Raw genomic sequence first — 144,179 nt, forward strand, 5'->3', positions numbered from 1 at the left:
TCGTATAAATAAATGTCAACTCTATATTTTCTAAGTTCTGCAAAACCTGTTTATAATGACCGGTCAACTTCTAGGATCGTCATCTCCACACATACATATTTGAATAAATATTTAATATGCAAAATGTCCAGTATTATTTGTGGATGTTAAACAATTCGTAAATACATAGGCATGAGTGTGTACATTTATGTAAGTAAATAATTACTCCAAAAACATACCCTCCTTCTGGCATAGTCGGGTTAAGAATGATTTACTCTTATGTAATCTGTGATAAACTTGTAACAATAATGTAACATCTTACAAAAGAGACACCTGTCTTGGGTTTTTTTACGTCTAAAAATCAAGTACAAAATTATTTAAATATGAATAGGTACATTATTTTAAAAAGTTCAAAAAGTCGATTTGCTAATTGTGCACACTAGAATAAAATTTTAATCAAAAATATCTTTGTTTATAAACTAATTTAATGTTTGATTAAGTATGTAACATTTTCGTACCTACCTATTGGATACATTAAAAAGATCAGAATCTTAATGTTTAATAAAAAGAATTAATGAATCAAATAAATTTGAAAAATATATTTTATATCCTTGTAACTGTTTATTTACTTAAGTGCACCATCAACATTACAAACTCAAATATTGAGTGTAGTACGAGAAATAACTGTTAATTAATTTTTGCCTTTATCACATCTATTATACGACTTATATTTACTAGTCACAGAATTTACTACCGCGTTGTAGAAAAGGTAAAAGGTACGGCAAAGCTAAGGTCCCAGTGCCGGAAATATGACCCTAAACTTGACCAAGCTTAAATTTTGATTAAATTTTAATAATGCTAATTCATTATAATGCTGTTGAATTAACACATATTAGTATGCTCTTTGCTTAAAAGCTTTTGCTTATACTAAACTTATTCAAAAACCAACTAAAGGAATAACCTACTTAAAAACTTGTATTTACAATGGCGAGTAGATAACCACCAGTAGAGTATTACCAAGCTAAAATTGATTAAATATTTATATACTCAGGTGTTACACTAAATAAATAAGGAACTACTTATTTAAAAACTTTCCATAATTCTCTAAGGCTCTACTCTCTAGGCAGGTATTGGGTATGATACCTGTGTTCGTTCATTACACTAACATTTAGTTCTACTTCTGTCTTAAAGGATTCGAATGCACAATGCCGTTGTACTAATACTTAATAATCAAAGTGTAACATGCACTACGAACAATGTTTTGTTATAGTAATCGATATTTGTACTAACGCTTACATTATACCGAAGTATTATTCTTTGATAATACAATGAAGAGTGATTTAAGTAGGTATTACGAGTATGTAACCTACTTATAAAATAATTTGTCATACCATGGTATAGGTATGACAAATTATTTTAATCAATATATTTATGTTCATTCATGCCCGAAGAGGCGAATCATGACTGTACCTAAGAATATTTTGTATGACTGTGACATCCTGTAGTAACCCATGTTTTATGAATGAATAAATAATTAAGTCAATTAATAGACCTAAACGTTAATCAAAAACACAATTTTCAATGTACCTACCTATTTAACAATGTTACGTCACAGATAATATAATACTAGGTTACGTTATACGTAAATGTAATATAGCAATATTTATTTCACTTGCCCATTAATTAAATGTTGATTCCTAGTTTGATAGCTGGATCCCACCCAATTAATCATTTCCATTTTTAAATTACTGACCGTAAGTAAAGTATTTTTTACTTTAGTAAAGTAAACTCAGAGTAAACAAACTTTAACCAAGGTGTGAATATTTTTTGTCAAAACACGATTTATCCTTAACTTATTTAAGTTAAAGGAATAAGTAATTGAATAAAGTACCTACCTAATTCTAAGTGGAAACGTGAAAATAAACTTGATTGTCAAGGTCTTACTCAGAAGTAAGTACCTAACGCTCGTATTCACTATGCTTGCTTAAGTGAAGCAGCAAATCGAACTCACGGCGTTGAATAAAGCTCTGTGATTGGTTCGTGTGTCACTCTGTGCGTCCACGCGCACTGTGAGACCTCATAATAATGTTTGTGAATACGGGCGTAAATGACTTCATGTGATGTTAGTAGTCACCTACCTAAACCTGGCGACAAAAACAGAATTTATTTATTTATTTAATGGAAAAGGACCATCGTTCAAAACATCAAACCGCAACATGGCTTAGATTAACCAAATAAATAAGTAGTTACTTAAGTATTATTCATATTGATACTATAAACACATGCATCATCAAAACTACCTATGTAAAATAGACAGGAATCTGTCTTTCAAATTGTAACTTTAGGAGAAAATATGAAAATGTTTTACTTTTGGTTTTGAATTACATAACGATGCATTGCCCGCATTAAAAAAAATAGATGTCTATAAAAATTTCTGCCATCTTCCTTTTACTGAAGGTTCATGAGATTCAGCCGCTGCCAGCAGGCGACATTCGGAGAAAAGTGGCAGACTAGTATTATATTATCTGTGGTGGCAGCTTAATAAAGTTGACACCTAAGGCAACCGTCCGCGTCGTGGCGATAACTGCAAACCAGTTTTGCAAGTTCTGCAAAACTTTCTGTAGATTTGTATTTTATTTAAAAAAAAATTAAAATAAAATAAAAATCTACAGAAAGTTTTTCGTTAATGAAGAAAAACTATCCAGTAGGTCCAATATGTAGCCTACATGAATTAAAGCCAAAATAACTGAACAACAATATTATGCCTATGATTAATTCTTGCCTCCTACAAACAACCTACGCTCTATTGCCCTCTGGCCGGCTACATAAATATCTAGTTTACTTATTTACTAGCAACATAATTATTATTATAACCACAGAATACATAATAGTAGCAACAGAAATTGCACTCCTTTGTGTAGGATCAGATGCCGACATTTTAACGGTAATAATAATAATGCAAAATTTCCAACGAACCTGGTGCATTCGAAATCGCACCCTACTACTACGCTCACAAGAGCGCAATTTTTTTTGTGATCAGAATTGATCTACGTCACAGCTCAAGCGTCAGGGTTGTTTAAACAAAGTAAAATAAATAAAATAAATAAAATTAAAAACTTAATTTTAAGAAGCATTTATTGTTTTTACGATTGGTAAACGTTAATCTAGTGGTGTTTGTATTTCGTACCATCTCCAAAGTACCTATTAATAAACTTGAGTGTTGCGATTATTCGAAATTGGACAAACAGTTTTAAAAGGTGTAGTGTCGGAAAATAGACACGGTGAAGTAAAGTTAATGTTTTATTAGCTTAAATAATGTTTTTGCTACAGCTTTTTGTCTTAAGTATTTGAAATTGCAGTTATTTTTCATTATTTGAATTACTATTTTTAAATTACAGTTAATTATTATTTGTAAATATTACGATTTTCCATCATAAAGACAAATTAAAGTGCTGTTGGAACAATATACCTTGATTGCGACGATGATCAACCGAGCGCGAGAGTGTATAGGTACGCATGTGTACACAGGCGCGTGGCGGCCCTGACTGATTTGCAACTTGGAGTTGTCGCGCGCTGTAGGTAATTATCTCGGCCGGCATAGGCGAGTGACGGAGGCCTGTTATAACCAGGCAGCAACTAAGTAGGTAATAGGTTACCCAAGTCCTTTAACCATTGCCATATTTTAGTTCTATCCTTTAGTTTAGATAATTTCGTTTTTAAAAGTTTTAGTTAAGTATACAGTGGTTTTACGAGGATACCGATGAAACGAAGTCGGGATTTTGCGAAATGCCATTTACTTGGTATCTTTTGCAGGTTTGAAAATAGACTACTTATTATTTAAATCGAATTATTAAAACAAAACTTAGATGAAAGTTAAAATTAAATTATGTATTTTCCAACTATGGAAAACCTAACTCTGCGAGAAACTAACTTTCGGTAATCTATCAGAATCCTGTTCAGAATCGAACAGTCAAAAACTTAATCATCAAAAAAACATAACTTTAAAAAACTGATTTAGCGAAAACCTACATAGCGATTTTTTTTTTTCAATATATTTCGGCGCCATGTTGCAAAAATCGTCACTCGTCGATATTCACAACGATGACCACGACCACTTTTGCATGAGTGTACCAAGTAGGAAGAAGCCCTATCGAAACCCTAACTTTCGAAAACGTAACTTTTCGTGAACTTTCGAAAACATACTAACAAAAACTTACTCTCAAAAACCAAACTTCGACAACCCATCTAAAACCTAACATTCAAAATCTACCTGAAACCTCACTTTTGAAAACTTTACTATCGACACCTATCTTTCAAAAACCTACTTAATTCTCTTACACCTAATTTTATTAACGAAAACCTAACCTAATCTAACCTAACTTTGGAAAACCTATCTAAAACCTAACGTTTGAAAAACTAACCTTTACGTTAACCCAACTTTCGAAAACCTATTTAAAATCAACCTATTCTAAAACCTATCTGAAACCTAACTATTAAAAACCTAACTTTTGGTAACCAATGAAAATCTATTTAGCGAAAACCTAACTTTTTGTAAACTTTCGAAACCTACTTACTTAAGTATTTTACGTGTTCAGTACCTCTAGTACGAAAAACTTTCGAGTTCGTTTCGTTTGCGTATTCAAAGTGTCATCGAAAAATTTTGTATGAAAAATTAAACAGCGCCCCCTATATTATAGCCGCCCTAGGGGGCGCTGTTTAATTTTTCATACAAAATTTTTCGATGACACTTTGAATACGCAAACGAAACGAACTCGAAAGTTTTTCGTACTAGAGGTACTGAAAGAAAAGTGATGGAAAAACGTCGCTTTGAAAAGAATTTGTAGAACAGGAAAAACTTATATTTTTCTGGTTGTATTTAAGAAATAATATAAGGCAGCCTAATTACTGTGAATCTATTTAAATTTTATTAAACCCAAATACGTTCATAAGCTTGTATTCATTAGGTTCAAGTTACTGATCAAGCAGTAAGAATATAAAATATGCATAAGCACACTCTGACATAAAACATGTTGATGTGGGTGTAAGTACTTAAATAAATTGCATTACTTAACTACAAATGATTCCGGTTTTCTGTAGGAAGGAAGTTTTTAATTAAAGTAAACAGGAATAGATAACAATAATAAAACAAAACAAAGTTACACGTCACAGTAGGATGTAAATACTACATACTACTGGTACCCAAGTAGAAAAGTAAGCAGGTACAATACTTATGGGTTGTTCTAAGCTTAAGGAAGAATCTAAAGATATTACTTGACAAGTAACTACCTACCTGATCCTTATTCACGGCTAGATTACGTCTAGACAAGCTTTGCTACGGTTTTGGAAAAGTACCTACCTAGGTTTAACAGCATTTTTATGTAGGTACCTACTTACTTACTTAAGTTTTTTCTGAGTGTATTTAATTACTTATGCACCTTATATAATGTTTACAGTAATGATGCGGCCTAAACGATTACGAAGTTGCCTGAACCCCGGTGACCTTATAAATGGAAAATCGGCTTAATATGAATAACCTGTGCTGAAATGCGGTTAATTCAATAAAAAAAAATTCAGCACAGAATGCCAAGTTTAGCCGGTTATTAGGTAAGTAATGTATTAATTATGCAACTCGCAGATCTTCACACCTTATCTCTTGATTCTTAAACTTGTAATGCATGAAACTTCACCTAGTTTCACTTCACAGTGAATTGTCGGCCGTTTGGTTTAGTGGTTCAGAACGGATTACTAAGCCGAGAGGTCCTGGGTTCAATTCCCGGCCGGGCAGCAATTATTGAAATGATGAATTTTAATTTCTGTGACGGGTCTGGGTGTTACTATGTCCTAATATGTATTTAAGTAGGTTGTATTACAAAAAAAATGGATTTAAGTATGTTTATATCCGTTGTCTAGTGCCCATAGTAGGTACAAGCTTTGCTTAGTTTGTGACTAGAGACGCAGTGTGTGTTGATAGGCCCCCTTAATTTAATTTATTGTCCGTGGTGCATAATCTTTTTCTTAAAGGTTTTAAACCTTTGTTTGTCACCTGTCATCCGCTTTGCAATGGAGGGAAGTCGAACCTTAATTTCGAACTCCTCCTATGTTCTTCTGATTAATTTCGTTGCGGGTCCAATGACAGTTTAACTTTCCCCCGGGACAAACTTGACCTTCATTGGTTGGGTTTTTTTGGCGGTCAAGCTGTAGATCCTGGCTACACAGGAGTTGCAGTGGTGGGAACGAGAGGTGGGAATAGTCCCGTTTTAGAGGCGCAGTGTAAAATGTCCAAGGATTTATTTATTTTTCAGCATACGTGAACTGACGATCAAATGTTAGGAAGAAACAGTACTTCTATGGAAATGGATATGACACTAGAGATATCAACAGGTGAATGACACCAAACGAGTTGCCCATATAGCGCGTAGGAGGTAAGGTGAATACCTGCATTCATCTGATAACCATCTAGTTTTCCTTGTCCAGCAGAGTGCGGGGAAAGCCCTTACCTGCGTAGATGCTAATTTCAAAATTTTTCACTTTATAGTTTTACTAGCTTTTGCACACGGTTTCACAGTTTATCTTATATGTTATTCTCGGTTATAAACAATAATACTGTAAAGTTTCATCAAAATCCGTTCAGTAGTTTTTGCGTGAAAGAGTAACAAACATCCAGACAGAAGGTTGAGGATTCCGGGTGAAGCTCGCTTCCACCTTCGGCCTGATCATCACTTACCATCAGGTGAGATACAGGCCAAGAGCTAGGCTTCCTCGTTGTGAATAAAAAAAAAGAAAGACATCCAAACTTTTGCATTTATAATATTAGTAGGACTAGCGGCCGCCCGCGACTTCGTACCCGTGGTACTTGCCCGTTTTACCCCTTTAGGGGTGGAGTTTCCTAAAATTCGTTCTTAGTAAGCACCTACGTTCTAAAAGGAAACCCCATGCAAAATTTGAGACTCCTAGCACTAGTAGTTTCTGAGATTTCGTGATGAGTGAGTCAGTCAATCAGTGACCTTTGCTTTTATAGATATAGATACCTACAGATATTAAAGTGAGTTTACCACATAATTTGTGTGGCCAACCGGGGAATCGAACAACAACTCACGACTCTCAGATTTATCTTTTCGCACAAAACGCGTTATATTAAAGATAGGCCAGATCTTAAACGACCTAAATAAAAAGATCCTGAGTAGCTAAATTGATAAGCTGTTTCTTACAAATGAAACATAAAAGAGATACCCTGCTATCTGTCAGAGATTTCAACGATTTCGGTTAGGCTTTATCTGAAAGGAAACTAGAACTATTTTTAATAGTAGGTAATATAATACATTTTGTATACATATGCAGTGCTTGCTAGCATGATGAAGTATTAGGAGTACCTGCTTACTAAATATCTATTTTATAGTCAAGGAAAACGCAGCTACCCACTGGAACCCCCGGACAAAGAATGTAACAGTTATCTTTTTCCGGCTGGTAGGTGGACGATAACATTTTTGCCTTAAACTTACTCCCAGGCGCATGGACTCACTCAGTGACAACAACAGATAACAACTAGTGTTCTTTAATTAATGAATTTAAATTAAAAAAAGTATTCGATAAGATATTTTCATCTATATTAGCGGATTGATCGCAATCTCAACGTTTACCAAGCGCCCGGCCCCAAATAACCCTGCATTGACTATGAGTCTACGAAAACGGTACTTAGGTATATTTCTAAAGCGCATCTACTTATTTCGATTATTCATCTTCAATTAAGTAATGGAGAATTGTTCGTAGCCGGATCTGTTATACAGGGTGTTTGGCGGAAGGTTAGACAAACTTCGTGGGTGTATAGGTAAGGTCATTTTAACCCTTCATTCGACGGATTTTTTTTTAGTTAAATTTATAAAACAGTTACTGATTTCGTTTCTTAGCTTGTCTAGGACCCCAGAAAAAATACCCAAAAAAATCGAACTATTTCAGTTTCCTGAAAAACCTATGTCCAGTATACTGGACGTTGCCAAGTTCATAAGAAAGTGACGCTCTCCAACCATGTCCAGTATACTTCCCGTTGTCGAAGAGACAGAAAAAAGAAACAAGTGGTTCCGTAATAAAATATTAATTATCATCATCATAATTTTAGCTTTATGACGTCCGCTAATGAACATTGTCCTCCCCCAATGATTATCAGGTTGGCAAGTGGGCTAACAATCGGCCAATCTGATAGTCACTCTGTATCCTGCGCCTTCCTGCTACCTTTATGGGTTCATCTGTCCACCTTGTGAGTGGACCTCCCACGCAGCGGTTGTCGGCACGTTGCCTCCATACTAGGACCTTGCTGTAGCCATCAGCCATCAGTTCTGCGTGATGTGCGCCCTGCCCATTGCCACTTCAGCATGCTAATCCATAAGGCTATATCAGTGATTTTAGTTCTTTTACGGATCTTCTCATTAGATGTCGCACAGAAACACCAAGCACAGCCCTCTCCATGTCATGCTGTGATATTCTTCTTCTCAGTCGGTACACTCTTGTCAGAGTGGTCGTGGTCATCATTTTGAATCACTATTCAGAGTAGGGCTTCCAATCCCGCAATACCGAGATCTCGGTATTCCGGGATCCCGCATCATTTTTTAGTCCCGCGTGCTGCGGGATTACGGGTGCGGGATCCCGCGGGATTTGCGGGACTGTAAAGATACATGCGCACGACCATTCGCTACCGCGATGTATGTATGTATGTATGTATGCACTTTTGATGTACCTTCAAAATCCGTGTAATTACTGTGCGTCAAATGACGATGAAACATTCTGTCTTCAACCGAAAAATTTACTTCGAAAACAAATTAAAGAATTCGTCATGAGAATGAAGTTCGGCATTTTAAATTCAAGGGTCTTATTCAAGGGACAAACAACTGTGAAGTTTCGCCATCTGATCCTGATCTTACTTTACAAGAGGAGTTGGAGTTAACTATATCATCAGCATGTAACGTAATTTGCCCGTCACCATCTCGAGCTAACAGTCTCGAATCGATCATAAAAAAAGAAATTACTCTTTATGAGTCCGGAGGGTCAATGAGGAAATATCTCACATTTACAATTATAATTCTTTAAAAGGAATACCACCGACTAGTGTGGAAGCCGAAAGAGCCTTCTCTGCTGCTGGCTATAATATTGCCTCTAAAATACGCTGCAGTTTGGCAGACAACACTTTAGACATGCTATGTTTTCTTCGCAAACATTTCCAATTGAATGATAAAAAAAATATGAAAGAAACTAAATAATTCTTTATCATTCAGCTGAAACAGTTTTTTTTCTGTTGTACTTGATTGTATTTTTATATTTGATCTCAGTAATTGAAGTGTAATTTGATTAATCTCATTTAACGTTAATTAAAGTGAAATTACGTTGATTTAATTTGATTAATGTATTGTTTTATTTGCCTCACATAATATTTTTCATAATTATATGCGGGATCCCGCCAATACCGGGATCCCGCGGGATTTGAATTCCAACTCCCGCCAATACCGGGATCGAGCATGGGGTGCGGGATTGGAAGCCCTAATTCAGAGTGATGTTCCTCGTAATACGGCGCCATTCCTCGCGGACTGCAGCTTTCCGGGTACTTTCGCTAACCGAGCACTTAGTTGCGGCCTTGATATAGTGATATAGAGAGGGCTTATTGTGAGAAGTAACCTTTCAGTAGGTACCATTATGTGATTACTGGGAAGACACTTGGACCTGTTGCTGATTTCTTCTCCTGCACTTGGACCGCCATCAAGGTGGCGTTTTGTGCAAGCATTTCAGCACCAAGGGTCAATACGGAAGCTCTCTGGAAAGACTACAGCACTGCTCAAGCTTCAATCAAATCGAAAGCCTCCTCATAGTCCACGTACGCCAAGCGTTATAGCAGGTAATACTCNATGCTGTGATATTCTTCTTCTCAGTCGGTACACTCTTGTCAGAGTGGTCGTGGTCATCATTTTGAATCACTATTCAGAGTAGGGCTTCCAATCCCGCAATACCGAGATCTCGGTATTCCGGGATCCCGCATCATTTTTTAGTCCCGCGTGCTGCGGGATTACGGGTGCGGGATCCCGCGGGATTTGCGGGACTGTAAAGATACATGCGCACGACCATTCGCTACCGCGATGTATGTATGTATGTATGTATGCACTTTTGATGTACCTTCAAAATCCGTGTAATTACTGTGCGTCAAATGACGATGAAACATTCTGTCTTCAACCGAAAAATTTACTTCGAAAACAAATTAAAGAATTCGTCATGAGAATGAAGTTCGGCATTTTAAATTCAAGGGTCTTATTCAAGGGACAAACAACTGTGAAGTTTCGCCATCTGATCCTGATCTTACTTTACAAGAGGAGTTGGAGTTAACTATATCATCAGCATGTAACGTAATTTGCCCGTCACCATCTCGAGCTAACANGTTGGAGATTGCTCGCGTCTCATCGATATTGGTGCCTTGCTGATTTTTGACAGCATAGTTAGATAGTTCACGGAGCAAATAAACACCTTGAGTTCAAGATATACGGTCAATTTTTTTACGGAGATTTATTTTCGTTCAATGGGAAGTATATCGCACGTCGTCGAATTAAGGGTTAAGAATACAAGTTCACCCATTTGACCCTAAGTGAGCTACTTTTTTTTAATCGATATTGTTGTTTTTTTTACATGTTACAGAATAAACTGGAACTGTCTCAAAATTCAATGTTTCCAGTTTCCATACTAAATGTATGCCGACGGACGACACATTATTAGAAGTGTAATTTATTTTTTGTTAATTAATAAACTTAAAAAGTCGGTTAAATAAACTCCTAATTTGCATCTTTTTTTAAATTATTTGTGAAAAACATTAGTTTTAGGCTTTACTTGCTATAAAATTATCAAGAGATGAGTGCCATGACTGTGATAGTACTACTTAAATGTATGGAAGACGGAAACATTGAATTTTAGGATAGACCCAGTTTTCTGTAACTTGATGTTGATACCGTTGGATAGAGCTCGTGTAGCACTTTTAGGATCAGTAACCAGTTTTACGATATCTTGTGTAGTTTTTAAAATTATGTAACTTTACCAAATGTATGGAAGCTGGAAATATTGAATTTTCGGATAGTTCCAGTTTATTCTGAAACCTATTATTAGCACCGTTTGAAATAGCTCGTGAAGCACTTTCAGGATCAGTAACCAGTTTTTCGTTATCTTGTAATAGTAGGTATAGTTTAGAAATAATCGGGTGAGATGACTTATCGTATCCACCCTGTATATATGTCGCAGTCGGATTGTATAATCCGCCGTTTTACATTACCACTAGGCATTTTACATTACAGCTCTGTTTTGTAATACGGCGGTTCAACGTTTAGGCGGATTGTCATTGCGATACGTTCTTCAATACGGCGGCCCACGTTTAGCCGCATCGTACTACTACAGATTGTAGGGTGACCATACTTACAAAATAAAACAATGTTTAATGAAAATAAATTGTAATAAGACAGATTTTAAGAATTATTACCTTCGTTACTGTATACTAAATAATATATTTGGCTTCAGTATTTTTTTTTACTTATTTATAAATCACAAGGGATAGCCATCTAAAAAAAAGTAACTCAAAACAATTAGACTTTTCTAAACATTTTAAGAATTAATTAGATATTTGGCTTTAGTCTTTTTTAGACATTAAAAATGATCAAAGGGAACAGGTAACTCAAAACTATAAAGTTTTAGTCATTTTTTCTGGGTTATTTTTCTTTAAGATAAAATTATCTTCACCGGCCACAGCCATGATTTCATATTTTTACACTAATAATATTGTGTAGGATTCCGCCGAACACCAGAATCCATAGCCACTTTGTCCGGCAGCGCCACGGTATTGAAAATAGGAACTAAAAACTGTCAAAGCGGCGGGTAACACGCTGTTTTACATTACGGCTAGCCGTATTGAAGAACGTTTGGCGCCGAATACATTCCGGCGGATTTTCATTCAGCAGTATTCAATCCGGCTAGACGTTAATCCGCCGTATTACAAAACAGAGCTGTAATGCAAAATACCTATAGTCCGATTTTTAATTCGACGGAATTCTGACAGCTGTCATTTTTTGACAATTCAGATGTAATAAGCCTTTTTTGCTTAGAATTAATAATAAATAATATTTAATTAAATTTCATCAAGTACAACTTACAAGAATGAACTATTGTTTGTATTGTGAATTCAATGTACACTAATTATTATGTACATTTTAGAGATTAAATAGAAAAAAACGTGTTTTTAACACAGTAAAACAACATATTAACATAAACGAAAATATGTATTGATCATCAATCATCATTGTCGTCATCATAATCAACTTGGATTATAAAATTGGCATCTTGTTAAATTGAGTATTTTATGAAGCTAAGATTTTATTAACAAAAGGATTTTCATAAAAAGGTTTGTAACCCATGGATTATTGGGCAGGGATTCCAGTAATAGAAAAATAATTTCCCAATTTTTTTTGTAACTTCCATAATATGATAATAAAAATTCAAATAATCATTTTGAAATGATCAGTACATTTTTAAGCCTTAGTTTTTCAAGTGAAACCTTAAATTCAAGAAAGGATTATTTTTTAATTTGTGAAAATGCTCTCCATTCATAATGGGAATGTTTCAATGTTGACAACACTTGTGAAATGTCAAAATTCCGTCGAATTAAAAATCAGAGTTTAGCTGTAATGTAAAACGGCGGATTATACAATCTGACTGCGACATATACATGATTTCTATGTAACTCTAACCATTAAGGCTGCACACGCGACGGAAGCTTAAAAAATGGAGTAACTTCTCCCGTTTTCCCAAAATTTCCCTTCACTACTCTGCTCCTAAGTATACTAAGTATAACCTGTCCAGGAGTATGAAGAATAATTGTACCAAGTTTCGTTAAAATCCGTCGAGTAGTTTTTGTTTCTATAAGGAACATACAGACAGACAGACAAAAATTTTACTGATTGCATTTTGGCATCAGTATCGATCACTAATAACCCCCTGATAGTTATTTTGAAAATATATTTCATGTACAGAATTGACCTCTCTACAGATTTATTATAAGTATAGATATTTTAAAACTACTTAGAAAATGCTTTTTTAATGCCGTAGAACTCGTAGACCCGTTGGGAAAACACCTAGAGCTGTGGACCTTTGGGGAATAAACCATCATGTTTTAGGTATGTACGTACAATGAACATCACATCAAGACTATACATTATTATTGTTGCAAAATCATTTATTACAAAGACAAAATACCACAATGTTTAGCTTAATATAATTCATGCTGTCGTAGTGTCGTCTGTCAGTACATCTACCTATTACATAAATTACATTATACCTTTCCAAAACTAGCCTTTATTGTAGATTTTTTTCCATGATTTAGGTATGAAGAAAGTATGTAATTTAAAATAAATAAAACTAGGTGATTAATAAATAAAAATAAGTGATTTTTGTAACAAATCCATTTATTTATGCTGTTGTTTCGGCTTGGCTGGCAGCTTTCTTTGCCTTTTTCTTTTTCAGGAGCATTTGTTTCTTCTCTTCCGTTGTTTTCTTGAGACCCTTCATCTTTCGAGTCTGTAGTTTGCCGATATCTTGTTTGCCCATGTGAATGCGACCCAACTTTGAACCAAATGCATCTCTGGAGATATTCTTTTTAACACCTGTCTTGGCTTCTCTTGGAATCCTGCAAGCTTCTTTGAAGAGATCATTTGCTGCTAATTTCGTTCTTCTCAGTTTGAAATCTATTGATGGGCCTGAAATAAAATTAATATTGTACCTATATGTTAAAATTTTGATGTGTGATGTATTTTAGAAGGCTTTGTTTTGATAGTGATTTTATATAAAAGTTTCATCAATGATTTATGAGTTATAATTACTTAAAAACACAAGTATTTATTTTTTTATTCCATATAAAGATTACAAGTGGAGGTGAATAGTGACATCTATATTCATCTAGAATCTAGATTCAAGATTATACCTCTTTCTAAGTCTATTGTGAAATAAAAACAAAAAATTACCAATTTCCTCCAATTCCACTCGAGGTGTCCTCTGACCACTTTTCTTTAGCAGTATCCTGTATGACCTCAGGTAAATCATACCGTCATCTGTGGCTGTGAAACTGAGTACATGCTCCAAACCCTGCAGCCTGATTGTCTCGACCTAAAACGTAACCCAAAATTAACTATTTAAACAACAAGAAGGTACAGAGTTTTGTTTTGATCGATATAATAGAGAAGGATATGGATTATCAAACCCCAAGCTTTAAAATATTATTTACATTATTTTTTCAAGAGCAAGTTCTAGTGTTTTACCTTTTCTCTGTAGAAGAAATCTGTGAACAATGACTTTAATCTTTTTAGGTCTTCGTTCAAGTCCCAGGCTGGCCCGTTGAATAACAGGCAAGGTTTGAGCCCCGCAAGGACTTTCATGTTCTGGAAATCTGACATTGCTTTAAAGTTCTCAGCTCCGAGCTCTATCATATCCAATATTGAGTAATTGAAGGTCCTTCCCAATATTATGTTGTGTGGCCTCTTTTTGGAATGTGAACCCACTCCAAACAATGCAGCATCTTTTTTGTCACACAACCTGAAAATAAAAAAAACATTATTAATAATCAATAACCATTCACTGTGAGTCTGTGAACAAATAAGTCCTGCTTTACTGATATCTTAGCTACATAATATTGCTGGATTATTACTAAAAAGGTTTCTTTCATTGATTCTAAAGAATTAGCTTAACAAATCAATTTATAAGCAAACCAAGATGCAGTACAAGGCTAGTAAATAAACATGAACACAAACTCAAGGTTTTGAACTGGATAATTTCTGATGAAGGTTACATTTAAAATTACTTATAATGATGATTTACTTGTATTTCTATTCATTAATATACTTTTAGTACAGGTATTTCTATAAAGAAGAAGTTTACCAAATTGATAACAGTAACTAATTAAAGTTAATGGTAGTTTAAGATTGTAAGTTGTAAAAGAAATTAAGGATAAAAAATAACTTACTTTTCAATAAGTGATGCATCTTCAAATGGTACAAAGTCATTTTTACGGGTAAAATATGCAGCATCTGGCTTTTTCAAGTCATAAATGTCCTTCAATAGTTTTCTGGTGCGCTCTGACGGATTGCGTCCTTGCATGAAGAGGCATTGCTTTGGCCCTTCGACGGGCTTAGGCTCTTTAGCAAGCAATACTTTTTTACCCCTACGTGTGGTAGGTTTCCTATAGAAGAAAAAGAGTGTTAGGTTATGAAAATACTAATAATGATTATACAAGTATCATGCTACATAAATACTTAATACATGTGCCTTTAAGAAATGTATATTTAAATTCACATGAAATATTTAAATGCGTACAATAACAAGATTAACAAACAATCATTCACAAATAATTTAAAGCTGTGAAGTTTTATGTAGTGATGATTCCTTACTTATAACTTTTACCAATTTATTAATGTTAATAATATTGTCAAACTTACTTTATTCTCTGCATTACTGGCATTATAATTATTTAATTGTTTTCAATTAATTGAAATTAACTATTAAAAACACACGTGGAAAAATATTCACGATGTTTCGTTATTTGACAGAATGAATTTTGTCAATTTGACATTGACATATTTGACACTTGACAAGTTTTTAGGCAAATGCATTAAGTGAAACAGCCAAGTCTTCAGTTTTTATTTTTCTTACATAAAAATGTAATTTAATAACGACTTTTTATTTATTTTTCTTCTCTTATAAGTATTCAATGTGTTCTATTTAAATTATTGTGTGTACCTACAATGTTTCACAAACGAGGAGCTGAGTGCGCTAGTAGCGCCATCTGTGATTGAGTGTTACCCTGCCTACACTACGTCACTTCTTCGCCCGTGGTCGTCACTCGAAAACTTTTCCGCCCCAGTGGCCATCAACTGTGTGAGCTATTCCCGCCCACTGCCGCGGGAGCCCGAGAGGTGCCTGGATGCGGGCGGCGCAGGACCGGTCGCTGTGGAAATCCATGGGGGAAGCCTTTGTCCAGCAGTGCGCACTGCGCAGTGGCCGACGTCATTTAGCTGAAACGAACGAGGATTATTGTGACTTTTTCAGGGGTCGATACTTAGCTCTTTTTTACATTTAAAAGCTTGTGTATACTCGTGAATGTTCATTATTACTAAGTTAGTTAAGTTCAGCTCATCCGTTACCTTCTATGATCTGAGCGTTTTACCCATTTACTTAGGGGTGTTGGAATTTTGCAAAATCCTGTCTTAGTGAGCACCAAGTTCTAAAAGGAACCCCCATGCAAAATTTGAGACGCCTAGCATTTGTAATTACTGAGATTTCGTGATGAGTGAGTCAGTCAGTGACCCTTCGCTTTTATACTTAAAAATATACCTACATAATTATATCTACATTCTGGGTGAATAAGTACCTATGCAGAAATGCTTTATTTGTACCTTTTTGTTCAATGGGTAAATAGGAAAATCATAATTTCTTTACTCATTATCATGTGCCTAACTATTACTAGTAGACTCGAGTACTTATTAGTTAAGTAACTATTTATTAGATAATAGTCGCGAATTCACAAGTGGAAAATATCGACGCATAACAAACACGGAAAATCTTCGTGAGAAATATTTAGTCAACGTCACGTAACGTATGTTATGGTAGAGAAGCACATACTTAAAAACTGTACGATAAAGGCAATCATTTACCATCAAATGAGGAAAATATCAACCATTACTGATTTTATTACCTACATAACTTAAGCAAGTTCTTAAGCTAGAAGTGAAGTAAATATACCTGCTTACGTACTAACTTCGGTATTTACGGTATAACCCCGTTGATCTTCTTTTCGGAAGGAAATAGTCGCTTTTCCGGCTTAAGAACATAACCAGGGAATACAATCGAAGTAGTTGTGTAAGAAGCCACGATAGCCGAACGGTGAAGGGGTCGCACTGGCCGACTCGTGATCCGCGGGTTCGAATACCGCCGCCGCGCCGCGCGCTCCACTATTGTAATATATAATATATAATATATAATAATATATATAATATATAATAATATCCACTATATAATCTTTTTACAAAAAAATGTCTAGACTTCAAAAACACATTCTTCACTTCCTTCACCTCACAAGTCGTAGAAATAACACGGATAACAATTTTAAGCTTCAGTCAATATAACAAAGTCTATTTTCCTATCTATTTACTAATTCTATTTTATTTACCCAATCAATTTACTCGTGGGGTTATTGACGCGGCTTATAATTATTGTAATAATTAATGTCTAATTAAATTATCATGCTACATATTACAGCTTTCAACGAGCTACTACAACTAGTTTTTTTTTGTTTAGGTTTACAGTTAAGGTAAACGGCTACTAGTTCGTGATAGTACGTAAGTTCGTAAGTTTTTTTTCTAGCTCAAATAATAAGCAAATGGAATATTATTTATAAAAATTCTTTATTACTACAAAAACTCTATTATTTAAGCTATCTAAAAAACAAGTACTAACATTGTGCCGCCAAAAATGAGAGCAATACGAAGCTTCAAACTCTCAGAGAGCCAAAAACAGCCGTGCGGCGTGAAAATGTTGCTCTCACCGTTAGGTTAGCGCTCAAACTTCTTAAGCTTATAAAAAGGCGAAGAGACGTCCATTTGCATAAAACTTGTAATAGTGGTTTCATGTGTTCCTTGACAATTGATTTGGCTTAGAAAAAAGTAATATGAAAACGTAGAATTCCTTTAAAATTGCGATTAATTGACTCACGAAATAGCGTACATATAATTTTTCGGGTGTCCCCTGTTTCGTGATACTACCGAATCAAGGATATTATAGATAATATTTTGATGCTTGGTTTTTAAATAATTATTTATGATAATTGAAATGTAAGTTATGAAACAAATAATACATTTATTTAAGTTTCTCATGATCTAAATTCGGTATATGTTTCGTTCACTAGAATTTATATGACACGAGTTTGAAGTTCACATAAATGACCAATTATAAGATAAATTAGCATAAGTGCTACCAGCGTAATTTTGGTTTTAATTCGATTCGTTTTATTTATCTTGGTTTATTTGTATTTTATATGGGATAGATAATAGTTAATTGACACAATTTGACAATAATCCATGAATTTTACTTGGGGAATTTGGAATAATTAGTATCACGAAACAAGGAACCGTAATTATTGTTACTTTTTCCCAAGTTCGTGATAAAGCTCTTCTGGAAGGACTGGTCTTTTGTTCTAAACGTCCTGCCAGAAGATTATCGCAAGTCCTGCCCGCAGTACGCAATTTGTACGTGTTTGCTTGCTGGTCCTTCCAGCAGTACGGTGACCTTCAAATTTGAACTCATCCTCACCAGAAGTAGTAAACACTTGGTTAGTGTTTATTAAATAAAAAGTCATGTCGTAGAATCATTTTGTTTAACCAGTATTTTACTTTTCTTAATATATTATAAACTTGTTTATCTTCTTTCAACTTAACTAATAGGAACTATAATAAGGAACTTTAAATTAATTACTTTGGTACGTCACTTTGTATTAGAAATTACACCTATCACTTACAAATACACTACAAATTAAAAACAAAAACAAGAAATAAATTATAAATGTTTGATTAGGCTTGAATACTTCACATTCATTATAATATTATCGCCAAAATGTTGCCGACTCCACGCCCGGCGCGTCAAAATGTGTCGCGCGAGCGCGAAGGCGCTGCCCCCGTGTATACTCGTGCGCCATCGGGCTCCGACTAACGGTTAGTCGCGTTTTTCGATCTTGGGCACTATTGGGTGAAAGAGAGAGAAACACTCTATTTTTTCGTGTAAATTTGAAATTTGTACAATGTATACTTACGAAACTGTGATCTTTTAATTTTGCGTCCTACCGGAAGTACTTTAAGTCCTGCTGGCAGGACTCCGGGCGATCTATCATTAAAATATCCTAACTCGATGCGTAAAACTATATCCCGAAATAGGGGACATGAGTTCACGAACTTAGAAACAGAGCAAAATTTTATCACGAAACAGGATCCAAACAAGAGGTCCGCAGAACAATTAATATTAAAAAAAGTTTAAACAATATAACTATAATTTATGTATTAAGTTACTGTCAAAAGACCAAACTTTAGCATACAAAAGCTTTCATACTGATATCATCCTTGGTTATTTTTAAATAAATTGTTAAAGTCGTAAGAGCCTTAATATACCGAAGTAGGGGGCACTTACCTTAGCTTATTGCAAAACAATTTGAGTAACTACTTAATCCAATTAGTTAAGTAGCGATACTTCTTTGTTACTATACCTATTCTCGTGTCTTAAAAGTTTTAATACTAATCGCGAATCGTTTACAGAGGTGCACATACCTACTTTTCATTATGTAATTTTCATTAACGTTTCAAGAACTCGTGAATTTTTGCCTGCATTACAGGACGAAGTGAAAAGTGTAAAATCATTAAACTCATTTTTAATATATTAATTAGGTATATTATAACGCAATTACAAACAGAATTAACACTAACTACTAAAATACACCCTACATTATTGATTAAAGTATTTATTTATTTTATTTGGTGTACAAAACAGAGATACAACCATAACATAACATAGAACCACAGGCTATACAATATAACTTACAATACAACAATATTCTATTCTATTCTAAAAAAATGCATAATTCATGTTATCAAACAAACGAGTTTTTATCGCATCGGAATTCAGACGTGCGTCTGAGCTTTTGCGGGGCTTTCCTCGTCATGGCACCGGAGACGTGTCGTCATCGCAGTCAAGATGTGATACGATAATACCTACCGCGCAGCGAGCCGGCAATCAATGCGTGTTGGACCGCAGTCCGAGACGCTGCGACTACGTTTCAATCTCGCTGCTTTGTGTGATCTTCTAAAAAAGACAGTGCATCAATAAGGATCACTCAAAAGTAAGTCATTTTTTTTTTATTTATTTAACAATTTTTATCAGTTTGCGTTTTAAGTTCAATTTAATTTAAAAAAAATTTAATTTGGAACGTTGTATTCTTGAATTCTTCGTAGTAAGTAAGTTTAACAACACAAGATTACTTTCATTAATATTTTTTACATTTTAACAACAGTTTGGTACTTCAAAGTATTTTCAGGCTAAGTTTGGATTAATCACTCGAGTATAATACACGCCTAATATAAACATACTTAATATGTACTTATGCTCTAGTTAAAACTTAAATATACAGAAAAAGCCCTAGTAGATAGGTAGAATAGATGTTTTACATTCAAACACTCGCTCTTTCTTTTACATTTTTTTTTTTTGCTTAACTACTTAAAAAAAAACAAAGTTGAACAATTAATGGGCAAGCTTTATGTATCGAAAATTAATATTCTATTTTGTATAGTTTAGGTCACAATCACGTTAAATTAGTCATGATTTTAAATTAAGTAGTTATAGTTAACATAGTTATCTTAAAACGGTCTCACTCTAATAAGATCAAAGTTCTTAACACAATGTCATTTGCTTGCTTCGTTCCTGTTTATCAACATCCGAGTAACATTGATCCGATTGCATTCAAGTTCAATATTGACGATAAGAGTCCCATTTATCTTAATTTCGAGGATGGTAGAGGGTGTAGTTTGAGAATCTGTTAATTTAAATTGGACTAAGTACACCAAGTTTTGAATTTAAGAAAATTCTTATGTCACAAACTTGTTTTTACCGCTTTGTGAATATTTTTTATTACGGATAAACTTTTTATGTAGGTATTGACGCAAAATCTCTTACCCATTTACAATTAAGAGATGAGACACCTTTTTCTAAAGCTTCGCTTTAGCTTTTTAAGTCATGTAAGTACCCAATAGGTAGATGTAGGTACGTACTTCCTACCTACGTATCTCCTCGTCACTCGGAAATCATTATAAGTTACTTAAAGTTAAACTACCTACTTTACGAGGAGATTTCAAAGACCTTTACCTTTAAACTCTAACTACCCTGATCAAAACTTATACATAATAAACCTAATTATTTTTCGCGTTATCTATCAGTGCAGATTTTTAATATTTTAATAAAGTTTACTTCTACTTTTTACCCCTATGAGATAAGAATGTACTCATAAGTACCTATTTAGTTATTAATTCAATACATTACAAAAGTAGGTGACACTTGATAACAGGAGTCAAGGTTCTGACTCTACCATCTGCCCAAGAAACGTTCCATTTACCGAACTTACTTACTCGTACATCCGCATTCACGAGCAAAACCGATCTTTCCTGCTACCTTTACCTACACCATTCAACCATTTTTATAGTTATTGAAAACATTATTTTCTGTTGTAAGAAACGTTCGCTATCGTTAAATTTAACGAGGGTGATCAAGTTTCGCTTCCATTGTGCCTTCACACTACTCGACCTCTCATGACATCTTGATGTAAAGTAACATCGTAGTCACTTACGTCAGAAAGTTCAACGATGATACGTACTATCCCGGAATCAAGAAAGTTACAGTTCAATCGTTATTGTACCATTACAATACATACTGTCCCAATGGACATGACTAATCGTAATCAATCAAGGTTCATAGGGCGTAATGATTGTAAATTATATAAGCATTATGTACATAACTTACTATTTCAAATTAACAAACTAGATGATTTTACGCATTTAACGCAATCATAATTATACTAATTTAGCAAGTGACATTTACTTTCGCTTTACATATGGATTCTATGAACTTCTATTATTATGAATGAATAACAATGAAACTAGTTTTGGTAACTACTCGTACTACAACCGCTATTAATCTAATTATTAATGGAAATCACCCATATTAGGGTTCTTACACAATTTATTAACAAAAGTAACTTTAAGGTAGTTCCGTAGTTTTCGTGTGAATAATTTTAGCTTCAAAATCGTTGTCTCGTAAATTATTATTCCGGGAACCATTTCGAGACGTGCAATTTATGGAAAAAAGCTTAAGGTTGGTAGGTAATTTCTTTTTGGAGTAGCGGTTATTATGGGCCGACGTACTTCATGCAAGGGTGAACGCTCTCCCGACCCGGTCCAGTGTAGTTTTCCATCATTTCTTCGAGTAGTGTCTGCGTAAAGTGGTGTTGCTACCTTCTCGTACCTACAAAAATAAGTCCCTTTAAATACGTACTAAACTATACAGATTCCTACTTAACTTATACGTCCATCAGACTAAAAAAATGCGTGTTTAAATCCAAATCATCATCAGACTAAGGAGTATAATTTTCGTTCTTCCTGTCAACATTAATAACTAGTTTAATATCAATTATACAAAATACATATTATTATAGTTAACTCACTGCTCATACTTACTTATTGTTAACTTTTAACATTTTATTATTGTCTACTTATTTAAGAAATTAAGAGTAAATACCAAAACATAAATCTCTATCCCAGTCTTTAGTCGACTCTATCTATAGTAAAAGTAAAAGTTTTAAGTAATCTTTCTCGGTCAAATTAGATAGATAGGTAATTACGCTATAACCAATTTCATTTTAAAGAATATTTTTTGAATAGCCTGCAACATCTATAATCTATAATATAATAAGCAAGCTTACCTAACATTCAAATAAAACGAGTTTTAAGTTTACGTACCTACCTAGCTACCTCCTACACAGAACGGTCAGGACAACTATATGACATTTTTATTGTCGTTTAAAATACAATTCGGATGATCACAGGAAGCAGGCAATTGAAACTTTAGAGGATAATAGCTAATACAAAAACGGAGGTAGGTCTAGGTAGTTACTTTGCGTTTGTAGACACACGCTCTAGGTTTGTTTTTACTCTACAAAACATTTATTTTATTTATTTATTGACTTCAACCTTAATTGGTATTAGAAATATGAGACTTTATGCAGTTAGATTTTATTTTGTATTTTATTTATTTATTTTATTTATTTATTTATTATTCATTATTGAGCAATTACATATTTGATCCAAATAGCGTCCTAAATCCTCTTTAGGTTTGTCTAGACAATTTAATCGGATACTTAGACATGACGTTTCGATAATGTGAATTTTTAAGCTAAATTACACCAGTAGATAGTACCTACCTACTAGGTACGTAAACGTAGGGTCGTTAGTCAGAAGGAGGCTCGGCCAGTAAGTACCTACATTGCATCGGTATCGCTGATAAAACACATAATTACCACAAGAGCTATTTATGATCAGTAGGACCAATGTACACGATTAGCCTATCACATAACGCAATAGTACAAGTACGCGTTAAATCTTTATAATATCCTGAACTACAAAATAATTTACGTAATGTAGGTAGGTACTTAAACATTCATTCAACATTGTATTCAATTCAAAGTTAATAAGTGTCTTTTCAAAAAAGTCACGGTTTATTATTGGTACCTAGTCACCCTTGTCAGGGCCTTGTTTTTCACATATAAAAGCGGGTCTCTTTAGTCACCGGGAAGACAGACGACAGAGAGTCCACGAGGAACGTAAAATCGATAAAATGGTTTCGTTTATCGTGTTCGTATTAAAGTGTCGACGAATGTATGTCAACAATTTACCTTATCGCGTCTAGTACGCAGTTGTCTGATGAATAACTTGTTTCCTCGCGGACACACTGTCTGTGTTTGTGTTGCATCATGATTACTTACTGCGCCGGCAGACTGCGCCCCGCTCATCATATCACATCAACCCATATCTCTGGGTCGGGGGTGAGCTGACGAGTCGCCACGAGGCGTCAAGTAAATATTTTATTTCGTGGAATTATACCAATTGGTGTAAATAAATAAACCGATTAATCACTCATGTAAGTTAGGTACCTTGTTCTTAATTACTACAAATAAATTAATTTAACGCAAGTAATAATTAGGTTTACATACTTCTATTATAATAACTTCACTCACTTCACTGTTTTTCGCCTTAAAATAATGTTTTTTTTTTTAATTTCTACCTATTTTAAATCATGGTACGTGCATGTGCCGCGAATATGTTTCTAATGCAAGGAATAAAACATCCATGAGTGTTATCCAATCTTGTAGAATATTTATTATTACCTACCAACCTGCGGATTTAATCTACTCTGCGTATCGAATCACACTGCATTTGAGACCTCATTTTATTAAAACTCACATTTTAAAAACACGTGAAACTCAAGGTGAATGAGGTAAAATATATCGTAAACACAAAAAAAAAAACAAGAACATTAGTGGATACCTATATTTTTACCTCAATATTATGTTACACAAAAAGTGTGCATCACTTATTGGGCTTGTGCTTTTTTGCAAAAAAAAATTAACAGTCAAGTGGACTATGTATTATTGTAACGTAAAGCTGCGCTAACGCCTCGGGAAAATATACATAGAGACTCTCTGTATGAAATATTTTTTTAATTATGACAAAACGTGCATAGTCTTGGGTGTAACTGGACACGTTGTTAGATGTATAAAGGACTCCTTGACGTTTGACACGTGAGGAACATTGAACGCAAGTGGTAACAAGATATTATCTCATTGAGAGTGCAATCGTTACACTCTAGATATAAAGTGGTTACACTTTGCGAATAGGTATGAAATTGAACAGGGAAAAAGGTGTCAAATATCTTGTAAACCTGTTTCACTTATACATAAAACCTAAGCATAAAACATAAATAGCGATGCAAGATCATTAACTTTGAAAGATTTAAGTGATGAACCATAAATTACCTTTGGTATTTTCGCCAAAAATAAGTATTTTATCTCGACCATAACTGAATGCGAATATTTCCGTAGTTTTGTTTTCATAGTAAGGTCATAGAACTATGAGTATATCCTCTTATCAAAGTTACAAACAACACTTTAATTAGGTACCAGTCCTGAGTCAGAGACAACACCTTTTTTTGTTAATTTACCTACAAAAACAATAACTTTTTATAAACATGACGTACGTGAGACTTACAAAACGGTAAAAAATTAATCTGCCATAATTTATTACAGTGTTGGAGAACGAAACAAAAGACGTCGCGTCTCAGAATGCCTCCGAAGACCCCATCACGAAGGCAATCGGGGCCATTGGGAAGTGGCAAATATGGATTTGCTTCATCGTTTTCCTAGTCAAGTTCCCGGTGGCCTGGCACCAGATGAGCATCATCTTCCTCGCTCCTCCCACGAACTTCACGTGCGCTGAAAACCCCTCGACCGATCACTTCGACAATATTTGTCACGCCAACTGTACTGACTATGATTATGATCACAGCATATTCAAGGAAACAATCATATCTCAGTGGAACCTCGTGTGTAATAGAGAATGGCTGAAGAATCTCACTCAAACTATCTTCATGCTGGGAATCCTCGTCGGGAACATGCTCTTTGGACATCTCTCTGACAGGTCAGTTGTGAGAATCACTGTGCAAATCGTATTAAAGCATTACAACCATCTCGAATAAATTGGCACATCCTGTTCGCTATTGTAAGATTAAGATATATCGGGGTGCCGGATGAGATTAGTTTAGCAAATGACGCCTGAAAGGGGAGCGTTCTATTTTCGTCGGTCCCACAATTGCCGAATTGTAGCTACCGCAAGTAGGCTACAGTATGTACCTTGCTCTGGGAACCAAAATATGATCTTAATTTACGGATATCAGAAAGATAACCTTAGGCATTGATCTGTTTGCGATAAAACTTCCTCTGAGATCACGTTTTGTTGCGTGCTCTCTCACGCGATTATTATAATGCAATATCTAAACATAAACGTTTATTGATAGCTTTTTTATGTTTACTTACAGGTTCGGGCGTCGGATGCCTTTCCTTGCCGCAGTTTTTCTCCAGCTGATAGCTGGTGTAACTACAGCATATTCCGTGAACTGGTACATGTTTACGACTCTACGGTTCTTCCTCGCCGTTGCTACTGGAGGAACTATGGTCACCAGCTTCGTCCTCACCATGGAACTGATTGGGGCCAAGTACAGAGAAAGCGTTGGCATTATCTACCAGATTCCCTTCAACATTGGGCACTTGTCCTTGCCGTTATTTGGCTACTACCTACGGGATTGGAGCACTTTCCAGCTAGCTATATCTCTTCCATCAGTGCTGTTCCTCAGCTACTATTTCTTCCTACCAGAATCGCCAAGATGGCTATTGACCGCTGGAAAAGCCGATGAAGCATCTAAAATCATGGAAGTTGCAGCTAAAAGGTAAAATATTCACGAATTTTTCCATTCTATAGATTCATTAAAAACAAGTCTAACATAAATAGACACTATAATATCTGCGTTAATATAAGTGTAATGGAAACAAGTACTATAAGCCCGTTGACACCAAATTGCCTAACCCGAGAGATTGTGCGAAACTGCGAACCAGTTTTTGATTGCAGAGTAAATTATTTATGTTGGAAGTCGAAAACTTGCAGTCATTAAGACATTCAGTTCAATTCCTGATTTATTTAATAAAAAGAAACCAACAGCGATACATTGAAAATATTAGTTATACGATTTAGACTGGTATAGCCAATGACAGGATTCCCTCTTTAAATAAGTACCCGTAGTATTATAATTTTTTAAAATAAGGTATTTGTATATCCTAAGTGGGTACTTCTCATTTACACTCAAATTTGATGGTCACACAATAATAGTTCATAAACGATATAAGTTAGAACAATACCTTTGAAATCAGATGATAAAATATCTATTTAGCTACATACAAAATAAATTTTATCGTAATAGAAGCAAAATTAATACGAAAAAATCACATGAAACGATAAAAAACGGGGTCATTTTCGCGTTCTCATCGTGTTACACCTTCGGTTGCAATGAAACATTTGGTTACTGCATTCACAATTTTCATTCAATTTGTGTGTAGCATGTACTAAAATCGTTCGTTCGTTCGTTCGTTTCAGCCAAATGACGTCCACTGCTGGACAAAGGCCTCCCCCAAGGTTTTCCACAATGAACGGTCCTGCGCTGCCCGCATCCAGGCTCTTCCCGCGACCTTTACCAGATCGTCGGTCCACCTAGTAGGAGGCCTGCCCACGCTACGTTTTCCAGTCCGTGGTCGCCACTCGAGAACTTGAAATGAGGAGATCCGTAGGAGAACCAAAGTAACCGACATAGCTCGCAGAATTGCTAAAATCATACTAAAATCATTGTAATTAAATATACTTTCCACACAATAGTCAAAAAAATATCTTCTTATAATTATTTTGAATTGAGAAAGCGAAATACGTTGGTCACAGGATTTTAGGTACCTAAAATTTTGAGTTATAATATAAGATTGCCGTTAAACCGAATACCAGCAACCAATCACAGCGTTCTATTCGGTTAACGTCAGTCACGCTTCGACCATTGGGGAGGTGAGATAGGTCGATCGTCGCTCCGCGAAAAAAATACGTAGCTTTTTGTGATTGTCCATAGACATACCGTCGCTTGCTTGAACAATATTTTCTACCTCTAAAATTTAAACAATTTAATTGAAACTTTGCCATTGAAAACTTAACATGTTAGACTTTCATAGCAAATGTTGTGATAGGGATAGAGACATGCGATTTTTGGTTTTACAAAGATAATACGATAGAGAATAATAAAAAGTAATAAAAACTACCAGTTATAGGGGCATTTTTTGGAGAAATTTATCAAATAACCAAAAAAACACGAATTTTTAAGCAGATTTTTTTCAAAAAGTATCATTTTTTATTATTTGTTGGCATTTTTTGTGTATTTTATGTATTATTTTAGTATCGCCTGTTATTTTGCATTATTACTATTTTTATTTTATCAGGATATACCGCTTAGTTTAAAAGTTATTACGTTTTCTTTACAACAAGTAATTGGAAGAAAAAAAAATCTATAAAAAATTTAAAAAAAATCTCAAAAAATTTTTGTCCTCTTTTTTGTCGATAAAAATAGGTCTAGTTTCATCTATTTTCATATGTACACTTTAACGTGACTCACACTGTATAAAGCTTTTCATCCTCAAATCTTAAATACAAATAAAACATACTAGGACATTTTACACCGTCCATCTTGTGTTCAACTAAGCAAAAGTTTTAATACACACTGAATAAATTCTTTTTTCTTATAAATAAACTCATAAACACTGAAAAATAACATCTATCCTCGTTTACAGGAACGGCCTCCCAACAGAAGGCATTGCGTCGTCCACGCAGAAGATGGTTGTGGAAATGAGCAATAAAGTGGAGGAGCACGCCTCGTTCTTGGCGCTGTTCCGAACGCCACGCCTGCGCGCGCGCACCGCTGCCATCTGCTTCAACTGGTTCGTGTGCGGGCTGTGCTTCTTCGGCGTGTCGCAGTACATCGGCCACGTCTCCGGAAACATATTCACTAACGTCGCTATCTCTGCTGCTATCCAGGTAATAAAATCATCATCATCATCATCATTTCAGCCATAGGACGTCCACTGCTGAACATAGGCCTCCTCCAATGCTTTCCATGTTGATCGATTGGTAGCGGCCTGCGTCCAGCGCTTCCCTGCTACCTTTATGATGTCGTCGGTTCACCTTGTAGGCGAACGTCCCACACAGCGTTTTCCGGTACGCGGCCTCCATTCCAGAACCTTGCTGCCCCATCGGCCGTCAGTTCAACGTACTATGTGCCCTGCCGATTGCCACTTCAGCTTGCTAATCCGTCGGGCTATGTCGGTAATAGAATACATAAACTAAAAACTGTGGTCATCAAAGACACTTTTTACGATTCCAATTTTCTTACTTACCAGTCTTATAATCAAAGTTACTAGACCACGAAGGTCATCGTGCAAATATTCATCTTGCTGATGAACAAAAGGACATTTTATGAATTAATAGACAGGTTGTAAGATATTACAGTTTATATTACTTAGAAATTCCATAGTTGTATTGTTAATAGAGATTGTTAATAGACACAAAGGACATTAACTGAATCAAGAGATCTGCTGTTTGTATAATTGACAATATTAGTCATCAATAACAAAACAAATCGCCTAAAGTCATAACATGATTTATCTACGCATATTATGTTTAACTACAATTCATGTAATTTTATTAATTAGTCTTATCTCCTTGTTTATAAAAATGTAGAAAAACACTGTAATTTTTGCATAATGTCTTAACCTATAAAGTATTTTCAACATAAAACTTGTTTTCATCTTTCAGATTCCAGGCACCTTGGTCTCAATATACGCCAACAGATTATTGGGCAGAAAGAAGACATTGATCACCTCCAACTGCATAGCTGGCTTGAGCTGCTTACTGATTATGATCGTGCCGCATTCCGGGGCCAGCCACCTGAGTCTCGGCTGCATCGGCCTGTGGGGCACCAGCATATCTTTCGCCACAGTGTATCTATACGCTGGAGAGCTGTTCCCAACAGTCGTCAGGAACTCAGGAGTGGGCCTGTCGTCTACAGTCGCGAGAATAGGGTCCATGATCGCCCCGTTCGTGGCGACTCTATCTAAAACTAGCCCATGGCTGCCACCACTGGTCTTTGGCCTCATTCCGCTTGCCGGGGCTGGCCTCTGTGTCATCTTACCTGATACCCGCGGCAAGAAACTCCCAGATACACTAGAAGAGGGCGAAGCGTAATCTCATCTAGCGCTAAACGTATTTAAGGCTTTTATAATGCAAATAATTTTATTAATCTTCTCAAAGTATTCCTTAATGTGCCTTGTGTAAGAATTAATCGACGTATTTTTAAATGTTACTCAATGTAATGATGAGTGTTATGACAAAATAGTATTCGTTGGAATTTATTTTTAACTTTGGAAAGTTAGTGAAGTCCTTTGTTGTGTTGACTATTACGAGATCTTTTTACATAATTTTAAGAATTAGCTACGCTCCATAATATTGTTCCCTATAGGCAATAGGCTAGAACTAAGTTCAACCATGCAATTGATTGTCTATGTAAAGGTACATAAAGGCTGTGATAATTAAGTAAATAAAGTGTAGCACAATATTATATGTTATTTTATTTTCACTACACACAAATCAGACACAAATGCAAAAAAGAATCTTAAGTTTTAAAAATATTGTACATCCAGCAAAGGCAGCAATGAAACTGCTTTCACTATTTTATATTATGTTAGTGTTTTATTTTATATTACTAAGGGCTGATTTTTTAATCGTCAGATATCTTTTAAGTGAAGAATAACTTTGTCATTTTGACATATTTCCCATACTAAAACTGTCAATATGCCAAACTTATTCTTCAGTTAAAAGTTATCCGACCATTGAAAAATCAGCCCTTAATATTGTTTTATCTAGTAGGTATGTGGTGTAATCTTTTTGGTAATATTTTTAAATAAAATAAATAAAAGTATTAAGTTTAAGTAAACAACACGCATATGAATAAATTTCGCTATCCGGTTCTGCGTCGACAGCAAAATGCTGTTCGTGTGTGAACGCCGACACGACGACAGGAAAACAAATGAACAATAACAAACAAAAAGTACGACCGATGGCATCATTAAGTAGTACCTATCAATAATTTTAAATCAAGATTTTAATATATGTTGTTCTTTGTTTAGTTAAACCATCTCATAAGATAAAGACGCTCATCTCCGTCTGTTGCTGGCATACATTTTATCGCAATTTTGTGTAAAGTACGTATCAAGTGAACCGTAATACCGGTTTTATCTTTACCACGCGTTACTATTTGTACTCATGTAGTACTACTGTAGTTTATTCTTGATTGTCATAGTGTGTGCATTACTCTAACGTGTGATACTGTGTGTAAAAATTCTTAAAAATGGAATTACACGGTGAAGATGGGATAGAGAAAGCAATCGGCCGCTTTGGAAGATACCAGGCTTGGATACTTTTCCTTATAACATTGGCTCGTCTGCCTGGGGAGTTCCAATTGAGCAATGTAGTGTTCTTGCTACCTAAGGCAGATTACACGTGCTTGGATGACGGCGTAAACAATGCAACCAACTACTGTCCATGCCAAAACCCGGAATTTGATACCAGCACTATTGTCACCTCGATCACAAGTGATTTTCAGTTGATATGTAACAAAAAATCATGGGCAAGTCTCTCACAGTCAATGCTGCAAGTTGGAGTCGGAGCAGGGAGCTTGATTTACGGATTCATCTCTGACAGGTAAATTATCAAAGATTTAAGTATAATACTACAAACGAAAGCACATCAAGAAAAGCTAAACACTGTGACATCTTATGCCGTTGTGTAATACGAATAACGCTTCTGCTACAAAAAAAAAATAGTCTGTTGTGCTGGCCTATGTTCCAGGCTTTTCGAGTGTTACCAAATTCTCATTCATTTTATTCCTCCGTTTTACTTTAAAGTAAATCTAAAATAGGATATCTATAGGACCGTATAGCTATTGCCCACTTAAGCATTTCAAACACATTGAGATGAAAAATTAAAGAAAGTATTTTAGTTATCGACCTTTTATGACTATTTTCTTATAACTCAATAAACTGTTAAACAGAATATTAACAGTTTTTAGTTAAAACTTACGTAACTTAGAAAATATTGAAATAAATTTAAAATCCTTCAAAAAGTACAGTCATTGCCCATTACTTACACTAATTGCCCACATCAAAGCACAGTAATTGCCCAGTATCTTAAAACAAAATAATCAATTTTAAAATGACAAAATAGGCTTTAAATAAACAAAACAAAACATTAAACTTAAATTCTAGTAGTACAGTCTTCAAAATTTCAAAATAAATTGCGTTTGGCCTTATTAACTATATTATCAAATTCTTGAGCTGATGTTGATGAGTCAGAATCGGTAGAGACAGAATCATCTACTTCAAAACAAAGATGACGCAAAAATTTGAATTTTATATGTATTTTTTTTTATCTTCTTTGATATCAGTTCAAGTGGTTGCTCAAAATGTTCAATTCGCTGTTGGTTATTCTTCCCTAAAGTTGTATCTATTTCCTTACAATTAACATTTTCACTAGTAGATTTAACGTAGGATTTTCATTTTTTGTATTTGCGTTTGAATTTTTTTAAGCCAAACCATATTTTTCAGCAATTTATCTTGTAGATAAATTGTTGGATACATCTTGTACAGCCTTTTATTTTTTGGCCGGCACTTTTGATTTTGGACCAAAATGGATGATGTCCTTTAACCTCTAAGCTAGTAATTCCTTAGTAAAATTGTTAAAGTCTTTACCTGTTTGAGTAACATTTTCACCCGTCTTGACAAAATCCGCCATGACTGTTTTTTTAAGTGTTTCCTATTGTTAATTTTAAATCTACAAGTACATTGATCTCGGTGCCATCTACTTAGTAAATTCAAATCTAACTAGAGTGATTCAAAGTCAGCACCTGACAATATTATTCTTAAAGCGGGCAATCACTACCAGTGGGCAATCACTCTCTGGTTTACCTACAGATTTTACATAATTTAACTATGTGCTAGTTTTATTACTATCGATAGTAGGTACCCACTCCTATAATATAACATGTTTAATTTTCTCTGATTATTGTTTGTAGATATGGCCGAAGAGTAGCAGTTCTTCTAGCACTATTCTGCAATGCTTTATTCGGAGCGCTGTCGTCCCTCTCCACCCAATTATGGATGTTTATGATGTGCCGTTTTTTGTCTGGATTCGCCCTGGGAGGAACAATGCTATGCTGCTTCGTCATGATGATAGAATTAAGCGGAAAGTCGTTTCGGCCTTACATGATGGGACTGGCCGAAATAGCGTATGTTTGTGGATACATTATATTACCCATAATAGCATACTTTGTAAGGGAATGGAAACAGCTACAACTAGTCACATGTGCACCTTGGTTTATAGTCGTCTTATACTACTGGCTTATACCCGAATCACCGAGATGGCTAATTACTGTTGGTAAGAAAAAAGAAGCTGTTGTTGTCCTAACAAACATAGCAAAGAGGTACGTTTCTTAATTAATATTTTGAATAATTTCGGTTGGTATGTGCTATATGTAACATAAATACACTCATTCCGTGTATTTTTCTGTTTATTTGCAGAAACAACCGGCCGGTGGAAAATATCGAAGCCATTGTTGATCAAATAGAAGCCGAGTCAATACCGAAGGATCCACAACAACGAACGGGTTCCTATGCTGATTTATTCAAAACTTCTAAGATAAGAATGTACTCAATATTGACTCCTTTAGTGTGGACTAGTTGTACCTTAATATACACTGGCATTAACCAATACATCGGGCGCTTGCAAGGTAATATCTACCTCAATGTTCTTCTGTCGGCAGCTGCCTTAACTCCTGCACCAGTATTAATAGTGATAGCATCTTTATATCTAAAAAGAAAAATAAGCGTTATAACTTGCTTTGCCATTACGGGTTCAGCATTACTCGTTTTTTTAATTATACCTAAAAATATGGAGTCGACTATTCTAGCCTTTGCAATAATAGGTCAGATAGGCGGCTTTGGTGCCTTTGTGTTAACGTATTTGTTCACTTCGGAAATATTTCCTACTATTATAAGGAACTCTGCGATGGGAATGTGTTCAACGTTTGGCAGAATAGGTGGCTTTATAGCCCCATTCGTGGTGAACATTGGAATAGAATGGGTTTCCATATTAATATTCAGTTCTGTAGCTATATGTGCTGCGGCCCTATGTTGGATGCTTCCTGAGACAAATGATATTATATTGTTGAATTCTATTGAACAAACCGAAATTGCACACAGCACAAAAGGAAAAAAAACAAATAAAAAAACAATTTCGAACGAACTTCCTCTAGACTGTAAACTTCCTACTTCATTAAATTAATATATTTTACACTACTTTTTTATTTGTTTTCAACTAAAAAACACATAATATACATAAATACTGCTCATAATTAATATTCTTATTAATATGACCTTAACAATAAACATCGAGATTTTCTCATCGTACTCAATTACAGACTAATAGTAATAAAAAAACTATTTTTTATGATCTATTATTATTATTAAGAACAACAATATTAACGACTTAATTACTCCACGCAATTTTAACAAGAATCCAGTTAAAAGACCGACAAACGTATTTTATTTACAATCGTAGTTATGTATTTTGGCAATAATGAGAATTCACAGTGGCTTAATAAAATTTACTAAAATTGGATTTATTGAAACTTAAGCCTATTTAATAACAATTGATATTGAATATTCTGAAACCCTCCAAAATAACGAGTAACGAAAACAAATAACAGACTATGATATAATACCCAAAACTGGAACAAAACGCTGTTAAACATAGCGTACAAAAATATGACATCAACTATGGTCCAGAATGTAAACGCCATCAGGGCTGCATTCATGGACCTTGGTAATCTCTCTATGGGAAATTTTCTAGTAGTTGGATCCACGAACACTCCTGAAAGACAGAAAAATGTGTTTATTTAAATAGGACGGGACCAGGGTTGCCAGGTCCAAAATCACAAAAGCCGGACTTTGTGTTTCATTTGGCCGGACATTTTACCCTAAAAGCCGGACATGTGACGGGGGGGGGAAATTAGTGTCAGCTCATAAGTGAGTACAATCATCATCGGTTGCTAAATAAAGCCTAACAAAAGCCGGACAGGCCGGACAAGGTAATATTTGGCCGGACAAGACCCTAAAAAGCCAAACATGTCCGGCTAAAGCCGGACGCCTGGCAACCCTAGACGGGACATCACCTAGCTCTTAAAATACTACTATACTAAATAGGTAATCCTATCTTTAAAGAATAAGAATGAGAATGTCTTTATTCAGCACAATTTAAGGTATACAGAGCAAGAGTAAGTACCTAAACATAAAAAATAAATAAAAACATATGCTGAATAGGCGCCCACTCAGCAAAAGTCGCGACATGACACAAACGTCATGCCGAGAAGCTGGTTTTCAGCGGGAACCAATGCGTGATGAGGATTACGCGCCCTTCTGGTCGAGACGGTTTGATCAGACAGGTATAACCTGTTAACGAGTTACAGACTGATGTCACAGTGAGCCAGGTCAGTCTACTACTGGCCATAAGCCGCGCAATAGGGGGAAAGAAACTTGTCAGCCTATTGGTAAGTATCTATGTAAAAGTGAGTAGGTATAGTGTGGGCACGAACTACGCGTTACGCGAGTGATTTGAATTAAAAAACCCATGTACGATTATTTTTTCAGAGATAAAATATATGACATATTATTTGGATTCGCTAACTGTATAGGTAGGTATACAGATAATATTATCAAACACTTGGGAGGCAACAGACTAAACTATATTTATTCCGTCGAATTGAAAAAGTTTACAATCAGACATGATTCTTCTGAATTTGTCATACTGAGTGTGTAGTATTCTTCATTGATACTAAGATTCAAAATTAGTCTGTTACCACGTGCTCCACAAATGTCGTTTGCAACATTTAGGCTAAGAACTCACGGCGCGATTTTCACGCGCGCCCGCGGTGGTTGTGGAATTGCAGTTTTATTTCAAAACTCACGGGAGCGGTTATTTGCGCGGTTATTCTAAGAACTCACGGCGCGATTTTCACCCGCGCCCGCCACAGCTGCGGGTGAAAATCGCGCCGCGCGCTAATTCACTGGTACAAAATGGTCGCCCGCCGATCGGACGGTTTTCGCGCGGTTTCTGCGCGCGAAAACCGCGTCGTGAGTTGTGCATTAGTTTTTACAGTTTTTACAGAAGCTGCGGGTGAAAATCGCGCCATGAGTTCTTAGCCTTAGGCTGAGCTGTACTGCACCTTACTTTATTAATTCCATAGAGTTTGACAAACGTTTGATGTTTGTTATAGCTAAAGTAAGATGGTGCAACCCAGCCTTAATGTAATCTGTGAACTGATGTATCGTTACGGAAAACAAATACCTATAGGTGTACCAGAATCTCATGGCAAACAAAAATATTGGAAAAGTGTGTTTTTCATATGGCAATTGTCTATGGTTTAATTGTCACCTGTCAAAGAAAATTATGAAATCTGTCAGCCGCTGCAATTTTTTTGTAATCTCTTCTTGACTATTTGTTATTTTTGGGAAAAAGTCGAAAAAGTTCAAGCAAGGCATATTGTTTTCAATGTGAATTGTAAAATAAGGCATAATTCAAAGTCGATCTTTGATTCTAAAGCTCGTCGTCGAGTTGACAGTAAGTTGGACTGAAATGTTTTGATACATTTAGTTTATTACCCAACTGTGTGAGAAGGAGGGTTGTGTTTTTTTATATTATTCTTAGTTAATAGCTGCTTTATCGGGGTTTTCAGGTATATCTCACAAATTGGTGCAGATGTTATGACCATGTAAAGAAAATTGCAAAAGATTTCATAAAGCAAGATTGAATAATGAAGAAGTTTCCAATTTTTAAACTTGAAATAAATATAAGTAGAACTAATAATAATTGTGAAATAATCATGAAAATATCTCTACAAATAAATACGTTACAGGACCCTAAAGTTGCGCATAACTATTCACGCCATTTTGATCGGTGTATTCACACAGTCATTCGGAGTACAAACAGTAAATCACCATGATCCAGCCAGTTCATTTTTTTTAAATCTAGCAGTTTTTAATTTTTCAGCTAGGGTCACTCAAGATTCTTTCTTATAGATGATCCACGCTGAACTGTCCCACCACCAAACTCAATGACAGGGGGGCGCTACCATCGTTCAATTATATGGTTTCCAACATGGCAAAAATCGGAACCAGCGATCCGGCATTGACGGTGGCGCCCCACTGTCAATGTCATGCATAGGACAGTTCAGTATTTTGGAACTATAGTAAAATTTTGTAACCTTTTTTTTAAATAACCGAGACCTGGCCATATACAAAAAGAACGACACCGCCTATGTTTCAGTTCCACGCGAAAATATGTAGGTAATTAAAATAATTAATTTCTCAGACATTTCTTTTCTCACAGACGATTTGTTTAATTTTCAAGACATTTTCCTATGTATAACAACATTCTTCATACACATACCTACCTAAAATGTATATTCGTACTTCATGTTCATTAATATTAGTCATAAAAGTAAAAAATTAAACAGTATCAAGATCGTTTATTCCAATTTCCCCAGTATTGCTCTCAACAAAGTTTATTTTCCCTATTTGCCATGAGATTCTGGTACACCTATACGTACACCTGTGATGGGACTAGACAAAGTGCACTTTTTGATCGAATCGAAAATCGAATCCGTCAAAACTCCATACAAAAAAAAAAGGATTTTCGACCACTTTTCGACTGGTTTGCGATTATAATGTGCACTTTGTCTAGACCCACTGTACTAAATAAAGTTATGTCAGTTAACAACTATTTATACGTGATAATTTCTCACCTTCTTCGTGGAATTTTCGTAAACTAATTTCTTTGTCACTCCACCTTTGGTTGAGCCATTTTCGGAGATCATCTTCTTCCAGCGGGAGTTGCTCTATTGGGTACCTAAAATAGCAGATACATGTTAGAAAAAGTACCTTTTGTTTTACATTGCAATCAAAACTGTTTTGCTCAAGGTCAGCTGGTAGAGAATGACGTATGGCATTAAGCTCGCCTTTTTGTACAGAACATTGTTGTGTGTGCAATAAAGTCTTTAAATAAATAAATAAAACTCCAATCAATAATATCAAGCAAGTAGTCATTTAGCTTTATTAGGTTTTATTTTATAGATTCAAGTACTATCGACAAGTGTTAACTGCCCATTGCCAGTCATGTCAGCTCGTTCTATCGCAAAGAATCACCATTTGATTAAAGCGAGAGCAAAAACGGAAATGGATTATTAACAGTGTGGCCGTGTGTACAGTAGGCCTACCTAAACGTAAAATTGAAGGTCGTGACGTCATAATTTTGCCACACTTATACAATTGCATTCATAAGTGAAAATATCCAACACTTATCATTACAAGTGGTAGTCTTAAGAAAAAAACATACACTCGAATCGAGAACCTCCTCCTTTTTTTGAAGTCGGTTAATAAATGAAATTACCGTTTGAAATAAAAATGCACATGTTTCGGTATCCGCCCTCGTAGCAAGTCGCCTTCGGTCTGGGCGGGCGCGTCGTAGGCTACGGCTGCGTCGTAGACGGACGCCAAGCCCGTAGCTCGTAGCTGGGAGCACAGCGCCGCCCAACCCGTAGTTCGCGGGTGCAAAACGTATGTGTAACGCTATAATTAGAAACAAATATTGAATGATTTTTTAATTTTTCTATCAATGTTTTGCAAAGTATTTTTTGCCCTAACTACCTACTTTTTACGGCAACTTTTTTTTTACCTACCTTATATTTTAGAGTAAGATTATTTTGTGATTATTTTCATTACATCATAAATCATCATATGAATTTTTTTAGCTATGATTTCATTGGTTAATTAATTAAGGTTTAGTTACCGGCAAATTATTAAGNTTATTAAGAGTCGCATACTTTTCACTTCGCCGTTTGTTCTCATCACTCAAATCCGTTCCTTCGGGAAACAAAATGATTCTATAATCATATTTGAGCCGCTTGTAGTAGTCTACAAATTGCGTTAAATTCAGCTGGTCCTCTTGCCAGTTTCTTTTGACGTATAAAAAAAAGTTCAGCTGCATTATCCAACCTACAAAATAGAACACAAGTAAATTAAAATTGTATTAGTTTGCTCAACGAGATTTGAGGCCATCAACACAAAATAAGATTTGTATCTGTATTGGGAACGTGCACGACACTAGCGCCATCTGCCAACGAAACTTTAAGGGGCATATGTCAAAAAATAAATAACAACAGCTTTCTTATTTTTATTGATTAGAGTAAATAAAATATACTTTAAAAGACAATAAATGGTACGTTGAATGGAATTTGATAAAAACTGTTTACGGAGAAATGGACGTCATTATAAAAACAGGTTTTGAGTGTGTAAAACACACATTATGTTTCCAACCCCAAACTCAGCTAAAAGGAAAAAAATTGGTGCTAGCAGAGCATGTGAGGAATGTAGAAGAGCTGAGAACTAATGGCAATAGTTATTTATTGAGCCACCATCATTCGTCAAACATCGGTGACCTCGACACCCTATAAAACAAGTTTAAACGTAAGTACTCACCTAACCTAAAAATATGACTAAAGATTTAGAGAAAGTAATAAAATTAATATTCATTGCATTTATTACAGATCGATCATGCTAGGGTTGTCACAGGAGTAAAATGCAGCTGCGTTTATAACCAGAGCAGCAAGTGCAAACATGTTGCTGCTTTAATATGTTGCATTCACAACAAAGTTAGTAATTTAAAAACGAGCATCGAACATCAATGGGGAGAACCCATTATTCGTCAATTTGGAGCTTGTAAATATTCCAAAGGGAGCTATTTTCAAGAAATGTTTGGATCAGTATCTAAGACTGACTATTGTGAACCACAATCTATATTACGTCAAATATCTCCAATTTATGCTAACTTCTTATGTTTGGATGTGTTGCAGACTGCAGTAATGATACTGATAAGAAAGTGTTAATTTAATATTATAATGATAAAAATATAAGTGCAGAACTTTATAAAATAAAAAACAGTTATGTTTTTCGACAGTTGAATTTTATTTACCTTTTACAACAGTATTACTCTTGGAAAAGATTGGAGGCTGTAAATTAACTAAAACACAACATACATGTACAATATCATCAATAAAATTGAATAAATTAACACAATCACATTAAAATCAAAACAACATTGACAATGACAAGACAAGTTTGTTTGCTTCTCTTGCCCATAATGTTACACATTTGTGCCGCGACGAGCGCAGCGATCGTTTTCTTTACCCCTTCCACCCACTTCGCACGTTCCCAATACGCTGTCTGCAATGGGCATCTTGAGTAGTCGGACTGACAAGTGCTTTATTACTGTCTCACTTACAGACATTTAACAAGAGCGAGGCAGCTAGTGTATTCGATATTTGAACTTGAATGTGTAATGTGCTGTTTGTGTTCTATGTTCAAATATTACATCAGTGTGAGTACGTGTTCGCCTCATGCTTCAACTTTCGTTGCATGACCTATACCAAATAGAGCGAACAGGAAGTTTTTTGCTTATCTTTAGTATCACTCGACATTGACAATTTCAAGTAGTTAAATAAAAAAGTATTACATAATGATAAGAATTATCTGGAAAGATCTTACAGATAATACGAATGGGCTGCCTAGTGGAGCTCAACAGTTGCGAGTTCGATTCCCTCTTAAAAAAAATATAATGCTGATCTATTTATTGCTCAAAATACAAAGTTTGATAAAGACTACATAATTTGACATTACTGAAGAACTTATCACTTTCAACAAGGTTAACACTTACCCATTCCGGGCACAACTTTTAGCTCGTCTTTCAACACAAACTTTATTTTGGATCTTCCTCCTGCTACGACATCCAGAATGTCGTTCTTTTCCCTATTCGATGTGGTTTCCTTACAAATACACGTCTCAACTCGCGCCGGGTCGTGGGAGGCATGGTATAGGGCTATCCAGACGTAGTTCCAATCAACCCTTGTGCGATGGTTCATAATAATAATGGTCTTCTCATCCGGGTTCACGTAATCTCCATAGTGGTGCAATTGAGTATTATAGCAACACTGGAATAATGCCTGAAAACATCGCATGAAAAATGAAGACAGCACATCAAGCGTAACACTGTGGCATCTTATGTAGTTGTGATAGAGTATATTTTGCAACAAGAATTTATAAAGGTAGCTTGATATGCTGTTAGGTAAGGTAGCTTGATAATAATATGCTGTTATCCGTACTAGCGGTGACTTACATACCTGATAAAATATTGAAGGCAAAATTTTACCACAGAGATACAATGAAAAGAATTCCTTCCTTCATTGTTATAAGATACAAAATTACAATATTTGTTTAATCTAATTTAACCCTACAATAGTAGGGTAAGTATATCCTATCCCTAGCTAGTTTTACTTACATCATGTCAAGAAGAGGACTTGAAAACTATTAAGTGTGGATTCGACAAAACAAGAGTACCTACTAAATATTAATCTCAGAATAAATTGTCAGTTATTCGACATTTTGACATAATTCCCATACTGAAACTGTCAATGTGCCAGATATACCAGGAGTTATTCTCGGATAAAAGTTTGGTCGAATCGGGCCTAAGTTAGCATAAGTTTTCACTTACCACAGGATAAAGTTCCCAAAGCGCAAACAGAACATCTGCCAACTTTCTGTACCAGTTATGATTCAAAAATATTATGTACAATAGAGGGCAATACAGCACGTAAAAACCTGTTAAAACAAACTTATTTTATTCTTGCAATACCAAAAAGGTCGTCATTAATAGCGTTTATTCAAAATGGTATTAAAATTGTAACAAAAATACACCTCACTGATTTCAAACTAAAACGGTGATAAAAACTAAAACACAATACATCAGCGTCCAGGGATATGTTATGATGCTAGATTTTCAAGTTTCAGTTCTCTTCGCAAAGGGTTCGAACGGAATGCGACAAAAGAAAAAAAAATGGCACAAACATCGTCTCTTCGTGTATGAGCCTTAGAGGTAGGTTGTTATGGAACTTACGGAGATTCGGTCTTACCAGCAAGTATGGTGTAGTACCAAGCCAGGCAGAGCAGGAGCCCCGCCGCCATGGCCTCGCTGGCTCGCACTGGCCGAGCGGCCGCGAAGCCGCACCCATGCCGGGGGATTAGAACCCCTACGTGACCCACTAAACCTTATTATAATATGCCACCTTGTCTTAAAACCTTATTCGAGTTCCCCGTAAATTGTGACGTAACGCTGGTAGGAAATTGGATCCACCCATTACAGCTTCAGCCTTAGATAACATGAAAAACATAGGTACAACTAGTGGGACCTGTGCGACGCACTGACATGAAGATTAGGGAAAAATTGCAGTTATTTTATCGTTATGCTTTACATAAATTAATTATTTATGCTGCCATTATCTGTTATAATTATTTAACAACAAAATACGTACCTACGTAACTCATATTTACAAGAAAGGATTAATCATATTATTTCATGAAATGTTGTTTTTCGCATGCAAGCCACGATAATCCGAGTAAAATTTAATTTTATACCTAATTACCTATAAAAAATTAAATAGCTAGGTTTAGGTATTATGTATTATCTTCAATCTTTATGGTTTATGTATTTGTAAGGGCTTAGCAAAGTAACGTGCGTTTATCTATTGTTATGCGTTGCTTTAGATAGAAATAAACAAGTTTGCGTAAATTCTGTGATAGTAAGAGACTACATAAAATTTAACTTTTCCATTTTGTCCATGAAATTCACTGTAAATATTTTACTAACCACTTTCATAAAATCTTTATGAAACAGATTTCTAAGACTTATTCCATACAGTAACACAAGACAAAAAATAAATGTTAATAGTCTTCAATTTTATTTTATTATGAAATGCTTGAATTATATTAATATCAATCCTATGTTACATCATCCTCAGCTATATCTACCCCGGCGTCCCGTTCTCTTGTTCGCTTTTTACCAAGCGCTTCGCCTTCCTCTAATGTCATCATTAACTCACAGTCTTTTGTCTCTGGCAAAAGTAAACATAACAATGCAGCTATCAGTGGAAAAATGCCAAAAGCTACGGGTGCACACCATTTACCGAAAGGTCTGAAATCAGCCACAAACGGAGCTATCATAGAACCTATTCGAGCCATCATGGAAGATATCCCAAAAGCGGCATTTCGGACTACAGTTGGAAACATTTCTGAACAATACAGATATACTACAACAAATATCATATAGCTAAAGAGAACTCCAATGATTCCAAAAACGAGGGAAGCTGTGCCCTCAGGAACTACTGCTATTATCAGCAAGCAAAAGCTTGTTGCCAAATTAGAAAATACTACAAGCGTCTTGCGTTTCAAAAACTTCATCAGAGGTATAGCAATTAGACATGCGCACAGGCACACGATGCCGCTGGCCATGACATTAACGTAAACATCTCCCGTCAAATGGCTAATGTAATAGGCCATTCCATAGAAACAGTAACTGCACACGAGCCAGGTGAATGACATCACCAATATATTCTTCCTCATATTCGGTGTGCGAAATAAATCAATGAGGGAGCCTTTCCTCTGGTTCTTACTTCGGTGCTCCAATTGATAAAACTCAATTTTGTGCTGAATTTCATCCGTAGGCAATTTATTACTGAAACAAACTGTTATCTAGTTATTCTAGATCAATAATTTAAGGTTTATAACGAGTGAATAATTACGAAATCAAACTTACATCTTAGCTACACGCTCCATCAAAGTTATGGCCTTAAATGTTTTGTTTGCAGCCAAAAGCCACCTCGGAGATTCTGGTAATATGCAGATGTATACCAGTAGAATAACATTTGTCAAGGATATCACCAACAGGAAGTACATGTAATCCCGTATAAAGTATCCGAAAACAGCGAGTACTATATAGCCAAGTGTGAACGGAACATGGTACAGCGCCGATACCAGATCTCTTTTCGCACTTCCCACATACTCCATCAATATCACGAACCCTATCACCATCACTCCTCCAACAGCAAAGCCTAAAGCTGTTCTCACTATGGTAAAACTCCAAAAATCAGGCAGGAATGAGCACATTATTCCAAAAAACACGCTCATAATAACAGATGCCAACAAGGAAGGTCTTCTGCCATACCTGAAAAATTATTTAGCCCACATAAATTAAATTCACACCATGAAAATACAGCACACTGACTTACTTATCTGATGCCATTCCGAAAACCAGACTACCACCGAGAACACCAAATTGAAAAAACGTCTGCGTTAAATCCTTCAGCCAAACTCTTTCGCATATCAAGTTCCATTCCATGACTATGGTTCTGGAATACTTAGATTTGTCGTAGATTGGATTATCACAACAGGTTTCGTTTCTGTCAGGACAATGATACTCCGCAGGAGGAGCCAAGAAAATAATAGCCATCTGATGGAACGCGACTCCGACTTTATTGGCAAATATAATTATACACAAAAACCAGTGATATTTTCCAAAGTTACCGATCAATTCATTTATTAAGACCATGATTAGATGTATTACCTAAATTGTTTAAATTAAAATAACATCATGTCAGTGTCATTGCAAATTCAAGTAGGCGTTGTATTGCGGAAACTCGGAACTAGACTAGACTAGGTCGCTTTATTAAATGCATATCGAAAATTATTGATTTTAAAACCTTTGAAAATGTTGAAAAAACATCTTTCAAAAATACTACATAATGTTATCAAAGGATAAGTGTGAGGTCCTTTATCTCCCTGCTTCCATTATACCTAAATGGCGTACGGCGGCTCGATTTTTTTCTCTTAAATTGAAGCATAATATTCTTGACAGTGTTGGTAATCGATTGAACATCATTTTAGAATATGCGAAAAATTGAAAAGAAATGCAGATCTGTAAAGATTTTTCATGAATGCATGGCACCTGAAAGATAGGAAGAAAGGTATAAAAAGAGTGTAACTGCTAATAATGGCCTGGCTTTCCGTGTACGCTAATTCGACATTTCATTAGGATATTATGCTAACTAGATGGCCATTATCTACCATTACTAAAGTGCTCAAGTCATCAAAGGTAATTCAGTTAATAAATAATGTTTCCGCGTTGCAATTTTCGCCAATTGCCCAATTTGCAATTTACTGAAGATAGATTGTCTGGGTACCATTCCTTTGTACCAGCATCCTTATGCTATAGGTGAGTAATCATCTCTGTTTTATGACACACAACCTACTGTTATCTATGGGAAAATGGCATAGGAAATGGGGACTGTGAATTTGCTGAAACTATACGTCACGTTATGGGTGACAGGCAGAGAGAAGCATAAAATAGTCCGTTTAAATATAATATGGAACGCTTTGTATGTTTGTACTTGCTTTAATTAATACATACCTACATATTATTATCAGTGGAGAGTCAATACCCTAAACTTCCTTTGTACACAATGCATGCGATGACATTTTATTACAGTATCTATTACATACTGTGTTTAAATCTGTTTTAAGCATTAAGCGTCTTGTGAGAAGTTAGTGGTTGAAAGTACTTCACTAAACACCTCGAAATAAAACCGAAACATAACATTATTAGCAGGTAGGTACTTCAACATTTCAGTTCCATCACCATGCATTTTTAACTGCTTTGTGATGTGCAGTATGACTAAGCATTTATGTATGCCTGTTAATTTCCGGTAGAGTGAAAATATATATAATATTAGGATAATAATGGAAAATACCAACTACTAAGTTAAGTTATGGATAAATGAAATAAGTACATAAATATACACATGACGCAAAAGCATGATACTGTTCACATACAACCATATAAATAACTATCTAAACTGACTACAAAAGCGAACAAAGAATAAAATGGCGTTAAAGTCCATTTGTTTGAGTAGCCAGTTTCCATCAGGTCTTATCTTAATGTGTTCCCTCGTCTGTCTAGATACCTACCTACCTATAGTAGACGGCACATCAGGCCAATTTTATAGAATTGCAACAAGAATGTCACCTGCTTCGTTCAAGCAGGGTAGCAGATAATGAATCCAGCAACAGGTTTAAGGACTTTGTAATTTTAACACAAGAGAACAAAATCTGCCCCCACTGGGATACGAACCCGGAACCTCTGCGTTTGAAGCAGGTGGTCTTACCACTACACACCACCACAGAAGCGGTTACTTAGTTACTCTACTTAAGAACTGACAGTAACCACACGTGAGCAGTTCACCATGATACCGCAATATTCATAGAGCCTAAGTACCATAATATGCAGTATTTTCCTCAGTGGAACCAAGTATTTTGCAGGTTTATAAACGTTTCTGTTCGTTTATTTATTGCATTGCATAAAAACTGTAAAAGTTAATAATTTGATATTTCTTTATAACTTTCACTGCATAAAATTAAATTATATTGTGTAGAGCGGCATAAGTTAAAGAGGAATCGGCATAAATAAATAGGTACATGACACTAATTATTATTATACTCTACATTTATGTATATTAATAAAAACACGTGTCGTGTCTATATCAGTGCGTCCGCGTCGCTGTGAAAATTGAGAGAAAGAGAAAGAAAATTGGTGGAAATTAGATTTACTTTGGAACAAATATTGAAAATTATAAAAATGCATAGATACTGACCTTGAGTCTTCGCTGAATAAAAGAATAAATACGTAGCGATCCGGTCAACCGCGACTCTAACCAAATGGCCAAACATTGTATTGTACTCGTATTGTACAAAATGTTACAACTTGACATCATGGTGTTTGTCTTACTACAAAGTTATGGAACGTGAAAAATTACACTAAATGTATAACTGTGATCTTCCTACAGCGTATTAGCATATTTATTCTTTAGCTGACGTAGAGTAGATGGCACCCTTAGAGATGACACCATTAACTTAAAATTTAAATGCAAAACTTTTAAATTTCTTTGAAAAGCACTTCATTCTAGATTTGACAAAGGAGTTTATTTACTGCAAAATTCGACTAGTAATTTTGAAATCAGTAAATTATCAGTCAATTAAGTGAATCTGGAAAACCATGTAGGTAAAGTCACGCGCAAAAGTATACTTTTATTATTTGTAGGCGTGTCATAGCTTAGACCAATGACATGTTGATTGATAGTGGTGATAATAATGATAACTTAAGTGAACTCGGAGGATAAACTCACAGTCACAACTGTACCCTCAACGATAACGAAACGCTCAGTAATAGGTAAACAAAACAAAGGATAAAGTACAGTTTCAACATCGATTTACTAACAGCTTCAATTGAAACTGTCTTCCTGAATAATTTGATCTATCAGCTACATTCTATTTTACTCAAGGACCAAAACAAGTAAAATTAAAGCTACTCGTGCTTAATTTAGGAAAAATTCATGCAGAGTGCGCGAAAAATAGCTAATAAAAAACTAAAGAAAAGCAAGAAACAAACTTGAAAATTTCTGATCGTACCACCTAACTTAGTAAATGTCAAACTGCCAGGCTACCAAATTGCCAATTCGCTAAAAGATTGATTTAGAGACTAGTTAATTTAATCACAGGTGTCCAGTTGTTCTGGTTTCAACTTTCAGAACACATTCACAGACAATTATTACAAATAAATATTATATTCTATTGTAGGTATTCAGTCAGAATATGGCATGGTTTAAGAACGACTATCCCGATTGGTTTAACCCTCGTTCCTGGTTTTTGCTGCACCTGACCTAGTAACACTAATCACGCACGATCTAAATACTGCAGTAGAAATTAATGTTTTTATTAATTGTCGATCAACAGAGCGCCAATAGCGTAAATAATTACGTTACTCGCTAATAGCCTTGACTGCGAGTCGAAATTCTATTGTACCTACTGACTAGCTTTTGCTCGCGGCTTCACCCGCGTGCAATTGAGTTTGTCACATCGTCATAAATTATAGCCCATATGTTATTCTGGGTTATAAACAATAATACTGTAAATTTTCATCATAATCCGTTTAGTAGTTTTTGCGTGAAAGAGTAACAAACATCCAGACATACAGACATCCATACAAACTTTCGCATTTTTATTATTAGCAGGAAGTAAGGATTTACACCAAACTACACATGCATCCGCAGCTTTATTACCCGACTGCGCTAGAATGAGGGTTATGTTTTATTATTATCGAATTGCGAATAACAACAACAAAATTAATTTGTTTACATTTTACTTGCGATGACGTGTAATTCATAAGAAATGTGGAAATAACAACTGTGTACTTATTGCTTCAAACACATTTAACGAACATTAAGTTGAAACTGCGCTATTTTCTTGTCTCATATTGTTGAACAACTGAGAGCTCATCTTTGTTAGACTCAATAAGCCGCCTATCACCATAGGTGTCAGATACGGTCAAAATTCGAAATCAAGTGTTAAAAAATTAATTCAATAGTTGTTAGCTAATTCAAGGTAACCGGAATTAACCTTAAGTTTATGCAGACCTACATAAATCCTTTTCCTTTTAGTTGAAAGAAGTTTTATTATTTATTTAAATGTATGAAGTTACCAATGTGTCTTCCTTCACTAATGGCCATTAATAAAAATTCATGACTTCATTTAAATTTAAACGTTCCATTAGAAACGTGCTATTTAGACAAACATAGAGCGCGAAACCCACAGTGGCCACAGTTGGCCGGTTTGTTCTCAAATAACTTTCAAGGAGCATAGGTAGATAGCTGTGAAGGGTAGCTCTACATCATCTACAGAAAAAGATTTATGGATATTTTTAATTTCATATTCATAACCATTCATAACCAGAAAGTAAATCTCCAATTAAGGACCTAGCTAGATCTACTTAGCTATTATTATGTTCGACAAGAACATCTCGTATTTCTAATGGATTATGCTTTATGTAATCTTATATCTTTATCACCAAAATTCAAGTGCCTATCGATAAAACTCATCAAAGTCCGGCCGACCACATTTCAAACCACATTGTGTCATCTTATAAAGTTGTTATAGGTGCTATTTTACAATAAAATATACATTTCTTGTATCTTATATGCCTCTCAAAATTCTTAGTTTGAGGGATAAATCAACTCTTCTGTCAATGAGTGCCTTTTATTGATAAATAGGCGTAATTTTGGAAGGCACTAAGTACGCTACGTTACAAGATGAATTTCACATTTTAAAAGATAAATGAAATTATTTTAATACAGTACGGTAGTAATTTTATTAATAAAACACTGTTTATTATATTACTATCTAAGATTAAAATTAAATATATATTTCGTATTGTACAATATTTACAAAAGGAATGATTGTTTGGCACTAAATAATACATTATTTTTTCTTTCAGACAATGCATTAGAGACTTACTTTTTCTCTTTCTTTCCGAACCGTTCTCCTTCTTCTATTGTGGTCATCAGTTCGCAACCTTTGGTTTCGGGCATGATGAATGTCATAAAACCGGCTAATAGGGGTAATATAGCGAACAATATTGGTGGCAACCACGCGGCCACGTCCTTCGACTCGATCACAAACGGAGCCACCATGGACCCCACGCGAGCCATCATCGACGATGTTCCAAGAGCCGCGTTTCTAACTACCGTCGGAAACAGCTCCGAACAATACAAATAAACTACAACAAATACTATAAAACTAGCTACGACGCCTATACTTGCACACACCACGGAACCTACGCCTTCGGGTATCACAGCCAGAACTATTAGACATAACGCACAAATAAAATTGAAAACAATAACAATGGTCTTTCTGCCAATAATCTTCAAAAGAAATACAGCGGCGAAAGTGCCCAGTAAAGTTACACTGGCGCTGGCTGCTACGTTCACGAAGATATTTCCGCTCAATTGACCTACGTACTGCGACACCCCGTAGAAACAGTACCCACAAGTCAACCAGTTAAGTGACATAGCAATTATGTTTTTACGTAAGTTTGGAGTCCGAACCAGATCCAGTATGTTTCCTTTCTTTAGGTTATTTTTCTCCACTGCAGCTTGAAAACTTTCCACGTCCGATTTTATGTTTTCTGTTGGTCGCCCATTCCTAAAACACAAGTAAAACATGATATTAAGTATCAGGTAGATACGTGTATGTATCTTTCTTCATAGCTTTACTTGGCAAAAGAAAAGTAACCAGGTAAACTAATTATTATAGAGAAAGTAAGGTCAACATAGGAGTTTTTTCAAAAGTTGTAGATACGTAGGAACTAGGATAACACGACATCGTAAGTACTTACAATTGAAGTATTTTAAACACTTACACTTTAGCAATGCGTTCTAAAATGTGGATGGCTTGGTCTGTTCTTCTAACAGCAATCAACCACCTCGGTGATTCAGGAACTATGATGAAGTACGAAAGCAAAACCACTCCAGGTACTGAAATGGCCAGTTGGAACGCTGTGTAGTCTCTGAAAAAGTAGCCAAACACTGGCAGCAGCATGTGTCCCAAATTGAAAGGTACTTGGTAGAGCGCCGATATGGTGTCCCGGTACTGCGTGCCAACAGTTTCCATCACAATGACGAACCCTGTGACCATAGTGCCCCCCACAGACAATCCCACGAAGAATCGTAATATAGTAAAGGTCCAAAAGTCTGTTGCATACGTGGCTCCGACGCCCATCGTCACTTGTATGACTACTCCAAGCAACAGAGGTTTCTTCCTTCCAAACCTGAAACAGAATAGAAATATACAACGTAGATATCTCTATTTTGATTATGCTTCAATTAATAAAAGTTACGAGTGTGAAGATGTTTACCTGTCTGCCGCCATCCCAAATATGACGCTGCCTATCAGCGTTCCTAACTGGAACAATGTTTGTGTAAAACTGGTAAGCCATTTTTTATCACATATCAGATCCCATTCTGATATAATAGTTGAGGTGAAGACAGAAGTGTCATATTCTGGATGGGCGCAAGGACACGCATCTGTGCTGTTGTTGTCGTCAAGGCATGTATATGGTGTCTTAGGCGCCAAAAATATTATAGCCATTTGATGAAAAGCCACAGGAAATTTACTTAGGAATATGAAAAAACATATTAAGAGCTGAAATCTTCCAAAACTTCCAGTTATTCTTTGTATCATATCCATCTGGGGAGCGGTGTCTGGCTTTTTTGTGCCTGAAAAATAAATGAAACATGTTAAAAATAGTTTAGAGGAAACATGCGGCTATTAGGTAGAATTTATTTTTACATTTATTTACCTACATTTATTTACCTACTTGTGTGACGAATAAAATATAGAGACATAGTGTTATAAAAGCTTCATTCATAGCCCTGACACCATGGTTGTGACCTGCCTATCTATCAGAATTCAGTGAATATTAGATATTGACAATCAATAAGTAGTCCACAAAGCACGACAGAAGAAGTGGGATATTAATATTAACTTTTATGAAATTCAACTTTTTAGGATTCTACCTACTTAGTAGTTAGGCAACCTTTTGCAAACCAACCAACATTTTAGGAATTCAACATTGTGTACCTACCTTTTTTTTATTTATAATTCTTTGGACAATTTCACACAGCGCCAGCTAGCCCCAAAGTAAGCAACTTAATGCTTATGTTATGGGTGCTAGCTTAACGGATATACTACTTATACAGTCATATACTTTTTTTTTAAATACATACATATTATACATAGTACCTAACACCCAGACCCGTCACAGAAATTAAAATTCATCATTTCAATTTCTGCCCGGCCGGGATTCGAACCCGGGACCACTCGGCATAGTAGACCGTTACAACCACTACACCAAACGGCCGACATTTACCTAAGGCCCAGAACACACGGTGAAACGCAATTGCAACGAAACTGCAACTTCTAATTACTTTTGAGTTGCATCTAAGTTTCTGCCATAGATTCCGTTGAGAGACCACACATGATGCGACCATTTCAAACCGGTTTCAAACTGGGAGAAAACCGGTTTACCAAGGAGAAATTGAGTAGGGGACACCTCGCGTGTCCTCTTAAGTCAACAATAAAATTAGTTTTTACTGACGGTCAAACTGTACCTACATCCTGTTTATATTGCAATTTAACAAGGGCTCAATCGGTTGGTATAAAAATGACAGAGGTTTTAGTAAGTTATCCATATACCTAGGTACTTACATACGACATTAATCGTAATGCAGTAGATACCTACATTGTATAAATTATAATGTTTTATATCCTACTTTTTCATGAGTATTTACATAGCGATAAATAATGGAGTAAGTAAATAAAATGTACGTAACAGTTGGATTATCTTGAATCACTTCAAACAATACGTAGAGTTTATTACTTATCTTATTTTAAAAAAATGTTGAAGGCCGAAACATGCGACAAGATTTTCATAAGAATATGTGGGTAAAAAGTTATTTTAGAATTTAATTTAATTTCTCTTTAGCAATTTTATATCGAATTAGAGCCTTTGCGTTGTCTTGCACAACTCTACGAGCCTCAGCAAAATAATTTTATTCACTTACTTTCTTGCTAATATACGTATTTTCTATTCCTACTGCACAATGCTATTATGTAAATAAATATTTTATTTAGGTGTCATTATAATGTAGGTATCTGTTTTATATTGAGTTTTATATTAATGCGCCTACTAAAATCAATTTGTTTGGCGCCAGCATTATAGGAATTTTGCATACCTACTCATAAAATGTTCATACATTAAGTACTTTTTAATGAAACTAGGAAAATTTCTAGAACTTAGTAAATAACTAAGTTAATAAATATCTTAACCTTTTGATTGTACAGGTTTTTACGATAATATTTAATTGGTATAGCAAAGTCCATTTAAGAAGTAGGCGACTGATAATATTATAGGTACTTACATAAACAAAAATTAATTCGTATAAAAATTAATTAAGTCGTAATACAATTCTGGCAATTTTACTGACATACAACTTAATTGTAAATATTATATTCCAAAATAGATTAACGTTGGACCGATTGGTACAATTACTAATCGGAACACGAAACTAATGGCAATTAATGGGCATATGTAGGTAGTGTAGGTACCTACCTAATCTGTTTTTCCAGCTACCAATCGAATTTGATAATCGAACTCGGGAATTCCGAATCGTAGGAACCCAACTCCACAACTATTCACGATCGATAACAGAGGTAACTAATAGGATAGAGATGGCATAATATTTATGCCCTATATTGATCTCAACAACATGAGGTTACAACATAATAATTAAATTAAATACTACCAACTGGTTAACTTACGTTAACTACTCTCTATCCCCAGTTAACATTATGATGCCACGGAATATTCAATGTTATGAGTCATTGAAAACAAATAATAATAGGTAATCATGCATTAAATATTGTGTTCAACTTTTACGTGCGATATTAAATAAACACCTAGTTCATGTAATCCCAACTAATCCCATCCCAACTAATATTTATTATAAATGCGAAAGTAACTCTGTCTGTCTGTCTGTCTGTTACGCTTTCCCGCTTAAACCTCGCAACCGATTTTGATGAAATTTGGCATAGAGATAGTTTGAGTCCCGGGAAAGAACATAGGATAGTTTTTATCCCGGTTTTTGAAACAGGGACGCGCGCGATAAAGTTTTTCTGTGACAGACAAAATTCCACGCGGGCGAAGCCGCGGGCGGAAAGCTAGTATAGTTTATTATTTATTAATTACTTACACCAACTGCCACATAACAGTGCGCTTACAAATCTTACTTTTAATGGCTAGGAGGAAACAGACCTACTTACTTAAAGTAAGAATAAATATAGGTATCTTACACTGAATTCTTTCTAATTAATTAAGTCTTAGTTGTTTTTTATTACGAAATTACTGTGAAGTCTATTGAATCACACATGTAATTTAGTGCTACTAATGATTTCGTAATCAATACATTTTTAATGTTAAAAGGAATGTTTTATAAAACTCTATCTGCTACTCTCATTATGTAGGTATAATAAAATAACATACTGATGCAATCTTTCGGAGACATGCAGTGACAATATGTTTATCTTTCAATAAAAAAAATATCATGTTTACAATAGTAAAAATGTGCGGAAACGAAACAAATTCAGTTCGTTCTTATTCCATTGTTCGGTGCCAAGACATAGGTACAGGTTTTAAGAAGGGCTAAGTCAATATCCTTGTCCCTTGCCAATGCTGCTTCTCCCAAGGTTTAATGCCTTAAAATATTTGCAACTTATCGGGGTCACTGTGCTTGCTGACACTTAACACTTTCACTATTCACCATCTTACCATTCTCATTATTGTGGTCTTGCATCTCCATTATACTTGTCTTCTGGTTGATATTTAAAAACTAGTTTTATTTATTTACAACTCGCGTCGAGACCACATTAGGGCAACGGCACAGCAGTCTCCTCGGCCAACAAAACACTGACTGACGTTATTTCGCGACTATCCGTGCGTGCGCGCCACTCTCTTCGTAAATTGTCGTTGTTATTTTCTAAACGTGATACTAACACGGTGGTTTACAATAATGACAGTTTTTCTTCGAGATAATAACAATGAAGCATTAAAATAAGATGCTAAAATGCTATTTTCCGAGGTTCATGTTTATTTTCAGCAATACCTACTATCTGCCTTTCAAGACTTTCAAGCCTTGTTTAAAATTTGATACGGTATAGCGTTCAAAATCGCATTAAGCTCCAAAGCAAAGAATTCAGTTTGAATGACTTTAGCCGTCTTTTCTGTAGTTATCTATAGCTTAACTTTGGCTATATTATGTGTCGTAAGACTCGTAAGTTCGTAACACGGTAAATCACCATAAGGTAACAACAAGTAAGTTTTCTGAAGAAAGATCAAATAGTCATGTCATCAACCGTTGCAGTCTATTATACGGGGCGAGAGATACCTTCTATAGGAATGTACTTATGAACCTACTTAGAACTTTTATTTCTTTATTGATGAGAGAACAAAAATAAAATAGCTGGGATCACTCTGACCCTGCCGACCCCAACCGCTAACTCAATAAAATTGTTTACACGGGTTTTTTTTAGTAACTACCTACTTACTACTAGTTATTGTGTTACATTTCTGTGTGTTATACGACATCAAATACCTACTCCTTGCCACAAATCAAATTTTTAGAACAAAGATTTACGCCCGTATTCACAAACGATAATAAATCGAACGCACAGCTTTGAATAGAGCTCTGTGAGTGGTTCGTGTGCCTCCCTGTGCGTCCACGCGCACTATGAGACCTCATAGTAACGTTTGTACCGTATGCAACGACTGGCGACAACTACAGGAAATATTGTTTTCATTTCATACAAATTGAAGATGTCGCTAGGAACCTAACTGTTGTCATCGATGTCGATTTGACTATGCATTCACAGCGCTACTTTGAGTTTCTTTAGTTATGCTCTTACTGAAAAAATTGTGAAATCTAATTGAAAAATAATAATTATCAGTATAATCTGTGGTATAATGTATGTCAATAATTGTCACCATAACGACACAACTTTTTGGGTCGCGTGCGCTGGGCCATAAATTGAACTTGATTACTGTAATGAATGTCGCTAGCTACATCTGACTCATGTCAGTTCTGTTTAGATAAAAACATAATTCACCTCTTCACCTCTCTGTAACCATTCCATAAAAAATACATTACAATAGGTCTGTCAATTGATCGTACTACGATGTTATGTAACACCTAGATATTATTCCATGGTGACATATAATTATTTTTAGTAACGGTCACTGTCAGGTATTAAAAATATGTGTATACCATTGAAACAAACACTTTTCATTTTGCATTTTATTAAATTTATTATACACATCTGTTTCCAATTATGTAGTCGCCTATGTACATAAAATTATTAAAAACTCTACATTTATAAAATAAAAGTGTTTATTATCATGAAAATAAGTTTAATAATCCTTATTGTAATTTAATCCTATATACACAGACCATAGTCGAATATGTACTTCAGTAACAGTTAGCCGACTTATACGAAAAACATAAATAATAACGCTTTATATTAATTACTAATATTCCGAAAAGCCAAATAAGGCGCCTTACAGAATAAAATACCTAGGCAATCTGCCAAAAGCTTGCTTGAAAATAAAAAAAAAAAAAAAATCGAATCCTCTATTTTGCATAATTTTTTGCCTTCTTTTAGCAACTTCTATTTTCGTTACAAAAGAAATGTATCAATGTAATAACTAACGCAAACTTAAACGTCATTATCAATATTTACACAAACGAAATAGGCAATTATGTATAACCTCCGTACCTACACTATGTCATGAGAAAACTTAAAATACACATCAAGATTAATAATCCAACATAATATTTAATTATTATTCATTACATATTTATCCATCATTTATCACGATAACAATAACATTGAAATATCACATGACGAAATGTTTTAACATTATAACGCTTCAAATGGTAAAATAAAATTAAATAGGACACAGCTTTAAATAAAAAATACATGTAAAATGAATCATTCACACGCGGGCGCCGGCGTAGGCCTCTCGGAAGGAACATTGGACACGCTCGGGACGCGTCGGCAGTCAGAGTAATGGACTGTTTAATTCTTCAACATTATGGGCCTTATTGCAAAAAAGTTAAACACACGTTGAACATTGGTTTCAAATGTCATTTTCACACTACATGTCATGACAATTTAAACAAACGGTTGTTTAACTTTTATATTATGCCCTATACCTAAATCTGAATATGCATGAAATTACAACTAGAGTAGCATAATCAATGTCATTCACATGTTTTTATTTTTATTCTGTGATGACGTCAAGTTCTTTTAAGTACACCTAAATTATTGAAAGGCACTAAACCTAGTCTACGATAGAATATCTGTATTCTGTACAGTATGTTGGAAGTCTGTAATGTTTCAAGTACTGACACCACTCAGGCCACAACAGACGCACGACTAGCCAATCATAAGGGCTCCTATTTTGTTAGTTAACTTCCTTACAAGAGGTTATGTCACTATTCAAATACAACAACTTTTACTATAAAACATATCCAAATATCAAAATCTTCCCCTCCATACCAATTCTGATTTCTATGTTGTGCCATAGTAAAAGTTCTTGCATTTGAGCAGTTAAAGAATCTGTAGGAGAAAGTTAACTATACAATAGGACCCTGAATAATATTATATACAATTTATAAATTTGTATGTAGGTATATTAGAGTACAGCCGATAAGATTAACAATATTTTAAGAGTTTACTGTCAATAAAGCCTTGTTCGCACTAGTCGAGTAATTTAGTAGAGTTATGCCCGTTTCCACCATCAATCCCCAAATTTTAAGTGACCCCTATAGTAACAAATAACAGGAATTTTGTTTTTATAGGGGTCACTTAATAATTAGGGATTAATGGTGAAAACGGGCATAACACGCCTCTAGTAACTTAACTACTCGCCACTGACCAAAACACCGTTCAATCGGTACAGTTGGTCGAGTGACTGGTCGAGTAAAGTTTACAAATAATTGATTTTTATATGAAGTCGACTAAACCGCCCAGTTTGGGACTCGTTTAGTCGATGAGCGAGTGAGCAACAACGCGTGGTGGGGGCGCTGCTCGCCTGTCAAAATAGAACAAAATGGATTGGCTCGACTATACGATTTAGTAACCTACTCGACTAAATTTTTGGTGTTCGGATACGATTAGCAACTAAATTACTCACAACTCGCCTAAATTACTCGACTAGTGCGAACAAGGCTTAAGCCTTGATCACACATACCGAGTAAACGGGAGAGACAGTAAAATGTTTACTCGGTCGAGACAGTTGGGTGAGCGAGTCACATACTCGAGCGCTCGGCCGAGCACTCGGCGTAATGTTTATACACACCGAGTACTCGGCCGAGAGCACTGTCTCGCCCGTTTGCTCGGTACGTGTGATCAAGGCTTGGGATAAAGTAAGGGATGAGCACTTACTACATTAAATGCAATTTAACTCATTATACACTTATTTACATCACTACATGATTATTTCGACGTTTATATAATTTACAGAAATAACGAATCATTAATAATAAGCAAGTCCAGAGTAAGGATATGCTTAGTTACTAATATTAATCAAGGTAAAATAACAGTGAAAACAGGAGATACATACAGTTTAAATATATGATCAGAGTTGAGCAAATGGAATAACTCACAAATTTTGCTAATGTATTGAAGGTGCAATTAGACAAAACACGTAAGACTACTACTATTATATTGATTGAATGTAATAATATTCTTATGAAAACCACTTCAGATCAACATTTAGATTCTGAAAAAACGGAAATAATTAATTTATCATTAAAATGCAATAAAATACACTTACCTTAAAAATATGAAACTTATAGTTTCTGACTCTAAGAGTGTTTGAATTATTGTATAACTACTTAAGTGCTATAATGTCGACGATTTTTAATTTTCGAAACTAAATTACAAATTTTTAGAGCTGGGCCTAGTTTTAAGCCCATGTACTTCATCATCATGTCCGAGTTCAGTAGCATGAGCGCCTTCCCGTCGATTTCCTGTAACAGAAGTTATTAGATTTAGTTTTATTTAAATAAATTTAAAAAATGTTTCTTTTTTATTTATTTTTTAGTATTTTGTTGTTACAGCACCAACAGAAACGCATCATCTTTGAAAATATCAGATCCAGATCACCGTTCATAAATGTATTTCATGCCTGGCGACAAACAGACGTAGTGTAGTAAGTGCGTAGTGATTTAATAAATGCTACTGACAGCGCCACTCTTGTAGCGAAATTTTGGGCCGACACTGAATAGGTTTGTTGTCAACACGATAAGAAGAAGTGTGTATAGCTCGCTTCATCCACGAAGACGCGCCCCACTAATTTTTGGTCGCGGGAAGCGCAGGGTGCGGGGAGTCTGATCCAAACAATCCGAGCGTTATTATTGTAGTGTGCGTGTGCACTCATTGATAATTTAGCGTGTACTTATAACGCTCAAACATTAGCGGAAAAATGATGGGGCGCATCTTCGTGGATGAAACGATCTGTGAACCATAGAGAGATGCCAACTAATGCGCTGAGTCCGAAACAGTGTCGCATTGAAATTCACACACACAAAGTAATCAAAATATTTGCTCATTATCCACTGCGGTATCAGTACTCAATGTTCGAATAATCTTTAGTACTACGCAAGCAATATAAACTGTTTACATTATGACGTCGCTGCAGCCATCATTGCTTTCACGAGCAATGTGTTCTTTTTGGGCATATTGCTGCGACACCGGCCCCGCCCCCTTGTCATATATCCCTTAGTTTCTGTGCAGTCTAACTTTCCCTGGAAAAACTGGCCTTCACTGGTTGGGTTTTTATTGGAGGTCAAGCTGTAGATCCTAGTTACACAGAGGTTTCAGCCACATTTCAGCGGTCGGAATGAGAGGTAGGTTAGTCTCGTGGCCTTCCCCAACGTGGGCCACGGCATATGCTGAGTGGTCCCATTGCGATGGGCATCGCTGTTGCGACAGGATAGCACTGCTCAGTTCACTTTTTATTTCCTTGTAATATTTATGTGCTATTTCTGTATACGTTCTATGTCTAAGTGATATTCATCGTAAAGGCCTATTCCAGAGAAAACCCAGTGGGTATGCGGTAATAATACTGTTCAGACCTAAGCGGTATTCGCTACCGTCTGCGGCAGAGAAAACCCAGTGCGTATGCGGTAATAAACTGTTCATACCGCTCTAGCCGCGGTACTTGATACTAAATACCTGAGCGAAACCCGCGCGGTATGTACCTCTACCCACAGCGGCAGCGAATATCGCTCAGTCGCTCTAGCCGCGATACTTGATACTAAATACCTGAGCGAAACCCGCGCGGTATGTACCTCTACCCACAGCGGCAGCGAATATCGCTCAGGTCGCTCTAGCCGCGATACTTGATACTAAATACCTGAGCGAAACCCGCGTGGTATGTACCTCTACCCACAGCGGCAGCGAATATCGCTCAGGTTTGAATAGGCCTTTATAAATGTTTCTTTCTTTTCTTGTTATTAGAGACTGTGGTGAGAACTCTAAAAAGTGTACTCACATGTTTTCTGAAGAGGTCGGCGTGTGCTGCCAGCGCCTGGTCGGCGGCGGCGATGAACCCGATGACGTCTTCCACGGACCAGTCGGCGGGCGGCGCGCCGGCCGCGGGCGGCGGCGGCGCGCCCGTGGTCGACGACGCCACCTCGGGCCGCTCCGGCGACACGCGCGCCATCTTGCCACCCGCGCCCGAACTCGTGCCGTTCACACCCTCCTCCTTATCCTCCTGAAATTCATAATTTGAGGTCTATACCTCTACTCGCTACGAATTTGATACTACTATCAATGTGCCAATTGGATATTTGCCACCACTCCCCAATAATTCTAGAGCACAACTTTTTTAAAAAGGCACTCGAAAAGTGGTCGAAAAGCCCCTTTTTTGTATGAAGTTTTGACGGATTCGATTTTCGATTCGATCAAAAAGTGCGTTTTGTCTAAGGGGGCTGGTCTTTTTATAGATATCAGATTATCCGGACTCATTCTTCGCGATTTCTAATTACCGATTTGAGGTCTGGACCCATAAAAACGGAAGGCGCCGCCACCGTAACACGGTACGGACGTCGTTTAGTTCATTTTTAAAAGAAATGGATTCATCCAATGGTCTAAAATTTAGATTTTTAGACTCTAAAAATGATGTATTGAAAACCCTTTCTATTGTAAAAAGTTAATTATTGTTTGATTTTACTTTGAAATCGATTATCCGGATTTTCGATTATCCGGAACACCCCTGGTTTTAACTGATCCGGATAATCGGGATTCTACTGTAATAAAATACTCACACTTTGAGGTCTTTTAAGAGCAGAAGTGACATTATTTGAAGTGGACTCCCCACAGAGCGCACATGGCCGACCAGCGGCATCTCCAGTGTCCAGCTCTATCATGCCCACACAGCACCCAACGCCTGCACATACAGCCTTTAACCAATTCTTTAATTCGTCCATTGTTAACTCTGATGGCACTTTAACTGAATAATTTTTTGAACCAGTGGTGACCTGAAAAAGGCATAAAATACTTTAGATGCTAATAATTTTTGAAATTCCCACTCCTTATCTTTTATAACTGCTTTGGATAATCAAGACAATATTAAATTAAGTCTAAATATTGAGGTAGGCTAGTATAATTAAGTTTGCTTCTAATAAATAAATTAGTTAATTACCTGCACATTATTTATATTAGAATAGCTACTGGAAGCTGTGAGTATTGCTCGGGTCAATCTTTGTGGGTCTGGATGGACACTCAGTAGTTCTTTCACAAGTGCCTCTGCTGCCCCAGAGGGCCCTGTTCCGGATACTGCAGTCGGTAACAAACTGCTTCCACCAGAGCAGCTGCTACGAATGCGTAAACGCACCACTGTTGCCAAAGACGACGTCCCAGGGCTACTCGAATTACTAGCTCCAGTAGACCCACCTTCAGGCAATGCAGGGTTCGGAATACCACTAGGTCGTAGCTTAAATCTGTAAGGAAAATTTTATAGTATAAAGTTACATAATTTTTAGTGATGGGCCGACTATGGCCTTTGCCGACTAACCGACTAGCCGACTAATCGGTTTTAAAATTGCCGATTAGTCGGCCGACTAGTCGGCAATGCCGATCATTCTAATACCTACTTGTCCGAAGAATAATATCTAGATTTTCTCAAAGAAATATGAATATCTAGATTTCTAAAGAGATAAATACAGGGTGGCCCAGCTTGAGAAATGATACATTACAAAATCACCTAACAGTACCTAAGGTAGATGTCATAATTTTCGAGGGGTCAGAGGAGGTGACAATATGATCGCCTCCTGCTGGGCTAGGATGCGCGCCGTGATATTATTCTCACTTATCGACGTTAAAATGTATGGGCAAAATTGCGCTTATCGCGGCACGCATCCTAGGCCCACTGATTCCTCTCCACTTGCCAAAATTTTAAATCAGATGAAACCACTTACTGATTTTATGCAGTTAAAAGTGGTTTAGGTAAACGCCCTTGGTCCACCTCATAATAATCTTAGTGATTATGAGTTTTATTTCAGTTACATATTTAATTTTGTAATGCGCCGATTATAATCGGCATATTTTGCCGAATAGTCGTCACTAGTCGGCCGACTACAAATGATGCCGAATAGTCGGCTTTCCCGACTAGTCGGCGACTAGTCGGCCCATCTCTAATAATTTTAAAACAAAAACACCTCCAAATAGTTAAGTTTAGTATGTAAATTATTTACCTAGATGGTGCAGTGGCACTCTTCTGGCCAGGAGCTTGCAAGAGGTGCCCAGCTCTTGCACACCAGCCTACTGGGAATATGTCCCTGGAGTCGTACTTGCACCAATAATCAAATGCACCTCTCCAACCATCAAAAGTCACATGGATCTGGTCATTTCTAACAGCCCCAACAGTAGCACAACATATTAACTGTGGATTCTTTTTGTCTACTGCTTCCAACTTCTGACCGACTACAAACATATTTGTTTTAGGAGTAGGGGGCTCTGGTTGAAACACTTTTGCAGGGGCCATTTCAGCACCATTCAATGTCTTCAGCAAAAACATCGGCCAGCTACTTGCATTCATCCGAAAACCAAGGGGAGGCTGCAGCATTCCATCATTTTTTTCACAGTGTCCAATTGGATGAATATCTCCTGCGTCAACCAATCTCCAAAAGTCATTTTTATTATCACTACCATCGAGCCTCAGTCGCAAACGTGGACCTAGCACTCCAACCACAGTCGCAATACATGTAGAAGTCAGGTTACGTGGGTCCAGTGCCTCCAGCTTCATATTTACTTTAAAATCATTCACTGGAGGAATTGCTGCCTGTTTAAAGCATTCCTGAGGTGCTGCAACACTATTAGTTTCTTTCATATATTCATTCCAATCAAAATCTAGATAAATGTCGTAAAATGATCCCGTAGAATTATTATTGCCATGATTTTCGGACCCATTTGCGCCGTTACCTGATTGAGGTGAGGTCGTCCTTTTTTCATTTTTCTTTTGATATTTATTCAAACAATATGTAGAACAAAAATTCTTGCTGCTTGAAGGAGCATTACCGCGAATAACATTGTCGCAATGAAGACAGGCGCCTTTGCTGTACGCTTGTCTAAATTCAGACAGGCAAGTTTCAGAGCAAAATTCTTTTTTGCCGTTTTCAGTGGGCAGAACATATTTCAGTGGGGTTTTGCTTTCTGCACACCATGTACACGTACGCTTTGGTGGCCTTCCAGGACCACGTATTTTGCCGGGAGCAGGCCCCGACGAGCCGACAGTGTTGTTTGACATTCTATCGTGTGGCAATTTCAATACATCATCAAACGTGGTAAGCCAAGAATATTAATGCTGCGATTACATTATACTCGGAACAAGCACAAGATAACAATTTTATGATTAAATTTAGCTTGATTTCGTTGAACAAATATAAACAATGTCAGAAAAGTATTTATGACGCCGTTGCAACGGCCATGTTACTTTTTATTTTTTTTTGTTCAATGTCATGTCAATATGACATGACCATTGATCATAGACTTGTTAAGTTCTTGTACACAAAACGAAGTGAATTCGATTATACGAAAGTTTTCGATTCGAATCATTTTCTCAGTAGTTTTTAAGACAGTGAGCTGTCGTTTAGTAAAAAAAACTTACCTACGGACTTTTTATCAACGGATCACAAGCCACAAGCGGACTTCAATGAGACTACGGAAATACATACGGTTCCGAATACGAAAATGAGAGAGGATCCGCTTAGTACGGTGCACGTCAACCTTTACAATGTTTTTTTTAATGACCACCACAGATAAGGTTAGGACACCGACGTAGTGACGTCTGATCTGACAGATGACAGTTGGGGGTCATAGTCATAGTTTTTTTTTTTTATAAAGTCATAAATTCGCTTTGAGGTTAGAAAATAACCTATAAATTTATAAAACATATCTGATGGTTGTAACAAATATAATCCGGAGAAATATGTCGCATAATGTTGTTGCTAAACTTATCAACAATGCAGAAACAGCCGAAAAAAAGCTAGCGGAACTGCGGAGCAAGGTTATAAAAGACGTAATTGAAATTTATTCGTACTTCGTCTTCGTAGTACATATTTTTTTTGTATAGTTACTTATCTTTTTACATTTTTAGCTAGATGAAATAAAAAGGTTTAAGCTTGAAGAAAAAATCAGAGATCTCAGTAAAGAAAATGACATACTCGCTATTAAAGTTGAAAATGCCAAGGCTGAACTTATCCGCCTTGAAACTTTGAAAGGAATTAAACAATATTCTATACCTGGCAAAACTACCTCTGCAATAAACAATAATGAAGCCGCACCGATCAAAACTGAGATCCAAGAAAAGCCAGTAATCAACAAAAAGGAAAAGAAAGAAAAAGATGTTAAAAAAACTAAAGAGAAGTCAAGTGATACTAACACAATTGATACTGTGGATGTGAGAAAATTAGATTTTAGAATTGGTAAAATTATCGAAATCAGTAAACACCCTGATGCTGATTCCCTTTATGTGGAGAAAATTGATTGTGGGGAAGCAAACCCACGAACTGTTGTCTCGGGACTTGTGAATCATGTTCCAATTGACCAAATGAGAGATAAAATTGTGATGGTGTTGTGCAATCTGAAACCTGTCAAGGTAACTGTTTGAGATTTTAAACAATTATCACATTATTATTAATTTACACATTCATATTTTGTAACTTCTTTAAAACTGATTGTTATTGCAATTTACAGATGAGGGGAGTTACATCAGAAGCTATGGTCATGTGTGCATCATCCCCTGAGAAAGTTGAAGTGTTGATTCCACCTAGTGAGGCAGTCCCAGGCGATCTAGTCTCTTGTGAAGGATATCCTCGAGAGCCTGAAGCTCAACTTAATCCCAAGAAGAAAATATTTGAAACCTGTGCCCCTGATTTGAAAACAAATGATGAAAAAGTTGCCTGCTACAAAGGCAATCCATTGGTAATTCCAGGAAAAGGACCTGTAGTTGCACCCTCATTAAAAGGAGTTAATGTTAAATGAGTATTAGTTTTTTCACTTTACTATTTAACACTGTTCAGTGAATTTATTTATCATAAAATTAAATGCTGTTATACAACTTTTGTTTTAATACTACTTCCTTATTTACTTTGTATTGAAAATGGTAAAGACAAGACCACTTAAACAATAATTACCATAAAATTAGGTAAATAAATATCTCTCCTGAATACAGATAACTGAAATAATGTGTTTATAAACTTTGAACTAATGATTTATTTATGAATGTAATGTTATGCCAAAGGTACAAAGGCTAACTTTATTGTATAAAATAAATGTAGATGCTCAAACTTGCAATCTTGTATTAGAAAATCATGTCTAAAGAACATAGAGGAAAATAAAATTTAAGTAAAACAATAAGTAAGCAATGTCAACAATATATTTATTTTACACATCTAATTCAATATGAGTTCTTTCTATAAACAACAATTCATTACTATTTTGTAGAAATTTCATTTCTATTCAGAGATAGAAAAATAGATGAATGTGACAATGCAACATTAACACATCACTATAAGCATTACACAATATGAGGTCGACTCTGTGGTCCTGTTCACAGCTCCCACTAGTTACAATTTATAATAAACATTAACAGATTCAACTTGTGATTACACTCTTACTACAGATACAGTGTGGTATAGAAAAACTACTTATATAAACATCAAGTGTTTGTGAGTCAGTATGAAAATATTCCTTTAGTATATTATAACAAGTTTGTGGGCAAGCTCTGTCCAATATTTATGAACATTATTCCCAATTTTTATTTAATTATTATTACATAAAAATAGCAATAAATTACTAAAACTTAAGGCTACTTATGGTAGTAAGTTTTTTGGGGCAAGTATCCATGTTGTTGAAATCTACATAATCTGGTACTTTATGGTGCAAGTTTAATTTAGCAAACTACCAATTTTTTGCATTTGAATATTTTTGTGCTTTCTAAGTTTGAAAATCGTCTAATATCCTAAATGGTGAGATGCAAGCAGTTACTATCTACAAACATCACTAAAAATTTTGTACTTTGAACAAGGATAGATAAAGATTATAGGGGTGTAACTAGGGTTGCCAGGCGTCCGGCTTTAGCCGGACATGTTTGGCTTTTTAGGGTCTTGTCCGGCCAAATATTGCCTTGTCCGGCCTGTCCGGCTTTTGTTAGGCTTTTTATTTGGTTGCCGCGCCAGGCGAAAGTCGAGCCACAGAATCATATGAAGCGCACGCATCAGGATGTTGGGTTAGCAACCGATGATGATAGTACTCACTCATGAGCTGACACTAATTGCACCCCCCCCCCGTCACATGTCCGGCTTTTAGGGTAAAATGTCCGGCCAAATGAAACGCAAAGTCCGGCTTTTGTGATTTTGGACCTGGCAACCCTAGGTGTAACTAAATTAAATTGTATTCAAAATTAGTTAAAAAAGAGTACTTTAACAAGAACAATCTAACAAGTGAAGGTGATAATTGTTTAATATTTTGGCCATTTGTAAGTACTTTGTTTCAGTAGAAAATGTGGACGTTTATAACATAGTATTACAATCACATTCGTTCTATCGACTTGCGTGCACCAGATATGTTGTTATGATTAATATTATAGATATAGACAACTATAAATGTACTTCCGACTCTCAAACCGCCACTAAATGGTTACAATTCTTATAAGTTGTAATTATAATTACGATAAATATTATGTTTAAGATCAATTCCTTTAGTTGATAAAACTTTATATACGATAAAATGTTTTGACACGGACACAGCAAATACAAATCTACATAATAATAATATAAAATCAATGTAATGTTTCATGCATGGTCGATGATGTACTAGATTTTCATAAACAAACACTTCCCGGGTTTAATTTAAAAATACATTGCCACCATAATGATCTTATTTTATGTAAAAATTGGACGTGTTAAAGTTGGTTTTAACAAGTCTAGCTAAACCTTAAAAACTTATTGGTTAGGCCGGTATTAAAACACAAAACTGAGCACATACACATAGATTTCAGGAGTTGTTCTACTGTTCATTTAACACTATGATTCAAATTCCAGTAAATTATGAGCAGACTACTAAATATAAACAACAATCTAACACAATTTTATGATTTGTTTCATTGCTATACAATTTCAAGGTTTCAGCGGTATCATTTGTGTAGATACCTACATAATGTAGGTACATTCGTCAATAATGATTAGTGAAGTATCGGCAAAAAGGCTTGCTTATTCCACTATTCCCCGTTGACAATCCCCGTCAACGGGGATAAGTGAACTTTTTGTTCACTATTCCCCGTTAACGTTAAATTTGAACTTATAATGGGGAATAATGAACTAAACGGGGAATAGTGGAATATGCCGGCAAAAAGAGCGAATAAACCTGAAGGAAAATTAGAAGTACCTATGTTTAAACAAAAAATAATTGTTAGAAGATATAAAATAAATTAGAGAATGGAGATAATGACAAAACCCTCCACTATAGTGGAGGAGGCTCATAGTCCAGCAGTGGACTGTAAAGGGCTGTTGATGATGATGATGATAAAATAAATTCCATTAGTTCCATTAACACACTGTGTAAAAAGAAAATTTTATATTAACTACTGACTCTTTTTAACTGTCGAGATCTCGAAATAAATAAATTATGATTTCCAAAATACGTGTTTCCATTTACATTGCTATTTTTTTTTAAATGATGGCTGACGTATTTTAGTGGGTGATAGTTACTATGTACATGTTTAAACAACATTCCAGTTCATTAATAATATCTTATGTAACAAAATAAAAATAGAATAACCAAGTGCGAGGCAATGCGTGGTACGGGACAAATTGTCCGCATTTTCAAAGTGCTTCAATAAAACTAGTCACAAAAGTTGTGTCCAAGGTATTTTGTCCCGTGGGCGTGGACTTTTTGAAATGTGACTACGACACTGTTTCCATCAACGCGCATCTAACCCAGGCACCGACTTATTTTAATATGGTACTTGATAGTAATAATTATTTTATCTAATTCAATATATTAAAAAAACTACAAAAAAGAATCTTTGGTGAAATTATTATGTCAACATTGATTTAATACAATCACTAGAAATATAACAGTTTGAAATGAAGTGAAAAAATATGTCTGAAGTTTAACTATGTCTAAACCACAATGACCAATAGAAAATGACAAGAACTACTTTCGATGATATTGGAAGAAAAAAACATCAGCAAGCTTAACTTAATCAGACTACAGTTAAAAAAAATTAAGTCATAAACCAACACCTTTAGCTACAGGTACAATTAACATAGTACAGGCCGTCAAACGTCTCATGGCCAGTCGATTTCCATGGAATGTCACCAACTACCAATGGGAGCCGTACAAAAGTAAGACGTTGTACAGTATACTATAATATTTACAAAATAGGGCTATACTCTATTTAATGTAAAGATGTCAATGAATGATGTAAATGGCACCTTGGTAGCAGGGTTCGAGGATATATATCAAGGGATATATATCAAGATATACATATATCGGATATATATCCGATATATATCAAGCCGGTTTTGACGATATATATCAATTTTTAAAATTTGTTACTGTATTTGTACTTTTTGATATAAGATTTTTATTTTTTAGTTGATTTTGCCGTATTTGAAACAAGATTTTACGTTTTTGCTTTATTTGTCTGATTTTAAGTTTTAAAAACATTAAAAACATGTTTAAGTAACACATATGCAATAGTATTCATAAATCTATATATATAAAAATGAAACCCGTTTCGCGTTGTCACGGCATCACGTGTGAACGGCTGAACCGATTTCGATAATTCTTTTTTTTAAATGTTTGTGGAAGTCCAAGGATGGTTCTTACGGAAAAAAATATTAAGAAAATCTCTACGCTAAGGCGGTACGAAGTTCGCCGGGTCAGCTAGTAATACAATAAAATAATAGTATGGCTTTCATACAAAATTGATATATATCAAAGTTGATATATATCGGATATATATCATAAATATCCGATATTTTGATATTTATAATAAATATCGGATATTTTCGAACCCTGCTTGGTAGTTATAGTGCTACTCAAAATATAGTTTTACCTATAATTTGTCCCAATCATCACACCAATCACCTAGCCCCAAACTAAGCAAAGCTTTTACTTTGGCGACTAGATAACCGATAATAAACATACTTAAATAGGTACTATACATAATACAAACATCATGGATTACATGTAATTAATGCAAGTGCTCATCACACAAACATTAGTCCTCCGCGGAATTCTAATCCACAATACAGTTGGCGTTGTAGTCTGGTACATATACATTTTAATTAAGCACAAACATATTATAATTCTTATTATACACATAGACATATTTTTAACTAATAAAATAATCAATTTATAATTTTATGTATTTACTAAACCTACAATATTGACCAATTAATTTGTATAAATAATCATTACCATTATTGTATTGTAATTGTATAAAATATATAATTTATTAATTAATTGTGGTAAATGCCGTAATTTATCTAATCTCTGAGCAATTTAGGCCTTAGCGATATGAAAGAAAGGAATTGCTAAATATTGTGATACGTTAATTACATTGACATGGGTATCCATTGACAATTTTTTTGAAGTAATTATTTCTTTACAAAATATACTAATACACTCAGCGGCACGGAATTTGGCCCAAGCCTAAACATCCAGATATGAAGCCAAATAGGTGTTGTATACGTAAGTTTCGTGTGACATGTTAACAGAACATTTGTTTTTGTTAATTTACGAGGCTAGATTTATAAAAAAATGCGTCTGTTTAACTCTTTTGACTCTAGAAACGCATTTCGTTGTTGGAGCGTAAAGAGTACTTGTAAGTTTAAATTCGATATTAAATGTTGTAAGGGTTTAGCGTTTTGTTTTTTGTTTTTAAATTAATCTTAGGGTTATTCTCGTTTCCATAATTTGTGAATAATGCCCATTACTCCAGCTCAAGTTGCTCAAATAGTGTTGCTTAGAAGTCAAGGGCGTATGCAGCGGGAGATGGCTGAAACTTTCAATTTATGGCGTACAAACTTAAGATACACGTTAAAAAGGCATGACCAGACCGCCATTTACACAAGAAGACTAAGAAGTGGGGAATTAAGCTGTAAATCAGCGCGCGATGACCTGATTATCGTGCTTGCAATATCAAGAAATCGGGTTCTCACCACGTTTGAGATACGCCAGCGTTTACAAACAGCAAGCCCAGTGAATGTCAGTGAGCACACAATAAGAAGAAGGATGGAGGATCATAACCTGCATACTCGAAGACCAGCTCGAGGACCAGAACTTCTCCGATACCTTCGCGAAGTGCGACTTACGTTTTATAGAGAACATGTAAATTGGACGCAAGGCTAATGGAGTAAAGTTCTATGGTTCGATGATTGCAGAGTCACCTTAAGAGCTCCAGACGGCCGTGGAAGTGTATAGAGAAGGTGCGGAGAAGAGTTACTACGCAAACAGACAGTTTTCATAAAGAGTTTGCTTCATTAGTCTAACGTCCAATTTGCATGTTCTCTAGAAAACTTAAGTCGCACTTCGCGAAGGTATCGGAGAAGTTCTGGTCCTCGAGCTGGTCTTCGAGTATGCAGGTTATGATCCTCCATCCTTCTTCTTATTGTGTGCTCACTGATATTCACTGGGCTTGCTGTTTGTAAACGCTGGCGTATCTCAAACGTGGTGAGAACCCGATTTCTTGATATTGCAAGCACGATAATCGGGTCATCGCGCGCTGATTTACACCTTAATTACCCACTTCTTAGTCTTCTTGTGTAAATGGCGGTCTGGTCATGCCTTTTTAACGTGTATCTTAAGTTTTTACGCCATAAATTGAAAGTTTCAGCCATCTCCCGCTGCATACGCCCTTGACTTCTAAGCAAAACTATTTGAGCAACTTGAGCTGGAGTAATGGGCATTATTCTCAAATTATGGAAACGAGAATAACCCTAAGATTAATTTAAAAATAAAAAACAAAACGCCAAACCCTTACAAGATTTAATATCGAATTTAAACTTACCCGTACTCTTTACGCTCCAACAACGAAATGCGTTTATAGAGTCAAAAAAGTTAAACAGACGCTTTTTTTATAAATGAAGCCTCTTAAATTAACAAAAACAAATGTTCTGTTAACATGTCATACGAAACTTAGGTATACAACACCTATTTGGCCTCATATCTGGGTGTTTAGGCTTGGGCCAAATTCCGTGCCGCTGAGTGTATGAATTTCTAAATAACAGTAAGTAACACAATTATTAGTCTTTTAAATAAAATACGGTCGTATTATGCGTAAAATTACTATAATAATTTTATTTGAGAGTAAACATTTTCATAGATAGATATTTAAACGAAAATATGAACTCTTGTATTTATTATGTATTGTGATAATACACTTCTTAATATTAATTCTTAAGCCTAATGGATAATATTACAAAAATATAAATTATACCTTGTTTAAAGAAGATAAAATAAGATAGAAAGAGTAAAGACAATACTTAATAGACAGATAGGTCCAGGGAGTAATACTGTATAAAAATAAATCTATTCACAAAAATATATTCATTTGTATTATAGGTGGTACTTTTGTGACATGTAAAAAATATATTGCACTTTCAATAGAACATACAAGTTATATCATAGTAAAACATATTAAGTTTGATTTAATTCTAATGGCACAGATAGGACTACAAAAAGTAATAAGGTGGGCAAGCAACTCATGCTTAAAAATTTAATGTTCATCGTTTATATTATGTAATCATTTTGAAGGAAGACCACTCACATATACATATTTTCCTAACATTCACATATTTTTGTATAACATAATTGAATGCGAAAATGGAATGTTAATAAATTAGATTTGTTCGAAATGCATACAATATATTAATATTTTTGATAAACAAAAATTGCTTATCCCATATGAAACATTTTTCTTTAAAGACATAATTCGACGTAAATGTTTTGACGATCACATGATGTTTTTATAACTTAATTTTCGGCATATTAAATTCAATATTCTTACAAAGTAGTTAATTTGTGTCATTTATTCGATAAATCAGGCAAATCGCTATCGCAATTAGTCAATAATAATTAGTCATAGTTCAATATTTGTTTCATTTTGACGTTCTGAAAAACGTCTGTCGTTGACACGAAATCTTCAAGTGGATATGTGAGATCCACAATAGATTCATTTGCGAACTCGTCGGTTGGCTCGAATGTTTCTTGCCTTGTGTCACTTAAGATACTCGTATACCTGCGTGTCTAAAGTTGTGTAGGTGGGAATCGACGCTGCGGCTTGCTGCGACGCTGCGCGAGAGTGGACTGCGACACCGGACCGAGGACTTGCGGGGTCAGGGGGGACGCTGTCATGGCCTGGCGAAACCATTCTAATGTTCAGAAATGTACAAACGATTGCACCTCAGATGTACACATATTATTTTTGGCAAAATCGCATTTATCAAAACTTTGTAAGGTATTACAGTGATTACCTTGATGTGCTGTTAATGCTGCCCGAACGTAAGCCATAAATAAGTGTGGACAGACCAGAGACAATAATAACGGGGTGTCGCGGCGTCGTTTTCGACCAGCTCGACGGCGGGGTTACTGTTTATAACTTCTAATATGCCTGACACAATAGAAAATCTCTATTTAACTAGAGGCATAAAGGATTTGACATCCATTTCCCACATACTGGCTCGAAGGATAGGTCGTCTTTCTTTTGAAATTAAATGACTCGATGATGAATAGCAAATCTGTAATTTGAAATTACTGTCTCTAGGTTCTCGTTGGCGACCTCGCGCAGCAGGTCACTAATGTCCAACAAACACACCTGGAAGGTGAGGTCGACGGCGCGGGCTGGCCGGGCTGCAGCCAGGGCTCGCGCAGCAGGTCACTAATGTCCAACAAACACACCTGGAAGGTGAGGTCGACGGCGCGGGCTGGCCGGGCTGCAGCCAGGGCTCGCGCAGCAGGTCACTAATGTCCAACAAACACACCTGGAAGGTGAGGTCGACGGCGCGGGCTGGCCGGGCTGCAACCAGGGCTCGCGCAGCAGGTCACTAATGTCCAACAAACACACCTGGAAGGTGAGGTCGACGGCGCGGCGCAGGTCGGCGGCGGGCGGCGGCGCGTCGGCGTCGGGCAGCGGCGCGGCGGGCGCGGGCGCGGGCTGGCCGGGCTGCAGCCAGGGCTCGCGCAGCAGGTCGGCGGCGCGCGGCCGCAGCGCCGGCTCCAGCTGCAGCATGCGCCGCACGCAGCCGCGCGCCTCGCCCGACACGCCGCGCCACACGCCGCTCGACAGCTCCACCTGCATCCGTATTCACGATCACGAGGCAATCAAATTCAAATAGTTCGTGGGTCGAATCACGAAAAGGGGTAACCACAAAATAATAAGTACTACGTTTATTTTTTCCCTTTTTATATCTGCAATCGACTTAGGTCATAATCAGATGTTTTGTCTTGCTTTTTTGTTTGTGTTCATGAGGAGGGGTATTCCAGTAAATTCTCTCCCTCGGTTTTTAGAGTACTACGTACAGAAAGTTTTCTTCGAGAAGGTATTTAAAAAAATGTATGCTCAATGTCGTTAACAATAAGCTGTAATTTAACTTGTATCAAGAGTTGAGCACCATTTTGTTGACAAACGTCAGTGATCGGTACTGCGCCGAAGCCATAGGGCTGACTTCGGTAAAAATGATGTGTGACGTGAGGTGCCGAACTGCGGAAAATGGCAATGGCAATGTTAGATCCTCGCGGCCGGTATTTACAAAAAGTTTCTATAGTTCATAGATTTCTAACTTTTGAAATACACGCTGCTGTGGTATTATGTCATGAATTAACGAGTACCTACCTACCTTAAAATAGAAAAAAAATGCCACATTATAAAATCAAAAGAATTCTGATTACTGACCTTTCCAGATTCGATCCTAGCTAATATAGCTTCAGGGGTGTCGTCCCCTGTCGAAGCGAATGGCGTCCTACCGGATAGCATAATGTATGCTAGCACACCTGAAATAATAATCACATTAGTCACAAAAATATTGCCTGCATCTTCAAAAAAATAAAAATAAACAATTGGGAATGATAATTGGGTAATGAAGTCGAAATTCTATTTAGTCCGTCAGACAGATAATAAAAAAAATTTGGACACGTTTTTTTTTTTTCATAATGTAATAATTACGTATGGAGTTGAAATGTCGCGTGACGTCACTTTTGAGTAAAAAATCTACATAGGTGTGACGTAACGCGCCATTTCAACTCGATGTAGCACTGTTATTATTTAATTATGAAAGAAAATAAAAAATACGAGTCTAATATTTTCTAATTGTCTGTCTGATGGACAAATAATTGAAATTTTGTCATCTAGCCTATTATTTTATTCGACGAAAAGAGTCTTCTAGTCATCAATCATCTCAAGCTGCATATGGAAAACGCACTGGAAACACTTCAGTCCATTGTGGGGCATAGATCTCTCATAGAGCAGAACTAACCTCGTGAGATTCAAAGCTAGTATAATGATGGTTGCCGTTTTTAAGCTCACCAGTTGGCGCCATTTGGTAAGTGACAGGATCTCACTCGATTTTTTTTTACTTATAAGACCAGATAGAAAGCCTTCAAGGAAATGTCATACTATAGATGCAGTCTGTTAGGTATTTATTAGGTACACCAACAAACAAAGTCACATACATACATACAAACTGTATGATTACTCTGACCTGACCACAGACTGCATCCAGTGTGACAAATTCTTCATAGTCACGTACCTAAGCTCCATATATCACACGCAGCATCATAGCCCGCTCGTTTCAAAACTTCAGGCGCAACGAAGTTGGCGGTGTAACATGGCGTCATCAAAAGACCATTCTCAGCGCGCAGTTGCTTCGCGAGACCAAAGTCGACTAAGCGGATGTCATCAGGTTTTCGTTCTGATGTCGCGAACAAAATGTTCGATGGTTTTATGTCTCTAAAACAATAAAATTTTAATTAATAAAAGTACATACATTTCAAACCATAAAAGATAGCGTTGTGGTATTCGCGTGCCGTAGAACCTATGCATATGGTTGCTGGTACGAGTAAGTGACTCAGCCGGAGGAGCCGTATACATTAAACAACACACTTTAGTTGATTTCGCTAACTAGCTGCGCGTTTCGAAAAAGAACACATTAAACGGTTGGTCTAATTGGTCACGCTAGACGGCACATTTTGCGCGACGCGACGCGACAAGACACGACACCTTTGCATCTCATAAAATTTGGCGTCAGGGTTTTGCACCAACCAGGGCAAGTAACGCCGCTGCGTGCTGTGCTCGAGCCAGGAGACTCACCTGTGCACGACGCAGTGCCTGTGCAGGTAGTGCACGGCTTGCAGCACGTTGCGCAGCACAGGCGCCGCCTCGTGCTCCGGCAGGTAGCGCCGCTGCGTGATGTGCTCGAGCAGTTCCCCGCCGCGGCACAGCTCCGTGACCGCTAGTATGCGACCGCCTTCTTCGTAAACGCCGCGGAGCGTTATTATGTGAGGGTGTTGGCTGTATCTGTGGCAGTGTAAGATGCATGATCAATCCAGGGACTTACTACATTAGCTACGTAATTTTGTAATGTAATTCAATAACTCATTATGAAACTGCCCGTTATTATAACCGAAGGTCTCAAAAATCTCTCAGTAAAAATAGTAGTGGTGACAAATTATTGACATGTAAGTAAAATCTTATCAATGTGCAAGTTTGCATATAAAAAAGATAATATGAATTGTATAAACATAAGCAGGGCATTTTTAAGATAATTTATCAAACGCGATATAGATAAGAAAGATGATAAAATAATCTTATTAGTCATCAATAATTAAATAAATATCATTTTTGAAAACCCAATGTAATGAATCAAACTCATGGAAAAATTATGAAAACATACATAAATAAATATGTAAATAAATAAATAAATATCCTTTTACATTTTACACTGCGCCGCTAGTCCCAAACTAAGCAAAGCTTGTACTATGGGTACTAGACAACGGATATAAACATACTTAAATACTTTTTTTTTGTAAATACATACATATTATACATAGAACACCCAGAACCCAGAACACCCAGTCCAATACAAACAAATATTTTCGTACACACAACATACCTCAATAGTATCTCAATTTCTTCCCGAGGATCGTACTGCAACTTATCCATAATCTTTACTGCATATTGAACTTTAGACGTCTTGTGTTCACAAAGACGCACGACCGAAAACGATCCTGTGCCCAATTCGCCCATTAACCTACAATAAAAAAGTTGCTAGTCTATCATCGGATCCTTTGTCCAATTTGATTCAGTGATCGACAGCATAAATATTTCACAATTTTTATCAAAAAAAAAAATTATCTTTATTCGTATAGACTATAGCGTAAAAAGGTTCTTAAGGAGCCTATACAATGTATAGTATACATACATGTCTCGTAAACGTATTACAATACAATGTTCAGAACTCGATCAAATCTCTGTCATAGATACAGTTCTGTGATTAGTCTAATTTTGGTTGAAAAAACAGAAATCACAAGTGACGCCGAATGTTAATGAAAATGGTACCTGTGCCAGAAGGAGTCACTCTCACTTAACATAGTCATTTATAATACCAACCTGTATTCATCAAAGAAATTGTTTCTATTAACAAATCCAGACCAAAACTCTTCGGTTGATGTTTTGGCGTTTTGGTTGACGGCGTGATTTTGATTCTGGTTGTTAGTGAGTGTTTTATTATCATCGGTCAGCAAACATGGAGCGACGAAGCTGAAGCCCCTGCAATAAGACAACAGATTTGAAGCTCCCCCAAAGTACATACATTCTTTATTGCACACCACTCAAAGACTAATAAATACAAGATTTTTAAAAAAATCAAGAAATACTAAAGTTCCGACTGAAGAATTCATGAGGGTGGTATAAAGCTTAATAATGATCTCATTTAGGTAACAAAAAAAAACTTAATAACTCCCGTTAATCGTCAAATTGATTACTCTAAAATCTACACAAACTATCTATTATCCTGCTTTCGCCTCCGAGATTTATTTTACCATGTAGTACCCCTGTACGACAAGCCAATCCGCACACAATATTCAGCGCAGTAGTAGTAAAAAACAAAAGAGCGGGCAACCCCACCCCTACCACGCTGTGGGCTCGGTGTCCGAGCGGTCTCATTCCTTTGTGCGCACGCGCAACGACCGCACGCAGTATAAGAAAAATGCTTAAGTGACGTCACTTTAAAACGTCCTGGTGACGTCACCAGGACGTTTTTACCGACAAAAAACGTAATTATTTTAAGTTGTGCAGTGTAGTGACGAGAATTAGACCCAACACAAGGTTGGTTGTAACAACTATTTNTGGGTTTTTACCCGGGTGGAAACCCATCTCTAGTCCCTGTTTCAAAAACCGGGATAAAAACTATCCTATGTTCTTTCCCGGGACTCAAACTATCTCTATGCCAAATTTCATCAAAATCGGTTGCGAGGTTTAAGCGGGAAAGCGTAACAGACAGACAGACAGACAGACAGAGTTACTTTCGCATTTATAATATTAGTTGGGATTTTAACTACGAATCATAAAACCGGCCTTAACTTGCCGTAATATCTGTCTTATGACATAATATGTGTCGCTTAACTTCAAACACGGATAAATCCACTCTACCCTATTCGGAGATATTTAATAAAAAGTGTTTATAGTCTTATTTTCATGAATTAAAAGGCAATTTTTTTTTGTTATGGCACTACTATTGAAATAAATGATCCTGTTTATTCATTTCAGTATTTAAATCACGCATTCTCCCAAAAATTTAATATTTAGTTTGGATTTACCTTCATTTGATATGATGGAATGCAATTTATCCAACTTTGAAAAAACGCAATGAGGATTTATCTAATTTAGATTTAATAGATACGGATTTATTTACGGATAGGTGGACCGACGATCTGGTAAAGGTCGCGGGAAGAGCCTGGATGCGGGCAGCGCAGGACCGTTCATTGTGGAAAACCTTGGGGGAGGCCTTTGTCCAGCAGTGGACGTCATTTGGCTGAAACGAGATACGGATTTATCTAGTTATGAAAAAACACGATTAGAGCTAGGGATGTGGTAGCACATGTGGTAGTGACGAAATCACGGTATACCCATGAAGCTACAGATAAAAATGGAGGGCAAAGTTGGGAACAAAACTTGAGTCAAATACCTACTTATATCTATCTCGCTCTCTGTGGCCCTACCTCTCTTTTTAGTGTGAACTGTAGTATTGCTATCTTCTTATTTAAATCTCCTTGTAAATTCTTCGAAATAGCCAATTCACTAACCAAATAAGAAGTTAAATAAATAAATAATTAATANAGTTTGATTATGAACGTGCGAATATCTCGAACGGACTCATTTTTCAATAAAATTTGACAGCGGGGGCCTCGCAGCGCGGAGCGGAGAGATGTGGAAATAATAAAATCTGTTTGGTTATTCAAAACATATCCGCTCCGCCTTGGTGAAAATCGGGCCTAAAGAGAATAATGGTCCAAAAACAAAACATTTGAATTTGATGTAAACAAATTACAATTTAAATTGATAAAGGGTTAACTGTCGAGATATTAGTTAATTAAACATTTTACATCCGTAGTTCATATCTTATGAACATGATATAGATTTTCTTTCAACTTTCTTCTTAGTTCTTTGGGAGGTCCGCCCCGCCCGAGCGATTTATGACTATAATGTGATACTTACAGCTGAACACGTGATCACGAAGAACCAAGACTTGCAAGAGGCGATGAGCTTCCTCAAGGAGTGTCCGCTCATCAAGATCGAAGACATCCTGCCGTTCTTCAGCGATGTGGTCACCATCGATCACTTCAGGGAACCCATATGCCAGTCGCTTGAGGTAATCTAAGTTTCTGATAGACTTCCCTTCCCCTTATTCGCCCTAATATACAGGGTGTCCCAAAAACAATGGATAACCCTGTAACCATCGATAGGCCTCGCCATGGTCTCCCTAACGTCTAATTTTGACCCCAGTAAAAATATCACCGTTTTCAAGATTTTTAAGTTTTTGTGCATTTTTAGAAAATTGCCACCTGCGATTACTTTTTCTCATGCCATTTCTACAAATGAGGATACTTTTCAATCTAGTTTTTTTCCTTATCACAAGGGATAGTTAAGCTATCAAAAGAAAAGATTAAAGTTCAACAAACTAGTTTAAAAGTATGAAAATTTTAAGAAATTGCAGAGAAGAAGGAAAAATTAATTCATTGTCTTGCACTTTTGATCAGCCGTCGTGTAAAAAAAATGTAGGAAGACCATCGTGCCCATTACCTTAAAAACTTCCTTGGTTAATTGAGATTCTAAAAAGGTATCACAAGCCTATGTATTCTGTATTATTTTTATCTTATGGCTACTTGAATAGCAACTAGTATGAAAACTGCAAAAATGAGTTTTTCTCGTAATAGTTAAACTAGGACTGCATAGTGGCATTAAATACAAATGGATAATTTTTAGCGTAGGAATTTTAATAAAGCAACATTTTATCATCATCATCATCATCATTTCAGCCATAGGACGTCCACTGCTGAACATAGGCCTGTACCCCAATGATTTTCATAATGACCGCTTGGTAGCGGCCTGCATCCAGCACCTTCCTGCTTACCTTTATGAGGTCGTCGGTCCACTTTGTAGGTGGACGTCCTACGATGCGCTTTCCGGTACGTAGCCTCCACTTGAACCCTGTTGCCCCATTGGCCGTCCGTTCTGCGTTTTTGTGATTACTTAATTTTTGTTTTAAACCTTATAAATGTGCCTAGACAGATACCCGTGATAATACACGGCTCGGAAACCTGGATTTTTTGGACAGCGTGCTATGCTCGGGTTTCTTCACGAAACCGTATCAGAATTTAGGAGATCCGTAAACGAACTAAAGTCGCTGACATAGCTCGACGGATCAGCAAGCTGAAGTGGCAATGGGCAGGGCACAGTAGGTTGCAGAACTGAGGCAGCAGGGTTAAAGTGGAGGCTACGTACCGGAAAGCGCATCGTAGGACGTCCACCTACAAAGTGGACCGACGACCTCATAAAGGTAAGCAGGAAGGTGCTGGATGCAGGCCGCTACCAAGCGGTCATTATGAAAATCATTGGGGTACAGGCCTATGTTCAGCAGTGGACGTCCTATGGCTGAAATGATGATGATGATGATGATAAAATGTTGCTTTATTAAAATTCCTACGCTAAAATTATCCATTTGTATTTAATGCGACTCTGCAGTCCTAGTTCAACTATTACGAGAAAAACTCATTTTTGCAGTTTTCATACTAGTTGCTATTCAAGTAGCCATAAGATAAAAATAATACAGAATACATAGGCTTGTGATACCTTTTTAGAATCTCAATTAACCAAGGAAGTTTTTAATGTAATGGGCACGATGGTCTTCCTACATTTTTTCTACACGACGGCTGATCAAAAGTGCAAGACAATGAATTAATTTTTCCTTCTTCTCTGCAATTTCTTAAAATTTTCATACTTTTAAACTAGTTTGTTGAACTTTAATCTTTTCTTTTGATAGCTTAACTATCCCTTGTGATAAGGAAAAAAACTAGATTGAAAAGTATCCTCATTTGTAGAAATGGCATGAGAAAAAGTAATCGCAGGTGGCAATTTTCTAAAAATGCACAAAAACTTAAAAATCTTGAAAACGGTGATATTTTTACTGGGGTCAAAATTGGACGTTAGGGAGACCATGGCGAGGCCTATCGATGGTTACAGGGTTATCCATTGTTTTTGGGACACCCTGTATAAGATATCCTAAATTATTGCACATATCCACCATCCTTGTCGCTCGTACCGAGAATCGAATTTGGCGTGAGCGAAATGCAGGCGAATCTAAACAAAATAAAATGTATGTTTACAGGAATACAATACTCAAATAGAAGAACTGAAGTCTGAAATGGAGGAAGCGACAAGATCTGCCGAATATGTAAGTACCTACATATTAATTATCTAATTGATTGATACTTTAAAGTGTTTTTATATTCCCTGTAAATTATTTTTCCACAATTTCTTTTATTCCTGATAATTTTCTTCAAATAATTCCTATAATATTTCCAGTTTATTCAAATCTATTTTTAACCCACGCAAAGGAGTCTCTTAGCATTGTAGTTTTAAAATTAAAATCGAGTTTTTAACCGCAATAATATTGCGAGTGACAATAATTGTTTGATATATTTTTTTGTTAAACCGGGATAAAAAATCTGGCAGCGGTGGGATTCGAACCCACGCCTCCGAAGAGACTGGTGCCTTAAACCAGCGCCTTAGACCGCTCGGCCACGCTACCACATACGCTTTGGGATGAAATATTTCATTAGTTCGGGAGATTGTATTGTTTTGTAAATATAGCATAGCAAGATTGCAAACGCATGTTCGTTTTATTCATTTAATTTTGCTGATTTATCACGAAAGTATGTAATAGATTGATTTTTGATGAAATTAGCGTAAACTGTAAATTTTTAGTCATTCGTGATTGGGTCAAGAACTGTTTATATGTTTTCGGGAAATAAGCTCGTAGAAGTAATGATAGTTGGGGCAGAAAAGTTCTCGAGTAGCGACCACGGAACGTAGGTAGTTTAGGCAGGCCACCTACTCTGTGGTGTTCTCTGTACACCCTTATGGTGCAGTTACACTATGCGCAGGGTTGATCGAACACAAGCGCGAATAGCGCACGGAAGTATAGGCGACGCATGGTGAAGTGGCGAAACGAATTGAACTGCGCGTCAGTGCGTGTTTACACTATTTGATTCGATCAACTTCGCGCAGTGTAATTGCGCCATTAGCATTACATATTTTCCCAGCAATCTCAAGACTCAAATGTATACTTAGGAACTAAATTACTTCGCAGGTCCGTTCCGAGATCCAGTCGTTCCGCAACCGCAGCGTGCTCGTGATGGTGTCGGACGCTTGTTGCCTGTGCGACATCGCGCTGCTGCTGCGGCCCTTCTACCTGTTTCCCTGCGGACACAAGTTCCACAGCGACTGCCTGCTCAGCGAGATACAGCCGATACTGGGTGAGTCACGACTGTGTTCAGCGAGATACAGCATATACCAGGCCTGTTCATCTCCGCGAGTTTACATCGAAAACAAAACACGCACGATTGCCCCCTACAAGAGTANTAATTGATCACTGTGCGACGTTAACTCTTTGATGCAGTCATGCTTATTATCGCTCAACCCAAGGTTCATTTGTTTAAACTCTTTGAAAGATTAGTACTATCACAGCAAGTTATATCATCACTATCTTATCAAGTGTCTGTCTTCTGGGATAGTCGACACAAGTAAATACGAAGGAAATTAAAACACACGGCGTTGTTGTTTCATTTTAAAATATTAAATTATGTTAGACAGGTTTACGTGACTAAGCACAACATTAACACTCAGCCAATCACAAAACAAATCTACAGTTCTACTCTTCGAATTTACTTTGAGCTGTATTTTATAAACTTCAACTTACTTTTCCTTGAATATAGTTGGTTTATTTATGGGATAATTCGTGGGTCGAATCACGAAAAGTAACATTTTCTCGATCAGATCACGTTTAATTCTTCTTATCGTAGTACTTATTATTATTCTGTGGTAATATGCCCAAAAACAGAACACATTGCTCGTGAGTCACGAGTGGTGACATGTATACTGTTTACATTACTTACGCAGTACTAAAGATTATTCGAACGTTGAGTATATTTTGATTACTTTATGTGTGTGAATTTCTAATGCGACACTGAGTTTCGACATCTGCGCATTAGTTGGCATCTCTCTATAATATCTCAATGACTATACCTGAACAACTCGTGAGCGTTAGCCGAGGCGGGGACCCCAGGTGAGTCCCGGGGCGTGCGGCAGGTGAACTCCGAGTCGAAGTAGAACGCGTCGTCTGCCCTGGACACCGCGGGACGGAACGGCGGCACAACCTGCCAAAAGTTCATATTTAGAAAAAGGGCTACTATAAAGTCAATCATTATTTTAAAAAAAAATGTTTGGGATGCTGAAATGACTAGCTCGCATAAATTTTTTTATAACTATGTATATTTTAAAGTCTGTAAACCCTTGAAAAAGAGGCTGACAATAGTGACTGAGTTTCTTGTGCTGCTTCTTCTTAGGACTGCCAGTCCTGAGAAGAAGCAGCCCCCATTTATTGTCCCCAATCCCCATTTATTTATTATAGAAGAAGAGAAGAAGAATAGAGAAGAAGATAAATAGAAGTTGAAAATAAACATACTGCATTGTGAACATACTAAACAAATTGCAAATTATATTTCCATATTTAGATTAATATTTCTTACATACCTCTTTTTTCAGCAAAGCATCCCAATCTATATTTGCAAAGAACTCATGGCATTTGATATCTTCAATGCCATTGGGTCCAGCGCCCAGTCTGTAAGAAAATTAACGAAAGATAAAAGAAGATACAATAGGAATTTCATTGCTCATAGATAGACTATATTTAACATACCTGTTTTGTGGATTCCTTTTAAATAATGCTCTGAGCAAGGACTGTGCCTCTTCACTGAGATTTGAGGGCATTCCAAGTTTAGCCTTCAGGATTTGAGTCATTGTTTCATGTCTTGTAGATCCATGGAAAGGTAAATTTCCTGTAAGCATTTCAAACTGAAAGAAAGGAGAATCAGTAATCAGTAAATTTGATATACAGCTCAATTTATAGAAATAAAATTGCAAAGTTATTTAACATCTTTTACCATAAGTACTCCAAAAGACCACCAGTCAGCAGCAAAAGTGTGGCCTCTTCTGTTCACCACCTCAGGGGCCATGTACTCTACGGTACCACAAAAGCTATAAGCTTTATCACTACTTGGAGGCAACTTAGACAGACCAAAATCTGTGAGAGCAATGTGACCATCAGCATCTAATAATATATTCTCAGGTTTGAGATCCCTGTATATAATTCCCAATTTGTGTACATGTTCTAATGCTAATGCCAGTTCAGCTAAGTAAAACTTGACATCTTCTTCAGTGAACATGACCTAAAATTTACAACACACCATTAAAATTTTGCCCTGCATATGCTAATTGAAAATTTTGCATTTATTTGAAACAGAGCCATTATTTATCAATTTTTTTATAAAAACATTACACTTAACACTAGTTTAGTAAGAAAGTAAATAGTCATGCAATACCTCTTTGCTCAATCGAGAAAATAAGTCACCGCCACGAAGAAAATCTAATATTAAGTATAATTTCCCGGCAGTTTGAAATGCATAATGTAATTTAACAATAAATGGATGTCCCATTTCTACTAGAATATTTCTCTCCATTTTTGTACGTTCTCTGTCACGCACCTTTAAAGTTGCTTTTTTAAGTACCTATGAACAAAGAAAAAATGTTTTAATTTAATTAAATATTATTTTGAAAATCATCAGAATAACCAGAATAATTACCTTCATAGCATATAGAGTGCCAGCATCAGCACCTGAAACTTTTCTCACAAGGAACACTTTCCCAAAGGAGCCTTCTCCAAGCACTTTAAGCAATTCAAACTGAGAAGGGTCCGCCTTCTCATGGCCCTCCTTGACCACATCTTGCAGTTCCACTTCTCTTTCATAGTTGATCTCATTTGAATCTTGGCTCTCTGCTGTAGATGCCTGACGTGACTCAGCTGAATTCTCCACAACCATTGGAAGACTGTTTGGAGGCTGCCCTGGGTTAGTACGCTGTAAATTCAATATAATATTTTTGTAATATTATATTTTTTTAAATAATAACTAATTTTTAAATAGTAACTTAGTGATCAACCAAATTGCAGTATTTTAAACCTATGACAGTAGCACTTGTGCAGAAAACTGAGTAATAAAAGTATTAATACATACATTGAATTAATAAGTACCTAAGGAAGGAAAGCAAAATCAAACAATATGGCTTTATCCTTGTAATGACTGATGTAGAAATTTAATTTACGTGATAGTATTAGCCTAGTGGGCGTTTCACGTAAATAAGTTTACTTCAGACATTCAACGTCGAGGCGCCTAGAATGAGTAATCAAATCAGGAAAAACCATTACTAGGTACAAATCCTGCATAATTAGCTACGCAAACAAATTGACAAACATACCGTGCCATCTACATTCTGCATTCGCCAAGGATCCGAGGAATTGGCCAAAGGCATTGTACTTCGTTTCAAGATGTAAACATACAAAAGCAAATTATAATACAATTAGCGTAATTTAATTACTCAACACTGCACGACATTTCTCACTATAGAGATAAAACCAAAGAAGTTGCCTCACACAACATGAAAGGCTTGATGATAAACGAATTCACCAGAATTCACTTTTTACTTGCTTGAATGGAAATCTACCTGACTGACACTAATGACAGTTTGATTTCTTTCGGTACACGCACAGAGCCCCGATTACGGTAACTTTTATAACGTCTACAATCCAGATGCGTTTCTGATTCTGCGATACGATTGGTCAAAACAGCTGACGTACGCTGTTGAACGACCAATCGTATCGCAGAATCGAGAAGCGTGTCTGGATTGTTGACGTTAAAAATTACCGTGATCGGGGCTCAGATATGGATCCTTATCTGTGGGTACACGAAACAAGAATAGACACCCGCAAGCACAGGGCCCCGATTACGATAATTTTTACGTTTGTATTGGAGACGTTAAAAATTAGCGTAATCGGGGCCCTGATATGGGGAGAGCTCGTCAAAGCGTGCCATTCCGATATGTCCAAATGGACATACATGGTCAAGGTGATGTAGATTGTAGACATTGTTAATTTAAAATCAATTTGCTCAATCGTTCACTGGATCGTTACAGTGCGACATAAAAAAGTGGAAATTAAATGAGGGCAACTGTCCTTCACATTCACATAGCAACCCTGATAGCGCGACTAGATTGGTCTTGATGCTTAAATTATTTTAGTATAATAATTTATGTACATATAATAATATGATTATTATTTTATTTCACTAATTTTGAGCGCCACGGTCTTCTTTAAAAGACAATAATCTAAGAAATCACAACATAATAAATGTATAAAAATCAGCACCCCCATTCGTGTCGTGTCATTCAATATTTTCGGAACCTTTCTCTTTGCTATTCTATTTGTAAAAAAAATATTCATTTTAATTGTTTGAATATAGTTAATTTATTTCAAAATATGAATTGAAATTAAATGAAATATCATATTATAATTATTAATTGTAACTTATTATGACTGTGTTGAAATCTGAGTTGAAATAATTATAGCCTGACCAGGAACATAAAAACCCTGGCATAGAGGCGCGTCAATTGCATTTGATAGTGCAACACTAAGTACAGTCGTACCTGTGTTAAATTAATAGGCTTACTTTATGTATCAGGATTCAGGATTACGTCCTAATTTGATATTTTCATAAATTAACGAATAAAGATTATATAGGTAAACTGGTTTAAATAAATTAAATGAAACCATCAATCGAGCTAGTAGGATTTATTGTATTATTCATCAATAATCAAATTCAGAACTTGTGTATTCAACTGAAATGTCTGCTCATGAACGCTTCAAACTCGGTACTTCTTTCCCAAATCCATAAAATTCAACACTTAGAAAGTGACAAAAATCTTTAAAATAAGTAGTTGAAACAAACCACAGCTAATTTTCATAGTGGACTGTACTATACGATAAACATGTCAGTCAATTGACATGTCACCTTGCATGTCAGTCTATTGCTGTCAAAGTGTAAACAAACTTTATTTTAAATGTGCGCAATTGATTTTGTGAATTAAAATGCTAAAATCTTTTTATTATAGTTCCAAAATACTGAACTGTCCTATGCATGACATTGACAGTGGGGCGCCACCGTCAATACCGGATCGCTAGTTCCGATTTTTGCCATGTTGGAAACCATATAGTTGAACGATGGTAGCGCCCCCCTGTCATTGAGTTTGGCGGGACAGTTCAGCGTGGGTCATCTATAGTCGTGAAAGAAAGTGGTTCACAATGTGTTAAAGTATTTGTCGAAGAGAAATACTATGGGGTCGGACAATATTTTCATTGAATAATGTTTCCGACAAAGGTTGTCAAATTGACTGACATGTTTATTGTATAGTACAGTCCACTATGAAAATTAGCTGTGGTTTATTTCAACTATCTATTTTAAAGTATTTTGTCACTTTGTAAGTGTTGAATTTTATGGAATTGGGAAAGAACTAAGAAGTACCGAGTTTGAAGCATTCATGAGCAGGACATTGTAGTTGAATATTCAAGTTCTGAATTTGATTATTGATGAATAATAAAATAAATCCTACTAGCTCGATTGATGGTTTCATTTAATTTATTTAAACCAGGTTACCTATAATAATCTTTTTTCGTTAATTTATGAAAATATCAAATTAGCCCGTAATCCTGAATCCTGATACATAAAGTTAGCCTATTAATTTAACACAGGTACGACTGTACTCAGTGTTGCACTATCAAATGCAATTGACGCGCCTCTATGCCAGGGTTTTTATGTTCCTGGTCGGGCTATGTTTGTACGCTTTGGAGCTCACGGGTCAAATTATTCGTATTGTACTTTCAAAACACACCTAGAACCACTGGCGGCGTAGCATGGGTTGGCACCCGGGGCGATCACAGTTCACGTGGGTCATCTATATTGGTTACTAGCTTTCCGCCTGCGGCTTCGCCCGCGTGGATTTTTGTCTGTCACAGAAAAACTTTATCGCGCGCGTCCCTGTTAGAGATGGGTAGTGGGTAAAAACCCATTTCACCCGATTGGGTTTAAACTGCGTGATTTGGGTAAAAACCCGGTTTTTACCCATTATCACCCATTCTGGTGGGTGAAAACAAAAATAGCGTTTTTTTAAAGTGAGAAGTGGTATTTGTTGCTAAGGGGGCGTTCTAGTGTTACGTAATGCAATCTGGGGGGAGAGGAGGTCTTGAAAAACGTTACAATGTGTTACAGTGGCGGAAGGGCGGTCGATTTCAAGTTTTCAAGCAGAAGTACATTGTAGTTGGTGTTGTTATTTGTAACGTTATACCGTAATGTCATCAAAGAGAGAGTTTGGCATCTTTGGCATCCCCCCCTCCATGTCCTTGCCATGATCACAAATTATTGTGTTCCTACTATTAAAGGCCGGTAGATCTATTCTCATAAATAAAACACTGGATACTCATCTTTTACATTATATTGCCTTATTTTAGATACAGTTCATCACTTAGCACAAAAGCGCGCGGAGTCGTCTCCGCGCGTCCCTCTATTCTGACGTTTGATCCTAGTGTGACATTGACGTATTGTCAATGTCACTATGACAGCAACTCATTGGCCACAACTATACCGTTATTTTAACGTTTTATATTTTTCATAATTAACACTACTAAATTTCTTTTAAATTGGTTCAACGAATCTTGAAATAACACCATTTTATAAAATAATTGGTCACANTCCCCCAGGCTAAAAGCTGGGCATTACTTATCCCCCCCCCCTAGCCCCCCCCTAGCCCAGTAACTGGTTATTAGCACTCATATTATGTATTATTATGTTCAATACAAACAATCATAAAGTTACACTCACCCCAACCGCGTCTTCGCATTCCATCGAATCCTATGAAAATGTGGTCTTTGGACATAGCGATACTTATTTTTCACAATTTTGATTTTTAAAAATTACTGGTCGATGGGTTACTTTATTTTGATGAATAAATGTTATTAAAAGTTTTTTTCTAAAACTGATAGTTTAGCTGGAAATAAATATTTTCCATCCCAATAGTACGCAGGCTGCGCTCGATTCGGATATAATGACGTCACGCGGCCCTGCGTACGTTGACTTTTAGCGGCAAAAACGGCCTATGTTTATTACTTAATATCTTCGTAAGTAATGGTCCGATTTGGATAATTCAAAAAGATATATCTTCCTTATGTCTTAAAGATTAACGTAGATACTAGTTTTATTGCATTTTCTACAACAGTACTGATCCTCATTGCGTTTCTTCAACATGGCCGCCAGTTGACGAAAACTCAGCGACCAGCGGCACCATGCGCTCCCGCTTTTTAATGTTTATTTGCGATATTCAGACAGTTCCCATGGATAATTATATTAAAATTGTGTCACCAACTAAAGCCCGCAAGCGGCTTAATATAAAAGTTCGCCTTAGGAAAGAGGAAAAAGCGAAAACTCGGTAAATTTGTAATACCTATCCCTGTGCGGCGTTTGGAATTTTGAGTTGGCACTAGTGCAATAGTGTTGTGTTAACTATTTTCGATTATTATTTTGTCCTTCTAATGTTACAGAATATTTTGGACATAAGTATGTTTATGACATACCTAATAATGAGTACATTTCTTTTTCTGATCAAATTTGTGTAGGTATGTTCATGTAAGTTTTAGAATATAAGACATGCTTTGTGGAGTTGGGTCGTCTGGATATGTTTTGCAGTTTTTTGCTAAGTATAATAAATTTGTAAATGTAATTATGTGAAATAAAATATTGATCTACTTATTTAAATGATTTATAATAAACTAATTTTTTTTTTCTTCAAGTTAGGGGCTGGAAACGCACTTTAGCTAATTGGGCATAATGGGCATTGTTGGTGGAATTGAAATATGTATTATAAAAAATGCTTAATATTGAAAATGTGATAGGGCGACCAATTCACGAAGAAGAAATTGAAAAAGATGACTGAAGAAATATTGAATTTTGTTTAAAATTGGGTACTTCCTATTTTTATAAAATAAAAACTAGATTTTCTTATTTTGTTTTATTATTCTATTCAGTTTGCTGCTACTAATTTGACTGTCGATGGTAGGTANTGATCATTTAAAAATGTGGTATAAATTATTACAACCTTCTTTTATTTTATTTATCACTAGCATAATGATCTTTGAAAGTATAATCTATCAAATCTCTCGAAAAGTAATGCTTTAAGTTTCAACAAAGTTAACATTATATTTATTAAAGGATTAAAACGACGCACGGTGATCAATAATGAGATATTAGGTGGATAATATTCAAATTTGACATTGTGAGGGTAGTTAAAACAAATCATCGCGATGTGATTGGGTTTACTTACCTCATATTCTTGTTGAATATGAACGTTTAAAGGTAAGTCATTACTGAGATACCAGCTTGTAAATGCAGTGCTCTCGCTAATTTGTACTGATTTGTTCTATTTACTTCCTGTTTTCGCGCACAGTTATCCGTTTGGTTTGACTTATACAGTGCATTATTGCGTATTATGAAATATGGTGCACATTAATAAAGGTATATACTTCATTTTCTATAACACTTAGTAAATGTTAATTGTTATAGTAATTTGGAAAAAATATTCAAAACTTAGCTTAAAATTTTAGGTATTTTATTTTATTTTAAAGCCTGTATCTTACAAGGAACATATTAGAACATGGAAATTTTGGTACTGATAGATAGCTGGAAGTCTGTATTATGGAATTCAATAAAAAAATTTACCCCAATCTACCCCTGCCTGAACAAACTTTTCATTTTTGCAGGAAACGAAAGTACAGTTAGAAATTCAGATTTATTTAAAAACCTCAAAAAACTTCCTCCAATTAAACCTGCAACTAAGCAATCTAAAGATATATTATTAAACTATGTCTATGAGGTCGTTAGAGTATCAGATTTGATAACACAAGAGCGAAATGAGTTACGAAATTAAAAAAATAGCTTTTGTTTGTCAGCTTTCAGAAATTGATTAAAATCGGCAAAGATATATCTAAGTCATACCCAGTTTCTGGCCTGGGAGGGGGGGTAAATCATACCCAACTTCTGGCCGAGGGGGAAGTCATCATGTCGGGGGAGTCATACCCAGCTTCTAGGCTAAGATTAAATAATTTCCAGGAGGGAGCAGCTGTCCTTTCCTGCAGCAGCTGGCCCGCCCATGGCAACGGCGAATAGATAGGTAGGTACGTAGGTTAAACTCAGATAAACTAAATAACAGGTAGGCATTGCGTGTACATCGAAATGATCTTCATAGCAATGTCTTGCTTGTAGCCTAGGCAGAGTGTATCTGCCTCAGCTATACCTTATTGTTAGAAGTAAATAAATTAATACTTATACATTTTTATATTTATTTGGAAGAAGATTGACTAACAACACTTATGAACACTTTATTTGAATAAATCGCCAAATATACCACCCCGGAGACCCCAATCGCGTCTCCGCGTTCCATTGAATCGTATGAGCGTATGGATTTTTTGCGTTATTTTTCTCAATTTCTATTTTTTAAAATTACCTATCGATAGCTTACTTTATTCTGATGAATAAATGTCATTACAAGTTATTCTCTAAAACTGATAGTTTGGCTAGAAAAAAATATTTTCTATCCACGCAGTACGCCGGCAGCGTTCGGATCGGATATAATGACGTCATCGGTCCCGCGCCGGGCGGTCAGTGAACTTTTTTAGTAATTTGGCCATAACTTCGTCAATTTTTGTCGTAGAACAAAAATTTTTGGACTGTATATTAAGGATTTCTTAGCCCTATAAATCTGCATTCACAGCTAAAAATCGAAATGATCCTCATTACCTGATTGGCTCTCATGGACTTAGCTACGTTTGAAAAAAAATGTCTCATGGATCTATCTCTCTTAGATAAAATATTACGACTTTAACGGCTTATTTCTCAAGAACCACGCTGATTTATACACGACTGATAAAAATGTTTAAAAGATATTTGTTTTCTCTTTGATTTGACACCAAAATCTCAAAAAATCTAAGAATTGGATTTATCCGAGTTTGAAGTTAAGCGACACATATGGCTATTGTGTTTTGTGTCATGAACTTGTGACGTGACGTTCAAATAATAATAAAACCTACTCCGAGCTGTCACCTTGACAGCCAGCCAGCTCGAAGCTGTCAGCCATTTGAGTTTGGTTTTCCGTTTGCCGCGCGCTTTCGTTGAGTTTAGTCGTGACCCCTGTGAATTCCTGTGTATCACAGCTGTGTATGCTTCCCAGCTGTTTTTTTTTCAAAGATCAGTATTAACAGAATATAAAAATCGTCAAAATGGAATTACTTCCATATAAAGCGGATTATGCTAAATCAGGACGTGCATCATGTAAATATTGTGGATTGAAGATACCTGAGGGATCCTTACGTATAGGTCGTCAGGAGAAGGTATTTTAACAGTATATCGTACACTAAACACAAGTTTAAACTCTTATCTTTTCTTTCTTTCTTTCTTAACTGTAATGTTGGTCTTCCATTTTCTACCTTTAAACTAAACCATCTATTTTAGCATATTATTGTGTACTTTAACTGATTTTAACCCATTAGTTAATTAAAATGAAGTTGGTTAATATAATTTGTGCTTCACCTTTCCTTAATCCTTTTCTTGTCCACAAAAACTATCCTTTTTTAAATAATGTCCTGTCTTTTACGTATGTCGTCCTTTAACTAGCTAGTGCATCACACACATACACTTGTTCATAGAAGTTATAGACTATTATTGTTTTCTCACCGTTTAATCCTTCCCTGGCCTGAATGACAATAATTTCAAAACCCAAATAAGCTAAATCAGCCCAGTTGTTCTCAAGTGTTAGCAAGATAAACGAACAGTTAATTTTTTTTAGATGCCAGGTGCAGATAAATTTTGGACAAAATGGTATCATGTGAGCTGCATCTTTAAAGATAATATCTTTGGTGACTACCACCCACCTACTACCAATGCTGAAATCAGTAATTTCATGCAACTCAATGTGCAAGATCAGGAGTATATTAATTGCATAATTGGTAAGTAATCTTTTTGACTAACATTTAGAAAGAGAGAAGTTCTCTCAACTTGTTTTTGTTTTAAACGCACTTACAAACCCATTTGAAAAAGGTTTATTTAAGGCATGTATTTAAATGATCTTTTTAAATTAGCAAAAACGGCAAATAAAAAAATCTATTTGGTCGTCTATTTTAATGATTGATCCTCTTTCTTTGAGACATAAAATAAATAAAATCGATCGATATTTTAACCTCTTTTGAACTACGCAAAAAAAATTTGAGATGTAAAAATTATATCTGATCGTTACTTGTTGGTCCTCAAAAATAAAAGAAATGAGCACCAAATATTCAATATTGTGATACTTTTTTAAATAATTCGATTTGTATAAATTATTTTTTGTCTATATCAAATAATCTTCAAAATAATTATGTTATGGTACTTATTTTTATTAAGTTGTAGTCAAAGGATGGAAACTATTTAAAGGCACTTGATGTTCAAAGATTTTTTTTTATTAAAAAAGCATACTTAACACGTTCACACTGCGTTATCGGGTCGAATTGACCTTAGGTGCTGGATGCGTTGGTGCGGGATGGATATAATATTCGGTCTTTTCAGTAGTACGAAAGATAAATAAATATTGTTTTGCAATTGTTTAAATATTTGGAAAAAAAAAACTTATCAGGTCCTTACGACCCGATGTCGCACTAAAAGTAAACAAATATCGTTTAGTGCTTTTATCGTGTCTAATCGACCCGTTGACAGATGACTTTATGGTCACTGATCACGGTCGAGATCGGTACCTATACTAAGAGAAAATCAACCTTGCGATTTGAAAAAAATAAAGAGGTAAAAATTATGATGTCGGGTTCAGGGATGTCAGAAGTAAGAAATTATTTTACATAGCGCCTCTAGTCCCAAACTAAGCAAAGCTTGTAATTTAAACAAACAGGGCAATGTACTATTCTGCTTGCTTATTGGCCGCTAAGCCCTTGGCCAACTCAGTAACCAATGACGGACGATTGTTACTCAACCACAAAGTACCGCGTAAATTAAAAGATATTTTTTAATTAAAAATATTAACCAATAATATTTTTTGTTAGATCAAATATATTTTAAAGTTAAGTTATACATAGATCGAAATGTATTTATTAGGTGATCAATAATAAAAGGCAAACTTGATATAAAAATCATCAAATTAACAAAATTAAAGATCAATAACTAAAAAAGAGGATCAAATATTATTTTTGTTTACCAAATATTAAAAGAGTATACTAAACATAAATATTATGTTACCTTTAATGAAGATCATTCATAATTTATCCGTAGATCAACTAATATAGACCCAATAATTAATATAAAGATAAAATATAATAAAAAACATAATTTATTTTTAAAAGTGCACATACAAAAAAGATCAATTAGTTTTTAGAGGATCAAATAATATTGTCCCTTAAGTAATCCATGGAAAATGCAATTCTGCCTGACCAATCATTAATTCTTCTGACCAAGTAGTTATTTTACAGATTTACTGTTTATTACGCAAACCCATATTATTTTTATGCTGCCTATTTTATGATTAAATCACTGAAAAATATCAAGAATGTTTGTAAGTAAAACTCATGTTCCAAACGTTACTTGTTATTGTTTTAGAGGCAGGCAGCATGAAGACCGAAATACCGCATCCCTAACCTGTTATTGTTGCCACAAGGTACTGAGGGACGCGGGGGGGTGTGAGGGGAACGTTATTTTAATGCGGTAAACATCTGAACAAACGCGCAGCAATTATCCTGTCTTATAAAATAGCAATTTAACAAAACAAAAAACGAAACAAACTACACTGGAGAAGTGGAGATAATAATATAGCCTATTTGTCGTCTCTTTTGTCTCATCGCGTGTTTATCAAGATGTTTGCCGAGACTATACAGGGTGGAAACGTTAAGTTATCTCACTCGATTATTTCTAAACTATACAAGATATCAAAAAACTAGTTACTGATCCCGAAAGTGCTTCATGAGCTCCATCAAACGGTATCTGTACTATTATGGTGGTAATATTATGTGTCTGTACCTAGTGTATGGAAGAATGAAGTAAGAAAGAAGAAATTTTCGGATAGTTCCAGTTTATTCTGTAACATATTTTACATATTGGTACCGTTTAAAAGAACTCGTGAAGGACTTAGAGTCAGTAACCAGTTTTTCAATATCTTGTTATAGTTTAGAAATAATCGAGTGAGATCACTTATCGTTTCCACCTTGGATACCAGTTTATGTTTGTGCATTTTAGTTATCCATGCAATTCCGGTTACATTCCGAGGGCTATTATTGTATAAGGCAGGGTATAGTCTGGTCCGCGACCGGTCTGTCGCGACGCGACGGGCCGCAGTGAGTGTGCGGCGCGACAGCAATATAATTACGCACGAGCGATAAGGATGGGTAGCTTGGGGTCATTGGACAAAATTCTACGTGCTCACAGACCGATGCGCGATTGTTCAGATGTTTTTTCGCGTGATAATAATGTTTAGCACACCTCTTCGCGTAGTTCAGTACCTCGTGGCAACAATAATAGGTTATAGATGCGTGTGATGGTTGTATTCACTTTATTAATCTAAAGTTCTAACTAATAACAATCATCAGCACAGAAGAAGAGGTGTGGGACACGGAAGATATTAATTATTCGCGAAAACGACGCGTAATCGGCGCGTGATAGCCTGCGACTGCCGACCGCGGGGCGCGGGCGGCGTGGAGAGCCGAGCGAGTACGAAGTGCCGCGGAATACCACGAGTGTCCTAGAGCTCGCGCGGTCGTAGCGCGATTATTCGACTTCGTTTCGCCTTACATCCTCCCCCTCTAACCCAGGCGTTGCGTCCCCGAAGCCGGGTTAGCCTTACGAGGTCTTCCTCTCTTACGTTTCTCCTGAATGGGAGCTTGGATGGGGCCAACGAACGGCGTCAACAACGAAACGTGGTACCTCCCTAGCGAGACGCCGTCACTTATGCGCTCCAAAGCGTATGTCGTACTACCGATCACCTCCTGAATACGGTACGGTCCGTCGCGACGAGGGATGAACTTCGGGGTCTGCCCTTTGCTCGTATCGTTAAGACCCTGGGTCTTAAGCAGTACGAGATCCCCTACCTTGTAGTCCGGCGCGGGGCGACGACCCTCATCGGCGTACTTCTTCTGGACTTCCTGGGCCTTCTCGTGCACATCCCGTGCATCGAGCAGCACGGCTGAAAGCTTCCTGAGGAACGGAGTAATCGACAAGACCACATTGTCGTTCTCGACGATGGCCCGCATGTCAGACAATACATCGGCGGGCGCGCGCATCTCGCGCCCGAAGTTAAGATAAGCGGGGGACTGCCCCGTGCTTGCAGTGAACGCGGAGTTCATGGCAAAACGAATAGCGGGAAGGTGACTATCCCAGGAATCGTGTTCCTTGCCAACCAGAATCGCAAGCTGCGGTTTAAGATCGCGGTTCTTCCGCTCGACAGGGTTGGACTCCGGATGGTAGAATGACGTCAGGGCCTGCTTGATGCCCATGACGTGGCACGTCTGCTGCATCACTTCGCTCACAAACTGTACGCCGTTATCACTGATGAGCCTTCTGGGCGTCCCATAACGTAGATACACCTCGTTCACCAGTGTTTTGGCGCACTCTTCGCCAGTGGCGGATGAAAGGGCGAACAACTCAACCCATCTAGTACAGGTGTCCTCCACTATGAGGATCCATTTATTGCCGGAAGGCGTCTCCGGTAGTGGCCCAAACAGGTCCACCGCGAGCACCTCGNTGGTCTACTCACCTCGGCATAACTCGGTATGAAGCGCCTGAACCAGCTCGAGGTTTGCAGGAAACACTTCAGGTGCTTTACGTTTTGAGGGGGCGGCATGCTGGTTATAGCAGACGTCTTGTCTGGGTCCATGCGAATGCCACCTGGTACGATGACATGGCCGAGAAACTTCACGGCATCTCGGGCGAAGTGGCTCTTTTCGCGGTTCACCCGCAGGTTGAACATAGCAAGGCGGTCGAAGACAGCTTCCAGGTCTGCGAGGTGTCTATCAAAGGACCCTTCAGACAGAATTAGTAAATCGTCTAGATACGCGAGCAGGGTTATACCCGGTAAGTTTGACTTGAACCGGTCGATCAATCTCTGAAAAGTTGCTCCAGAATTTCTTAGACCCATGGGCATGCGCTTGAACCTGAAGGTGCCCAGCGGTGNTTGCCGGAAGGCGTCTCCGGTAGTGGCCCAAACAGGTCCACCGCGAGCACCTCGAAGCGGCGTGACATAGCTGGAACTTGTAGTAGGCCGGCGGGTTTTCGCGTGTCTACCTTATATCGTTGACACGCGGCACAATTTTTGATGTACTGAGCCACGTAAGTCCTCATCCCGGGCCAGTAATATTTACCTGCGAGACGCTGCATAGTTCGTTCTACACCGAAATGGCCGGCTGTAGGAGCGTCATGATACTCGGCTAGCACGTCCTTGCGCTCCTGTTCCGGTACCACCAAACTGGCGTCATCGTCATCTTCATTGTCGGGACCATAACGGTACAACACGCCGTCAACCAATACGTACCCTTTATCTGCCCAGGGCCTCCCCCTAAAGGGATCGTCGGATTCCAGAGCCTCGACGATCTTACAAATCTCCGGGTCCTTCAACTGGCCGTCTCTGACGTCTTTAGGGCTGCGTGTGGGTAGGTCAACCACGGCGAGGCACAAATCGCACTCGGTCCCTTCACTTCCTTCCATCGCGCATGAAGGACGTGACAGTGTATCTGCAATCACGTTTGCCTTACCGGGGGTGTACTCAATCTTCAGGTTATATTCCTGGAGACTGAGCGCCCACCTGGCCAGGCGGCCGCTTGGCGATTTCAAACTCATGAGCCACCTGAGCGGCTGATGATCGGACTTAACTGTCACGTCGGCGCCGTCAATATACCCTCTAAACTTCGACACCGCCCATACCACGGCGAGTGCCTCTCTCTCTGTCGTATTATAATTCTTCTCAGCGGCCGTGAGGAGGCGACTGGCGTACTCGACGGGTCGCTCATCGGTCCCCTCCCCCTGGAGCAGAGCCGCCCCAAGCGCGTAGCCGCTGCTGTCGGTCCTAAGGACAAATGGTTTCGTGCCGTCAGCCTGACGGAGAATGGGAGCCGAAACCAGTAGGGACTTGATAGTCTCGAAAGCGCTCTGCTGCTCGGGGCCCCACTCCCAGGTGCTCCCTTTCTTCAGCAGAGAAGTCAGCGGTCTACTCACCTCGGCATAACCCGGTATGAAGCGCCTGAACCAGCTCGAGGTTTGCAGGAAACACTTCAGGTGCTTTACGTTCTGAGGGGGCGGCATGCTGGTTATAGCAGACGTCTTGTCTGGGTCCATGCGAATGCCACCTGGTACGATGACATGGCCGAGAAACTTCACGGCATCTCGGGCGAAGTGGCTCTTTTCGCGGTTCACCCGCAGGTTGAACATAGCAAGGCGGTCAAACACGGCTTCCAGGTCTGCGAGGTGTCTATCAAAGGACCCTTCAGACAGAATTAGTAAATCGTCTAGATACGCGAGTAGGGTTATACCCGGTAAGTTTGACTTGAACCGGTCGATCAATCTCTGAAAAGTTGCTCCAGAATTTCTTAGACCCATGGGCATGCGCTTGAACCTGAAGGTGCCCAGCGGTGTCGTGAACGAGGTAAGGTCCCTATGGTCGGGGTCAACGCTTACCTGGAAATATCCGGATCTTAAATCTAGGGTAGTCATGTACTTGGAGGTCTTCGCCGCGTGGAGCACGTCTTCGATCCTGGGAAGTGGGTATCGGTCAGGCTCCGTGACCGCGTTTAGCTTGCGATAGTCAACGCAAAGCCTGTAGCTCCCATCCTTCTTCTTCACCAGGACGACGTTGGAGGCCCACGGTGACTCGCATTCCTCGATGACGTCGGCGCTGAGCAGCTTTTGCAGCTCTTTCTCCAAAGCTTCTTTCTTGGACGGCGACAACCTGTAGGGTGGCGAGGCAAGGGGTTCCTGGTTATCTCTTACCTTGATTTTATGGCAGGCGAAGTCCGTGGGGGGCCCATCCGCAGCAAACTGGGTCGCTCTGCTACGCAGAAATGCGTTGAGCGCGTTCCTGTGCTCTGGCGGTAACTTCGTGCCCTCATCATCGCGCAAGGAGACGTCGGAGATATCGGCCTGCATCAGCTCTGTGCTATTTAAACTAAAAGATTGCACGAGAGGAAAAATCTGTTCAGGACTATCAGCAAAGAACCATGACTCCTGTGCCAGGTCCAGTGTGACCCCAGCCTTAGCAATAAAATCACGACCTAACAACGTTCGAGTATTTTCACCTGGGAACACTACGAACTCGGTATCAACCTGCCGTCCCTCTAAAATCACGGGTACCGTCGCCGTGAGAACTGTTTTCACCTGGCGGGAACCGACCGCGAGTCCTATGGTTCGCTCCGCCTCGTGAAACTGTACACCAACCGACCTCAAAATAGAGTACAACAAGGAACCAGCAACGCAGCACGTAGCCCCCGTGTCGAGTATGGCGACACCTACCCTATTCGCGATAGTGACCGATACCATAGCGTGTGACGGCGTCGTCGCGTGAGTTTCGCGTGAGACGTTCTCACCGTTCACTATATTAAAATCGGATCGTGCCGCGGGTGGCTGTTTTCCGCTACAATTCTCACATTTCGACTTAACAACACCGGGTTGGCCGCATCCGTAACAACGCAAATTACTAGCCCCAAAACTGGTACTTTTACCCTCTGAAACCGTGCTAGTCGGTTGTTGTTTATTATTTTTACTCTGAAAATTACGACAATCTGCTAAAACGTGACCATAAAATTTACAAAACGAACATCGAACGCGCTTATCACGTTTCAAATTCTCGTTCGAGTTTAAAGTGAGTTGCGGTGCGACGGTACCGCACGAACTCGTGGTAACCATGGTAACGCTGCGATCGCGCTCGCTCGACTCAAGTCAGAACTCAAGCTCTCTGACTCAAGTTGATGACCCCGGTCGCGCGGCGCGGCGTGCGATGATCGCGACAAGTTTTGACTTGCCGATTTCGTCGTAGAAATGATCGGGTTCGCGGCGTACGTACTAAGATTTAATTCGACAATAGAATCTTCTATGGCCCTTACCTTTTCTATCACAATATCAATATCGTTAACATCACCTCTAGGTAGTCGCTTTCTCACACGTCGATGTAAAAGGCCGTAAATTAGATCTAATTGCATACACATCGGCACTGCGTATGGTAATTTAGCAAACATAGACCGCACTTTACACACAAACACTTCTGCACGTTCAGAGTCTTTCTGTTCCGTGTTGACGATCTCACGTAGTACTTTGTATGGCGGCTGCTGCATGCCGTACATGGCGCGAAGTCGCGCCACGGCGTCCGGCCAGGTGTGCACGCTGGCGCGAGCGCCGCGCCACCACACGGCCGCGTCGCCCTCCAGCAGTATGGGCAGGCCGCGCAGCGCGTGCTCGTCGCTGACGCCCGCGCACTCCTTGTACACCTGCACTGCGTCGATGAACGCCTCCAGTACCTCCGCGTCGCGCGACCTCCCGTCAAAACGTGCAGTGCACTTGGCGAAGTTGCCGGTGACCGCGGACGAGTAGGCGCTAGGCGGACGGATGTCGGGCGTTGGCGTCGATGTCGGTGGGTTCCTGGAGCAGTCGCTGAAAGCCCTCAGGGTTTCCACTAGGGTTCTGTTGGTTTCCGCTTGCATTCTGACGAAGGACTCCATGAAACCGGCTAACACGGTCTCCGTGGTCGCACTCGTAGAAGCGCCGCCGGCGCCGCCAGGCGCTCCGGCGGGGACGGGGGCGGGGGCGCTCATGGCGCGCGGCTCCGCCTGGTCGTAGNTTACAAAAATATTTGTTACACGTATCAATAATATGTGTAGGTAAAACATACTCAAATATTACTGAAATCGGAAACATCGACTTTTTTTACCTGTCCGCTTCGCGTGGAATGCCCCACCTGTATGTGTACTTATTGAATAAAATAAAAGCATTACCTCTACCATGTAAGGTATGGGCGCCCGCGCATTATATTAACAAAACCACTATTTATTATAGTGTAATACCACAGAATAATAATAAGTACTACGTACAGAAGTTTTACTTCGCGAAGGTATTTAAAAAAATGTATGCTCAATGTCATTAACAATATGGTGTAATTTAGCCTGTCTCAAGAGTCAAGCACCATTTTGTTGACAAACGTCAGTGCTCGGCACTGCGCCGAAGCTATAGGGCTGACTTCGGTAAAATGATGTGACGTGAGGTGCCAAACTGCGGAAAATGGCGGAAGAAATACATGATTTAGCATGAATAATCATGAATAATATTAACTACTTATTTACCTTTCAGTGTCTTGAGACAACTTAAAAAAGTACATTCTGTGTTTTTATCATTATTTAGGCAGTTAAATACTGCACAGTATTCAGTACACCATTTTCTTTTTTTCTTCCATCATACACAAGAATACGCGTGCGTGAGTCAATGTTCGCTCGTATGTGAGGCCTTGTGGAAAAGTATCCTGTAGGTGGGCCATCGTGCGTGTTTTGTTTTCGATGTAAACTCGCGGAGATGAACAGGCCTGGTAATACGTTAAAGTCATATTGTTAGAGATCATTATAAAAAATTGGCACCACCTTGCAATGTCACCCTGTATGCTACGAGTATAATTCAATGATCGATGTAACGATGTAGCTGCTAACTACGTTGAATGATTAGTGCATCCTAAATCACACCGACGCCTTCGACGAAGTTCGAAATAGATTCAAGTAATTTCGGCTTTTGACGAAGTCGGGTAAAAGTCTCGAGCCGTGGACTTTTTGAACTGTTACACCTGAAACTATACTGGACATTGCAAAGTTTGTCTCGGTCTTTACCTGGTTTTTATTAAGAACTAGCTTTTGCCCGCCAGCTTCACCCGCGTGAAATTTATTTTGTCACAGATCGTCATAAATTATAGCCTGTATTATTATGTTATTCTGGGTTTTAAACAATAATACTACTCTAAAGTTTCATCAAAATCCATTTAGTAGTTTTTGCGTGAAAGAGTAACAAACATCCAGACATCCAAACTTTCGCATTTATAATACTAGTTGCCTAATCCTGATGATAATTACACTATCCTATTAACACTTTATTTTTCTTCATTGTATTTTTAAAACTCATTTGAATTTTTAAAAAGTACTTTTTTACATGTCCCAGTATTAACCCTGCCACTGCTTCGGGTCAATAAATGAGTCAATGCTGAGAAAAAGCAGTGCAAGAAACTCAGTCACAATTTTTTTTATTGAGTGCTATTGAAATGCATCTGCAATTGGAGTAGAACTGAAACTTTAGTCACCTTTGGAAATAAAAATTCAAATACATCACAGTGCAAAGACGGATGCATTTATATGTATTTAAAACGTAGCATTACTTAGCTCGTTCGCTGGCAATTACGGGTCCAAAGACTTGACTTAAGGTCCTACGTCCCCTAAATGGGGCAGAGGGCGTCCATAACAATCCTCCATCGCGTTCGGTCTTGAGCTTCGCGCTTGATCTCGCTCCAGGTCTTGTCGATTTTCTTCACCTCGTCTGCTACAGTGCGCCACCAAGTTGCGTTTTCCTTGGTTCAAAGAAGCTCATGAATATTTGAGGAGCTCGAATAGCCCGCGAGCGGCGTACCTTTATCAACATTTGAATTAGGTATTGACTCGGCTTCGGCTTGATGAGACATATCACACTCAAGATCGACAAGCATTTTTACATCTGACTACTGTGTAAGCATTGGCTTTGGCTTATAAAAAGATGGTAATGTTTGGAATGTTATTACTGTCTAGTTAATATTTTTATAATTAACTTCGTACCGCCTATAATCATCAGAAAAAAATGTAGTATTCTAAGGCTGATTGGCACTAACTAACTTTAACTGTAACTATGACGATAATCGGTGCTTTTTGTATTCAGTTTGAAAGATTTTTGACGTTTGTCAAAGTTAAAGTAAGATCACAGGTAAGATGGTGCAACCCAGCCTAAGAGAGAAAGTTTTATCAAATTGGTCTGGTAGTGTGTTTCATGGACCTAAAAACTGAAACCCTTTTAAAAGAGGCTGACAAAGGTGACTAAGTTTCTAGCGCCATTTTCTTCTCAGAACTTGCCCATTTATTGTCTCGAAGCAGTGGTAGGATTAAACTAAAACAGACGTGTTAAAGCGCTTTTTATAAGCCTATTTGCAGAAAATAAATTACTTTTATGACTTTATAGGTAAGTTACGAAGACAGATAAAGAAGGCTCAAGAAAAGGAAATAAGAAAACTAAAATTTCCCCGGAACAATATCAATTACATCTAAGCTAACATGAAATGAAAATGCTATCCGTGTACAAGGCATTCATTTCAATAAGTTTTTTTCTTTATTTGTCAACATATTTGTACGAGAAAATATTGGCTCGTTGTATGTCGGCTCGATATGTTTCAGCCCGTATAATCATCAGAGGTCCATGTTTGTTGTTCGCGTCTGCCTTCGTATTGATTCAGCCGAATCGCTAAGTACATATATGCACCGGCGAGAAATGAGGCAAATGTCTACTACACTTATCTCGAATTATTTAACCAACATTTTATCTCCTAATATCTTTGAGTTTTAAAAATGCATAATAATATTTTTAATGTTCAAAAGAGTAGGTACAGATGAGTTGTTAAATTAAATAAAAAATGTTAATTTCCAACTTACCAGCAATAACCATAAATTGTAATAATTCTAGTAGGAAGCTACTTGGAAATCAAACCAATCAATCACTGTTAAACTCTTCGGTTAGACTTCGGAAGCGTTCCGCTTAACTGCTACTTTTCTTATAAAATTTAAATGAAGTTTAACAAAATGTAGGGCATACAAACGAGTGGGCTAAGTGGTTGCGGCAGTAAGTGGTAAAAGCGTGATTTTATAAAAATGAAAAACCAATATGGTACCGAGTTGTACAGGGTTGTAGCAGTTGTAGATTGGTATATTAACTTCCCATAATAAAAATTGTTGGATTATTGTATATCTATAATCTGAATTACCTATTTTCATCATGTGCTAAGTTTCATAGACAGAGGAATTAGTCTGGTAGGTATCAAAAGCTTCGTTGATCGGACTATAATAATAAAGAAATGTTTTAGAATAAAGTCATAACAGGAAAGATAATTTCTAGTTTACTTTTCCCGCGAACTATGTCAGTAATTAGCTACCTCAAATAAACACAATATTGTACTATACTTAATACTTTAAGAAGGCATAAATAGACATGAAGTAGATGTACAAAGAACTTAGTACCGCTACCAACGCTTCACAGAAAGTGTTCGTTCTCCTTTGTTTTCATTTCTTACTGAAGTAGAGGAACATAGCTCTTGTTATGGTAAGCACACACTTTGAACGGAAGTGTACATACGAAATTGTGCACTTAAAGCGATCGATATTCATAACAGTACCGCTTAGACTGGTCAACGTTTTATACATAATAATAATACATATGTTAGCCGATCACTTGGTCATACCGAAACTTTGTATAACTACTCTTAGTAAGCGGCACCTTAAGTTAAAGTTTAGGTCTTTACTAATTTGCAGTTAGTTTTGAAAACATTTGACATTGAGTTTATAGTAGTAACAACTCAACGTTTTCTTATAATGGTTAGGTACGTTAGTTTCATTTTCACTCACACCACGTGGCGACATACTTAGTACGACAAAAAATGTCCACAAACTTTTGAGATTAAGTTGCATATTTTTAGGTTAAAAAGATATCTGTGGTATTTTACATAAAAAATTAAAATCCAAACAAAAAATCACACGGTCAATTTTTGTTTAACACCGTGTTTTTCAGTAAAGCGACGAAATATAAAACACGGACTGAGTAGCAGCAATTTACGTGCGGTTGTCTGAGCACGAGATCATTGGCGAGCAACAAGTGACGGCGGTCGGGGGACGAGCAGATTCGTGGAATAACGCGCCATAAAAGTTTCAGCAAAAAGGTCTCATTCCACGACTACTTATACGCAAGTTGATATTAATTAATGAATGCAAACTAAAAATCTTCAGATGCCAGCCGGCCTTAGTAATGACTTGGCGTGGACGGTCCATACCCATTTAGTGTCAGTATTTTTCTAGACGTAACTTATTAGCTAGGAAAGATTGTTTAAATAGCGGCAAATTATGAATTACTAAAATATAGGAGTTACGTTTTTTGGTTTATATTATTGATGTAGCCATTAATTTAAAATATTCAAAGTTTTATCGGTAGATAGAGTTTAACTAACATATCATCACTTTATCCTAAATTTTTTTTAGAAGCACAAAGCTAGATGCCCATCCCTATTCAGGTATAAAGGCACTGAAAAATTCCAGTCGACTGAAAAAGTTGGTGTTTGTAAATCCGCCACCGTGTGTAATCTGGATATGTTCTATTCATGAATGAATAACGTGTCACTTGTACGTCACAGCATGGCTGCGGTGGGCAGCGTGTGAATTCAGTGATTCTCAGAAATGAACACAGGTTGTACGCCAAATAAATCTGGAGAGCTTTGTTAGTGAGATGAAACGTCTTCGTTTTCATAAAAGCTGTTACCAAGGCCCCATTAGTTTATTATACTGGATATCTTGTAGGTATGTCACATAAGTATATTTTTGTCGTAAAATAAAACCTATTTATAACTAAAGATGCCACAGTATTGAGATTAATGTACTGCCTTCCATTCATTGCCCCATAATGACCTAAGTGAATAAACTCAAAGAATCTAAAAATGTATTGTGTTAAACTTTCATGGTCAATAACAGAATATTTATTATTGACGGGATTGCTACCATGTACCTTAATTTCGAGTTTCTGATATTTCGGCACTGTTGCAAGCACCATGATCACGGAGTAACTGAGGAAATTGGCGGGGAAATTAAGGTACTCGTACATGGTAGCGATCCCGTCAATAATAAATTAATCTAAAAATACTTTGAAAACTAACTGCAGTACGAACTTTTTCAATCCAACCCGGCTGTGAAGCAAAAGATAAAAATAAGTTATGTGATGGTTGTATTCACTTTATTGATCTAAAGTTCTAACTTAATAACAATCATCAGCACAGAAGAAGAGGTGTGGGACCGGACGTCGGGCGTTGGCGTCGATGTCGGTAGGTTCCTGGAGCAGTCGCTGAAAGCCCTCAGGGTTTCCACTAGGGTTCTGTTGGTTTCCGCTTGCATTCTGACGAAGGACTCCATGAAACCGGCTAACACGGTCTCCGTGGTCGCACTCGTAGAAGCGCCGCCGGCGCCGCCAGGCGCTCCGGCGGGGACGGGGGCGGGGGCGCTCATGGCGCGCGGCTCCGCCTGGTCGTAGTATTCAGGCTCGCTCGTGTCGTCGCTCATAATATCTTCAGTCGGTAGTACTTTCGCGTTCCGTAGTTCCATCGGCATGGTAACAGTTCGTCACGTAACTTATGTTGTTTTCACGTATCGAAACATAGGTTATAGGTAAGTCTATCGCGGCACTCGCGACGAAACTTCTCGAAAATCTCAAGGTGAATTCGAAGCCACGAGTTGGGCAGCCACTGTGATGGTTGTATTCACTTTATTAATCTAAAGTTCTAACTAATAACAATCATCAGCACAGAAGAAGAGGTGTGGGACACGGAAGATATTAATTATTCGCGAAAACGACGCGTAATCGGCGCGTGATAGCCTGCGACTGCCGACCGCGGGGCGCGGGCGGCGTGGAGAGCCGAGCGAGTACGAAGTGCCGCGGAATACCACGAGTGTCCTAGAGCTCGCGCGGTCGTAGCGCGATTATTCGACTTCGTTTCGCCTTACATGCGTTCTTTTTGGTTTTCATGCTACCTGTCTCTAAGGCCGGATTCCCACTATGCCGGACCGGCAGATCTCCCGGTCCGGTAAAATCGCCGGAAGGCCTAGCGGCGGTACAAATTGTATGAAGCTGTTCACATTATCCCGGATCCGGCATTTTTACCGAGCGTTTTGTCGCTACAAAATGCCGGCAAAATCACCGGACCGGAGTAATGTGAACGAGTTGCGGCTTGCGGCCCACCCCGCCGCGCCCGTGCTTCCCGCCCGGCCCCGCCCGTGCTCCCCGCACTTCATTCGGCTCGGATTTCGGATCCGGTGATCCGGTGTAATGTGAACACCCTTGTCCGGTGTCCGGTTTCCGGCAGAAATGCCGGTCCGGCATAGTGGGAACCCGGCCTAACAAGATCATTTGGAACATAAGTTTTACTTATAAATATTCTCTTTTTGCTCTGACTGAAATTCTACAGGGTGACTGGAACTGAACCCGCCATAGCTAATACGCGTATAGAGGAGTTCATTTGCTAATTATTGAACCTTACTTTCTATGACTAAAGTTTTATAGTTTAGGAGATATGACAATTTTTATACTTGTTTCAGATTTTCCCGAAATTTGACGTAAAAACTGCTTAAATTTTTTTTCTCGCATGACTTTAACCGATTTTTTTATTTGATACTAATATCGAATAAACCTTTAGTCAAATAAATTAATTTCAGATCTAGATAATGATTCAAGGGACGTGTGAAAAGGCACTTACAGTTATTAAATTATTGAGGGGAAATCTTCGTTTCTATTTTAAACTGTTTTCAAACTTCACGGAAGCGTGTCTGAGTTTGATTTGGTGAGCCGCCTGCAAACGCAGCTACAGCTAAGTTTTCACGCCATTCTGTTACTGCTACGAGTGACTACTTGATCCTGTTTACCTATTTTTAGCCCAAAAAAGCAGCTACCACCACAACAGATTTTATAAAAGTTATTATATTTTTACATTACATAATATTTATCATTTTATTCAAGTGTTAAAATTAAATCATTATAATTAGCAAATCACTTAATATTTTTTCTTTTTTTTTTCTTTTTAAAGCAATTATTTTACCTGAAGCTACTATAAAATAAAATAAATAAATGAATAAATAAATAATTATCTATGGAAAGTCACTTACATTTATTCCACTAACACCTTTCATCCCGAACAGTAACTGCATACATAATTCCAGTTCCTACAGTGAAAAGTATATTTCCGTGTAGCTGTCTGTCTTTTTGTCATTCAGTACTAATTCAAGCGTATTGTTGAGTAAAATTTCCATTCATAAAACTTATTTTTCAGGCTTTTTCCACGTGGAATTTTGTAGCAGATAAAAACTTATAATTATCCCGTTTTAAAGATCATAATTAATACTAATTGTTGGGAATGGTTAGATATTGCTTGTACATATTCGATTTGTATTACGAAGGTTTCTAACTTATTTCATTCCGAATAACAATAAAACATTGCGTTATACTCATTACTGGCAATGTTTGTTTTTATTTCGAGGAATGGCCATTCTGTTCTGTTTATGGCCCTTCAACCAGTACTTGCCAGTAAACGAACTAATAAATGCGAAAACACCCATAAAACTGGTGCGTTTATCGTCGCTTATTTCCAGTTATGCTAAGAACTCATGGCGCGATTTTCACCCGCGCCCGCGGCGGGTGCGGGTCCGTAGCTTCTGTAGAATGCAGATACTTATGTAAAAAGTAATACACATTGTGCATTAGTTTTTACATAAGTAAGTAAGCGCAAACCGCGTGCATTGCACGATTGGCGCGATTTTTACCCGAGCCGTGAGTTCTTAGCCTAACCGCGCAACCGTTCCCGTGAGTTTTGAAATAAAACCGCAATTTTACAACCGCCGCGGGCGCGGGTGAAAATCGCGCCGTGAGTTCTTAGCCTTATAGGAAAATGCTGCAAAAACGATACTTTTTCGTTTTCTCACCTTTACTTCTCAATTGGAGTTTTCATGAGCCACTTTTCAATCATTTAGTACGAGTATTCAGCGAAATACTGCCAAAGTAATACTTTTTCGTTTTTCTCACTTTTATTTCTAAATTGGAGCTTTCATGAGACACCACTTTAAAATTATTTAGTAGCTAGGTACAAATTCTTAGAAGTATATTATGCTTTTGTGTGTTTATAATTCTGCTTTAATCATCATGTTACGTCGAAATAATAGACTGACAAAAGTTTCTTGATTTTCTCAGTCTTGATACGGCAAGTTATATTTTACACAGTAAAAATGCACTGAAATAGCGCTTGCGTAGTAGATAAATTTTAGTTTATCACAAAATTTTAAGACAACTGACTTATCCAAATGTAGTCCCGTTTTTTATAATTTAATCCCTTTTATGTAAATTCTTTTATTTGTAAACGTTTCACGTTTTCCAATCCGAACACTCTACTTTTGTGAATGTAAAAACTAATCGAGTAAAGAAAAGAAATCACTTAAGTAATTAAGGCTCCTGTTTTTAACGTTGCTCTGTGGGTGGTAGCTAAAATTAAATGAGTATTTCTACAAGAGCAAACTCAGTAGGAATGATACTGTCGTCGGTAAGAGGCAAAAATGTTTGCTTGAATAATAAATCTATACACACAAAATGAAAAACACGTGAATATCTGTGAGTCGAGTGGACGGGATTTTTTAATAAAACTGCTAGACGGTCCATGAAAAAGTTTACAATAAAGTAGCTTAGCACGAAGGCTTAATTACTTTAATTTAATGCACGCTACATTTTATTAAAATTTGTACTGAAGAGATAAAATATGGTAATAAAATAATCGTATTTTACCAGATAAATTGTTCCTGAGCTGTAGGTTGATAACGTAATCAGAAACTTGTTAATTTAGTGGTGCACTTTGGTTGGTGGTTTTGCTTTAGGACATCGATATTGTAGTCGCGTTTAATTACAAGTAAGGTGAGGTTTATTAGATGCCACCCAGCACCCGTCCTTTAAGTTAATGCCTCACGAACTCTCAATGTAGAAGGTAACCAAGAAAACAGTTTGCTTGAAACATAATATCTTTATGAGGTAAAGCTCCGAGAATTTACAGTCATTTTAATGCAAAAAAAAACTCCGAAGCGAGTTATTTTTTGGTAATCTTTTGTATGTGGTCTCTTGTACGCTACGGCTTTTCCAGAAATATTACTTACAAGAAATCATACCGGCATGAAAAAAACGCGTTTTGCTAAATCCGAGTTGGTAATGTGTATTCATCATTATTCATACACATACCATCGGCTTATCTAAAACTATAAAGTTTCAATGCTTTTCAATAAATTACAGTAGGTAAGTGTATGTAGTAATTACGGTATTTATTTTATTGCAAACCAAACAAACAAACACAAATGGCTGCCAAGTTTTAATAGCACTCCGGCAGACCATAAATAAAAAATGACTATCTACAAACGGCGTAGGGCAATCACATGAAAAACCTTTATAATTATTTTTCCATCACGTAAAACGAAAATCGTATCAGGAACAAGTGATGTGATAAAAAAAAACCGGCGGTCTACATTTTTATGGGTACGCCACAAAATTGAACAAGCGTTTATGTTAAAACATTTTTTTTCGTCATTTCTTTTCATTAGGTATCGCAAAGATTTTTATCATTTTAAGTGACCCGTGTCAAATCATAATGACATTTAGGTAATCTACCTTGTTCAGTGGAGTAAAGTCGATCCCAGCTTAAGTTTAGGACCTGATTTAAATAGACAGCTCATATAACTTACAAGACTGATAGTACTAACCAGTAATTAATTTACATGACGAATTTTACCACATAGTACAATAAATTTTCCTAAAAAATGTGTGATGCAAAATTCCCACCCCCATTTCATGTAGCCTGTGCTCTGAAAAACTGGACGTTGTAATAAGCTTTTTATAGTTTAAACTCCACATAAACTTTTCCAATTGAAGTGTGGCACGGTTTTATAAAGCGGCTTCATCAGGGAAACGTTGTTTACTTATTTTCAAGGTTAAGTTCGCGTTCCCGGCGCCTGCTAATAGATTTCCATTATCAGACTGCCCGCAGACTGCATTCAGGGGGAGCAGGGACAACTTGTAAACGACGTGCTGGCCACAGTCAGAGTAAATACAAATGAGTAGGTCATCTTCATAGAAACGCATCGAGCGCGGTTTGTATGTGAGCGCGCCAATACGTATGCGGCGCGCACGCACACACTGACAAAATTCGGCGCAACACCCCGCTAATCCACGCCACGGTCCACGCTAAATTTTGTCAGTGTGTGCGTTCGCGCCGCATACGTATTGGCGCGCTCACATACAAACCGCGCTCGGTGCGTTTTTATGAAGATGACCTACTCCGTAGTACAGCCACAGTGCACCTACACCGTAGTATCAGGAAATGCGACAGGGTGATTTACTTGTTCACGTCCGCCCTCCACTGTTCTATTCTATTCGTGTCCAAAATACTCTTAAAAACAGTGAAAAATTCTTGAGAATATCACCTGTCGTTGGGTAGAGGAGAGAACTTATTAACTACTAGCTTGTTCAAGTCTCAAGCAAACAAATACGCGTTATTGCGAACTCGCTGAAGTTAAAAGGTTTCCAAAATCGACAATGTAATAAGTAACTCTCTTCTGTCACAACTGTCCTCGGTCTCCCCTACATCCGTGTATTTGGTTTTTGTGTGTTGGTATAGTTATTTTAAACTGTTTTATCTGATCTGTAATTTGAACGCGAATAGGTTGGTGGACAAAAACAGGTGACATAACCCTACAAACACCGTCCCGATAATACAACTTAGGGGAGAGTTCGGTATATTGTACCGCCGGGTAAATTGTACCACCCTTATATTTCGTAAAGTATATAATGAATTGCCGGTTTCCGAAAAGGCTTTAGTACCATAGACCACATACATACGCTAAGGCAGATTATACAGAAGACCGAGGAGTATAATCAACCACTTTGCCTGGCGTTTGTGGATTATGAGAAAGCCTTCGATTCGGTCGAGACCTGGGCAGTGCTACAGTCTCTCCAAAGGTGCCAAATTGACTATCGATATATCGAAGTGTTGAGGGATTTGTACAAAAACGCCACAATGTCGGTCCGCCTCCAGGATCGGGATTCGAAACCTATCCAGTTGCAGCGAGGGGTAAGACAGGGAGACGTCATATCTCCAAAACTGTTTACCACCGCCCTGGAAGATGTCTTCAAGCTTCTGGACTGGAACGGATTTGGCATAAATATCAACGGCGAGTACATCACCCACCTTCGATTCGCGGACGATATCGTAGTCATGGCTGAGACCTTGGAGGATCTAGGCACNCCTTTATTGAAATCCAATGTAGTAACCATGTGGTACAAATTATCGAACCGGTTGGCTAAATTGGACCGAAGCTCTGAACTCGTATTTTGTTGATTTGTGCTAAATATACAACAATTATGTTGATCAATACCTATGAAATAGTAAGTTGAATAATTTCTCTTTAATTATATACCATGAACATTAGCAAAAACAAAAGAAAACTATGTGTAAAATGGGATTGAAAAAAACTGGTCCAAATTGCCGGACTCTCCCTTAAAATATAAATTGCGCTTTTCACTCGCATCTTTGAATTAACGGGTAACCTCTATTTAATTGAGTTACAGTGAGTTCTTGTGACACAGTCCCTTCTAGAAAATATATCCGCTAATGTTCTACTTAATTAAATAAAAATACATCATCATTTTGCTTTAGGTGCTTTAACGAGGGCAAACTAACTGGAAATAACTGCGGTGAATAATTCTGAAACACGAATGGAATGAAACACCACTTTTAGGTAAATAGGATTTCGCAAATAAAAAAAAACAGAGTTGGACATGTACTAATCAGAATCGTGATACTTTTCACTTTTTCACACAGCTTTATCTTTCTAATAAGTATGTATTTTTAGTTTTCCCTCAGTCTAAAATACGTTACAAAGGTAGAAAAGTCCAAATGAAAACATATTTTTAAAAAGGTCAAAAATCTACGTATGTATTTCAAACCAAGATTCTAAATCCTACAGCCGAAATAGACAAAAGGTAGAACGCAACTGAAGACATTTCATAATCAACAATAATAGCACATTAGTAACTACTGCACGTTGTTTGAGTACTTAACGAACACATAAATTAATATTAAATGTTATCATACAGATAACGATACATCAAGCTAAACATTGCGTCTTTTGTAGTCGTAATAAGTGCGATATTGCAACGAAAATGGATATTTCGACTGAACCAGAATCCGTCTATCATAGGATCATAGTCTTGTTAACTCCCAACTTTGTTAATAAGATTTTGTGTAAAGATGTGTTCACCATGCCATGTCTAGCCCACACGTTTCATTTAGTTTTGAACGCTTGCTTATGAAGTTTTTGATTGAAACAGAAAAATAAGCGATATCTTTTATTTACTTTGATGGATGTGTATAAAAATAGAAACGTAACTCAAAAATGTTTGACGCTACTTTTTAAAATAGCTTTGGCAATTCTTAACGATTCTAGTATTCTTTAGTCTCATTATAGTAGCATAGTTTTAAAAGTCTCAAGTTGTTTTGCAGAATATTAAAAATGTTGGGTAACACCTGTACTATTTTAAATAATTTATGAATTTTACGGTCCAATAAGCCTGTTACATCATCTTAACTTTAACAGTAACATTAACTATAACCGGTGTTTTTGTATGGAATTTGACAGACTTTTGATGTTAGTTACAGTCTAAGATGGTACAACTTTAGGCTGGGCCTAAGAGTTGTACTTACAAATCTAAATATACATATACGAGTACCTATAACTCAAAGGTGACTGACTGACTGACTGACATAGTCATCTATCAACGCACAGCCCAAACCACTGGACGGATCGGGCTGAAATTTGGCATGCAGGTAGATGTTATGACGTAGGCATCCGCTAAGAAAGGAATCTCCACCCCTAAGGGAGTAAAACGGGATCCACGCGTACGAAATCGCGGGCGGCCGCTTGTTATGGAATAAATATCTCAATAATTGTGTGCCGTTCAGATACCTTTTGTCCTTTCGTTCCCTTCTATTTTCTATTTCCCCGGCTAGCTCATAAAGGGACCGTGTTAATATTAATGAGTTGTCACGCCGTGTTAGCCCACGCCTCCCGCACTATCATAATGTTGTGTCCGGAGTATTTAGGGTACGGCCCACTTCACACGTCGACCACCGTGTTATCGGCACTACCTCTAATCTTATGTGAACCAGTGAGTCTATAGGTCTTAACCCATAAAATCGTCGATCCATCAGCGCGACATATTTGAACAGGCGAGCAAACTCGGTCTTGTAGAAAAGAGCTCCATGAAAATGTGTTGCCATGAAGCTGTATATTATGAGACTAAGATATGAATGACATTGTTGTATTAAATAGTTTTATCACAAACTAGTTACCTCTTGATTTGAATATATCAACTTAATATGCACGTACGAGTAAAAGTTTGCCTCACAAATAATTTACCAACTAAATTACATATTAAAGTTTCGACTGAAATCTGCGTCGAACATTTTGGGAGGTATTAAACTATCACGAACTAATAAATCAATAGAGTATAGATGTAACATAATTTATGCCGTAGATTTCGAGTTTCAGTCAAGAATGAAACTTGTTTGAAACGTAAATGTTCGTTGAAGTGTTTTATTCAAAGACGTGTGCTGAAAGATTGTGGTAACTGGCACACCTTCATTCATTAGTCAGAACCAAGACCAACCAACTTAGATCTCTAGCATTGTATGGAGATTTATGAAGGATGAGTTGAATGAAACTTGATATTTTAAAATAATGCAGTGAAGTTACAAGCACTGATTAATTTCTATTAATTATCGTAGGACTGTGCGACTTAATGGAAGCCACTTTGTGAAACTTAGAATTAGTCATTAATCCTAAATTATAAGATAATGTTTTCTGCTCTTTGGAGCATTCTTTTTGAATAAATATGAACACTAAAGTAACAGGAACTAAACCTATTATTTGCAGGTACTCCGATGTAAAAAAATACTGGTCGTATTTAGTGCTTACCGGGGCCGCGGGGTAGTCTTACTAAAGGGCATCATCATCATCATTTCAGCAGTGGGTTAGTGGGTAAATCATTGGGGCCCAATGATTTCCATGTTGATCAGCTGGTAAACATATCGCTGCTTTATTAAGAAGGCTGCATTGTGAATTCACGAATCTCTTGGGCTTACGCATCGAAATGCCGAGTATCCCAACCGGTTATGGGGTTAGTCACTTGTTATCAGCTATAATACGCCGTTTTGTTTACTTAGTAAGAAGATACCTAGTAAGGACTAGAAAAAAAAATTCTGGATAAAATATGTTTTGTTTGAATTAGAATTTCTGTAAAACAGCTGGCTGCGCTTAAATAATGTAATTATGTAATTTGTATTTTTAGAAAATCTCATTCAATAGTAGGCAATACAGTTGTGTGCCATAAAAATAATATTGACCCAAAATCCATTCCATGAAGAAGATGACCTAAAAGAATGTTACCTCCAACATTCCAATAATAACTCGCGTTTCCTATTGAGCTCCCAGATGTCCTTGATAACGAGTGGCTTTCATAGAATCGGTAAGTGATTAATTTCCCCAAATCACGGACTAATGAATGTGCTCAAACGTTATTCTTGGGTCGTGTCCCGTGTAATCCTGAACGCGTGTAAACTGGTAGTTTATATATGTATGATAATCGTACCTACACACACCTGGTGAATGTTAAAATAAAGTTCACCTGTAAACATCGTCTTTTTTAAGACTGTTACCTGGCCTGATGGTTCGCGTATATGTTTGTGTACATTCATACGTATCCAACCTTTTAGCTAATAGTTGCTAAGTACGAGTACAAAGCTGTTTCGCTTAGTTTGGAACTTGGTAAGTAGTTGGGTGATTGATACCTACGAGTACCTACTTACTTACTTACTTATTCAAAATTCAAGAAATGCATCTTAATAATGTATATTATTTTTATTTGTTTCAATTATTTACAAATAACTAGAAGTTCTTTCTTCAAATGATGAGATTTGACTCGGTTCGGATATAGCACCATAATATTTTCCTGCACTACGAATCGGCGGAACAAAATTTTATGAGGCCGGTAAATGCGAGCAAAATTCAAATATTATGCTTTACTGCTCACGAAGTTCGCAGGATATTAAAGTCCTAGCGACAAATAGTGGAATAGTAGGCACTCTTTTTGAAAAATATTTCTAATAAAACTTAATAAAATTTAATATATTACTAGAGCGCTCGGTGGGTACAATAAGTTTGATTGGTACCTAATGAAACACATAATACCCTGAAGTTTGCTGAAAGTTTACAACTAGACTAACTCAGTCCTCGTCCCACCACCGCATCTCTTTTGTTTGGCCAGAATCTAACTTAACTGGTGGTTGCCGCTACCCAATCCAGAGGTCGCGGGTTCGATCCCCACACAATACAAACATTTGTAATGTGTTCATTATGGTACCAGACCACGTACAAGTAGGTACAAGCTTTGCTTAGTTTGAGACTAGAGGCACAGTGTTAAACGCATAACTAGTGGGCCGTTTGGTGTACCTAGTGGTTCAGAATGGACTACTATGCCGAGAGGTCTCGGGTTCGATTCCCGGTCGGGCAGAAATTGAAATGATGAATTTTAATTTCGGTGACGGGTCTGGGTGTTACTATGTATAATATGTATGTATGTATTTAAAAAGTATATAAGTAGTATATCCGTTAAGCTAGCACCCATAACACAACCATATTTAAAGTTGATTACTTTGGGGCTAGCTGGCGCTGTGTGAAATTGTCCAAAGATTTATTAATAAAATTCAACAAATGAAGACCAAGTTTCTTGAAGCTGTAAAGCTGAAATTGCTTACCTTGCCGTCGCTCTTGCGGTAAGCATCATGGACATGCCAGACCAAGCCCGGCCCAGCCGTGGTGCTCTCCTTTCCCACCTCGAAGTACTGCATGATGGGATTGCTCTCGATCGGCGGCGGGCTGTTGTTCGCCGACGCGCTCTTCAGCTTCGATATAATTCCCGCCATGCCTTGGCCTATCTTGCGGAAGAATGATACCGATTCTTGCCGAGGTGGTTCCGGCTCGCGGGCAGATGAACCTGTAGAAAAAAGACGGTTAGTGTATGTCAAATAATCAACAAAATTTTAACTTTGTCGTGCCACACGGACTTTTTTGATATTTTTTAGTTTAATTGGTGATTGTAAGAAAATACCAACTGTTAAAAAAAATTTGCTAGACAAGGATTTTATTCTATTGAGTAATTTGAAATATTAGGAAAAAACGCAGATCTCGTAAATCAAAAGTTATTTTTTTTTATAAACGACTTAATAATCTAAGATTTTCTTGAATATTTAGCTTCTGGTTGGTCTCTTTTAATTATCCAGCAGTAATCTGCTAACATGTTTGGGCTCCATTTGCCCTGGTACCGATTTTCCATATTAGAAATGTCCTGATGGAAACTCTCACTGTGCTCGTCGCTGACAGCCCCTAAATTGTCAGAAAAAATCCAGGTGCGAGTCTAAAAAATAGATCTTAAGTGACATGTTGCAACCCAATGCTTGATATGACAATAATAGCTCTCTAACCCACTCTCTGTAGCTGCCACTGTTGTGTTTTCCCAAAAAATTTGCAACAACATTTTTAAAATCCTTCCATGCAGATTTTTCTAAATCGCTTAATTTTTATTCAAATCTTGAATCTTTTATTAACTCCCTAATTTGAGGGGCAGCAAAAATACCCTCTTTAATCTTTGCATCACTTATTTTAGGGACAACACATTGACCTGAAGTGGACGGTTGTGAATTGTCGTTCTCAACAGACGTAGTTGCAACTGGTATTAGTTCTGGCAATTTTTTTACAATGAGAGGCTGGTCTTATAGCTGAAGATAAGTTATGGTAAATAACTGTGTTTTTATTCTTGTAATTTATATCTTTTATGTCAGTGAGACAAAAATAGCAATCAGAAACGTTATCTCGCTGTTTAGTCCATATCATGGGTACAGCAAACGGCATAGGTCGTGCACCTTCGTTCCAGATATGAGGGTCGTTATGCAACAGACATAAGGGGCCCAGGATTTGTCTTGATGGGCGGCAGAAAAACCAAAACAAGGGTGATAACACTCCAACACATGATTCGTAAAATTTCTTCGTTGTTTTTTTAGTGTAAGTTCTCCGCAGACATAGCAAAAAGAGTTAGGATCATTATTACACTTCCTCGACATGTTCACAGGGTTAATAAATCCAAAACAATGTTCAAATTCAACAACAAATAATTTTATAACAATTTACTTGTAAGCATTTCTGTTAATTTACTGCCCTAGTACTAGTTATGAGTATTACCGTATCACAACAAACATGAGGCTAATTGACATAAGACTGTGTTTTAATAATGAGGGTGGATTGGTAAAACAAAATTAGCTATCAAAGTTCGTGTGGCAAAACCAGTGTTGACCAGTGAATTGCTGAGAAGTTTGGGTGTTGGTGAAGTTCACAGCAAAAAAGTTTTATGTACATCTCCTGACTGAAAGTCAGCGCCAAATGGAATTAGTCCTTAACAGCACGAACTGAGTCACTTCCAATGACTTTACATCATCTGTATTACGTAATCTGTTACTTGACTGTACTTGTTTAATTTTAAGCAATAAATTGTTTTTATTTTCCTTTCTATTCTAAATAATACTTAAAGTTTTCATGATTACTAATTGTCGTAGATTTTTAGAATCGCGCAACATGATATGTAACACAACACACGAACAAACGCGTGAAATTTCAGTTGTACGTGTCAACTTTGGCCGCTTAGCTGTGAAATCACGTGGGCAAGTGCTGAGAAAAAGCGCGCGATATCCAATCAAACACACATTTCAGATTATATCAGATTCGTTTTCAGTGAGTTTAGTACAGTTCTAGGAAAGGACAGATTGCGACGTATTTCTGTGAAGTCATCGGCACTTGATTGTTCCTGACCATGGCGTATATTAATTGCGAGCCGAAGTATGGAATTCATTGATAATGTTGACCAGAATCTAAGTATAACAAGGAGGTAATGCAGCCAGCGGCCTATTCTCTTTGCCTCGTGCGCATGCCTATAGATTGAAATTTAATTTTAGTTGGCGTCAATCGTTAATTTTAATTGCTTTAACCGCATATTAAAATGTCATTTGACTACCCAACGAAAGTTCTTAAAAGATCTTAAAAATTTAAACAATTTATTCAAGTTATTGATGACATGATTTGTTTTGATTGTGAATGGCTTATTATAAAAATACACTAACTGTAGTAGACTGAATAAAGATAGGTACAAAAATCATTGGCCAAACTTGGCTACAGTATCGGACAAGAAGTCGAAACTTTTATATTAACTTCACAACACGCTACAATGCTCGGGGGCCGAAGTTATTTTTATTTATGAGTGAAGCGAAGTATCTTCCCGCTCTAAGTTAAATGCACTTCGCGAAAATGTACCTGTTCCCAATTTAGAATCACAATATTCCCATTGAAATGGGACGTTGAAAACGACGTGGACGTTGAAAAATGTAATACTCGTATTGCACATCATGTGATCGTCTCACGCGCCTATAATATTGTTATGAAATTCATGTCGTTTTTCAAAGTGCTCAATTTACTCAACCTACATAATTATGAAAATTTGACATGATTCAATTTCGCTAAGTTATATTTATTAAAATCAGTCGTTTATGACTAATTAAGAGCTAGCTAGTTAGTTTCACAACTTGCATACTCGTGCATGCATGTAGGTACAATTCGAAATTGAGTAATCAATAGGCAATTGCATTCCGATGCGCGCTTGTGCATTGATTCATACTGAAATTTAATAACGACGCCAACCATGAGCCGGGATGAGACTCTATATTGATTGATATGGTAATATAATCTATGTCAAATTGTTATGTATGGGCGCGATGCGTTGCGACGGCGGTGCGACACCGGAGCAGTGTCGCTGCGTCGTCTTAGCTACATACACGGTCAAATAACTGCCTTGTTATGCATTTTAAAAAATACTAGCGGCCGCCCGCGACTTCGTACGCGTGGATCGCGTTTTACCCCTTTAGGGGTAGAGATTCGTAAAATTCCTTCTTAGCGGATGCCTACGTCATAACATCTACCTGCATGCAAATTTCAGCCCAATCCGTCCAGTGGTTTAGGCTGTACGTTGATAGATCACTATGTCAGTCAGTCAGTCAGTCACCTTTGAGTTATAATAATATACAATATTTAGTTATCACTGTGGTGGGCACACGAGCGTTCGCACAATTTTTCCGGTGCGGCGCGCTGCGACGCATCGTGTGCTTTGGCTCTGTAGTAGATAAAAATGATAGAATTATTTATGTTATTTTAAATTAAGACAACTTTGGTTAATAAAACTTTGTAAAAACTATTCGTAGCAGCTACTTATTTGTTATCGGTTTTATTAAAGGTAAAATTCAGATGCGCTTTTTGGTAAAAACTGTAATCAAAAAAGTTGAGTTAATAGGCATCAAAACTTTTCGTGAAAAGTATCTAGCCTATAGACATAACAACATCAAAATTGGGCTTTTAAATGGAGCAAGAGGAAAACCAGGTAACGATATTTCAGGAGCATTTTATTTTAACGAGGACAAGTTTAACTTGACTGCATCTCATTTAACACCAGGTGCGGATTGCGGTTAAATACCTGCCTTATTATGCATAATAAATAAAGTTAACCATAACAAGGAAGAAAAAGTAGTTTATTAGCAGCTTGTATTTACTGGCTTACATACATAATGGTAAAAAATAACAAATACCGATTACCGATCAGTCTTTTTTATAATTAAAATAATTGAGTTTAGTATTCTAAAATTATTTTATTATTATTATCGATAAATCCTGTAGATCGTTGACAAAATTTTACCCTATTTAATTATTTTGGTGTTGACTCACTGTTGAATTGTGATTCCTAACCATGACACCTGCTACATAGTTTTTTATTTGTTTTAAACTGTAACATAATTGAACTAAATATTTTGGTGCCAGTACCTACAGTAAGTTATGCCACCCACCCTTATGCCACTAATTACTGTCGTAATGGACACACGAATGTCCCAACCAATTTTAGTGAAATGTATACTTTGAAAAGCGTGTTAATCAATTTTGTAATCATTTGGTAGATTACATGTCTTTTACACTTTTTTGTTCCTTATTTCATAGTTCTGTATTTCATAGAAACTTTAGTTATTCATAATTTGCTTATTTATTGCATGCTTTTCTATCGTGTTCTAGATTAATTGATATTCATGATTCGAGAACGACTAGACAAATACCAGTAATTTGATTTTAAATATTCGTTAAAGTCCGAATCAGGTTATTATAAAAACTAGCACGTACTTATTCGTGGACGATTAACTCTGCCGAAATTGTCTCTTCTAATAATTACCAACAGTAGCTTAACTAAATCTTACTTTGAGGTTTTTTTGGAGCGGTATTACAAGTCGTAGTACGTTAAATTAACGCCACTGACTGAATAGGCACATTCTGGGAACCGAGCTCTATCATGAATTACATCCAGCACACCCATACATTGAAAACAGAAATTAATGGAACATCAAAAAGCAGTTACAATTTATAACAACAAAAGCATTTGTTCTTTTATAAGTTACAAATTGCTCCGTAATTAAGTCTGGTAAGTGCTAGCCTGGCTAGCCCCAACCATATTTTCACGCCGAAGCAAAATAACGCAATCTATGAAGAAAAAAATAATTTATGTATTCCAATAGTACGGAAGTATTGAAGCTGCTTTTATCATATTAATTATTGCACATGAATAAGGTAACCTTATTAACGGACTCATTATAAAATGTGGAATGAAAATGAAATTTTCGACGGGAAAAGATTTTCCAAGAATCAATTGATTTGCGACCATGAGTCTTGATTAATGAGGTACCTAATTAATTTAACCAGATCCTTTTTATTAAAATGCTGTTTAAAATGAAATTAATATTTTCACTCGTATTACCAAAATATGTTTCCTGCTAGACAACAGCCCCGAAGATTTCCATAACTACTGCTCCTGCGCTGTGTGTGAACGCTTCCCGTGACCTTTACCAGATCATCGGTCCACTGAGTTAGGAGCTAGGTCTACTTGCACTACGACTTCTTTTGCGTGATCGGTACTCGAGAACTTTTCCTCCCAACCTTTTAATGCGTTATTAAAAAATAAGTAAATAAATAAATCCACGTAAAGAGATTCGAGGTTTACTACGCGACTGTACCTATAAAATACCAACATGAGTTCATCCCAGACACAAGAGCGCATATGAGTAATCACTGCTAGAATAGTACTGCGTCTCATCTCATAGGAGGTTACGCTATGCATCTTTGATGTCACAGTGCAGCGCCTCCGTGCCTCACTCAATTGCAATGCTGATTGGTCTAAGGGCTTGAAGTGGCTTGCACTAATTTCGCTGCCATATTCCAAGTTAGTTACTTAATCCAGGGTTGCTATAATTTAATAACCAAATGACACTTAGAACTTAGTATTGGTGTATGAGTTGAAACGTAAACGGTACCAAACATTTAAGGTTTGATTTTTAAAATCTAAAAATATTTATTATCAAATATTACTTATGATAGTTAAATGGTTATTTTCTTACTATTTTCATGAGACTATCTGTGGCTACAAGAAATTTTAATTATCAAATGATAAGCTATAAACATTTTCAGTACCTATGACTTTGATTTGGCACTGAGCCTACCGATGATAAATTAATTTGTCAATGACAATAATAATAGTACTAAATTGACCAACGACTGTGGGATAGTTTGAGGATATTTACCTTCTTCAGTCTATTGACTCTTAGACAAATTGGTTCTGGAGCAAGCCAAACAAAATGATGGACTAAAGTAGATTGTCCGCAAGATAAACTTATTAGGCGGTCAAGAGACCCGTATGGATGGCTCGGACTTGCGATTGACCGAAAACTGATTTAAGCTGAGTGTTATCTGAACCTTGTTCTCGTGCTTGTAAAATACAATCAAATGTGGCCCAAGTATAGATCGCGCAACAAATGTTGAGGCGAACACATACTCATAGTGATGTAATATTTGAATTCAGAACACACAAATCAGTCAAAATACGCAAAACGTCAACTCGATAGGTGTAGAGTTTAAAAATCTTAACTTGTGTGATTGCCTCAACTCTTGCTGCGCGACCTATAACGTGGTTTGTTTCATGTCACAGACAAGGATTTGCGCAACAACTAATCTTGTCCTGCCTCTATCCAGGAGTCTTTACTTATACCTTTACCAGATCATCGGTACACCGTTGTAGGCCTGCCTCAATTAGATCCTCAGGTCCATGACCCTCAACTCAACACAGTCATATTTTACCAGTACGTACAGTACAGTAGTTACCAGTTCAAATTCAATAGGTAATTTTTAAATACATAATTTATAGGTACCTATTGATTTTGAAACTTCAATTGGTATACAGTGTGAGTCACGTTAAAGTGTACATATGAAAATATATGAAACTAGACTTATTTTTATCGACAAAAAAGAGGTCAAAAATTTTTTGAGATTTTTTTAATTTTTTTATAGAATTTTTTTTCTTCCAATTACTTATTGTAAAGAAAACGTAATAACTTTTAAACTAAGCGGTATATCCTGATAAAATAAAAACAGTAATAATGCTAAATAACCTGCGATACTAAAAAAATACATAAAATACACAAAACATGCCAACAAATAATAAAAAATGATACTTTTTGAAAAAAATCTGCTTTTAAATTCGTGTTTTTTTGGTTATTTGATAAATTTTTCCAAAAAATGCCCCTGTAACCGGTGGTTTTTATTACTTTGTATTATTTTCTATCGTATTACCTTCGTAAAACCAAAAATCGCATGTCTCTATCCCTATCACAACGTTTGCAATGATCGTTTGAACTAAGCCTCTCCGGGCGCGCCATTCAACGCTTCGTTAACAACAAAACTGAAAATGGCTCTAGATTTGTAATTTTGATAAAGACAAGTTAGATTTCAAATAAAAACAAAAGATTTCGAAGTAAAATAAGCATTTTAGTTAAAATTAAAATTGTCTCTACCTGTAGCGGAGAATAATGTTGTGGCAGGCCTTTGTTCAAACGATCATAGCAAATGTTGTGATAGGGATAGAGACATGCGATTTTTGGTTTTACAAAGATAATACGATAGAGAATAATACAAAGTAATAAAAACCACCTGTTATAGGGGCATTTTTTGGAGAAATTTATCAAATAACCAAAAAAACACGAATTTTTAAGCAGATTTTTTTCAAAAAGTATCATTTTTTATTATTTGTTGGCATTTTTTGTGTATTTTATGTATTTTTTTAGTATTGCCTGTTATTTAGCATTATTACTGTTTTTATTTTATCAGGATATACCGCTTAGTTTAAAAGTTATTACGTTTTCTTTACAATAAGTAATTGGAAGAAAAAAAAATCTATAAAAAATTTAAAAAAAATCTCAAAAATTTTTTGACCTCTTTTTTGTCGATAAAAATAGGTCTAGTTTCATCTATTTTCATATGTACACTTTAACGTGACTCACACTGTATTTGAAAGTCGATTAAATCAATTTACACAACGAATTTACCTATCGAAACGGTTGTTTGAATTCGTCAACTTGTTTGTATAAAATGTGCACCCATTTCGATTCAATATAACATTTCTTTGAACATAAACGGTATGTCATTTTAAAATTCAGCTACACTTTTCATTTGAACAGTTTCCGAGAAACGCCTTTTCAGCCATTTTGTAAAAACCAAAATCTACGGATACTCGTAAAAAAATCCAAATCAATTGGGTAATTTTAGTATTATTTGGCATACATTTTTTAAACATAGATACAACATACAAAAGTTGATCACTTTTCAAGAGCTTCTTTTAACTAAGTTTCATGAATACGTACAATAAAACAAACTTAAAATAAATGTAGTCAATAATACGTGTTTTATGACAACGTAATGTAACAAATATACAACAAATATAAATTAATGAGCTAGCTAAATAGACAGGACAGTATCAGCCAACGTTAAAGTGCCGTAAAGTTAACCTAATTGCATAGCGCGATCAAGTGCGTTTCAGCGGATACCGCAAGGTACGGGTTAGAGAGCTATTACCAAGCAGAGTCCAAGTTAAGCTAATATTGCACGTCAACATTGAGGGAAGTCTAAGGCTGAGTTTCACCACGTAACTTTGACAGTAACTATAACGATAACCGGTGCGTTTTGTATGGAGTTTGACAGACTTTTGATGTTTGTCAAAGTTAAAGTAAGATGGTGCAACCCAGCCTAATAGTTCCACTTTGTTGGCGAATAATTCATGTTTACCACATTGTTGTTTGCAAAATGTTAGTGTGACGATCTCGGGAATTTATATCAGGATATTTAGTATGTTTAGAAAATTGCGTAATGTTAAAGATCTACATAGTTTGGTTTGGGGCTAGCTGCATAGGTGATGAATTTATTGATTAATTGACTTATTGTCAAGAAGCCGACGAGCGGCTACGAATAATTTATGACGTCCTTACTATTCCTACGGTTTGAATATTACGAACATTAATTCCTAAATCGAACATGGCTTTATTATTACCACCTAGTATACCTTTTAAAAGGCTTAACAATGTTAGGTAATTTTTCGTTACCGATTTGATTTTGATTGCTTAACGATTTCCCTAAGTTGAGGATGAAAAAATATTCAGATGAATTTGAGAAACTCCTTTTTTGAAGTCGGTTAAAAATAGACATGTGATTTTATCGAATCAATAACGAATATCATGCTGTCTAGAGCCAGGTGGTTATGCACCATTGGGCCGTCAGTTACAACATTTAGGGGCGTTCATGCAATGCGCAGCAAGCTTGAAGCAGAGCGTAGGCGACCAAATCGTTTGGTAAAGTATCTTAGCGTACATTTATATGTTTCCTTAGCTTGTATTTATGTTTGTATTGTAAATAAATAAGACTTCGCGCTAGTTAAGTATGCACATCAAGAAAATTCATTATTTTGTAATTTATTAAAATTTTTAAAGCCCTGTTTTTAAGACACCCCTATTAATCAAAAGATGAGAAAACTAGCCTCACGCCCTGCTTTGAACTCCGCACCGAGCTCCGCTTGTACTTAAACGTAGCCTGAGTGCGTGTTCATACAATCGCGGAACTTGGAAGCGTGCTTGATAGGGCGTACAACTGGTTCCGCGTGCATTAATTTGTCGTTCGTGACTGTATGACTTAATTTGACAATCCTCTGACTGCATTAGCAGTAACACATTAATGCTGAGTTGCACCACCTAACTTTGACCGTAACTATAACGAGAACCGGTGCTTTTTGTATGTAGTTTGACAGATTTTTGACTTTTGTCAAAGTTAAAGTAAAATGGTGCAACCCAGCCTAAACGACAAATGGCGCAAAAACCAGTTACGACCTATTTTGTGCTCCACATAAAGCTCCATGTATTTAAATAGAAATGTCGCTTACTACTCCCGAAGAGACAAAATAGAAATTTCGGGTTCTGGCGACTCATTGCGTTCTTGAATACCCTGCAAAGAGAAGATAACAATATTATTCAGGTCTCTTATAAATCAATTCAATATGTTTGAGTTTATAATGGAGGTGCCGACCTTAATCAAAGGGCTTCCCGAACCTAAGAAGATCGTTTTCGATATTAATGATGTTAATGTATCTTTGATATTTTTTATACCGCCATAAATTCTATATCTCCATTGTTGTACTCGTATTGCTTCCAAGTTGTATTGAAAATATTTCGTAACCGGCCGTAGTTGACGAATTAATTTTAAGTTACTAAGGCTGAGTTGCAATACCTAACTTTGACGATACGTAACTGGTGCTTTTTGTATGGAGTTTGTCAGATTTTCGACGTTTGTTAAAGTTAAAATAAGACAAAAGATTCAACCCAGTCTAAATTTTTTTATCTATAAGAGTTGCATCTCAACGTATCGCCCGAAAAGCAAAGGGTTCGATTCTAACCTGACGTGATAAGATTTTTCTAGCTTATAAAAAGTCCTGAACACTCTATATTCAGTTCCCCTAGCTAAACCTTTGGTAATGGTATGTATTTATTTATTATATATTTTATATATGTATGTAGCATATTTGTTTTTGTTTTTCTTTCCTGCACTAGAAGTAGGTACCGCCAAACAAATTTATTTTCTGCTCAACCCAAAGGTAAACTGGTCGAGAATGCTTTAGTGCATTAAGTTCGCCTTATGTACAAATTTATTTTGGCATTAAAGTTTAAATAAAATAAATAAATAAATAAAAATGCCAGCTATTTTCCTTTCTTCATGACCTATGAAATAAATTAAACAAAATGTCTATAAGTATTTAGGGTTCTATATTTACGGCGTACTTATTCGGAATCTTCAAACTTAGATACACCTACGTGCGTATGACCTACATTCGACTGTCAACCGACTGTGCGGAGGTTTATCGTATACTAGCGGCCGCCCGCGACTTCGTACGCGTGGATCCCGTTTTATCCCTTCATTTTATCTTACGCGCGCAGATTTTTTCATACAAATGTTTTTTCCCGCTAACTCCCGTTCCCGTGGGAATTTTGCAATATCCTATTGTAACTAAGCTTTAAGTTTAATAAGGTACCTGCATGCCAAATTTCAAGCGCCTAACTTAAGCGGTTTAGATTTTTCATACAAAAGGATTTACCCGCTAATTCCCGTTCCCGTGGTAATTTCGGGAATTCCTTTCTTAGTGCACCTCTACGGTGCCTAAGCTAAGTCCCTTCCAAATTTCAAGTGCCTACGTTTAGCCGTTTAGGCTGTGCGTTGATATGTCAGTCAGTCAGTCAGTCAGTTTCTCCTTTTATCATTTAGATTTGGAAAAATATTTTATTCAGGCTAATATTCACACAGGTGTTGATTCCATTATACAAGACTTTGTAATATTCTATGATTGAACCAATCACATTTGTATCACATTATTTCAATGTGCGTCAGTAGGCTAAAGTTCTTGAAATAGTGCTATTTAATGCGTACGAAAATAACATTCTTCGTAAGCGCAAAATAAAAGGCACACATTACTTGTTACTTTGTACAAAATGACACATTTTGATTGAAAATGTTTCAAACAGTATGAGATTTTAAGCCGCTTTGACTTACTTTAACGAAAGTAAGATTTTTGATAAAACAAAAACGTAATGCCTAAATAAATAGTGATCAAGAAGTCATTAGATCCAAAAGAAACAGTTTTACAGTTCACTGTTTATTTACTCATGTTAAATAAATACACTTTTGTTTTAATAGCAATTTATTCATGTTTTCCACCGGTCCCTTTGTCCCGACTTGCTCATGTTTGCTCCTGGCAGCCTTGACCTCCCGTGTGAGTATTAAATGAATACAATTCTCCATTTTATAATAATTTCTTCCATTAGCAACAAAGTGATTTTAAAATGAAGCTCTGAAAATTTGTTTCATATGAGTATTTCGTATGGGAGGAAAGAGCTTCCGTGCTTTTAATACAAATTAATAGAGACAATTTGGACAAATGACAAATTGAAAATAATTCGTATCCTACCTATTAAAATGAAAAGAAAAATTTATTTACTCCTGTTCCTTTGCTTTTCAGTTCTAATAAAAGTTTTTCTTTTAAACTAAACTCAGTCTTCCGTTAAATTGACAAGGTCGGCCATTAAAGGGTACTTTCATCTCTAGAAAATACATTTTTAGTTTTTCAAGACGTCATAACGCGACAATCACTCTATGACAAGAAGAATTCCCGCAGGCAAAGATGGAAACTCGCAACAGAGAAATGCAGCCAAATCAAAAGGACAATTCAGGTTCTACGAATATAGGATTTCTTCCAAGAATCAAAGAGTTTAAGAATTGTTTGAAAACGTTTAATACGAACATAGCAAGCGGCTTTAACCAAACATGGTATATATTTTTTATAGAAAATAAATCACAAACTCAGGACTTATATCGTATTATAAAATAATGGTTTCTCTTCATTGAAACCTAGTGCTAAGAGAATGACGCCCGTATTCACAAACATTACTATGAGGTGGACGCACAGGGTGACACACAAACCAAACACAGAGCTCTTTTTAACGCTATGCTTTCGATTTGCTGCTCACTTAAGCAAGTATCGTTTGTGAATAAAGGGTGTGAGACACAGTGTGAAATCAATTAGTAAAATCACTTCATGTCCTTTTTCTCAATTTGCTAGGGCATTACCATAGTAAAACTTATTGACAGAAAAAATATTTTTCAATGCTTTCGATCCAAATTGAGCCATGTCAAATGACCATGGGAGTTCATTAAGGCTGAGTTGCACCACCTAACTTTAACGGTAATTATGACGATAGCCGGTGCTTTTTGTATGGAGTTTGACAGATTTTTGACGTTTGTCAAAGTGAAAGTAAGATGGTGCAACCCAGCCTAAGTGTGGCACAGGGTTATAACCCTAGTTATACAATGCACACGTTATGAAGATGGAATCTGCACATTATTTTCCAATCCAGTAATACTAAAATTATAAAGAAAGAAGAATAAGAAAGAATATAGGAAAGTTTTCTCATAGAAAATTGATCACGACTCCAGTATATTATAGTTAGCTTTTGAGTAGGTAACGTAAAAATGTCTACTCCAATAAAAGCAAGGAAAAAATAGATCACAAAAAAATGGAATAGGCAGCAGAATAAAGAAAGCTAAATTATTTAATTAAATTCTAAAAAATACCCCACAATATTTTAGTCATATCCAAACCAGCGCAAAAAATAAAAATGTTAATCTGATATTGCAATCTGTAAAAAAGCAAGCCGATATTTGATACATTCCATTTTTATGCGAAAGACTAATTATGAAATAATATCAGAATAGCACAATAAACCGTTTTGAAATTTGTTTTGGCCAATATGTTTTGTTATAAATTCAATAACGTAACTTAGGCTGGGTTGCACCATCTTACTTCTTCTGTCTAATCTACTACTTAATCTGTCAAACTCAATAAAAACCACCAGTTATCGTTATAGTTACCGTTAAAGTTTGGTGATGCAACTCAGCCTTAATGTTGTTTTATTAACCCCTGTTGAACCTACAGCGATGCATGTACAGGAACCAAATGGCAAGGTATGGCATTAAAAGGCACCAGAAACTATTTTATACCGGCGCTGCTCACGTGACCACAGCGCGCGCCTACGTGACTGGACCGAGAAAATCGTAATATTCTTTTTATTTTCATAAACTTTCATACCAACTCCCCCAGAATACTAAATCTATTTGCCACTGTACCTGCTATGTGAGGTATAATCGCTTAGTTTATTACAGGGTACAGTAATTAATATGTTAATCCATGAACCCAATTAAACACACACAAAAAATATCCAAAGAAGTACAGCGCCTTAGGAGGCTTTCGCCCTCATATTGGAAGCTCTTTTTTATCAGTTTCAAGTTACCCCTTAACAACTTGTGACTCGCTGAAAGACCGACTCTGTCTAATGGTTAATTGATAAACCAGAAAATAATTAGGCCAAATGCATTTATGTTCTGTCTGCTATTGATTGATAGACAAATAAACTCGTAAATATTCAATAGACACACAGTAATTGGCAAAGAAACTTCAACGATATGTTAGCCAGAAAGGGAAGTTACTTGTCATTAGTTATTTACGTACTTTTACCCAGGCTGCGAAAGTATTTTTGTGAAATAATACACGATATGTTTAATATACCTCTCGCTAATGTTTCTTCTAATAAAATGCTAATATCGACTTAATCTTACTAATATTATAAATGTGAAAGTTTGGATGTCTGGATGTTTGTTACTCTTTCACGCAAAAACTACTAAACGGATTTTGATGAAACTACAGTATTATTGTTTATAACCCAGAATAACATATAGGCTATTATTTATGACGATCTGTGACAGACTAAATTTCACGCGGGTGAAGCCGCAGGCAAAAGCTAGTAATTTTAATAAATTAGACACTATAATATACGTAGATAATGAACCTATGGATAGTGTGATTCTGTACAAAGTTATGGAAAAAAACCACATGAGCCGAAAAGCTCGTAGAACTGATGGACTGCAAGTAGGCAGTGCAGGCAGGCCTTTCACTCGGTGGACCAACGATCTGACGAAGGTCACAAGAAACCTGATGGTCAGCAGTACGGGAATTAGGGGAGGCTTTTGTCCAGAGACGTCTTTGATTGAATCGTGAACTCAAAAATACCTATATGTTTAGAATATTCAACCTACACGCAGGAAGTTGTGGGCAGCTTGTTTATATTAATAAATCGTTTACCCTCTTCGTTAGACATTGAAAAACCACACGAAATTCACAATCCTATTTCAGTCACGAATTCACAACGTCATTTATTTGATAATATGAATATTAAAATTGCTCATAGGTGTAAGCTGATGAATGTGTTATTATTATTTACTAAAAGTGGATTTAATAATATCATCATCTACATACTGATTAATTAGCTAGCATAACAAATTAGTCGAGTCGAATGTTTATCTAAGAAAATAATGCATGTGTGTGTAGGTACCTACATTAAAATTAAAATATTGGTACAGATACTTCTACTGGTAAAAAAGCCTTTTGACATAATTCCTACTGTATATCAAAGTAAAATGAAAATTCTACTAATATTATAAATGCGAATCTTTGTGTGGATGTTAGTTACTCTTTCACGCAAAAACTACTGAACGGATTTTGTTGAAACTTTACAGTATTATTGTTTATAATCCAGATTAACATATAGGCTATAATTTATGACGATATGTGACAAACTTAATTTCACGCGGGTGAAGCCGCGGGCAAAAGCTAGTATTCATATAATAAACAAGTAGGTCACATATTTTAATCGCTGGGTTAAGTTATAAGATTCTCCAAACCGGAAAACCTCGCAGATTCCTATCCATATTCTCCAGGAATGTGCTTTCCCGGCAATATTACGCTCGAATCGCGTCAAATTCAAATACCAAATCATAAATTTTTACATTTGCAATATAAAATACCGGAGGTGGCAACAAGTTGTGCATCGAACACGTCTCCAATCGATAAACGTTTTACCATAAACGATTTCTTGTATCGCGTCGAGAAATCCCAACGTCTCGGGCAAACATTGAACAACGAATCGCGGTTTAAAATTTCTTTGCTGGCAAATATTTGGCTTCACCCTCAATATCGTCTGATTCAGATTTGCTTAGGACGACATGGTCGTAGGTACGTATTTTTGTTGCAAATTTTGCCTAAGTTTATGTTTGGCCATTTTATTTTTGCAAACATTAGGTTTATTATCTACTAGCGGCCGCCCGCGACCTCGTACGCGTGGATCCCGTTTTACCCCCTTCATCTATCTTACGCGGTTTAGATTATTTCATACAAATGTTTTTTTCCCGCTAACTCCCGTTTTCGTGGGAATTTTGCAATATTCTGTTGTAACTAAGCTTTAAATTTACTAAGGTACCTGCATGCCAAATTTCAAGTGTCTAACTTAAGCGGTTTAGATTTTTCATACAAAATGATTTTCCCGCTACTTCCCGTTCCCGTGGGAATTCCTAAGTACCTATCCTATAACCTGCCCAGGAGTATGAAGAATAATTGTACCAAGTTTCGTTAAAATCCGTCGAGTAGTTTTTGTTTCTATAAGGAACATACAGACAGACAGACAGATAGACAAACAGACAGACAAAAATTTTACTGATTCCATTTTTGGCATCAGTATCGATCACTAATCACCCCCTGATAGTTATTTTGAAAATATATTTCATGTACAGAATTGACCTCTCTACAGATTTATTATAAGTATAGATTTTTGTCTGTCTGTCTGTCTGTCTGTCCGTCTGTATGTTCCTTATAGAAACAAAAACTACTCGATTGAGAATGTTACTAGGTATGCAAAATCACTTGAAACCTATGTTACAGTTAAGCTTTTACATTTACAAATACATTAGTTTTTATTTCATTCAAAAATACCCAGTAGTTATGATTTTATAGGCATTCAAAGTTCGCTTAAATATTGAGTCCCGCCGACGGTCACGTGACCCCGTGTGACGTACATTCACAGCGTCCGCTCACTAGAAAACGGATATAAACATACTTAAATATTTTTTTTTTTGTAAATACAAACTTATTATACATATTAACACCCAGACCCATCACAGAAATTAAAATTGAACCAAACCCAAACTTGATGCGATTGTGTCGTTTTATTGCGAATTACCTTCCAGCTCCATCATTAGACCCCGATTACTATATAGAATTAAAATACTCATCAATACAAAACGAACGAGCCCAAACTCGATGCATTTAAGTCGTTTTATTATAGAGTTCCTATGGCCACCTTCCAGCTCCATCATCAGATCAGCTCCATGTCATCATAATATTGCATGGTCATCCAAATCACATGTGTTTGCGAAATTTCAGCTTAATCGGTTGCCTGGAAGTGGGTCTTAATTCAGTTTGCAAGATTCCACCCATACAAATATGAGCCAGTCGTTGTAATATGACGTCACGCGCATAAAATGGCGGGCCGGCCGCCGCCCGCACTTTTAAAATTCAATATCTTGGAAACTAATTAACGTATCGAAATAATTCTTTCACGTGTATTTTTTATTTTTAACAGAGAATACAGAAAGCTAAAAAACAAAATTAGTGAACATTCTTCATTATACAGGGTGGAAACGATAAGTGATCTCACCCGATTGTTTCTAAACTATACAAGATATCCAAAAACTGGTTACTGATCCTAAAAGTGCTTTACGAGCTCTATCCAACGGTACCAATAATAGGTTACCAAATAAACTGGATCTATCCGAAAATTCAATATTTCCGGCTTCCATACATTTAGTAAAATCACATAATATTAAAAGCTATACAAGATATCCAAAACTTGGTTTGAGATACTTCAGGAGCTCTATCCAACGGTACCAATAATAGGTTACAAAAAAAACCGGATCTATCCGAAAATTCAATGTTTCCAGCTTCCAAACATTTAGTACTGCCACAGTCATGGCACTCATGTCTTGATAATATTATAGCAAGTAAAGCCTAAAACCAATGTTTTTCATGAAATTTTTTAAATAAGAATGCAATTTGGAGTTCAATTTAAGTGTTTATGATTGAATAAAAAAAATTAACACTTCCAATATTGTGTGGCTGGCATACATTTAGTATGGAGCCTGAAAACATTGAATTTTCGGATAGATCCAGTTTAATCTGTAACCTATTACTGATATCATTTGAAAGAGCTCGTGAAGCACTTTCAGGATCGGTAACCAGTTTTTCGATATCTTGTATAGTTTAGAAATAATCGAGTGAGATCACTTATCGTTTCCACCCTGTATACAGTGTGAGTCACGTTAAAGTGTACATATGAAAATAGATGAAACAAGACCTATTTTTATCGACAAAAAAGAGGTCAAAATTTTTTTGAGATTTTTTTTAAATTTTTTATAGAATTTTTTTTCTTCTAATTACTTATTGTAAAGAAAACGTAATAACTTTTGAACTAAGCGGTATATCCTGATAAAATAAAAACAGTAATAATGCTAAATAACAGGCGATACTAAAAAAATACATAAAATACACAAAAATGGCCAACAAATAATAAAAAATGATACTTTTTGAAAAAAATGTGCTTTTAAATTCGTGTTTTTTTGGTTATTTGATAAATTTCTCCAAAAAATGCCCCTATAACCGGTGGTTTTTGTTACTTTGTATTATTCTCTATCGTATTAACTTCTTAAAACCAAAAATCACATGTCTCTATCTATATCACAACGTTTGCAATGATCGTTTGAACAAAGTCTCTCCGGGCGCGCCATTCAACGCTTCGTTAACAACGAAACTGAAAATGGCTCTAGATTTGTAATTTTGATACAGACAAGTTAGATTTCAAATAAAAACAAAAGATTTCGAAGTAAAATAAGCATTTTAGTTAAAATTTAAATTGTCTATACCTGTAGCGGAGAATAATGTTGTGGCAGGCCTTTGTTCAAACGATCATAGCAAATGTTGTGATAGGGATAGAGACATGTGATTTTTGGTTTTACAAAGATAATACGATAGATAATAATACAAAGTAATAAAAACCACCTGTTATAGGGGCATTTTTTGGAGAAATTTATCAAATAACCAAAAAAACACGAATTTAAGAGCAATTTTTTTCAAAAAGTATCATTTTTTATTATTTTTTGTGCATTTTATGTATTTTTTTAGTATTGCCTGTTATTTAGCATTATTACTGTTTTTATTTTATCAGGATATACCGCTTAGTTTAAAAGTTATTACGTATTCTTTACAATAAGAAATTGGAAGAAAAAAAATTCTATAAAAAATTAAAAAAAAATCTCAAAAAATTTTTGACCTGTTTTTTGTCGATAAAAATAGGTCTAGTTTCATCTATTTTCATATGTACACTTTAACGTGACTCACACTGTATAAATACCTGTTCATTTCTAGGTAGTCGTGTAGACTAAATAATTCATAGTCACTTCTAGGTAGTGGTAAATAGGTACACAAATACACAGTATTATAAGACAAATTCTTAATAAATTATTAATTAAATTTTCACTACTACCTAGTAGTGAATTGGTAGGTAAATAGGTAAGTAAATTGCTAAAAGCTCTGTTTCACATATTCGTGCAACTCGACACGATAGCTTTAAAATGGTATAACAAGCGGCTTTGAAACAATATTTTAATGATTTAAAAATAAACTTGAGAGCAAACAATTAAAAAGTAACATCAAAATTATTTGACCCTTATTCCAACTCCACTTAAATTTCAATTGAGTCTGACTCAATAATCGTGCTTGTTTACTAGTTAATCAACTAGAAACTATTAACTATACTACCTGACCGGATTCCTTGCTCTCGTGTAGGTACGTGTACTGTGAATTCCTTCAGTGTTCATAGTTTGATGTTCTAAACTTTAAAGTTTACTTAGTTTAGCGACGCCGACTTGGTCGGATCTTCGAGCGACAAGACGTATTGCAAGATATCACCCTTAAGTGTAGTCATATCAAACGCCTTATAGTCCAAGATCCAAGAGCGATAAGACATACGAGTAACTTATTTTCAAATGGATGAAATGTTAGGTTCTCAGTAGCATCTCGTGTGCTTTGAATACCTGTGTTTGTGGAGCTATCCTAAGCAAAAATGGTGAACAGTATTGTTTTTAATATATATTTTTTGTGTGTTTTTAAATAAATACAATTAAGTTTTCATTATCATCATCATCATCATTTCAGCCATAGGACGTCTACTGCTGAACATAGGTCTCCCCCAATGATTTCCACAAAGGCTGGTTGGTAGCGACCTGCATCCAGCGTCTTCCTGCTACCTTTATGAGGTCGTCGGTCCACCTTGTGGGTGGGTAAATTTTAGTTTTAGTTAATCTGTCCTTAATCTAGGAGTAGAATCCCAATTAGCTTCGGTGTCCCCTAATTCACAAAACCATAAGGAAAACCATAAACACGAGTGACAGGAATCTTCTAGGCGACTTCTTTTTATAGGTAGGCTGTTAATCGCATCTGTACAACTCAGGTAAGATTTTAAAAAGAAAAAGTAGATTCAATGTTATTTTACTTTTTGCATTTGGAGTAGATGAATTTGAGTTTTTAATTGCATAATATTTGCGTTTGTATTGCATTTAAAACTTGTACGAGCGCATTTTGGTTTGTGGAATAAGATAGAATTAGAAACTTAGCTCTACCTACTCGCCTTGGGTTTGCAACTTTGCAAAAGAGTTCTTGTATGAAAGAGCTATTTGCAAATCAGAATCTCAGATTTGAAAATATCTTACATGTTATTATTTTTTAATCTACAGAAACCCACGCGTACATCTATACACGTGTATTTAATGTACACACACATTGAAACTCATGCACACAATAATATAATCGTACGAACAGAAAGAAAGAACCGCAGAAAAAAGATAAGACAAAATCATTTTTGTCTTCATACAGAATTGTATAAACAATAAAAGCGTAAGTAGTCGAATACTCGAAGCCTACCATAAAACATTCAATAGAGAAAACCTATTCGCAACGAATCTACATTTCCAATACACAACAATTGCCTCATATCAAAAGTGGCATACCTTTTATAGCACATTGGAAATCTCCGCCAAGGGGTTTTTATGTTTAATACGCATGTGGCCGTACAGGGCCGGACTTAATGGCTCCGGGGCGCAGGGACTCAGAGAAAGGGCTTAGGATAAGGGCGAAAAGGCAGTTATCCCAGCGGCATTGCCCGTATCCCACATTTAAGTTGACATTTTGTTGAGATGTTTCAATGTGATAAGAATAAATTGATAAATCTTGACACTCTTATTTCGGCATGTTTGTTATTTTCAAAAATGTATCGTATTGAAACATAAAATCCGTAAATAAAGTCTAAAATGAGGTGATGATCTCTAAGAAACCTTCGTAAAGTGTCACGCGAAAGAAAAAATCTCATGCATTTCCTCATGTTTTCCATGTGATTGCCAATACTTACACAACTTTTTTAATACGGCCCTGTCACCGAACCAAGTGTAGGCCTCAATCACAAATATCTAGAGTAAGTGGCGCCACCCCTCCTCTCGGCTCAACAAGTGAGGCTATGTCATCACGAAAATTTAATCTCGCTTAGTCACTCAGCCCTTTTGAGGGACCCACCGTCGACGGCAACATCGAGTGATTAATTACGTGAAATTCAACGGAATCAACCCACAACTTACTTGTACGTTAATTGTACTAACAATAATGACATCAGATTACTATAAACTGTTTGTTAATGAGAAGTGCTGAATGCTCTACTGCTTCAACTATATTACCACTAATTAGCTCGGAGATTGCTAGCCTGTTCGGAAATTGGCTGCTAAAAGTTGTCTTTAAAGTTTTGATAGTCCGCTCTGTTTACCAGCTATTGCAAGAACTAGATTACATTTTTCAAATACTAGGTAGTAGGTACTTAGAATTGATCTTAAATTGAATGAGACATCCTGTATCTACTAAAAGGATTTGACAACACAAGTTTATTCAAAACATAAATAAACGAACCAATTAATAAATTACAGCGTCCTTGACATGTTTCTTTACTTATATTAAAAAAACCGGCCAAGTGCGAGTCGGGCTCGCGCACAAAGGGTTCCGTAGCAGCAAATATAATAAACTTATTATGTCAATTTATACACCTGGTGAATGGAGCCTAAACTCTCCCGATATTTTGCCTTGTACTTTTATGTATGAATATTAATTTTATATATGTATTTATAAATATTCCGAGCTAAAGAGGTGGCAAAAGCAATGGCAAACAAACCACAATCAATAGTATTCGGTTGTCGCTGAACACTTGGAAACTGAATACATGACTCCGATAGATACGGAAACAAGGCTTTTACATATATTTTTTGCGATTTTCCTAGAACACCAACAAGACTATCGTACACACGCAGTATTCCATTAATGTAATAAATACAACTCCAGTGCCCCACTAATCCCACGTCACCGTCATAAATTACTTGAAGGTGCGTCTCATTTTTAGGTACAGGTTCAATCAGTTCAGGGTGTTGAGACAGACGGACAGACGGACAGACGGACAGACGGACAGACGGACATGACGAAACTATAAGGGTTCCGTTTTTGCCATTTTGGCTACGGAACCCTAAAAAGTGTCATGAAATGTAATGATTGATCGATTCCAAGTAGGTACTTTCGGTGAGGCTGATCGTAATACCGCAGCTATTTACAGGAGAAGATACAAAATACACGGCCAAATTGCTACACAGTAGCAAATAACTAAAACAAGTACCAATAATAATTCAGTAAGGTGCCTTTACATTAATTAAGTTGATCAATTCTCGATATCAAAGGGATGGGTTACGAAACAATACGGAGCCATAGATTGGCTTTAATTTAAGTCAGTGATCATAATAAGAGTTAGAACACCGCTTACAAAAAATAGTTTGCTACTATTACAAATTAATATCTGATAAAATAAATATTACTGTATTATTTTGTATGAACGCATGTTAAATACACTAGCCAAATTGTAAGCCAACTAAGCGAACCTAGAGAGCCTATTATCATTTAATGTACAGTCACGGAATGAAAAGGTTCGTCAGTTTTCAAATTGATTCCTTCAACGAATCGCGAGCACATGTTACCTTTTGAAACTATGTTACAGAATAATTTCGAGTTAGAGAAAATAATCTTTAACTGTTCGTCAGTAAAGTTCAAAATTATTCAGATCAAAGCTGTTTGACGATTTAACTTGTCAAGAAGATTATTATGATTGATAAACTAAAACCTTCTTGTTGGTTCAACCTGTCATTATCTATTAAATAAAAAAAACTACATTTTGTAACATTGCACTGATGGAATAGAAAAATAAACAAGCAAAACCTTATTCGTTAGCAAACGTCATATTTATTTAAATGTTAGCAGCACTGTTTCTTGCACTGTTATGTTGGCAGGTTTGACTCTTAAACTACCTAGTGCAAGCGAAAACCGACACTAAGGTGACGAACCTTTTCATTCCGCGACTGTACCTCTGTATGCACATGTGTATTACTCGTGCCTTGCTTCTCACACAATAAATATTTTTACATTTGAATTTACACAGGGATATTTAAATGTGGACATTATGTTTTCCATCATTGTAAAAGCAAATAATGGGAAACATAATGCCCGTTATTACTGCAGTGAAGTGCAGTGTACCATAAGCGTGTCACGGTCACCCCATTACCCCAGTATAGAAACTTTTATACCAACAGGAATACTTCAAAACGAACATCAATCTCGATATTCAAGAATGTAGGACTATCTGCGGGCACTCAAGAGGTTTTATGCAGAAAATATTTCCGAGAAACTTGTGTCAAAGGTAGTATATATCTTCAAGACACGAGTCTGTCCGGACATCTTTACTACTTCACATATTGAATGCAATAGTTTTTATATTCTGATGCCCATCGTGCTTCTTAGCAACTGTCACTATTCAACAAAAAGACGCGTTAAACTTTCCGAAACCAATCGATACCTAATAAAATCGATTGTCCTGGCTTACTGTAACTAATACTTCTTTGTCTCGCTTGCTAAAACTGCAACAGTTAAAGGTTGTCTCGTTAGAAATAATTTTTGGAAATTTCAACGTTATTCACGGCAAATGGGAGAAGAACTTGTGTACTGTGTAGAAATCTTTGTTCTTTGAAGTTGGAAACGTGAAAATTTCACTTTGAACCATACGTGCAAGGCCGCGGGCACCAGCTAGCGTAGTACGTGTAAGGACGTGAGCATTGTTGCTTTGCTTTGTACCCTTCCCTACTCGGAAACTGCTTGCCCAAGTGGGTACAGCCATAGGTACAGCTGCACCGAAGATGAAGGTTGCGCTACCAAAAGTACGTTCGATAATCTATTTTAGGCTAATGTATTTGCTAAATAGGCAGACTATTTTGTGAAACTAAAGTCCGATTCGTGTAACTTCAAGGACAATCCTGAGGCTTTGACAGGGTTAGTAAGTTATTTTTGTATTTGAGAAGACAGCAGCAGGTATCTAATGCTCAAACCCAGTGATGGATACTGTGTTTTTATAGGGTGTAGGACTGTAGGTAAGGAATAAAGTAATTAATTATTTTTGGGATATACATTAACACAAAGGATATAATTAAAGTGTTTGTTGAAATAAAGAGAGGATTAGTACCTAATACTTTGGCAGCTACATAAATACATTATCTATACCTAGGTACAATAAAAAATATCGTATCGAGAAGACTCTTAAATGGTACTCTAGTGCACAGGTACACAGAACTAGAGATGAAACGGATAGTTGTTTGGCCGGATACCGGATACCGGATATCCGGCCAGCTGCTAGGCCGGATAGCCGGATATCCGGCGGCCGGATAGTTGGCCCATTGTCTCGTTGCATGTCGTGACGAGTTTAGCGCCGCACAGGTGTTTCGAACGCGATCAGTGGGTCTATTAGTAGACTAGACTAGTCACACTTTTCGAAAATCGAATTCATCCGAATAGAATGTCAGATTTTGCCACCTGTCTAGGGGGCACATTAATTCGGGCGATTTTGGTTGCCATCGTGAGTGTGTGATTGAATAGCGAAAATTTATTTGGCAATATTTTGAAATTAACAGATATTTACCATTTATGTATTCGTCATTAGAGAGAATAGCTCAGAAAAAGAAATTAGTTTTTTGAAAGGCCTTTTAATATGGCTTTTTTGTAACTTTTTGGACTTTAAATAAAAGCCGTCATTATTATAAGTCATTTTATTGATATTTACCCCAAAGATTTAATGTATTTCATTTTATTAATAGGAAATTTTCGTAGTTTTTTAATATCCGGTATCCGGCCGGATAGTGAGTTACTATCCGGTATCCGGCCGGATAGTAAATTTAGGCCGGATATCCGGCCTACCGGATAGTTACCGGATATCCGTTTCATCTCTACTCAGAACTACTTGTGTTACAATAAATCTACATCGGTAACCAAAGTTTAATACAAAGTCACAGATAGGCTAGCCCGAAGCAGATGTAGGCGGCCGCTCGCAAAATTGTTTTATTGAAACTGGACGTCTACGAGCAACGACTCTTTTACTTTCCGACGAAAGTAATTGGATTACGCGGTGCCGTAAAGAACTGCTCATCGCTGGTATACTTAGATAAGTATCTGCCTGTTGAGAACCGCTATGAAATCATCGTTTGCTTGCCAGATGGCGCTGTTTTAGCCCAAAAAGTTCGGTGTAAAACCTGAGATAAAAGAAATTATGGATTCCTTTAAGTTTCATGCCTATCATTAGAAAATTACTTGAAGGATTGCTTGCAGGACACATTTTATTGATTAATTAATAATCGTAATAATATAATATTGCATACTTTATTCAAATGGGCAAGCTAGCCCTTTAATAAAACGTTCAAGCTACAGTTTTGAAATTTGAATCTTTAAGTTTTTTTATGGCAATGGAAGTAATTTCCAGGGGTCCCAGACTCTTATAATTTCTTATTTTTAATAAAAAAAATTCTCAGAGCCTTTTCGTAAAACTAAATAAACCCTGCAAGTCAACGTCATAAACGTGTTCTAGTGATTTTGGTAAACTGTAAGATCTTTGTACAGCGATTTATTCTCCAATCACTCCCGCGCTTACAAGGCGAAGTTTAAAATTAGTTTTTCTCACTTCGTTCTTGGCTCTGTATTTTATCTCGGAAACTTTTTTTCGTTTGTTCAAAAACGTGAATTTTTCCTTTGTCAAACGACTTTCAGTAGGTATAACGATCCTGAAATCACTATCACTGCTTAGTTATTCCACACGATAAAGAGTTCGGATAATCGAGTCGGTGAGTTTTAACAATTAAATTGTCTGTTTACATTGCATATCGGTCCATAGGTATTTTTGTATTTTATTTTGCTTAATTCTAAAAAAATTAGAGATATTTTTAAAAACTATATCTACCTAGGTACCTGCTACCATATTATGTACTAGGTATTATGTATATGTTAAGATGCATAGCGAACCTGTAAAAGTACCAGTATACCTCTAAAATTACTAAAAGTCTATGTAAAGCTTTCAAAATAATTTTATATTAAAGTCATTTGGTCAAATTTACCCTCGTTATTTCCTCACAATGTACTACAGTAGATATTACTACTAATTCAAAGTATAATTTGCTTGTACATAAATTGTTTGGGCGACAGGCAAGGACGCCTAAGCTTATAATTTGAAACTCACGCTTTCTGAAATTCAGAATTTCACCGAAGGATACCTAAGCTAAAACAAATACATTGTTAGTACGAAAACTTCGGATGGTTCGGAAACGCGGCCTCTCACTATAAGCCTTATACAAAAGCTCAAGTTGCACAGCGTGCTATGGAGAGGGCTATGTTCGGTGTTTCTTTACGAGATTGAATCAGAAATAGAAGATCCGTAAATGAACTAAAGTCGCTGACATGACGGCTTAGCAAGCTGATGATTACAATTGCTTTTTGTACTATAGTAAGTACGCAGAACTGACGGCCGATGGGGCAGCAAGGTTCTGGAGTAAAGGCCGCGTACCGGAAAATGCAGCGTGTGATGTCCACCCACGAGGTGGACCGACGAGGTGGACCGACGAGGTGGACTGACGAGGTGGATCGACGAGGTGGACCGACGAGGTGGACCGACGAGGTGGACCGACAAGGTGGACCGACGAGGTGGACTGACGAGGTGGACCGACGAGGTGAACCGACGATATCATAGAGGTAGCAGGAAGGCACTGGACGCAAGCCGCTACCAATCAATCGACATGGAAATCATTGGGGGAGGCCTATGTTCAGCAGTGGACGTCCTATGGCTGAAATGATGATAATGACGCAAACTTGTAAATTAACCATATTAGGTGAAAATCTACGCGTTATCTGTCAGTCAGTAGGTAACCCTTATGATTTTGTAATATCTTCTTAATATAATAATTTCTTTCATAGTATAGAATAAAAGCTCAAGTATACCACTCGTATGTATTTGTGTAATATGTTACGGGTCTATTATGTAAGAACCACCAACTTATAGCAATAAAGAATTTGAATTTGAAGTAGGAACTTTATGACAGCAATCACGTTTGTTATTTCACTGGAGTTTCCTTTAAAATTGGTTATTTTAACTAGACTTGAATTTTACAAATCAGATTCACCATTAATTAGAGAAAGTGTCATAAGAATGTTTTTCTAAAACTACAATAGAATCCACGCTTCCACTATCCTGTTTACTACATAATAAAATAAAACCATTTAGCAAAAAAAGGTACCTAACAAGTCTGTATGATTGCTTTTCTACCTTATTCTGTGTGCAATAAAGCTTTAATAACAAACGTCTTCGTATCATTGCCAAGGCCAAGGCCAAGCTAACGGTTCTGCTTGTTATGCGGTTTGGTGAGTCGTAAGCACTAACCGCGTTAATGTGGGATATGCACCTCAGGGCTACATCAGGTGATATATCACGCCACTAGTTCTTGAACTATCGATACGTTAAATTTGATACTAGGCGAGTAATAGGTATTTAGTATTGCCAGTGTTACTATATTTTTGCACTGAGCAGCCAATTCAAGGTAATCTAACAAGATTTCGATTTATTTAACGGCCATCCCTGTAACTAAGTACGAAAAACTTTCGTCTTCGAATCGTTTGCGTATTCGACGAAATTCGACACCCGCCTTCGAATTCAATAATAACATGATGATTTGGATTGTCAAAATCAGTTTCGTGCTTACTATTTCTCTTACTAAGTTCACTTAACAACACGTTCACAGGGGCGCTTTTTAAGATTTCATACTAAATCCTTCGATGGCGTTTCGAATACGCAAACAATTTTAAGTCGAAAGTTTTTCGTGCTAGAAGTTCTGTTCTTATTATAGCTATGCCAACGCATACGTTAACGAACAAACCTTCAGCAAGTCGTGTCCTAAACTCACCAAGTTCTAGCACCAAACCACGAGACACTCTAACTAAGTAATTAAACTACGAGTAGGCTAACGTTGGTATAAAGTTTAAATTTAGTCAATATTTGAAATGGATTGATAGGGAATGATCATAAATTCTAACTTAGGACTTATAACTTCGTTATAGACATAAAAACTAGGTCGGTTAGAGGTCGCATATCGTACATAATCCCACACCAATTTTGAGTTTGGATGATCGGAATACGATCGAAAACGTGTTATTCATACGGCGCTTTGTAACCCGTACTAGCAAATACGAGCCAAGTGCGAGTCGGACTCGCACACCGAGGGTTCCGTACAAACTTATAGGTAGGTAGGAGCAAAAAACGTTTGTTGTATGAGCCCACTTCAATAATAAAATCGTTTTACTCTATTTTTACGTCATTCGGCTGAAACGAACGAACTCTACTTTTTCAGTCTTAAATAAACCATTATAGCGGCTACAGAAATAAGTACATCATCTGTGAACTGTTCTCTAGCTATCACGGTTCATGACATACATCCTGGTGACAGATAGACAGAGGAGTCTTAGTAATACGTTTTTATCCTTACGGAGCCCTAAAATGCCGGCTCCTGGCACGAGTATTGAATCATATTGCCGACGCGACGTGTTTTGTCAATAATAATTGTTCAAACTGTGTATTGTCATTCACCGCCGAATATTCTATGTGCATTCGTCAACATATTTTTCAGTAATTTTATTTAGAATTTTCGAATTAAATTGTAGAGTCGAGTTCATAAATATATTGCCAGTGCTAATGTTTCAAAATATTGTTACTTTGTTAGCGTTTTAACGACCATAATTTCAATACAAATTAAAACATAAATAAAATGTAATCATTTAAACTGTTCATATACAT

The 144,179-nt window shown here is 36.7% G+C and overlaps 11 protein-coding genes and 1 non-coding gene across 13 annotated transcripts; 4 read left to right on the top strand and 8 right to left on the bottom strand.

The window, feature by feature from the left end:
- Positions 1–13,432: 13,432 nt before the first annotated feature.
- On the bottom strand, positions 13,433–15,586 carry Non3 (Ribosome production factor 2-like protein Non3). Its single transcript, XM_028322896.1, has 5 exons — positions 15,471–15,586; positions 14,999–15,214; positions 14,298–14,571; positions 14,004–14,145; positions 13,433–13,739 (listed from the first exon to the last, which is right to left on the bottom strand). The coding sequence occupies exons 1-5, from the start codon at positions 15,491–15,493 to the stop codon at positions 13,453–13,455; spliced, it is 942 nt and encodes a 313-aa protein (XP_028178697.1). The 5' UTR covers positions 15,494–15,586; the 3' UTR covers positions 13,433–13,452.
- A 4,202-nt stretch (positions 15,587–19,788) lies between these two features.
- LOC114366114 (organic cation transporter protein) lies at positions 19,789–29,865 on the top strand. Its single transcript, XM_028322901.1, has 5 exons — positions 19,789–19,912; positions 24,920–25,310; positions 25,708–26,115; positions 28,043–28,286; positions 29,064–29,865. Coding segments are annotated over exons 1-5 (1,473 nt in total). The 5' UTR covers positions 19,789–19,911; the 3' UTR covers positions 29,493–29,865.
- Positions 29,866–30,412: 547 nt separating this feature from the next.
- Positions 30,413–33,658, top strand: LOC114366113 (organic cation transporter-like protein). The gene is made up of 3 exons (XM_028322899.1): positions 30,413–31,007; positions 32,377–32,784; positions 32,882–33,658. Exons 1-3 carry the CDS (start codon positions 30,655–30,657, stop codon positions 33,642–33,644), a joined length of 1,524 nt encoding a protein of 507 aa, XP_028178700.1. The 5' UTR covers positions 30,413–30,654; the 3' UTR covers positions 33,645–33,658.
- A 169-nt stretch (positions 33,659–33,827) lies between these two features.
- Positions 33,828–41,621, bottom strand: LOC114366099 (lysocardiolipin acyltransferase 1). The gene is made up of 7 exons (XM_028322885.1): positions 41,380–41,621; positions 40,962–41,068; positions 40,128–40,413; positions 38,205–38,410; positions 37,806–37,984; positions 37,162–37,265; positions 33,828–34,232 (listed from the first exon to the last, which is right to left on the bottom strand). Exons 1-7 carry the CDS (start codon positions 41,429–41,431, stop codon positions 33,982–33,984), a joined length of 1,185 nt encoding a protein of 394 aa, XP_028178686.1. The 5' UTR covers positions 41,432–41,621; the 3' UTR covers positions 33,828–33,981.
- Positions 41,622–42,244: 623 nt separating this feature from the next.
- Positions 42,245–43,530, bottom strand: LOC114366115 (organic cation transporter protein). The gene is made up of 2 exons (XM_028322902.1): positions 43,059–43,530; positions 42,245–42,977 (listed from the first exon to the last, which is right to left on the bottom strand). The coding sequence occupies exons 1-2, from the start codon at positions 43,427–43,429 to the stop codon at positions 42,245–42,247; spliced, it is 1,104 nt and encodes a 367-aa protein (XP_028178703.1). The 5' UTR covers positions 43,430–43,530.
- Positions 43,531–48,625: 5,095 nt separating this feature from the next.
- LOC114366110 (organic cation transporter-like protein) lies at positions 48,626–53,704 on the bottom strand. The gene is made up of 4 exons (XM_028322897.1): positions 53,514–53,704; positions 50,043–50,403; positions 49,548–49,955; positions 48,626–49,330 (listed from the first exon to the last, which is right to left on the bottom strand). The coding sequence occupies exons 1-4, from the start codon at positions 53,542–53,544 to the stop codon at positions 48,640–48,642; spliced, it is 1,491 nt and encodes a 496-aa protein (XP_028178698.1). The 5' UTR covers positions 53,545–53,704; the 3' UTR covers positions 48,626–48,639.
- Positions 53,705–57,249: 3,545 nt separating this feature from the next.
- On the bottom strand, positions 57,250–62,774 carry Scm (Polycomb protein Scm). The gene is made up of 5 exons (XM_028322898.1): positions 61,504–62,774; positions 60,453–60,750; positions 60,076–60,288; positions 59,301–59,522; positions 57,250–57,774 (listed from the first exon to the last, which is right to left on the bottom strand). The coding sequence occupies exons 1-5, from the start codon at positions 62,553–62,555 to the stop codon at positions 57,640–57,642; spliced, it is 1,920 nt and encodes a 639-aa protein (XP_028178699.1). The 5' UTR covers positions 62,556–62,774; the 3' UTR covers positions 57,250–57,639.
- A 377-nt stretch (positions 62,775–63,151) lies between these two features.
- On the top strand, positions 63,152–64,367 carry AIMP1 (aaRS-interacting multifunctional protein 1). Of its 2 annotated transcripts, none has more exons than XM_028322889.1 (3): positions 63,152–63,326; positions 63,405–63,905; positions 64,004–64,367. In XM_028322889.1, the coding sequence occupies exons 1-3, from the start codon at positions 63,207–63,209 to the stop codon at positions 64,289–64,291; spliced, it is 909 nt and encodes a 302-aa protein (XP_028178690.1). In that variant the 5' UTR covers positions 63,152–63,206; the 3' UTR covers positions 64,292–64,367. The 2 variants fall into 2 exon arrangements, with proteins under 2 accessions (XP_028178690.1, XP_028178691.1); XM_028322890.1 differs by having other exon boundaries at positions 63,152–63,314.
- A 3,969-nt stretch (positions 64,368–68,336) lies between these two features.
- Positions 68,337–84,672, bottom strand: S6kII (Ribosomal protein S6 kinase II). The gene is made up of 15 exons (XM_028322888.1): positions 84,405–84,672; positions 83,735–84,007; positions 83,474–83,659; positions 83,036–83,320; positions 82,792–82,946; positions 82,626–82,713; positions 82,119–82,249; positions 75,924–76,082; positions 75,427–75,564; positions 74,625–74,831; positions 74,065–74,264; positions 73,212–73,309; positions 72,384–72,611; positions 70,531–71,677; positions 68,337–68,942 (listed from the first exon to the last, which is right to left on the bottom strand). The coding sequence occupies exons 1-14, from the start codon at positions 84,456–84,458 to the stop codon at positions 71,567–71,569; spliced, it is 2,313 nt and encodes a 770-aa protein (XP_028178689.1). The 5' UTR covers positions 84,459–84,672; the 3' UTR covers positions 68,337–68,942; positions 70,531–71,566.
- Positions 80,541–80,622, bottom strand: TRNAL-AAG (transfer RNA leucine (anticodon AAG)). The gene has a single exon. It is a non-coding gene; the product is annotated as a tRNA-Leu (tRNA).
- A 6,479-nt stretch (positions 84,673–91,151) lies between the features above and the next one.
- LOC114366117 (poly [ADP-ribose] polymerase 1-like) lies at positions 91,152–93,882 on the top strand. Its single transcript, XM_028322905.1, has 3 exons — positions 91,152–91,413; positions 91,869–92,028; positions 93,659–93,882. The coding sequence occupies exons 1-3, from the start codon at positions 91,303–91,305 to the stop codon at positions 93,694–93,696; spliced, it is 309 nt and encodes a 102-aa protein (XP_028178706.1). The 5' UTR covers positions 91,152–91,302; the 3' UTR covers positions 93,697–93,882.
- A 5,091-nt stretch (positions 93,883–98,973) lies between these two features.
- On the bottom strand, positions 98,974–105,830 carry LOC114366100 (activity-regulated cytoskeleton associated protein 2-like; the record flags this gene model as incomplete). The annotated part of the gene is made up of 2 exons (XM_028322886.1): positions 105,355–105,830; positions 98,974–99,858 (listed from the first exon to the last, which is right to left on the bottom strand). Coding segments are annotated over exons 1-2 (972 nt in total), but the record flags the coding sequence as incomplete, so codon positions are not given.
- Between the last annotated feature and the right edge of the window lie 38,349 nt (positions 105,831–144,179).

This window comes from Ostrinia furnacalis, unplaced genomic scaffold (genome assembly GCF_004193835.3).
Source record: "Ostrinia furnacalis isolate ACB-3 unplaced genomic scaffold, ASM419383v2 OfSCF0535, whole genome shotgun sequence".
Lineage (NCBI taxonomy): Eukaryota > Metazoa > Arthropoda > Insecta > Lepidoptera > Crambidae > Ostrinia > Ostrinia furnacalis.

Bases quoted from the DNA above. Each gene is read 5' to 3' on its own strand.
- LOC114366115 (XM_028322902.1), bottom strand. From the start codon at position 43,429: ATGAGCGTGTTTTTTGGAATAATGTGCTCATTCCTGCCTGATTTTTGG. The intron at 42,978-43,058 runs GTAAGTTTGATT...AGTTTGTTTCAG, and splicing joins ATGGAGCGTGTAGCTAAGAT to TAATAAATTGCCTACGGATG.
- AIMP1 (XM_028322889.1), top strand. From the start codon at position 63,207: ATGGTTGTAACAAATATAATCCGGAGAAATATGTCGCATAATGTTGTT. The intron at 63,327-63,404 runs GTAATTGAAATT...TTACATTTTTAG, and splicing joins GGAGCAAGGTTATAAAAGAC to CTAGATGAAATAAAAAGGTT. The intron at 63,906-64,003 runs GTAACTGTTTGA...TGCAATTTACAG, and splicing joins GCAATCTGAAACCTGTCAAG to ATGAGGGGAGTTACATCAGA.
- LOC114366113 (XM_028322899.1), top strand. From the start codon at position 30,655: ATGGAATTACACGGTGAAGATGGGATAGAGAAAGCAATCGGCCGCTTT. The intron at 31,008-32,376 runs GTAAATTATCAA...TATTGTTTGTAG, and splicing joins TACGGATTCATCTCTGACAG to ATATGGCCGAAGAGTAGCAG. The intron at 32,785-32,881 runs GTACGTTTCTTA...GTTTATTTGCAG, and splicing joins CTAACAAACATAGCAAAGAG to AAACAACCGGCCGGTGGAAA.
- LOC114366117 (XM_028322905.1), top strand. From the start codon at position 91,303: ATGGAATTACTTCCATATAAAGCGGATTATGCTAAATCAGGACGTGCA. The intron at 91,414-91,868 runs GTATTTTAACAG...AATTTTTTTTAG, and splicing joins GTATAGGTCGTCAGGAGAAG to ATGCCAGGTGCAGATAAATT. The intron at 92,029-93,658 runs GTAAGTAATCTT...TTATTGTTTTAG, and splicing joins GTATATTAATTGCATAATTG to AGGCAGGCAGCATGAAGACC.
- S6kII (XM_028322888.1), bottom strand. From the start codon at position 84,458: ATGCCTTTGGCCAATTCCTCGGATCCTTGGCGAATGCAGAATGTAGAT. The intron at 76,083-82,118 runs GTATAGTCATTG...GTCTTATTGCAG, and splicing joins AACGCTCACGAGTTGTTCAG to GGGCTTCAGCTTCGTCGCTC. The intron at 75,565-75,923 runs GTTGGTATTATA...TTTTTATTGTAG, and splicing joins AATTTCTTTGATGAATACAG to GTTAATGGGCGAATTGGGCA.
- Non3 (XM_028322896.1), bottom strand. From the start codon at position 15,493: ATGCCAGTAATGCAGAGAATAAA. The intron at 15,215-15,470 runs GTAAGTTTGACA...TTTCTTCTATAG, and splicing joins CCAGTAATGCAGAGAATAAA to GAAACCTACCACACGTAGGG. The intron at 14,572-14,998 runs GTAAGTTATTTT...TTTTATTTTCAG, and splicing joins GATGCATCACTTATTGAAAA to GTTGTGTGACAAAAAAGATG.
- LOC114366114 (XM_028322901.1), top strand. The intron at 25,311-25,707 runs GTCAGTTGTGAG...GTTTACTTACAG, and splicing joins TTTGGACATCTCTCTGACAG to GTTCGGGCGTCGGATGCCTT. The intron at 28,287-29,063 runs GTAATAAAATCA...TTCATCTTTCAG, and splicing joins CTATCTCTGCTGCTATCCAG to ATTCCAGGCACCTTGGTCTC.
- Scm (XM_028322898.1), bottom strand. From the start codon at position 62,555: ATGTCAAACAACACTGTCGGCTCGTCGGGGCCTGCTCCCGGCAAAATA. The intron at 60,751-61,503 runs GTAAATAATTTA...TTTTCCTTACAG, and splicing joins AGTGCCACTGCACCATCTAG to ATTTAAGCTACGACCTAGTG. The intron at 57,775-59,300 runs GTGAGTACACTT...CTTCTGTTACAG, and splicing joins CCGACCTCTTCAGAAAACAT to GAAATCGACGGGAAGGCGCT.
- LOC114366110 (XM_028322897.1), bottom strand. From the start codon at position 53,544: ATGGAGATGCAAGACCACAATAATGAGAATG. The intron at 50,404-53,513 runs GTAAGATGGTGA...TTTATTTTTCAG, and splicing joins AGACCACAATAATGAGAATG to GCACAAAAAAGCCAGACACC. The intron at 49,331-49,547 runs GTAAGTGTTTAA...CTTGTGTTTTAG, and splicing joins TTAGAACGCATTGCTAAAGT to GAATGGGCGACCAACAGAAA.